Raw genomic sequence first — 144,179 nt, forward strand, 5'->3', positions numbered from 1 at the left:
TTGAAATTGTAAATGGATACCATAATACCTGGACATGCATCTTGTCTCATAGGGATTTTGTGAATTTCAAATGAGATGATGATTATAAATGGCTCTGCTATACACATTGATACAGTAATTCAGTCCACTAGACATCAGATGGGAATTTGATGTCTTGATTCAGACCCATACTGACTTTTTGGTAATTGGCCAATGCAACAACGATGTCCTAGAAAAGGTATCTCAAGGGGAGTAAAACCACAGTTCTCTTGACTTACTATAGGAACTCAGTAGAGTTATAGAGAAATCTTAATTAGAACAGACAATTATGAACTTATCTAAATTTTTTCTCCACCTTTGAATATATTTCTGTATGGACTGAGGGATAATTAGGGTATATGTTATGAAAAACCTACTTTACTTGAGAAATCAATAATTAGGAGAAAAACATTCTTGTTCAGGTAATTTTGCCATTAGAATCATGGTAAAGGTGACACAATACAACTTCATGAGAAGAAGGCATATTTCCTGTCTGTGTTTATAAGCAATTTTTTAGCCCATTAAAATGATGAAGAGTTAGATTCCTTTCTACTATCTGAGACCTACAATTTAAATTAATATTAATTTTTAGAGCAATATGGTATAATGGACAAAATGTTGACCTTAGAGCTAGGAAGACACAGGTTGGAGTCCTATCTTTAACACATACTGGCCTAGTACCTATACTTATTACATATTTAGTATCAAGATACTGTCCTTAAGTTCAATTTACTTGAAATTGCCTACATTTCAACTCTTGGAATGTTGGCATTATTCAGGAATTAATCTGAAAATTGTATTAATTAAAGTTAAATGATTTCTAGACTTTTTCCCTTTATAAATATCTTTAGCTCATTTGCTATTATCAACATGAAATAATTAATTATACTTTGGGAAAATTTAAAAAAAACAGAAGAAAGGAGACATATAAATATACAAAAAACAATGAAATGCATTTAAACTCATACCTTGAAGTTCTAATTGCAAAAGTGTACAGTCACAATATAATAGTAAATGGTAAGAATCAACATGAATTAGGTCAAATTTAATATACCTAAGTGCATATAGGTGTATATATATGTGTATATATATATATATATATTTATGTATATATATATCTGTATGTATATTGTATATTATTTATGTAATTTATATAATATAAATTAGACATAGTATATGGATGTATACACACATATACATACGTGCATATATGCTTTTGTCTTTTTCAGCTAAAGACACTGAAATGCTGGCCCCTTCTGGTTTTTTTTTAACTAATTTTATTAAAACTGTATTGTGGTTAATGATTTTTTTAGCACCAATTATTTGAAGAAGAACTAGTAGATACTTTAAGAAATATAATAAGTTTCTGATATTTAGAGGGAGTAGGGGTACAGTGAGTCATAGAAAGGTTTCTTGATTGACTGTAATGTATTTGTCAGAAATCAGGCTCTGACCTTCATGTTACATATGCTACTGGACCACTGCTTTTGGTTGACATAGTTTTCATTGAAACTCCCCTGTGTACCCATTGGACTTTATAATCCTAGTTACTGGATCATAGATTAGAGATCAAAGTAATTTTTGAGATTATCTAATGATTCCCAGAGAGATGTAAGTGACTTGACCAATGATATACAGTTAGTTAGTGGCAGAGCTAAGATTTAAACTGAGATCTTCTGATACCAGATCCAGCATCTTTCCCCACCACTATCCTTCAATGATAAAAAAAAAAAAGTTCTATCATTAAGAGGTTTAACATGTGACCTTTCTTGTGTGTTACTGGGGGAGAAATGAAATTTCTTTATTGAATTTGAGGAACTGTGTGGCTAGAAACAGAAAGGGTCATCAACCAATCATGGATTTTAGATTCACCAGGCTTGACAGCAGGAGATGAAAAAAGAGAGTTTGACAGTAAACATTAAAATCACCGAGGAAGGTGGTGGTTGTCCCAAAGGGAAATATATGGGTTTCCCAAAGTTTCTAGTGTAGTTTCAAAATTAAATTGTTATGTACACTATGTACATAGAAGGGTGGTACAATATAATGGTATAGACCTCAAAAGAGGAGACTTTGTTGAGATATGGTAGTAAAATAATTGTCTGAAAGTGGTTGGTAATGAAGAGAAGTTGTGGGTGGGAAGGGGAAAGAATATTCGGGGATGAGACTTCCACCAGGTATCATTAGGAAGGAGCTACTGTCAGGAGGGAATCAGACTTCCATTAACTTGAAGAGATAAAGGAAAAACTTTTGGAAACTGTAGAAGATACAAGGGAGTTTGGTTACAAAAGAAAATGTGTGTGAAAGGCCAAAACAAATGTTATCCTTTTTCAGTAGATGGACCTAATTTGTGTGATAATGGTAAGCTGCTGGGAAAACAAACAAAAATGTGTTTTACATTTTTATTGTTGACTGCACTTTGCATTTCTTCTAGAGACAATTTAGGATTCAAGGTTAGAAACCAAACCAGTGTAGGGTATCAGTTTTATATATACTGCCTTATACTTTTAAAATCCATGTTCACATATAATATTTCATTTTATTCTCATAGCAATCATATGAAGTGAGTTAAGCCAATGTCATTATCTTTACCTTCCAGATGAAAAATTTGGGATGAGAGAGATTGCCACTTGATTACAGTCAGGCAGTTAATGATATGACTGATATTAGAACCCATAACTTTTCATTTATAATCTAATACTCTTTTCAGTATACAATACTGCCTCCCACTGATCTCTTCCTAGAGACCCTTGTCCATTGAGCTAGTCTTATTATTGTCTTTCCTCCCTATTTGCAGAATTAGTTATATCTCTTTTCCTTTTCTTTAAGTAGTCACTATAATTTAATTACTTAAAAATGCCCCATTTTCTTTCAAGTAACCAAAAATCAATGGTAGCTTAAAGTTTGGCCAAAGGGAAATGAGAAGTTATGAAGTCTATGTACTTTACGGAAAACCACTGTCAATTGTACCATTGGGAATTCCATGGTGTTCAATCCTTCTGTAATGATTAGACTTCAGCTGAAAGTGCTTTGGTGAAACATATGCAAATTTCCTGGATCTTTAACTAATCTAACTTTCTCACTGGACAAGAGTGAAACAGCAAAGTACCTTGGTCATAAAGCTAAGGTAAAAAAGTTGATCTACTCAGCTTTGAATTTATATTGCAGAGAAACATCACCCATGAACTCATATATATTTTTTTATTGTTAAATTTGACCTGGATCTGAACAACATAACAAAGCTGGCATTACAAAGTTTTACAATACATTTTTCATAAGAAGATATCCATCCAGAACTCTCAGTATTTGATTCCCTAATTTTGGGAACCACTAGAGAAAAATTGGTAATTATTTTTCCTCTCTTTTGTTTTATATTGAATTTCTACAGTGGTCAGTTTTTTTACAAGTTAGAACTGATACTTTAGAAGTGATTTTTCTATACTTTAACATTTAAGTACTGATCCTCTGCTATAACATTGACAACTACAAGTATTGATATTCAGGCAGCTGCTATGAGAAGAATACACTTTGTATCCCTAAAATATGGATCGTTTTTTCATAAATGTTCATATTTTCTCTTGATTTTAAGCAGACCTCATTTGCTTGTCTTATTGTTGGTTGAGTATACAATTACATTTTTTTTTTCAGCAACAAACATTTATTTTATTTTCCAGTTACATGTAAGGGTAGTTTTCAACATTCATTTTCATAAGAATTAGAGTTCCAAATTTTTCTCCCTCCATCCATCCCTTTCCTTCCCCCTCCACAAGATCACAATCAGGTTATATATGTACAATCCACAAGTGTTCTTTTTATCAGTTCTTTCTATAGGTGCATAGTAAGCTTCCTCATTAGTTCCTTGGGATTGTCTTGGATCATTGCACTGCTGAGAGTAGTTGAGTCATTCACAATTGCTCACTGAACAATACTGCTGTCACTACTCACAATGTCCTCCCAGCTCTGCTCACTTCACTATATATTGATGTTCATTAGTCTTTCAAGGTTTTTGGGGGATCATCCTGTTTGTCATTTCCTGTAGCACAAGTCCATTCCACTACAATCATATAACACAGCTTTTCCCATCATTCCTCAATTGATGGACATTCCCTTGATTCTCAATTCTTAGCCTCCACCAAGAGTTGCTATAAATATTTTTGGTACAATTTTTCCCCCTTTTCTCTTTTTCATGATTACTATTGTTAACTGTTTCCCTTCCATCCTATTCCCTTCCCCATGATATTTATTCTATTATCCATCTTCTTTCATCCTATCACTCTTCAAAAGGGATTCACTTCTGTTTGTCCCCTCCCCCACTCTGCCCTTCCTTCTTTTGCCCCTCTCTCTTTATCTCTTTCCCCTCCTATTTTCCTGCAGGGTTATAGAGATTACTCCACCCGATTGAGTGTGTACATTATTCCCTCCTTGAGCCAATTCTAATGAGATTGAGGTCTTTGAGCAAATTTTGATGAGTGTTAGGCTCATTTACAGCCCAACAGTAAATCAATTACTCCACCCAGTTGGGTGTGTCTGTTAGTCCCTCCTTGAGGTAGCTCTGATGAGTTTAAGGCATTTGAGCCTTTTCTGATGAGTGTAAAATTCATTTACTGCCCTTCTCCTCTCCCATCTCTTCCCCCACTCCATAAGCCTTTTCCTGTTACTTTCATGTAGGATTTCACTTCTTCCCTTCCCCCTCCCCCAGTGAATTCCCTTCACCCCTCAATTTAACCCTAAAGATGTCATCACTTAGCTAAGTGACACAGTGGACAAAGCATCACCCCTGGACCCAGGGGGATCCCAGCCAAAACCCGGCCTCAGACACAAGACAGTCGCCCACTGTAAGACCCCTGGTATGTCCCCCAGCTCCAATTTTTTTTTTTTGTGGTTCTCTAGGGTCTTGTATTTGAAAGTCAGATTTGCCATTCAGTTCATGTCTTTTCATCACAAATATCTGAAAGTCTTCTTTTTCATTAAAGTCCCATTTTTTCCGCTGAAAGGTAATGCTGAGTTTTGCTGGGTAGGTGATTCTTGGTTGTAATCCCATTTCCTTTGCCCTTTGGAATATCATATTCCATGCCCTCCGGTCCCTTAATGTGGAAGCTGCTAGATCTTGTGCTATCCTGACTGGGAATCCACAGTACTTGAATTCTTTCTTTTTGGCAGCTTGCAATATTTTCTCCTTGACCTGAGAGCTCTGGAATTTGGCTATAATATTCCTAGGAGTTTTCCTTTTGGGATCTCTTTCTGGAGGTGATCAGTGGATTCTTTCAATTTCCATTTTAGCTTCTTCTTCTAGAATTTCAGGGCAATTTTCCCTGAGAATATCTTGGAAGATGGTGTCTAAGCTCTTTCCTTGATCATGGTTTTCAGGTAGACCAATAATTTTCAAGTTATCTCTCCTGGACCTATTTTTCAGGTCAGCAGTTTTCCCCAGAAGATATTTCACATTGCCTTCTATTTTTTTAATTCATTTGGATTTGCTTTATTGTGTCTTGGTTTCTCGTAAAGTCACTGGCTTCCATTTGTTCAATCCTAATTCTTAGGTAATTATTTTCAACAGAGAGCTTTTGTACTTCCTTTTCCATTTGGCCAATTTGACTTTTCAAGCTGTTGACTTTTTTCTCATGTCTTTCCTGCATCACCCGCATTTCTCTTTCCATTTTTTCCTCTACCTCTCTAACTTTATCTTCCAAGTCCTTTTTGAGCACCTCTGTGGCCTGAGACCAATTCATATTTTTCTTGGAAGCTTTAGATATAGGGCCCCTGATGTTGACATCTTCCTCTGAGGGTGCCCCTTGGTCTTCCTTGTTACTGAAGAAACTTTCTATGGTCCTCACCTTTCTCTGTCAGCTCATCTTGCCTTTCTTTTACTTGACTTTTAGCTCCTTAAAGTGGGGCACTGTTTCCAGGCTGCAGTATCCCAAGCTTAAGAAGTCCCAGGTAGTATGATTTAAGGAGAATCAGGTTCTTCACTTGCCTGGCCTGTTCCCCGGTCCTTAGATGACCCCAGACCAATTTGCTAATCAACCAGCTTTGTATGTTGTGGTTGTTAGCTCCAACCAGCCTGTGCCCCACCCCGACCTGGGCAACTGCTACTTGAGCGTACCTCCTGGTTCTTAGCAGTGGTGTAAAATCCAAGTTCTGCCTTAGCACCAGCATAGACCCCTGTAGTCTCCCCCCTGCCCAGGGCTCAGCCCACTCACCAGACTGTGAGCTTAGTTCCAGACAACACTGGTGCTTCAGCTGATTCAAAGGCTCTGGGAGTCTGCTTTTCTGGTGAGGCTTTCCTGGGACTGGATCTGTGTCAGGGTGACTGTGGGGTTGGGCTCAACTCCTGAATCAGCACAGTAGCTCCCTCCTTCTGACCTTCCAAGCCATTCTTGGTTAGAAGATGATTTCAGCACATTCTTCTGTAAGTTTTGCTGCTCTGCACATTTTCCTATGGTGTTATTTGGATGTTTTTTGGAGCGATCGTGTCATGAGTTCAGGAGCTCACTGCCTTTCCTCCGCCATCTTGGCTCCCTAGAATTCCATTCTTATTGCCTTCACAGTAGGGCAGATCAATTTGTGTCAACTCAAAATGATAGTTAAATTTCTAGACCATGCTATGGCTTGAACTATATTGGAGTACCCTTCCAAATATGAAGCACTGTGATTCTATTTATGTAAAAATATTACAGTTGAACATTTTAAAATTAATGTTTCATACCTTGATATGTACATATGTGTGATACACATGTATATGTGTATGTCTACCTTTCTAGCTAGCTATCAATGGAATACTTGATTGTGGTTTTTTTTTTTGTTTGTTTGTTTGTTTTTTTTTTAGTGAAGCAATTGTGGTTAAGTGACTTGCCCAGGGTCACACAGCTAGTAAGTGTTAAGTGTCTGAGGCCAGATTTGAACTCAGGTACTCCTGACTCCAGGGTCGGTGCTCTATCCACTGCACCATCTAGCTGCCCCCTTGATTGTGTTTTTAAGGAACTCTTTGGATAGCTTTGTTGTACATTGCTGAATCATCTCTGTATTCAGATATAAATATTCCACATAATGTTGATACAACCAAAGTTGTTTTGCAAGAATACTGTTAGTAAATTTTTATAAGTCCACATACTCTGTTGTAAAGGTATCAGACTGATCACTTATTTGTAACTTTCTTAAGCAGCATTCAGTCATACTGGGCTTGTTTTCAAAGCCATTCCCGTTTGATAGGTTCTGTCATAACTTGACAAGATATCAGATAAGACTTTAGGAGAAGCAGCAAAGTGTAGTATTTTTTTTTTCTGATGGAATATAATGCCAGTTCCCTTAATGTTCTATTTTTATTGAAATAATGAACAACATTAAGTTGCTCCTACACTATTGAACCAAACTCTTAAATCTGAAGATAGGCATTTCCCCAGAGAGATGAAGGGAGAATAATAAAATTCAAATCAATTTTGCCACTTCCTTGTCAGACAAAGCTATTGAATGGAGGATTTAGCAATAACTCCTCTTATTATTATTACTAGTGCCAACAATAAGTAACATTTCTATCAGATTTAAGATCTATAAAACACTTTGCATGCCTTCTGTCTTTGATTCTCATAACCTGTGGGATAGGTGTTATTATCTCTATTTTTTTAGGTAGAGAATTGAAGCTCAGAGAGGTTTAGTGATTTGTCCTGAATCACAAGACTAGCAAGAATCTGGAATAGGAGTCAAAATCAGGTTTTCCTGACTACAAATTCCACTCTACATAGTTATCTCTATTATTGTAGAAGTCAAGAAGATGTCAATTTGAATTTTGCCTTAGGCAAGTGAAAGGCTCTCTTAATCTCAGTTTATTTATAAAATGGGTAGAATATAACCCTTAGTGTGTAATTAGGGAGAAATTTCCACAATTGATCTACACCACTGCAAAGGCAATAAGAATGGAATTATATACTCAACCAACTATAAGACAAGCAGATGAGGTCTGTTTAAAAACAGGATAAAATATTAAAATCTATATATAAAAAAGGGATCTACATTTTAGGGATACAAAGTTCCTTCTTCTCATAACTACCTGAGTATCAATATTTTAGATGTCAGTGATATAGCAGGGATCAGTACTTAAATGTTAAAGTATACAAAAGTCACTTCTAAAGGATCAGTTATAATTTGTAAGGACAATACAACAGAAAACTGACCACTGTGCAAATTCAATAGAAAGCAAAAGAGAGGAACAAATAATTACTAATCTTTTTTCTAGTGGTTCCCCAAATTAATAAAATATAGAGAGCTCTGGATGGATAATATCTTAAGTGTGTGCCCCCAAATATAAAGGGCACAATGTTTATACCAGGTGAACTACTCCTTGGATCAGGAATCTGGATTTACTTTTATAAATCATAAATACAGGGGCAGAGTGGAGATGTCAGAGGAAAGGCAATGACTTGCATGAGCTCTCCCCAAATCTCTCTAAAATATAAATACAATAGAGGTCAGGTCCTCAGAACAGAGAGGATTGTCTTCCCTTAATTGTCTAGAGGTATCCATGAGGGTTCTTTTAATGCTACTACTCACATATTCTCTCTTCTACCAAGTTTACATCTGGGTATAGTATAGCCCACTGGAAGATGTATTCTCCTGCTATAGGGCATAACATCTTGGATCTCAACCACCAAATCAACATTATGATGGGCTAACTCTAGTAAATGTCTGCTCAAGGCTGCTGGCTTCAAGGGCTTGGATGTTGGCAAACTTTGTTATGAACTCTAATTTCTGAACCTCCAATGGCTCTACTGTCCTTTTGAAACTCTGAAGGTCATAGACTAGACCACTTAGTCTAGTACATTCTTTCATCTAAAGAGTAGAAAAAACAATCATAAAGTGGCAAAGAAACAGGAACCATGTGTTTATGGCACATACAGAATATTGGTGCACATGATGAACCAGGGAGTAAGACCCCTCCATTAAATTTCTTCATGTATCTATAGAAGCAGGCTCCCCCAACCTCTCCCCATGTAGAGTGGCAGCAGGCTGAGCCTATTGTGTATGTTCCCAGGACTTTCTTTATTGACTGGTGTCAAGTTACACAACACTACCATTTGTCCAGTTATATAACACTACCATTTTGCCTTCTGTGGCAATTTGGTTGGAGTGCCTTTTTGTTTACAATTTTTTAATAATTATTTTTATCTTTTCCTGGTTTAGGAATTAGGACTCTGTCTCATAAAAGTAATCTGGTAAGCTGCTTTCTTTCTCAATTTCTGAGAATTTTTATAGTATGGACACTAATTATTCTTTACAAGTTTTATGGAATTCTGTGACTCATAAAAAACAATTTTGACACAAATAAAGACAGAACTAAACAATTGGAGAAAAATTAGTTGCTCATGGTTAGGCTGAGCCAATATAATAAAGATGAAAATTCTACCTAAGTTAATTTACTTATTAAGTATCATATCAATCAAAATACCAAAATTATAGATCTAGAAACAATAGTAAAATTCATCTGGAAGAACAAAAGGTCATGTATATCAAGAGAATCAATGAAAAAATGTGAGGGAAAGCAGTCTATAAGTATCAGATTTTAAACTATATTATAAAGTGGTAATCATTAAAATAGTCTGGTACTGAATAAGAAATATAATAGTAGATCAATGGAATAGATTAGATATTCAAATCATAGTACTAAATGACCATATTAGTCTAGTTTTTTATATATCCAAGGATCCAAGCTTTGGTGGGCCAAGAATTTGCTATTTGATCTTGCACTCTATACCAAGATAAGGTCAAAATGAATAAATTATTTGGATCTGAAGGGTAATATCATGAATAAATTAGGGGAACTTGGAAAAAAATTATCTATCAGATCTATAGCAAAGGGAAGTTTGTAATCAAACAAGAAATAGAGAGAATCAAAGGAAGTAAAATGGATAATTATCATTACATGAAATTAGAAAGTTTTTATACTAACAAAACTAATGTATTCAAAATTAGAAAGAAAACAAAAAAACTGAGAAAATGTTTACAACAAATTTACCTGAAAAAGGACTCATTTCTTTCTTTCTTTTCAATATATTCTTATCCCAGAAGCTGGAATCTTTGGGTTTATCAAATAGTAGGTTACTATAATCATTTATTACTGTCTTATGTACCTAACCTATCCCACTGATCTACCATTCTATTCCCCAGCCAATACCAGTTTTGATGATTGCTCCTTTATAATATAGCTTTAGATCTAGTATGGAGACTTCTGGGGCAGAGGAAACGCAGTGATCTCAAATACATGACACTATCGCTCAAAAAAACATTCAAATAATGACATAGGACAATGCCTGGAGCAGCAAAACCCACAGAAGGATGTGCTGAAATCATCTTCTAAAACGGCTTGGAAGGTCAGAAGGAAGAAGCTGTTGTGCTGAGACAGGAGTGCAGCCCGACCCCACAGTCACCCTGACACAGATCCAGTCCCAGGAAGGCCTCAACAGAGAAGGAGATCCCCAGAGCCTCTGAATCAGCTGAAGTGCCAGTGTCTTCTGGAACTAAGCTCACAGTCTGAGAGGGCTGAGCCCTTGGCAAGGGGAAGACTACAGGGGGTCTATGCTGGTGCTAAGGCAGAACTTGGGTTTTTCACCCCTGCTGGGAACCAGGAGGTAGACTTGAGTAGCAGTGGCCCAGGTTGGGGAGGGGCACCGGCTCGTCAGAGCTGACAACCACAACACACAAAGCTGGTTGATTAGCAAGTTGGCCTGGGGTCATCTAGGACCAGGGAACAGGCCAGGCAACAGGCTAGGCAGGTGAAGAACCTGATCCTCCTTAAATCTTACCCCCTGGGACTTCTGAAGCTTGGGATACTGCAGCCTGGAAACAGTGCCCCACTTTAAGGAGCTAAAAGTCAAGTAAAAGAAAGGCAAGATGAGTAGAGAGAAAAAGGTGAGCACCATAGAAAGTTTCTTCAGTGACAAGGAAGATCCTGGTGCACCCTCAGAGGAAGATATCAGGATCAGGGCCCCTATATCTAAAGCTTCCAAGAAAAATATTAATTGGTCTCAGGTCATAGAGGTGATCGTTTATGACTATGCCACCTTCCTTTGCATTTTTTCCATTAATTCCCTTGACATTCTTGAACTTTTGTTCTTCCAGATGAACTTTGTTATTATTTTTTCTAGCTCTGAAAAATATTTTTGATAGTTGATTAGTATGGCACTGAATAAACAAATCAATTTAGGTATAATTGTCATTTTTATTAGCTCAGCCTACACATGAGCAACTGTTATTTTTCCAATTGTTTAGATCTGACTTTGTGTTAAAAAATGTTTTGTAATTGTATTCATATAATTTCTGGTTTTGGCTGGGCAGGTAGACTCCAAAATATTTTATATTGTCTACAGTTATTTTAAATGGGATTTCTCTTTCTACCTCTTGATGCTGGGCTTTGTTGGAAATACATAAAAATGCTAATGAATTAAATGAGTTTATTTTACATCTTGCAACTTTCCTGAAGTTGCTATTTGTTTCAAGTAGTTTTTAGTGAGGAAAGACATTAAACTCACAAAACTCCTGACACAATTACCCCAGAAAAACCCACAAAAAGATGGGTTGAGATTATTTTCCAGCCAAAGACAGATTAAAGGGGACTATACTGGGCTGTTAGAAGAGTTCAACCCTGCAATACCAGTGACACAGACCCTAGGCACGCTGCACCAGAGAAACTTACCACCAAGCCTCCAAATCAGCTGTGGCACCAGTGTCTTCTGGAACTGAGCTAATGGGTAGGGTGAGAGGGCTGAAGAGCTGATGGGGTGTGAGGAGGAATACAGGGGTTTCTGCAGGACCTAAGGAGGAATTCAGTTATCCCACCCCAGCAGGGAACCAGGAAGAAATCTTGAGCAGTAGGAGACCGAGGTTGGGGAGGGGCACAGGTTCCTCAAAGCTAAGAACCACAGCACACAAAGTTCTGCTGGTTGGTTAATTAGCAAGTTGGCTTGAGGTTATCTTCAGACCAGAGAACAGGCCAGGCAAGAGAAAAACCTGCCCTCCTTCAAACCAAAACACCTGGGACCCTCTGAAGCTTGGGACAGTATAGCTTGGAAGTAGGGCCCCACTGTAAGAGGGAGTTAAAAGTCAAGTAAAAGATAGCAAGATGAGCAAGCAAAGAAAGTTGGGAACTATTGAAAGTTTCTTTAGCAACAAGGAAGATCGAGGTATACCCTCAGAAGAGTATAACAACCTCAGGGCCCCTACATCCAAAGCTCCCAAGAAAAATATGTATTGGTCTCAGGCCATGGAAGTGCTCCAAAGGGAATTTGAAGAGAAAGTAGGAGAGATAGAAGGAAGATTTAGAGGGGTGGAGGAAAGAATGGAAAGAGAAATGAGAGCAATGCAGGAGAGCTATGAGAAAAAAAGTCAACAGCTTAAAAGGCCAAATGGAAAAGGAGATTAAGAAGCTCTATTAAGAAAATAATTGCCTAAGAATTAGGATTGAACAAATGGAAGCTAGTGACTTTTTGAGAAACCACAACACAGTAAAGCAAATCCAAATGAATAAAAAAAATAGAGGGAAATATGACATATCTCTTTGGAAAAACAGCAGACCTGGAAAATAGATCCAGGAGAGAGAATGTGAAAATCATTGGACTACCTGAAAACCATGACCAAAATAAAAGCTTAGACACCATCTTCCAAGAGATTATCAGGGAAAATTGCCCTGATATTATAGAAGCAGAAGGCAAAATAGATATTGAAGGAATCCACCAATCATCCCCTGAAAGAGATCCCAAAAGGATAACTTCCAGGAATATTATAGCCAAATTCCAGAGATCCCAGGTCAAGGAGAAAATATTGCAAGCAGCTAGAAAGAAGGAATTCAAATACTGTGGGCTACTATAAGGATAAAACAAGATCTAGAAGCATCTACATTAAAGGACCAGAGGACATGGAATATGATATTCCAGAGGGCAAAAGAACTGGGTCTATAACCAAGAATCAAGTAGTTTTTTTTACTGATTCTCTGGGGTTTTCTAAGTATAAAATCATATCATCAGCCAAGAGAGATGATTTTGTTTCTTTATTGCCTATTCTAATTCCTTCAATTTATTTTTCTTCTCTTATTGATAAAGCTAACATTTCTAGTAAAATACTAAATAATAGTAGTGGTAATTGGCATCCTTGTTTCACCCCTGATATTATTGGGAAAGCTTCTAACTTATCCCCATTACATCTAAAATTTGTTGATGGTTTTAGATAGATAGTACTTAACATTTTAAGAAAAACTTCATTTATTCCTATGCTTTTTAGTGTTTTTAATAGAAATTGGTACTATATTCTGTCAAAAGTTTTCTCTGCATCTATTGAGATAATCATATGATTTTGTTTGGTTTTATTATTGATGTGGTCAATTATGCTGATAGTTTTCTAATATTAAACCAGCCCTGCATTCCTTGTATCCCACTTTGTCATAGTGCATTATCCTGGTGATAAATTGTTGTAATATTTTTGTTAATATTTTGTTTAAAATTTTTACATCAATATTCATTAGGGAAATTGGTCTATAATTTTTTTTCTCTGTTTTGGCTCTGCCAGATTTAGGTATCAGCACCATATTTGTCCTGTAAAAGGAATTTGATAGGACTCCACCTCTTTTTCCACATAGTTTATATAGTATTAGAATTAATTTCCCTAGATTGACACAGTACACATACATAAATATATACCATGAAGGGCAAAGTCTGACTTTGTCCACCTATATCATGGTTTTGTCTCCTGCTATTTCTTTTCTCCAGCTGCTCCTCAGTCAAGAAACTCATTCATTTGGCCAAGGAGACTTGGTCAAAGAATTCCTTTGCTTGTTCAGTAACTCTTCTGTTGTTCTGCCATTGCCACTCAGTACCTCCCAATTTGTGCTTCTGGATCTCCAAGCTTGGCTAAGGAAGTCTTTGGACTGCCCAACTACCTCCATCCATTCCTTTTTCTGGGACCTTGTGACTCTTGGCATGGTTTTTACTTCCAGGACGTGTTGCAAGGGAATCTGATTCTCTTTCTAGTTCTCTTCTTGTTTCTTGGCTCTAGCCCTCTTCTGTTTCCATTCTCCCCTTTGAAAGGTCTAGTCTAAGCTCAGTTATTAATATAATCAGCAATGAAGTGTTGTTATTGTTCATCCTTATTCTTGAAGAATAACCAGTGACATCATGGATTGATGTCTTGATTTGTACCTGAATTGGATTTAATTTAAGTGAGACAGAGCTGAACAAAGTTGTCAGCCTCACTCTCTTCCCCAGAGTCATCTGGAATTAGCACAATAGCACTAAGGAAAAGTCAAGTTCACAGCTTGCCAAAGAAATATCTTTACTACAAAACAAAGGCCTTGTTTAACTTTTTTAACAGGGGATGAGCCTTGTCAAGAGAATTGAATACTCCATAAGGAGACACCAGAGGGACTGAAGTATCTGATCTCTTTGGCATGCTTTCTAAACTATAATGAGATGAGAAGGGTACAGATTGTCATCATGTTATCACCCCTTTGCAGATAAGAAAAACTAAGCCCTAAAGAAGCTAAATTAGTTGTCCTGGTCCCATTGCTAGGAATGGCAGAGTTTAGATTAAAATTTGTGTTCTTACAGTCTATTGTCCTATCCATTGTAGTATATTGTGTGCTTAATGATTAATGTAAGGAGGGGACAGGCCAATAAAAGCTCAGTTCTTAGTGCATATACAGTATAGCCTGGCCTGATTTCTTCCTCTTCCTCACCTTCTCTCTCTCTTCTTTCCTTTTCCTTTTCCTCTCTATCCCCTTCCTTGTCTTTGTCTCTTTATGTCTCTGCCTCTGTCTCTCTGTATGTATCTATGTCCCTGTCTCTATCTCTGCCTGACTCTTTCTCTATCTCTAGTCAAGACAGATTATGAAGAACAAGCCAAGAAGCTGCTAGAATAAATGAAAAATTCTGTCTCTGACTCTGTCTCTCTAGATCTCTATCTTTTTCTCTCTCTGACTTTATCTCTGTTTCTCTGTCTCTGTCTTCGACTCTGTCTCCCTCTTTCTCTCTCTTATTCTGTTTCTGCACCTTTCTCTGTCTGTTTCTCTGTATCCGAATCTCTCTCTCTGACTTTGTCTCTCTTTCTGCCTCAGTTTCTCTCTCTGTATTCACCTCTCTGTATCTGTCTATGTCCCTTTGTCTTTCTGTCTTTTTTCTCTGTCTCCTCTGTCTCTATTTATGTCTCTATTTCTTTGTCTTCTTCTATCTCTGGCACTGTCTTTATGTCTCTGTTCATCTGTCTCTCTCCTCTTCTATCTTTATCCCTCTGTCTGATGCTGTCTTCATCTCCTCTATCTCTGATTTTCTGTCTCTATCTCTCTTTGATTCCAACCCCATCTCTGTTTCTATCTCCCTGTCCCTGTCTGTCTGTCTTTCTCTTTCTGTGCCTATCTCTCTGTTTCTCTCTGTCTCTGATACTGTTTCTTTGACTCTTTGTCTCTCTCTTTCTGTCTCTGATTTGTCCCTTTGTCTCTTTTTCTGTAACTGTCTGATGGTCTCTCTGTAATTGCTTCTTCTGTCTTCCTCTGTTTATGACTCTGTGTCTCTATCTCTGCCTGTCTGTCTGTCTCTGTCTCTTTCCCCCTACTGACAGCTTTTGAGGAGGAAAAATTGTGGTGAGCTTTGGGGTAAGAGGAGAAACAGGACTGTCACCCAGGAGCCATGTGTTTATGAAAACACAGTATTTCTATTCTTGATGTCCTTTATCTTTCCTGATCTTAGGTGAATGAGCATCCTGAGGTAGGAGTTTCTCAGGGCAACCAGTGAGATCAGAAGATCCATCAAAGTCATCCAAGTCAACAATTTGGTTAAATATTAGAGGCCCCTTAGAACTCTGTGATACTGTGAACTAACAAACCACCACTATTGTGCAAATTATCCAGTATCATTTTAGTGGTTAAAGGGGAGACAGAAAGGGTAATGCTACAGAACTCTTAGTTCAAATAATCTCATCTTTAATTTCCCATTGCTTATCCTTCTATGATTTTGTTTAATGAAATTCATGAAAAATGGTAAATGCCATTGAATTATGACCCTTAATTTATACATCACAGATCAGAAAATATATTCCAACTTTTCTTTTTTAGCAGCAAAAACAGTACTAGAGCTTGCAGATAACCTTGGCATTTTAATTTTTAAAGAAATTATGGGGGTGGCTAGGTGGCGCAGTGGATAAAGCACTGGCCCAGGATTCAGGAGTACCTGAGTTCAAATCCGGCCTCAGACACTTGACACTTACTAGCTGTGTGACCCTGGGCAAGTCACTTAACCCCCATTGCCCTGCCAAAAAAAAACCCAAACAAACAAAGAAATTAAAAAAAAAACCCTCTAGATATGATAAATAAAAGGTTAGCTAAAATAAGGCTCTTTAAACATTTTTTGGACAGAGTAGAAGCAGAGTAGAAGTCATCTGTCTATGACTGCGTAGTTACATCTTCTTTGTGATAAAAATTGTGTAACTGAAACATCATATACCTAATACCTAGCAAAGGGAGCAGGGTCACTGAAAGCTTTTACTTCATTATCTCTATTCATCTTTATTCTAATGCAACAGCCCTCTGGCAAGGCATAGGCTGGCCAAAAAGCCCTTATGGTTTGTATTTCTGGAAATCAAAGGAATATCCATCAGTTGGGGGAATGGCTAAACAAGCTGTGGTATATGATGGTGATGGAATATTATTGTGCTTTAAGAAATGACAAGCAAGATGATTTCAGAAAATCCTGGAAAGACTTGTGTGAACTGATGTATAGTGAATTGAGAAGAACCAAGAGAACATTGTGCAGAGTAGTATTGTTTGATGAAGAACTGAATGACTTAACTATTCTCAGCAATACAATGATTCAAGACAATCCCAAAGGATTAATGATCAAGTATAGTATCTACCTCCATAGAAAGAACTTATATTAATTGAACACAGACTGAAGCATGCTATTTTTCACTTGTTTTCATTTTTTGTTTTCTTATACAAATGACCAATATCGTAACGTTTTACATAATTGCACATGTATAGCCCATATCTGATTGCTTACTGCCTCAGGGAGGTGAGAGGGAAGGAAGGGAAGGAGGGATAAAATTTGGAACTCAAAATTATAAATAAAAATTTATGGATTTTTAAAAAAGGAGTTCTGAGGCAGCTTGGTGGTGCAGTGGATAGAGCATTGTCCCTGGATTCAGTAGGACCTGAGTTCAAATCCGGCCTCAGACACTTAACACTTACTAGCTGTGTGACCCTGGGCAAGTCACTTAACCCCAATTGCCTCACAAAAAACAAACAAACAAAAAACAAACAAAAAACAAAAACAAAAAAAGGAGTTCTGTTTCTTTTCAGAGGATACTAAGATGAAGCCTGGAGGTCAGAGTCTGCCATGATCCCACAAGGAATTTTTGGAGGATCTTGGGAGAGAGTACATGAGAAGAGAAGAAGAAGGAGGCAGCAGAGTGTTCCGTGATACATGGAGCAGCATTGTGGCTGATGGGCAGTTACCTACCACAAACCAAAGCCTCCAAGTGAGACTACCAAAGGTAAAAGTTAAAGAAATAAATGAGAGGTAATAGAGTATCTTTAAAAAAAAAAAATCTTACATGTCCTCTCAGGTGTCTGGATCACTGAGAGAAAAAACAGAGGGTCCTTACATTCTACCCCAGCCCCTTACTTCAAATCTGTGCAACTCTCAGTCACTTCTTTTTTCTTTTTTAAATTTTTTAAAATATAATATTTTATTATTTTCTGGTTACATGTAGAGATAGTTCTCAACATTTATTTCTATAAGATTTCTAGTGTCAAATCTTTCTCTCTCCATCCCCTCCCTCCCCTCTTCCCAAGACAGCAAGCAATCTGATATAGTTTATATATGTACAATCACATTAAACATATTTCTGCATTAGTCATGCTGGGAAAGAAGAACCAGAGCAAAAGGGAAAAGCCTCATAAAAGTAAAAAAAATAGAAATAGTATGGTGCAATCTGTATCTAGATTCCACAGGCATGAGTCCTTTGAAACTATCTTGGACCACTGTGTTGCTGAAAACAGTCAAGTCTATCACAGTTGATCAACACACAATGTTGTTGATACTGTGCACAATGTTCTCCTGGTTCTGCTCATTTCACTCAGCATCAATTCATGTAAGTCCTAACAGGTTTCTCCAAAATCCACCTGCTTATAATTTCTTCACATTGATTTTTTTTGTAATACTTTGTGTTCTAAATTTCCTTCCGCCCTCCCTCCTCAACCCTCCCTATGTAATAAAGCAATTCAATATAAGTCATACATGTGCTATTATGCCAAGCATCTTCACATTACTCAAGTTGTGAAAGAAAATAAACAGAATAATTTTAGCAAGAGGAACTAACAAATAAAATTATACTTCAACCTGTATTCAAATACCATCAGTTCTTTCTCTGTTGATGGTTTGCATTTTTCACACATCCTTCTGATAGCATCCTGCTCATCATTTCTTTCTCAGTTACTATTGCTAACTGTATTACCCTTCATCCTATTCCCTCCCCTTGATATTTACTCTATTTTTTATCTTCTTTCACCCTATCCCTCCTCAAAAGTCTTTTACTTTTTACTGCCCCCTCCACCAATCTGCCCTCCTTTCCTTCAGCTCTTCCCCCCCTTTCCCCTTCCCCTCCTACTTTCCCTCAGGGCAAAATATATTACTTGAGTGTTAATGTTATTCTCTGTTTAAGCCAATTCTGATGGAAGTAAAGCTCACTCCCCCACTCCTTCCCCATTTTCCCCTCCACTCCATAAGCTTTTTCTCATTTCTTTTATTTGAGTTACTTTACACCTTTCTACCTCTCCCTTTCCCTTTCTTTCAGTGCATTCCTCTTACCCCTTAACTTTAATTTGAAGATGTCATTATGGATAAGCTAGGTGACTAAGTGGAAAAAGCACCAGCCTTGGACCCAGGATGCATTGAGCCCAAATCCAACCCCAAACATAAGCTACCCCACCCTGCCTGCCCTACAAAAAACAAGGATAAATTCTTTACATGTATCATCCCTTCATATTCAATTCACACCTGTGCCATCTGTCCAAGTATATTCCTTTCAGCTGCCCTAATACTGAGAAAGATCTTATGAGTTGGAAATATTATCTTCTCATGTAAGAATGTAAACAATTTAATCTTTTAATGTCCCTCATGATTTCTTTTTCCTGTTTACCATTTTATGCTTCTCTTAAGGTCTTGTATTTGAAAGTCAAATTTTCTATTTAGTTCAGATCTTTTCATCACAAATGCCTGAAAAGTCCTCTTTTTCACTGAAATCCTATTTCCCCCCTGAAAAATTATACACAGTTTTGCTGGGTATGTGATTCTTGGCTGTAGTCCCAGTTCTTTTGCCCTCTGGAATATCATTTTCCTTGCCTTCTGGTCCTTTAATGTAGAAGCTGCTAGGTTCTGACTGTGGCTCCACAGTATTTAAATTCCTTCTTTTTAGCTGCTAGCAATATTTTCTCCTTGACCTGGGATCTCTGGAATTTGGCTATAATATTCCTGGAAGTTATCCTTTTGGGATCTCTTTCAGGGGATGATTGGTGAATTCTTTCAATATCTATTTTACCTTCTGCTTCTAGAATATCAGGGCAATTTTCCCTGACAATCTCTTGGAAGATGGTGTCTAAGCTCTTATTTTGGTCATGGTTTTCAGGTATTCCAATGATTTTCAAATTATCTCTCCTGGATCTATTTTCCAGGTCAGCTGTTTTTCCAAGGAGATATGTCATATTGCCCTCTATTTTTTTATTCATTTGGATTTGCTTTACTGAGTCTTGATTATTCATAAAGTCACTAGCTTCCATTTGTTCAATTCTAATTTTTAGGCAATTATTTTCTTCAGAGAGCTTTTTAATCTCCTTTTGGCTTTTCAAGCTGTTGAGTTTTTTCTTATAGCTCTTTTGCTTTGCTCTCATTTCTCTTTCCATTATTTCCTCCACCTCTCTAAATCTTCCTTCTGTCTCTCCTACTTTCTCTTTGAAGTCCCTTTTGAATGCTTCTAAGGCCTGAGACCAATTCATATGTTTTTTGGAAGCTTTGAATGCAGGAGCTTTAACTTTGTTATTATCTTCTTCTGAGGGTGTATTCTGGTCTAGCTTGCCCCCAAAGCAGCTTTCAAGGGTCTGCTGTTTTTTCTACTTACTCATCTCGAGCCCCTATTTCTTGGCTTTTAACTCCTGCTTAAAGTGTAGCATTGCTTCCAGGACACACTGTTCCAAGCTACAGCTTGGCCCAGGGGGTCATTGGGCTTTTTCTCAGCCTGCCTGTCCTGTGGGTAACCATGGCCCACTTTCTTTTTGACCAGGAAACAGAAGTCTGATTGAAATCTGATTCTCTATGGTTGGAAGCTTGGTGTGCCTGTGCCCCTCCCCTGCTGGGTGGCTGTCCTTCAACTTTGCTTGCTTGTTCAGAATGTGGGCTCCCCACCCCACTTCCAGTGGAAACCACAGCTATTCCCCCCAACCACGGGACTCCCTCACTGGTCCATGAGCCAAACTTCAGAAGAAGCAGCTGAAGATTCTGAGGCTTTGGTTGGAGGTGCTGCCTGCTTGAGGCTGGTCTTGCTCCACACTCCACACTGAGCTCCTCTCTCAGCCTGATGATCAAGTGATCCCAGTCAACTAATTAAGCCATTTTTGGCTGAAAAAGAGTCTCATTCTATTATGTGGGTTGCGCTGCTCCAAGATTGTCTTATTCCATTATTTTTGGAGGTATGTATACAGGTTTTCCAGAGCTGGGAGAGTCACAGCCTTTCTTCTGCCATCTTGGTTCTGCCCCCCTCCCCCAAGTCATTTCTTTTTTTTTTCTTTTTTTTTTTTTTTAGTGAGGCAATTGGGGTTAAGTGACTTTCCCAGGGTCACACAGCTAGTAAGTGTTAAGTTTCTAAGGCCAGAATTGAACTCATGTACTCCTGACTCCAGGGCCAGGTGCTCTATCCACTGTGCCACCTAGCCACCCCAATCCACCAAGTCATTTCTAATCATGTCCTTTGAGGCTGTTAAAGAATGCACCTGGCTGATCTAATCTTATAAACACCTGTGGTTGAACTTGTCTTTGCTATGTCCTCCTATTTGCTTCATGAGGGTGTGTGGGATAGCTATGGGAGCTACACAGGAGAAAGCGACTTTTTATATCCCAGATCTGGGGTCCTAAATCATCCCTCCATTATTAGTGAGCTTTCATTTTCTGAATAGGTGCTCTATCTCTAAGAAGCAATTTGATACTGTGAACTTGGGGTCTTTTAAAAATCTATCTCATCAGACACAAACCTCACACAGTGACCTCTAGGATCCCACAATCAATCCTGGTTTAGTCCAATTTAATGCATTTCTCCTTTCTGCATCTTATGACTTTTCCCTATTGGAGAGAAAAGTAGGGTTCTTGAACTATAGAGATGTGTTTTATGCATATTTATATCTCTTTCACAATGCCTATCAGTGTCTTTTATGTTGTCTATGTTCATTCAAAGTTTTTGAATGAATATAAAAATAAAAATATAGGTTTTGTTTGTTTTTGCTGTTTGTCTGCTTTGGTAGATAAAAGATGTGATATTTATGTAAGGTAAAATGACCTGTGAATTAAGGGGTGATGGTTTTCTCAAAGTTGATCATTTTTTCCTTATTAGTAACCAATATAGCATCACATACCCAGTGGTCTCCCAGTAAACATTAATTGATGATGATTTAGTTAATTATTGTTCCAGTATGCTAAATGATCCCCTAGTGGCTACCAAAGAGTTAATGTACCACCCAAAGTATCTAACTTTTATCCAGGGAGTAGTTTATTCACTGAAAGGCTCAGAATCACTCTGATGCTTGCTAGATTTGGCAGCTCAGTGTCTCAACTGAAAGTGGCTTGAACATAGGAAGAAAGAAAGTAAGACTTGATCAAAAAAGAGAAAACCAAAATTTTCTTTTCCACTGATAAAAATCATCTTTGGGTTAAAACATACAACATCTATTATTATTGTTGTTATTATCATTGCCATCCCCTTCCATAGTTATGGATCTTTCCATTAAGATTTAGAACAAAAGTAACCCACTTAGAATATTCTAATTTCTGGCTTGGTCTATCCAGACATAATTTCATTTCTAACTCATGTCCTTTTGTTATTTTAAGTATTAATAGCATCATATATTTTAGGAGGTCAAGGAGTGCTTTCACACAGATACATATTTATGGTTGGAGAGAAAAGGAGTTCTCTTGCCGTAACCTGCCTGGATAGGGATCCTTGTACCCATTTGAAGGTGTTTGCTAAGTCATAAGAAACCACTAATGGTGATTTTCCTTTAATTGAACTAATAATGCCTCTACTTTGGGATGTGGTTTCTAGTAGGCTTTTGGCAATGTCTGGGATATGGTTTGCTCACTTTAATTGAAGCAGCGAAATAGTCATCTTTTCTGGTTGCCTTTTGTAAACTGAAAGTGAAGCAGCACTCATGCCTTTCAGGCAGCAAACAGCCAAGCTAAAATAAAATCAGGTTGCATTTTTTTTGTTTGTTCTCAAATAGAATGTATATCTTTAAAAAACAAACAAACATTATTGCTACAAATTCAGAAGCTAGGTAATGTTTAAGGATGTTACTTATAGATAGGATGGTGAACAAGTGTTAAGTAATCTGTATAAAGTTTGTGAACCCAAATAAAGGACATTATATAGAAGAATTATTTTTATCATAAAGAAAAAAAAATCACGTGTTTAATGGAATTCTTTCATATTTTGGTTCTTTTGTTCCTTAAAGAATATAACCACAGTTTTAAACAATAAAGACTCATTATTAGCTAGCCATCTTTTTTCCCCCTCATTTTCCCCTCTCATCTTTCTCAAAGGTTCCACCATTGTTTCCCTTAATTTTTTTAACTAATTAATTACAAATACATATTCCAATATGGGAAGAGCTAAAAAGAGGATTGTATATGAAGCCATAAACTTGTCATATTGTTTTTTAATTGTGTATAAAATGTAACAAATAGTAACAAAATTGCTGTTTGTTAATCTTTCTGAAATTCTGTTTCTTGTCTTATTGTTTTTTTTAAAGAAATTATTCTTTGGAAGTATTTCATTATCTCCCACAAAATCCCTCATCCTACAGAAGCCCTCCCTTCTAATAAATAAGTGTAGTCAAAATAAATAAACAATTGCCCTGTCTTACAACTTATATAATGTTTTCTCTAAAACAAGTTCTTCATCAATAGCATCCCCCAAATCCATAGGAGATAATATGAAGGACTTAAGTTCTGATAACTCTGACCCTTTAATTTGATGTATCCTACATATTGTTGGTATAAAACATATCTGAGGGTCTTGTTACATGCTGCTTTGGTATTTCCTCTAATAGTTCCATGTATATAAATCTTATCTATTCCAATGAGCTGATAAGTTCCTTCAGAGTGGGAACTTTTTTTGTATTCTCCAATGAACCAGGCATAGTATTGGACTAATAGGTAGATTCAATAAGTATTTGTTGAATTTTATTTCACTGGCCAGTGGAGAAAATTAGTGAAAGTGGAGATAATATCAAATCCTCAGAAGAGAATTTGGGCTTTCTGACTTTAGCTGTTTCTTCTTTCCCCCTTCCATGTATATTCTAAATATTCAAATACATTTCTCGATCATTCTTTTAAACCAAAAGCTTTTTATTTGAGGTTCTGGATTTATAGCATATTTTAATATGTGATAACTTTTGCGGGGAGAGTAGATAGATTATTTGAATTTTTCTTGCAAAGAAAGTCACCTTAATGGTTGTCCAGTGATGACAGAAAAAAAATCCCCAATAACAACACCCTGAAATTCAAGCTGAATGATGGAATAAAAATAGTGTCCTTTTATATTTCCTAATATTAGTTTTTTGTTTAAAGATTTTTAAAGTTCAACTGAATATTTGTTCAATATTAAAAAAGTGAGAATGTTAATAATGAACATTTTCACAAAGAAACAATGATTTTTATGCTTTTTCAAGTTCAGAAAGTTATAAAGGTATAGACTTGTACATGGAAGTAAAACTAATCTATTAAATGCCTCTATTACTAAGATGAATTCTTTAAATAACAATGAAAAGCATAATTAGTCTTGTCTGTTTATGGATTCTTTCCTAATATCTGTTTTAGAGGTATAGTTCAGTTCTCTCTTTTACCTTGAAGGAAATATATTCTTTTTCCTAGACCTTATGAAAATTTAACAAATGCTTAAGGGCTTTGAATCACAGAGAAACACAACTGCTAGTGTGTAAACAGCTTAGTAAGAGACTTTAAGCTTTGTGGGGTTTTCTTTCATTTTCTTCGATGACTATTTCTATTCTATCATGGAAGGCCTCTCTATCTTCTTCTAAAAAGTACAAGTGCAGTGGGGAGGGCATGTACAAGGTGGGAAAAGATCAAGAGGTTCATGTTATCGAAATGAAAGTGCAGAATTTGAAAAGGCCATTGTGGAAGGAAAAAGGTTGTTTACACAGAATCTTCCATCCTTGTGGGTAACATTTTCATTCCTGTAGGGACTTCTAGACTTTTCACTTTGAGAAGACACTTCCTAAATGGTGAAATTTGCATCTAGGTGGTGCAGTGGATAGAGCAGTAGCCCTGGAGTCAGGAAGACCTGAGTTCAACTCTGACCTCAGACACTAGCTATGTGACCCTGGGCAAGTCACTTAAACCTGTTTGCCTCTACTTCTTCATCTATAAAATGTGTTGGAGAAGGAAATGGCAAACCACTCCAGAATTTTTGCCAAGAAAACCCCAGAAGGGGTTATAAAGAGTGGGATGCAACTGAAATGACCAAACAACAATAACAACAAATGGGGAGAGGTGTTTCTTCTCTTTGTGAATTGACTATAGGTAGTACTTGAATGGCTAATACTTTTAAGAATCACAAGTGTCACAGGAAGACAAAGCTTCTCCTATAAAGGGTCCTGTATTTGGACTTATGCAGAGAACAGATTAATTAATTATGGCAAAATAGGCCTCTGAAATGTGAAGGAGGTTAAGCTTTTCTGACACTGGCTCATTATATTACTCAAGGAAAACATACCAACATACATTGGCACAACTCATATTTAAAGTCTTCTGAAAAGAGATTAATTCCTTCTAAAAAGTTAATGAATGTATAAAGCATTCATTCTTTTAATATTTACTATTTCATTGTTTAATGTAACAGGTATTAGATGCTATTTATTTCCATCATTATGAAATAAATGCATAAAGCATCAAAGTGTGCATTGATAATTATGATGCTACTGCTTCAATGACCCAACTTGTATTCACACTCAAAGACTGGGGTCTCCAGAGAGTCAGTTGATTCTGATTGCCCTCACTATTGTAGGAGTAACCCTGAAGAGTTGTGGTTTGTAACAATGTCCATCATAAGTTCTCATTAGTATGGTTCCTACTGACAATCAGCCCGTCACACATAATTTGCTTAAGAAAAGGTATTTACTGAGATGTGATATCGAGAATAGTAGTTATTAAAACATCTTTTCCAAACCCAGGGTACACTCTCTCCTTGCACACACAAGGTCGCTCAGAAAAATGTTATCAAACTTAAAATTCAATGGTAATGAGGCACAGGTCTAGATAATGGATGCGGCAATGGGTTATCTCAGAATTCCTGGTAATTGAAAGTCCTTTTTACCCCTCATAGAGTCCTTATCAAGTTCCCTTTAGGTATAATTCTTTGCTGGGCAATGGGGGCCCATTCCCTTTCTTTCTTTCTTTAAAAATTTTTTTTTTGTTGGAGCTGAGGGTTAAGTGACTTGCTCAGGGTCACCCAGGTAGTAAGTGTCAAGGGTCTGAGGCTGGATTTGAACTCAGGTCCTCCTGAGTCCAGGGCTTGTGCTTTATCCACTGTGCCAACTATCTGTCCCCCCCCCATTCCCCTTTAGAGGCCAGAGAGGACATTTTGTTTTGAGGGAGTCATGTATGCTGAATCTTCCTTTGTGTGTTTTGTTTTCCTTGATGTTTTCCTCATCTCCTGATTCTGATTCTAGCATCAGCCACTCTTGCTCTTATAGATGCTTTTACTAATAATGGGATATGCAGATCTTCTGATCCTTTGAAGGTGACCAGGTGATAGCCTGGTCAATTCATCTCTTTATACTCAATTGCCTAAGATCAGGAAATAACAAACACAGAATGCAGAGCTGTCCATGTGCTCACAGCCAGGACACCAGATTGGAGACAGGGCGACATCCCTTCCTCTTTGGCTTCCTCATGGAGGAAGGCTCTATCTTATTATGCTTTTCCAGTAGGTAGGAAAGATTCTCGAGACATTTGCAGAACTATTTTTCTGTAGACTTATGGAACACTTTCACCTTAATCAATATTGTCAAAACAACAACTCAAGGTCCAGGTTGTCTGTTGATCCAGGGTATTATTCAGCCTCCTGACAATGATACTCTGTTGCTTTGAGAAATGTAGTTTCATGAAGTACCTCCTGATGACAGTCAGCACCAAGGAGTTCTCCCCAGTTTCTCGAATTTATGAGGTGGTTACCAGGGTTGGAAATATCCACATCTCAGGATTGGTTTTCCTGAACATAGGAAAAACAACACAAAGCAGAAGAGGCAGCCAGAGCCCTCAAGGTCTATTCTTAGGCTCCCCCAAGCAAGCATATATTCTCATTGTCATGTGGAGGTAGCCCTCATATTTGTTGCCAAGGGGGGGGGGGTGGTGAAGAAATCTTCTCCAATCCCAGTTGCCAGAAGTCCAAGGGAGAGTTAGGGAAGTAAAGAAAGGGTAATTTTGGAGAGTGTTTTTTTTTTAACTCTTATGTTTGCATGATCTGCATAGAGCCCAGATTAATGTTTACTTTTAATTGAAACTCATTGTTCCTACATAACCTAGAGAAGAGCTCTGTACCTAGTACATTTTAACAAATGTTCAATGATTTTGAATTTCAAGATTGCTTTTTAAAAAATCTGAAGCTTGTAAATGGCAACTTTTAATGGAGCTAACCATTCAAGGCCTTTATCTATGGAGTGACTTGATGAAAAGAGTTCTGGTATGGGGTTTAGGGCACCTGACATCTAGTGTCAACTCTACTGCTTAATAGCTGTTTGACTTAGAACAGTTACCCTCTCCAAGCCTGTTTCTTCATCAATAAATTGAGGATGTCACACGGAATGATTTCCATGGACTGAAATTTCATTATCCTAGTGTTTTTTTTTCTGAAAAAAGGTAAGCAGTGAAAGTATACTGTGAGAGTGTATTTCAATTATAAAGCAGCCACTGAAAAGTCATTTTTAACAGATTTTTTTTTTTTGCTATAGAGTGAATTACACAACAATCACTCCTAGCCTCAGACATATCATCTTCACAGAAAAGACTTCTGAAACTGGCAAGTTTCTGCTTTTCCTCAACAATAGGAAACATTATCTTTTTATGTAAGAAATCAAAGGTAGCCTAATATCTATTGTATCACTTGAGTAAGAATACTTGCAGAGTGCTAAGTCCAACCTGTTTTACTACAATATCTAGCACAAATGAGTGGGTTACTGAGCTTATAAAATGAATGGGGTGGGGGAAGGGAGACCATTAGGGACATTAGCCAACTTTTTATTTTTGCTTCAATGGTGGGAGAGTCATGGGAAGTCAGTTTTTTCTTCAGAAAAATTCAAGAGCAAACAGCTTCACCCTTGAAGCTGGATAATATTCCCCAAAAGCCTTTGTTTGCCCTAATATTCCATAATGTTATGCTTTTAGAGCCAATAACCCATTAGTAATCAAGAGATGTATAATTTATTAATTATGCTCTACATTAATATTTAATTTTGGGTTGCTGAGCATATTTCTAAATCTACTTTTTAATTACATTTTAGGAATATAAATCTTCCAGGCAACCATTAGAAAAGTAATTTTTCTGCACATTATGATTTCAATTACTTGAAAACAGCTGGTTGTGAAGTCTTGGAATTGTACTTGGTAAAGTGGCCATCTAGGATCATAGCTATTCTTCACTCATTTAAAAGCTAATTGAGTATTAGAGTAAGAGGACTATTAGGAAGGATTTACAAAGAAAATACATGCACTGAGAAGAAAAAGCAAAAAAAAAATAGAAAGTATATTATACACCACAACCCCTGTGCCCTTCTCTGATTTGCTAGGCAATAATAGTTGATGTTGAACATTGACTGATTTCTAAATTTGTCCTATTTTAGATTTAGGGAAGCAGTAGTGTCAGTGTATTTTGTCCTGGTCAGATCACCCCTGGAGTACTGTGTTCAGTTCTGAACATCATTTTTTAAAACATCATATTTTAGAGAGACAATGTTAAAGGGGAGATTCTTTAGAAGAGTGCAAATAGGATAATGTCCTACATTTGAATTTACACTTTATATGAGTCAGTTGAAGGAAAATTAAATGTTTAGTGTGGAGAAGAGAATGCTTAGGCAGGAAGTGATAGATACCTTCAAGTATCTAAAGGGCACGCAAGTGGAAGGATTCTTCTTCTTCTTCTTCTTGGCTACAGAAGACAAAGCCTAGAAAAATAAGTGAAAGTTACAAAGAAACACTTTTAGGATCCAAGAAGGGAAACACTTTCTAACAATTAGAACAGTCCCAAAGTAGAATGAGCTTCCTTTGGGGGCATTGGGTTCTCTCCCACTGATTAGTTTCAAGCAAAAGCTGTATGGTTATTTGCTAGGGGAAGTTTTAAAGGTGATTCTCATTTCAGTATGAGTTGGACTAGTTGTCTCCACTTCTCTTCCAACACTGCTGAAACTCTTGTAGCTAGTGATTGCTATCTTCCTCTGTGATGCTAATTATTCTAAGGAGAGACATACAACTAAAATTTTAAGTAGCCATTTGAGCCTATCAGATGCAAACATTATTGGTAGTTATAAGAATTGTAATGGGTAGGTTAATTCTTTTCAGTGCCCTCTAATACAATTAAACCCTACTTTTGACCAAAGAAAAACCATTAGGAAAAATTAACTAATAGAGTGATCACATTAAACAGTATACACCATAACTTCTTTTTGTAGTCCTATGTCTCTCTGTTTTGGAGGTGGAAGTATGTTTCATCATCTGTTCTCCAGGTCTTTCAATTGTTTCTTATTTTTAATTACTCAGTATTCAAGTTCCTTTTAGTGACCTTTTAAATTTACATCGTTATACTTATGGTGAACATTTTCTTCTTGGTCATTGGGTTTATTTTTCTCTTACTTCTTATTTTGTTTGATATGAGTTCATATAAATCTTCCCATATTTACCTGTATTTCTCCTAATCATAATTTCTTATTGCACCATTATATCACACTGTGTGTACATATATGTGTGTATACAATACAATTATATTAATATTTACATATTATGTAAAATATCATATATTATTTACATAACACTATATGATGCCAATATACTATTCCCTGGTCAGATCACATTTGAATTATTGTTTATTTTTTTCAGTTTTGGGAATCACATTTTAGACAATCACTATAAAACTTGAAAGTTAACTAGAAGAAGGTAACAAGGGTCCTTAATTTATGTTTCTATCTATATTTATGTATCAACTACAGGTATGTATGTATATAATACACATGGATATTTCAGGAGAAGAGGACTAATTATAAACAGGCATTTTCTTTTGTTACAGTTACATTTTAAATAAAACAATATCTGTCAAAATTAACATCAGGAATTAGTTTTTTTCTTCCAGTGGGTGGACACTCATCATTTAGTACTTTGCTACCACAAAGAATATATATGTGTGCACACACATACATATATATGCATGCACACATACATACATACACACACACACACACACACATATATACACACACACACACACATAAACACACACATATAACACTTTTGTTTCAATCTTTGACTTTCTTCAACAATATTCACAGTAGTGGGATTACTAGGTGAAAGGTTATAGACCTTAAGTTACAATGAGTTACATTCTTTGTAGAATTCAAGTTGAATGCTTGGTATGCATCACATTTCCATCTACCATGTATTAATGAGTCTGTCTGCCCACAGCTTTTCCAACTGTTCTTAATTTCTTCATATTTGTTGATTTTCATAGTATAAGAAGAAACCACAGCAATATTTTAATTTGTGCTTTTCTTTTTATTAGTGAAGTAGAGAATATTGTCATTTTTGAGCCATTGATTTTATCTTTGCCCCAAATTGTAGGCATTGATACTTGAGGTAGTATGTAGAAGTAGTTCTTAAGCAATCTCTATCTTGGGTCCCTTTGGCAATCAGGTGAAGCCTTCTTAAAGCAATGTTTTTTTTAAAAATAAAATACATAACATTTCAAAGTAAACCAATTTTACATATATATATATATACATATACATACAAACATATATAACTATGCATATATGCATTATCCATACACATATATTTCCCATGCAAATTTATGTACCCCCTGAAATTAATTGACAGAGAAGACACCATGGATCCAAAGTTAAGAATACCTAATATAAAGGAGTACATTAAAAGGGAGACTTTTGTTTGTTTGATTGCTTATGTGGAATAAGAAACTATGTTAAGTTAGCTTTTGGGGGTTTTTACTAAAATTCATTTATAATGTAGATTGTTGTTGTTGTTGAGCCTTCATTTTTAAAGACAATCAATAACATCATGGAGTGATGACATTAATTAGATTTCTGAGTCAGAGTTATACAAAATCATCACTCTCATTTTCTCTTCTAGAATTATCAAAGTCAAGTGGCAAGATAAAAGTCAGGACAACTGGTGATGGCCGAGGATGCTGTGGGTGACCTTGGCATCTTCAGTATCTGACCAAGCTTTAAGCACTCCACAGTAACTGCTACAGCCACCTTCATGGCCATTGGAACAAATTATCCACATCTACCCATTGTGCTTGGAGAAGTTTTCACACACTTGGGGGAGATATTCCCCTAACTCACTAATGGGTTTGACGCCTTTTGGTTACCCTCAACCTATTTTAGCCTGTCAAGATGCTTTTACCAGGGTGTGGCTGCTGCACATACTAGCACTCCTTGGAGCCACAGGTGAGAGTTGGGTGACAGATGGACACCAAAGGTAGGTAAGCAGTGCCCAAAAGGGCTCAGCAAGTGCTCACAGAAGAGATGCCATCCTCCCTGATGACCTATATACATATACATACACACACACATGTATACATATATATGTGTGTGTGTGTGTGTGTGTAAACACTAGTCTTTATTTCCATGGCACCTATGCATTTTATTTTGTTTTAAAAAAATATTTTATTTTTTCCCCAATTGCATGTCATCCTATGCATTTTTTTCTTTTTTTTTGTGTGTGAGGCAATTGGGGTTAAGTGACTTGCCCAGGGTCACACAGCTAGTAAGTGTCAAGTGTCTGAGGCCGGATTTGAACTCAGGTACTCCTGAATCCAGGGCCGGTGCTCTATCCACTGTGCTGTCTAGCTGCCCCTCATCCTATGCATTTTAAAAGCAAACATTAAAATAACTAAAGGAATAACTTCAGGCAGCCTGGGCTAAAGTGCTAGGTTTTCTTTCAGCAATGAGCCATTCTGGGACATTATTTTTAAAATATTTAGAGAAAGTAGAAAGAATGATTCCTGAAATATGGGGGTAACCTATATAAATGCATATCAGTAAGAACAAAGGAAAATAAATTTAAATAGTAGTTATTTTCATAAGTTCTACAAATGTTTCTTTTCCCATATCATAAATATTAGCATGTAAAGGGACTACAAGAAATCACCTGGTTGAGGGCCCTCTCTTTAAGCAATAAAATTATTAGAATATCCTTTTCACATACTGTACACCTAGGATTGAGAAAGATTTAATTATTTGTCTAAGTTTACAGTTAATAAATAGTGGATTATGGACTAGATTGTGGACTTTTGCTTTCTAGTACAGAGATACTCATATTAAAAGGACAGACACAAACATACACACAGGTAAATAATGCTGGAGCTTTAACCTATGATTTCCTTAAAATCATGGCCTGGCAGTATGGAGTTACCATTCAATGATCCAGTTTTAAAATTAAAAAGCTCAGTGTTTGTGGAAAAATAGTTTGATCCCTTTGTTATCCACACTCTTCTCTCTTTCTTGATGTACAAAAAAATACATAGTAACTCTTATTTCATTTCCTAATCTATCTCCATCATAGTTATTCCCTGCAGAAATGTCTTCAATTGATTTTTTTCTCTGTTCTGTCAAGTCCCTTCCTTCCTTCCTTCCTTCCTTCCTTCCTTCCTTCCTTCCTTCCTTCCTTCCTTCCTTCCTTCCTTCCTTCCTTCCTTCCTTCCTTCCTTCCTTCCTTCCTTCCTTCCTTCCTTCCTTCCTTCCTTCCTTCCTTCCTTCCTTCCTTCCTTCCTTCCTTCCTTCCTCTTTCTTTCTTTCTTTCTTTCTTTCTTTCTTTCTTTCTTTCTTTCTTTCTTTCTTTCTTTCTTTCTTTCTCTCTCTCTCTCTCTCTCTCTTTCTTTCTTTCTCTCTTTCTCTCTTTCTTTCTCTTTCTTTCTCTCTTTCTCTCTCTCTCTCTCTCTTCTCTCTCTCTCTTCTCTCTTCTCTCTTCTCTCTTCTCTCTTCTCTCTTCTCTCTCTCTCTCTTCTCTCTCTCTCTTCTCTCTCTCTCTCTTCTCTCTCTCTTCCTCCTCCTCCTCCTCTTCTTCTCTGTTTCTCTCTTCTTCCTTCACCCAACTTGCCCTCCTCCTGACTCCTGATCGTTCTTTCTCCTCCTTCTCCATTCTGGCCCAACCATCCAAACAATCAATTTTTATTACTTACAATGAGAAAATGCCAAAAATACATTAGATGCATTGTACAAATAGGTATTTTAAAATTATAGTTTGCATAAAGATCATATTAGTGATCCACTATTGATGGAGACTCAATACTTTTTGTTAATATCAAGACCTTCCATGTTGAATAGACCTCTTGTGGAGGATTTAAGAGAGATATTAGAATAGTTACATAGTCTCATAGTTACATGGAATCTGACACATGGTAGTTACTCCATAATAATGACTTCATTCATTCATAGGATGAGATAGCACAAAGTATAGATGGTTTCTGGCTACACCTTTAGAATCAAAGCATTGGAATTGCTAGCTGCACCATGGAATCACAGACTCACTGAATCATAGAAACGTCTTTGTATTTTTCTACTAGCAGCACCTGGTTTCCATTCAACAATCCTACTGTCCCATGCCATTTCCCTTATGAATGAAGACAGGTACTTTTCAGATGGTTTGTTGAAATGGAGATAGGTTTAGGGGACAGGAGATAGGGATGGGGGTGGGGATAGGGATAGGAAAAAGTGAAGGAGAATTGGGGATAGAGAAAAGTGAAGGAGAATCACCCCTACTCTCTGTAGTAGTAATTACTTTCCCCATAAGTACTAACATAGCACATTGTTTTGTTTTTTTTAAACTCTGATATAGTGATCACATATTATTACTATGTATGACATCTCCCACCTAGAATTTAATTCTAGGAAGGTACGAGAATATGACCTGTATCTTAGTCAAATTTTGTGTTTTTCCTAGAGCCTATTATATGTTTGTTGAATAAATGTAAAAAAAGATGGTTCCTGCATTAATTAAATGTGTATAAGAGCTAAGTTCTTCCTGTTTACATTCAGGGATTCAAAGGTATCTAGGGATGTGAGGTTCAAGGAGGATTTTTCTTTAGATGAAGGAACTGGTGGTTTTCTCAAGGGAGATGAAATAGCTATTTATTATCAATTACATGAATAGGCATGCATAGAATGTAGACTGGCCCATATTCTTTGTACTCCTATGGTTACATGCAAAATACTTATCTGTAGGCCTTAATTATTTGTATTTAGTTCCTGACTTCATAAAATCATGTTAAGTAATCCTTAGCTAACATTTTCTGAACTCTATTTCATTCTGATGTGAATATGTTTCTAACTTACATTATGTAGTTCTTTATGAACTGAGTAGGTAAAAGTTTCAGGATATATTGCTTGATCCATACCTACTAATATTTACATGCTGGAAAAAAGATAAAGTTTGGCAGAAATAAATACATGAAAAAATTTAATTTTATCACATTGTTTAAACTGCGTTATGTTGATATGAATGAGAAAAATTTGAAAAAAATAAGTATAAGCTGAAATAATTTTATCAAGAGCAATTCAGGTTATTGTGGACTTGTAGAATTATGTTGCCATTTACCTAAGTGAGTTCCCACATGGCAAATTTGCTAAATGGTTTTGGGAATGGACTTCTTGGGATTCTTAGTCTCCTTTTCTCCCATTTGGAGGAAGCCCAACATTTCAGCCTAATAAAAGGTCCAATAAAAAATTGATTCTTTTTTTTTTTTAAAAGAATATGGTCAAAGGTAAATTCAGAATTAGATCCTCAGTGGGAATGACCTAGTGTTAACTTCTCTTCAGATTACTTTGTTCTAATGTTTGGTGTTAATGTTCTGTGAATCCCTAAGGGGCTGGGTATGTATTTATCTTTCATGATATATATGATTAAAATTAAAGTTGATTTGTCCATTAAGCAGTGCAGTAACAGGTCCTCTGACTTTTCATAAAGCATTAAAGGAATGATGCATATCATAAAGACATTCTATTACAAAAGAACACTAATCAATGCTGAGAACATTTCCCATAAATTATTCACATTTGTTATAAACTACTCAATCCCTTTAAAAATTAACAGTACACAGCCTATGATTTGGAAACAAAAGTAGGACAGCCTCACCTTGAAAATTCTTATTTGAAGACCCATTGCTTACAGCAGCACAGCAAAGATGCCACTAAGGCATTCAGTGTATTATGAGAAATAAATCACTGAATGGTCTTACATCTGATAAAACATGATCTTTGTTCCTAGTTGTGTGTTCTTCTTTTACCACACATTAATTTTTAATGTAACCATTTCAAAATAAAGTAATAATGTGCGCCATAAATCACAAAACAGTGGTAATAAACCACTTCGGTTTATATTAGCTAGATACCGATGATACTTAAGTATTTCCACCATTAGCAGGAACGGTTTGAGCTTTCTGCATACCACATTTGTTCAATTTCTTCCATTTTAAGTGGGGGAAATGTGGAAAACAAAGTTAGGTCCATTCATTAGGGATGAAATGATGCAAATTGTTCTCATAATTGAATTCAGTTCAAATTTGGACCTGTGAAAATGATTGCACTCTAGCAAATGATAACATTTTTAACCCCTGTGTTACCAAATAAATCGACTTACAAGCTAGTAATTCTGAGAGAAAAAAAAATCACATGAAGTGAAAATGATAGAAGAAAATGTAGAAAGGATTGGAGATTAGAGTGATTATGAGAATACATTTGTTTATTAATTATTAAGCTGTCCTTTATGTTTGGAAAGATGCCTCTAATCAGTTATCATGCTCTAGGAGTAATTTTTCCAATTGTTTTATATGTCAATCTCTTTCTCTTGCTTATTCTTCTTTGTGATTAGCAATAAGTGAACAATACATTTGAAATGGCTGATTAGGTGCATAGATAAAAATTAGCTATGAAACATGATTTTATGAGACTACTTAGCCCTGAATTGGATTATACATGACCTGATGTGTGGCATGTTATAATCAACACGATAAGCCCAGATGTATATGCACATTTTAAAATATATGCATTATGTCTGAGGGGATATATATTATATGGGACATAATGTGACAGAAATGAATAAAGGTTCAATTTGGGGATTAGGAAGACCTGGGTTTAAAACTTGTTTCTGATACATACAAGTTATGAGGCCATGGACAAGTCATATAACCTCTCAGTGCTGCAGCCAAATCCCTAAGAACAGAATTAAACAATCTGTTACTTATTCACGTTGATAGAAGGCATTTTCACATCTAAGAGTTCCCTATACCAGACATATCAAACTGGTAGGCCACATGCTGTAGCAAGAGTGTCATGGAAGCAGATTAAAATGTAATTTGGAAGTGTTTAACAAAATTATAAAGAATACAACACAATTAATGTGAATTGGTGATTTTCTAAGACAATATGTAGCCCACAGGGATATTTTTCTATACGGGTTTGGCACCACTGCTCTCCACCAATGAGATTACAAGTCATTTAGTCACTTAACTCCCCAAAAAGTATAATGTGAGAATTCCATTTTAAGATGTCTTTTTTTGATTGTAGTAATAGTATTCCTCATGCTGAATCCATCTTTATCATCCAGAATGAGAACAAAATTGTCTTCAACAATCATGACTTTTCTGTGACCATTTTAGCATAGCAAAAAAACAAAACAAAACAAAACATTTTCTTTTTGTCCAAATAGCACAGTGTACTAAAAGATAGTTCCTAGTATACTTCCTATGAAAGCTGGTAGGCTATTGAAGATGATGTTAATATTGAAACCGGAAAATAATGTTTTGTTGTCTTTCATCTGATGATGAAAGCATTTTTTCAGGTATTATAATTTATTAAAGAGAAGAAGCTTGGCATAGTAAAGAGAGGCCAAGCTTTGCAGTCAGGAATAACTAGTTTCAAGTCTTATTTCTGGCTTAATACTAGCCATGTGATGAAGAGCAAATCAGTTAATATCTCAGAAGTCCAGACCAACTCTCTAGGAATATAAGTTACAGATGAATTGTATATCTGCATAGGTATAGTTTCCACACAGAAATGTCCCCATTATGGTAAATTATATATTTGGCCTCCTCATCCTCTCAGAAAAAAATATTAATCATTTTGACATCCTTGTGAGATATGATATATATATATGTATATATATACACACAAATACATATATACACATATACTGTATATGTATATATGTGTGTGTACATATATGCATACACACACATATATGTATACACACACACACACATATATATATGTGTATATATATATATGTTATTGTGTCTTGAAAATACCAATTCTGCTTCTAGAGAGTAAGAGAGAGAATACTGAGAACCAAAGTTTAGGTTTTTAGAGGAATGGAAATTTTAAAAAATGCATGCACTCTCCTAATCTTGCAACTTATATAAACATAGTAAGAATGGAACAGGAAAATGTAAATCGTTTTTGAGGTATTTCTACTGCTCCGAGGGCAAATGAGCATCATTATGGTTCATCCCTACTTTACAGCATGTAATATGCTTTTATGGAGGACAAAAGAGAGCAGAATATCATGTCACTGTGGGCAAGAAGAAAGCTGAGCTTTGACCTTAGAAAGGAATTAGTTCTGGATTTCAAGAAAGCATTTAAGAAAATAAACTGACACTTTGGATTATCTAATGGATGGTGGAAACTACGAGAAAACCGCAGATGGTATTTGGTCAAAAAGAAAGTAGTGGGAGGTGTGTGAAGGTAAGGAAGGAAACAGAGGGTAATATTGAAGACAGAAGAGAGCACAAATGTGTTCAGTTCTGAAGTATTCATAGTGGTATGGTACAAGAATGTGGCAAAGGAACAAAAGCTGCAATCATCCAAAACATTGGGAAGAGTTTCTTTTCAAGGTAACCTTGTTATGCTTTGGGACCCAAGTTTCATAGTAGGAAGAGATTTTCTAAAAGGGATCTTCTCTGCCTGATGCTAGTTATTGTGTACTTATCAATGGTTCCTCCCTACTGTAATAATTTGTCTAGCACTTCTCTGCTCCTCTTGCTAAGCAAGCTCAGCAGAGGATTTAAAATTGACATGTTTCCTGTCCTCAAAATGGGTACATATACATGATTTAAAAAATGTAATATTAAAACTTGGTAGTTTACATCACTCCACCAAAAACAAAACAAAACAAAACAAGCATATTCTCAGGCCTTATTGTGACATGGTGATGAACCAGTGTTCACAAAGGCAGAATGCAACCTGTGGCAGGTTTTATCTCATTGGAAATGGTCTGGTATTTAAAAACCACCCTAAATACAGAGAGTCTCATCACCAGTAAATTTGCTACTCGATAATAAAGGAAATGGAGCATGGAGATACAACTCCCCCAACCCCATCCATACTGACAGATATATCTCTCTCTCTCCTCTCTCTCTCTTTCTCCTCCCCCCTCCATCGCTATCTCTATTTCTCTCTGTCTCTGTCTCTCTACATACACATACACACATATATACACACATACACATGTGCACATCACATATTCATATGTATCTGTATATCTGACCGTACACATGTATGTATACACACATGTATATGTATATAAACACACATATACACATATAGTTCTTCATGCTTGAAAAGGACCAAAATGACATCACTGTTGGAATCAAGGTATAGGATGTGTGACTGGCCGATCAGATCAATATGAGCTTGGGAGGCTCTACCACAGCAATCACTGGTCAGCCACAAATAGTCCATATGAATATCTGGCGTGGAGATCTCTAAATTTGTGCATCTCATGTTTCTTTTGAGCTACCAAAATTCTGATTTTTGCATAGAGCACAGTGCCTTCTTTGACATGGACATGCCATGCTGGACAGTCCTGTGCCAGTTTCTCCCATGTCTTACAATTGATTCCAAAGTTCTTCAGAGAGACCTTGAGAGTATACTTGCATTGCTTCTTCTGACCTCTACATGAGTGCTTGCCTTGAGTGAATTCTCTGTAAAATAGTCTTTTAGGTAAATGCACATTTGGCATTTGAATAACGTGGCCAGCCCATCAGAGTTACATTCTCTATAATAGAGTTTGAATGCTTTGGAAGTCCAGCTTGAGAAAGAAACTCCATGTTTGGTGCTTTATCTTGTTAGGTGAGTTTCAGAATCTTCCTAAGACAATTCAAGTGAGAGTGGTTCAGTTTACTGGCATGGCACTGGCATATACTGTTCAGGTTTCACAGGCATACAACAAGGCCAGCAAAACAGCTCTCTAGACCTTCAGTTAGGTAGGCAGTGTAATACCTCTTCTCTCTCCCACTTTCCTTTGTAGCCTCCCAAACAGTGAACTATGTATGGCAATGTGTGTGTCAACCTCATCAACTATATGGACGTCCCTGGAAAGCATATTGCTAAGGTAAATGAATTTATCTACAGCATTCAAAATTTCTCCATTTGCTATAACTGATGATTCCACATATGTATGATTCTAGCTGGTGTTCTTGGCATTGTTAGGCCAAAATTGGCACAACTGTCAGAGATTCAATCCATAATTTGTTGTACCTCAGCCTCAGAGGCTGCATTGGGTACACAATCATTTGTGAACAAAAAGTCATGCACCAACTCTCCCTCTACTTTAGCCTTGGCTTAAAGCCTTTTCAAATTAAATAATTTACTGTTAGTATTGTAACTGATCTTGATGTCATTTTTGTCCTCATTGAAGGTGTCTGTAAACATCTCTGAAAACATCATGCTAAAAAGCATGGGAGCATTGTCTATTATCCAGAAACCACGTATGCACATGCTTTCATGAAACTGAAATATAATACTAATGAGCTTCTCTGGGCAACCAAATTTTGCTGACTCTGTGTTTTCTTTGGGATCTCCTTGGGAAAGATACTGGAGAGGTTTTGCCATTTCCTTCTCCATTGTGTCCCCATTTTACAGTTGAGGAACTGAGGCAAATAAGGAGGTAAATGATATGCCTAGAATCACACAGCAAGTAAATATCTGAGGCTGAATTTGAATGCAGATCTTCTTCACTCTGGGCCCAGTGTTCTATCCACTGCACCACCTAGCTGCCCTAATACATATACACATATATGTATATATATATATATATATACATATACACATATATGTGTATATATATATATGTGTGTGTGTGTGTGTGTGTGTGTGTGTGTGTATATATATGTATACATATATATAAAATCTCCATACTGATGTGTGTATATTTAGATATGTAGGTGGATATCTAAGTATCTAATGTCCTTTTTACTCTTTGTCAAATCAGGTGCTGCATTAGAATAAATACAGAGGAACTGGGCTGTGCATGTCTATCTTATATATAAGGATATACACAGATTCTTCTCTCAGTTTCATCATCCCCCCCTTCCTTTACTCTATAGGAGTCATAAACTCTTGTCATCCTTAGGTTCCATGTGCTTCCACTGTTTCCTGGTTTAGAGCTAGAAGGATGGACTGACTAAATGGTGTCTCAATTCATTTCCAACTTTCAACCTCTAGTCTTATGATACAAATGCAAAGTGATAGAGGGAGGTAAGATTGCAGTGTTAATATGGGGAGTTCCTTACTTATTTCTGTGCATATAGGACTATTACTAGTTTGCTTATGGAAGTTTTCCAAAGCTCATAAAAATCTACCCAACTACCAACAAGAATTTATTAAGTTGCTACTGCATGACAGGCAATGTGCTAAATGCTAAAGATACAAAGAAAGAACAAAAGACATTCCCAGTCCTCAAGAAGTTTACGTTCTATAAAAGGATAACACTATATATGCAGAAAAATTATTAAAAATATGATTATTTGAAGAGGCATAGAACAATAAAAAGTGGAAAACACATGAAAGGCTTTTTATAAGAGCTTATACATGAGCAAAATCATAAAGTACAGCGGGGATTCTAAGAGGTCGAAGTCAAAAAGATTTGGCTTTTAGACACTGGGGGACAGACTACACAATTACATAGTAGTCTATGGAAAGCCAAATTTTGGTAATGGCTGGAACAAAATGTGAATAAAAGAACACCACACAAAATAAATAGAGTGGAACCAGATTGTGAAGAATTTTCAAGCCAAACTGAAATTTGTATTTTATCTTAGAAGCCATAGGAAGCCACTGATGGTTCTGGGGTGAGGGAGTGAGATGGCTCGCCCAGGAAGGTAATATGATGAAGTGGAAATAATTTTGGAATTGGAGTGAGAGAATATGGGTATAAATTCTGGCTCTGTGACTTACCACCTTTAGGCTAGATATTTGACACCTTCAGGCCTTAGTTTCCTTATTTATAAAATGAGCGAGTTTGACTAGAAGACCTCTACGATCCCTTCTAACTCTAAATCTTTGGTCCTCTGACTTGTTTTGGTGATTTTGTGTCTTTCACTACTTTTAAAATTTCAATTTACTGATCCATAATTTGGCAAACAACAACAAAACCTGATAAGAAAATTTGAAACCAGCTCCATAACACATACTGCAATATACTCCAAAGCTTATTGTACCTATACATAACAGGCACGTAAACAGATTAGAAAAGCAGGGAAGGAGATTACTTTGTCAACTATGGATAAATAAAGGGTTCAGGATTAACAAGGGATAGAGATGATCCCTAGAGATGAAATAGGCTATTTTAAGCATAGAATTTTATTTTAATCACATCACAAAATTAAGTTAATTAATATAGAATGTAAATAAATGAGGGAGAATTTTTCACAGCAATTTTAAAAATAAAGGTTTGGTACCTAAGATATATAGTGAATAAGGGGCAGCTAGGTGGTGTAGTAGATAGAGCACTGGCCCTGGATTCAGGAAGACCTGAGTTCAAATCTGGCCTAGACACTTGAGACTTACTAGCTGTGTGACCCTGGGCAAGTCACTTAACCCCAATTGCCTCACAACCCCCCCCCCCAAACAAAAAACAACAACAAAAAAGATATATAGGGAATAAATTCAAATGTATAAGAGCAAGATCTGTTCTTGAATAGGTAAATAGTTAAAGGGTACAAACAGGGAAGAAACCCAAGGTCACATAAAAAAAATTCCATAACACTCCAAATCTCTAAGAATAAGAGAAATTAAAATTAGGACCAGACTGAGGTTGTACCTCACATGCATTAGATTGATAAAGATGACAAAAATTACTGAAAATTACATTTATTGAAGGGGATGTGGGAGCATGAGCACAGAAATGCATTATTCATGGAGACATGAATTAGTCCAGTCATTCTGGAAATCAATTTGGAATCATATTGAAAAAGTCACTAACCAGTATATAACCTGAAACCCAGTTATACCATTAAGTATTTACTCCAAAGATAGACTAAAAGTACTTATATGTATGCAGATTTTCAGAACAACATTTTGTTGTTGTTGTAGCAAAGACCTGGAAAATCAAGAGGTGTTCATCACCTGGATAATGGCTTAAGAAATTATGGTATGTGCACATAATGGAATATTATTGGGCTGTAAGAAATGATAAGAGGGATAAATTCAGAGAAACCTTGGAGAATTGTGTGAATTGAACTAAAATGGAACCAGGAGAAAAACGATTACACAATGATTACACTATTGTTATAAAGAAAAGGAAATTTGAAAAGCATGAGAATTCTGTTCAAGTGTTGTTGATGTCTTCCCTTCATTCTCGAAGAGGACCATGATATCAGGAGGTGATGTCATGACTAACAGTGAACTAGATTTAAGTGAAGGAGGGCTGTGCAGAGTCACCAGCCTCACTCTCTCCTGCAGAGACATCTGGGTGCGGTGGCAAGATATACATCAGGACAACTGGAGATGGCCCCAGATGTTTGAGGAAATGAGGTTAAGTGACTTGCCCAGGGTCACACAGCTAGTAAATATCAAGTGCCTGCAGGTAGATTTGAACTCGGTTCCTCCTGACTCCAGTGCCAGTGCTCTACCCACTGTGCCACCTAGCTGACTCTTCTGTTTCAATGGAATGACTAACCAGAGCACCAATGATAGAGCATGCATCTTACCTCCTGGCGAAAAGATAATGTGCTATAAGTATAAAATTAGATGGATACTTTTGGACATGGCCAATGTGTGATTTTGTTATTATTGACTATATTTCTTTATAAGGCAAGATAAGCTCAAAATATGATGTTAGGTGGTGGGCAATGGGGTAAGGGATAATGATAGTAATACTAAAAAGAGGAAAATAAAGAAAACAGCATCAATGAAGCATTTAAAAATGCACAGGAGTAAACAAAAAGATATATGTAGGGAGATAGGTAGACCTGGAAAAGTAAGGCAGCTCAGAAACTTTTAAATCTATTATTCTGGGTGCTAGGTTATACAGTGCATATAGCATTGGGCTTAGAGTGAGGGAGACCTAAGTTCAAATTTGGCCTGAGACACTTACTAGCTTTGTGACCCTGGGCAAATCTTTTTTTTTTTTTTTGGTGTGGCAATTGGGGTTAAGTGACTTGCCCAGGGTCACACAGCTAGTAAGTGTCAAGGGTCTGAGGCTGGATTTGAACTCAGGTCCTTCTGAATCCAGGGCCGGCATTCTATCCACTGCACCACCTAGCTGCCCCTGGCAAATCTTTTAACCTCTATTTGCCTGAGTTTCTTCAACTATAAAGTGAGATCATAATAACACCCACCTCATGGTGTTGTTGTAAGGCTCAAACAAGATAATTATAGAGCTTGGCATGAATGGGCATTTAGTGGGCACTTAATTCTTGTTTCTTTCATTTATTACAAAAATATATATATGTATATGTATATCTATATTTTTTCTTTTTCTTTTTTTTGGTGGGGCAATGAGGGTTAAGTGACTTGCCCAGGGTCACACAGCTAATAAGTCTTAAGTGTCTGAGGCCACATTTGAACTCAGGTCCTCCTGAATCCAGGGCTGGTGCTTTATCCACTGTGCCACCTAGCTGCCCCCTATTATATACTTTTTTTTTCAAAAGGCAAACAAAACTGTATGTATTGAAGTTTTGTTGTTTTAACAAGCTGGATATATGGGAGATTTGTGATTTTATAAGCAAACTCCCCCCTCACCCTGCCTCCTGCTCTTTGTATGTGGAAAAATTCATATGAGGTGATATTTGTCCAATTCAGAGTAAGAAAAAAGAAAAATGAATAAAATTCAATTCACTAGAAATGAAAATGGTGGACATAAGTCAGAATATATGATTTTGATAATGCTTCCACCTGGGGAAGAATTCTTTTTAATACTATTAAATTCAAAGTTTCATTCCTTGGTAAATGCTGAAAAATATCGGAACTAAACTTTTATATTTATTTGATGTAACTATCTTTTTTCATGTTTGTGTAGCATGCAGACTAATGGGACAATTGTGGTGAAAATCTAGGCTCTCTGAAAGGGAACATACATGTTTCTAATATTGGGCTATTGTGCCCATGTGATAGTAATTTGCAAGTTTCAGAGCCTCCTGAGCCACTAGTGGACTGTTTATTAAAATTTAATGAAATGTTCCTCCCACCCCAACCCCTGGCCACTTTTTGTTTTATATATACATAGTTGAGATAGAGGGAGTTTGCTTCTCTTAATGGAAGTCTGTTTTTCAAGAAACCAAAATAATTTCAGGAAAGGTAGAGACCAAGCCCAGGACATTTGGCTCCGTGAATCCCACAAAATGGAAAGACTATGGTAATTTTGAATTATTGACATAATTTAAGTCTAATAAAATTAAAAAAATAAATTGCAATTACTTATTTATTAGCTCATGTCCTGAAACCATTAACATAGTTCTTTTAAAATGTAAACAGTGGAGTATTGATTAAAATGCTAGTGAGTGCCTGTTGACTCCACAAAAATCTCCCCACCTTTATAACTTGGATCAGCACAATCAGATTCCTTTTATCCTCACCTCCTCTTAAAATTGTTTAAGCAATGCTGCCACTTAATTGCTAACTCATTGGTAGCAGGAAACAATTATTCAAAATAAGCTCATGTACTTGCTATGGCTTTTCTAGCAGATTATTTAAAAACAATATTTCCTTAAGATAACAATTTTGATAATGATTCAGGAAGGAAATATATTTGCAATTAAATGAACATGCTTTAGCACAACAAGCAATAAAAAGCTTAACACTGAGCCTCTGTGAATTAGATGCCGGAACAACATTGGACACAAGTCAAGGTTTTGCTGACACGTTTATTTCTTGGTAAATGAAGACTGTTTAGGTTTAATGCATTTGTGGTTAGTAATAGTTTAAAAGATCAATGTAAATTCATTCTGAACTAGTAAATAAGGATTTAATGAAACTTCTGACAGCAAGCTTTCACACCTTAGATCTTTTTATCTTTCAGAGGTGACACAACATGCTTCTCCTTGGGCTCAATGACACATCCATAACATTATGAAGTGTTTGACAGGTTTTATTTGATGTTTATTTGATTTGTGGGATTGATCCTGAATTTCAACATCTCCTTCTTGGACTATGTTAAAGCTTAACCCAGTTTTGATTGTAAATGTAAAACAATTAATCTGTGTGCTTATCAACAAAATGCGTGTATTGGTGAAAGTAATGGTTCACCATGTAGGAGCATTAATACATCTACTGTAAAAGGAAGCAAAGTTTTATGAATTACTATTCTACTTTTCCTTAGCACACTATTCAGAGTAAATAAAATGCAAAAAAGCCTCAAAACCTTGTTTCTGTAACCACTGAAGCTCTTTAAATGATGACATTTTTTCAATTTTTCATTAAGATGTTGTTATAATTCAAGTATTGCACTATGAACAATTCTTTTTTTTTATGTAGGGCAATGAGTGTTAAGTGACTTGCCCAGGGTCACACAGCTAGTAAGTGTCAAGTGTCTGAGGCTGGATTTGAACTCAGGTCCTCCTGAACCCAAGGCCGGTGCTTTATCCACTGTGCCAACTAGCTGCCTTGTTTTCTTCTTTTTCATTGAAGCTATGGACTTAAAATAGTTATAGTTCATTGTGCTAAAATTTCTCAGGATGGAACTCAATTTGACAGTAGAACTCTGGTGAATTTCCACTTGCGATTTGGTATTGCTAAAATTGATAAATATTTACACACACACACACACACACACACACACACACACATACACACACACATACACACACACATACACACACACAGCGCGGCACCCAGGGGCCCCACCCAAAGATTGATTTGGAATTAATTGAATTGAGTGAGACTGACTGAGGGACTGAATGAGAACCTACTTAAGCTTGATTAAATTGAGACCACACCTGGCTGGTCCTAAGGGGGTATTGTTCTCTGTGGCTGTGGACTATAACATCAACAGGAGCACACCCTCAACCAAGCAGCTTGAAGGACCTCCCCTTTTGGGGGAGGGGGACAGGAATTAGGAAGTGAGGCTGGCTTTATCTCAGGTCTTTTCGTTCTGGAACTTTGGGTTGGTGGCAGAAAGAAAGGGACAAGAAGGAGGCCAGTCTGAACCCTAAGGGAGATAGGCTTTTATTTCTGTACTGTCTGTACTTCATGTGTTCTCTCTTGACTCTTTAATAATTTCTTAATGCCAAAAATTGGTGCTGAAGTTTCTAGCTTATAAGTAAACCATAGCTAGTTCTCTTCCCATACTGGGGGCAGAAACAAGGCAACCATACATTAGATTTTAAATGTCACAATACACACACACACACACACACACAAACATACATCTACACACATATACATATATATGTGTGTATATATCTCTATCTATAAAACTTGAGAGGTTTTCCTTAAGACCTTTTGGTCTGATATCAGAATAAAAGGTGTTAAGGAAAACCACTGAAGCTTCCTGTTAGGTCTCTTCACCTCCACAGCTTTCAACTCCACAGGAAGAACTCATATGTTTTACAGAGGCTTCTTCTTTGGCTTTCCATGTAGTAGAAATTCTCTTGTCTAGCTTGAGATAAAAAGCACAATGACAGTATATGCATATCAACAAATATTTGCAACAACAAAAAAAGATTCTCTAGGTTTATGATAGTTTTGTTGTTCAGTAGTTTTCAGTCATGACCAACTCTTCATGACCCCATTTGTGATTTTCTTGGCAAAGATACTGAAGTGGTTTTCCATTTCCTTCTCCAGCTCATTTTAAAGATGAGGAAACTGAGGAAAACAGGGTTAAAGGATTTGCCCAGGGTCACATAGCTAGTAAGTGTCTGAGGCCAGATTTGGACTCAAAAGGATGTCTTTCTGATTCTAAGCCCAACACTCTATCCATTATGCCACCTAGTTGCCCTATTATGATAGCTATTGATCTCTAAAAGTTAAGATTGTCACAATTCATGGCAATGCCAAACAGTCTGGAAAACTATTTTAGAGAAATTTATGAGCTTGATTTCTGTAGATTATTTGAAGTGGTTCAAATGTTTGACCTAAGTGCTATGAGTAATTTCTGAAAGAAAAATTACCCAAATAATTGTGGCATAGTAAGTAGTTCTAATTGGTGTTGTGCTTTGACCATGTATAACATTATTTTATCCATTGTTTTTACTTCTGTTATAATTTGTGGTTTGGTAATAAAGAGACATTTCTTTTTTTAAATTAAATTAAATTAAATTTTTGGTGAGGCAGTTGGGGTTAAGTGACTTGCCCAGGGTCACACAGCTAGTAAGTGTCAAGTGTCTGATGCCGGATTTGAACTCAGGTCCTCCTGAATCCAGCACCATTGCTTTATGCACTGTGCCACCTAGCTGCCCCTGAGACATTTCTTTAAATCAACTTTAAAAGTGTTAGAGATTTGTGTATTTATCAAGTCTGCTGCAGCTTTTCTTTTTTCTGAAAGACTTTGTGTTTCCAAAGAGATACATTTTTACTGTAAGCTAGAGGTTCAACCTAGGGGTATTTGTCCAGAGGCTCATTTTTGTCCTTCCCCACAGGTTGGTCCTCTCATTTAGGGTAGATATTCCACTCAGAGTTCAATAAAATTAGCATAGGTTTATTTGAGAAAAAACTGATTATGAAATACAGATGGAAAATAAATAAAATTTAAGAGTAAGGCTGCAAAACATTGGTGGGACAGAAGAATGGGAAGAATTGAAGGAATACATTAAACCAATCCCAGTGTAGCAGTAAATTCTATCTAGGTAGGTCACTGTTTAGTGAGCTAGTCTAGGTTATACCTGCTCATAATTACGTTTAATTTGGGGTAGCAGCACCTTTCCCTCTGTGTCCTTCTCCTTGCACAATCTTCAATTAAGAGTTTGTTCTGAAAAGAAAAAAAGTTTGTTCTGTCCCTTGATATAACCCTATTGCCTCAGCAAGATATTGGGAATCAGGCTTTCTTTGTTTCACATTTCTTGAAGGAAGTAGCTCTCCTCTTGTCTTGCTTGAGGGCAAAGGAGGACAATAAAAACATATGCAAATCAATAAATATTTGAAATGAGAACAAAAGAGTACTTTCCCCATCCCGGACCTAGGATTCTGACCCCTATGTTGGACACCTTTTCTGCTGTGGTTCACAGTGTTTTATGGAATACCTGGCTGGGCCTTATATATCTGTTTGATGTCTTAATAGCACCAGCTCTCTCCTCGTCTATTCTGGGAGACTACAACTGGGATATAGATTCAGGAGCCTCTTTCTGGAGTTTGTTCTGGTTTTGAGACCCTCTGGAGTATCTTTACAGAGTACCTGTTAACTTCAGACCCATTTATAAGAGTAAGAGATAAAAATGAAACTATAATTGAAATAACCTCTCTGGAGAGAAAAAAAGGAAGGAGAATAAATAGCTTGGAAGAGAAAGACATTTTTACCCAAGATGAAAAGTGAAAGGTGGGAAGATGGGAGATTATTTTCTGAAAGGTGAACGTCAGAGTTCAAAATTATAGAGATGGAATAATTTTGAATGATGATGATATATGAGCACCCTTGTAGGTGACCAAAATAGGTATGGGAGATGGGGAGATTGACTCACAAGGAGGTGAGAATGTTTAAAATGACCTCAATTCAAATATTGAAGTTCCCATACATAGGGACAAGAGTTAGAGTAGAGAATAAGACTGAGCCAAGTTTGGGGCATCTTGAAAAAAAATAGGAGGTAGATGGTAACAATAAGTTTTAAACATGATAGTGGAATAAACTTCAAAGAAGCATGAATTTATCAGTGAGTGTTACAGAGGAAGGTTTTAAAAGTGACCTTGAAGAACATGGAATATGTCCTTTTCTTCCTAGCCCAGTATGTCAGAAACATGGGAAGAATGGCTAGTCCTAGAAATGGTAAAAAAGTGACAAAGTATCATCCAGAGAAACTCAGGTTTTTGTGAGTGACAAAAAAAAAGTTTTATTGTTCCAAAGGCAATGGAAAAAAGTGAAAAAGTAAGAGAATAGGAATGTGTGAGGTAGAAAAAGCTAGTTTGGGATTACAGTATGGAAGAGGTATCAGAGGAAAAAGTTTTCACCTTGAGAGACTTCTCTTCTAAACTACAAGAATTAGGAGAACAAAATGAATGCAAGGGGTGAAGTACCATTTGCTAAGAACACTTATTTCAGGGGGCAGAACCAAAATGGCAGAGGAAAAGCAGTGACTTGCTTGAGCTCTCCCCAAGTCCCCTTATTTAAAAATACTTAAGAATTAAGAGAGTGATCAAAGAAAGGATATGAATATTCATTAAGGTGGATGAAATGGTGACAATGGATGTCAGAGAGAGAGCAAAATAATGTCTATCTCAACTGTTTTCTCTACTAAGGAGAATGATCCTTGGTCTATGAAATAATGAATGAAGTTATTAACGAGAGATGGAAATCCAAGACTAGTGAGAGAGCACCTACTTGCTGTGTAAGTCATTAAGCACAAGAACAAAAGAAGTTGTGAATATGAAATTAGAGATACAGTCATTGGCTTAAAAAAAAAACACAGCAGAGGTTCCTAACCTTTCTTGTGTCATGAACAACTTTAGCAGTGTGGTGAAACTGATTGACTCCTCAAAAAATATTTTTAAATGGATTATAAAAGAAATGAATTATGTTGAAATACTTAGCAAATATGTTTAAAGCATGTTCATGGACCCAAGGTTAAGAATCTCTGATTTACTGAGCACTACATTGGGAAGGTCTGGGATAGATCATACAGACCTTAGCTCATGAAGATCCTTCATCGCAAGAGAAGACTGTTGATGAACAGTAGCCCAGGTGAGTTAGCCAGAGACTTTTGCAGGTACAAATTCACTGATTTACAGGGAAACAAGGGGATACACTCATCTCTATCACTTCTCCAGGGAATCCTGACCTGGAGATAAGGCATACATGGGTTTGTACCCTATCCCTGGTACTTACTATCTAATTAAGCAATATTTATTGAGTGTCTACTATGGAACAGATACTATGCTAGCACTGAGGGTACAAAACCAAAAATACAACTTCTCTGTGAGCCTCAGAGGCTAATGTGAATATGACACCTATAGTTCATTCTTCAAATAGCTGTTATAAGGAGCAAATGAGGCAATGCATGTAAATCCCTTTGCAATTCATAAAGTGTTATATAAATATCAGCTAATTTAAATAAAATAACATTCAGGTAGAAATAGGGACAACTTCCTAAATTACCATTATTCTTTAATATTTAATGTTCTGTGAACTACTGCACAAGTGGTATAAAAAACCCCCAAAACCTTTTTTGCCTTTGGAATAAAATAATGACTGTAAGCTCATTCTTTGTTTTTGTTTAGTTATTTCTGTCTTGTCCCACTCTTTGTGACCACATTTGGGGTTTTCTTGGCAGAGATACTAGAATGGTTTTCATTTTCTTCTACAGGATGTTTTAGAAGTGAAGAAACTGGGATAACAGTTAAATGACTTGTCAAGGGTCACACAGCTAGTAAGTGTCTGAGGCTGGATTTGAACTCAGGTTTGAAAGCATCCTCAGGACAGCTCTGGAGATAAGATGATGGGAATAGTAATACTTAATTTTGTTCCTCCATTGTTTTGATTTATTCCACTAGGTCTCTATATTTTGAAAGTTAATCATCCAACTACCTCTGAGATTAGGAACATTTGGCAAGGTGGCAACTTCTTTTGTTCTTAAATTTTAATGAATCGGTGGTATACACAGGAGACTCTGGGCAACAATTTCCCCTGTGATAATGCTCTTGTTCTAGCATAGAGTCTAGTATCAACTTACTTTTCTGTTTTAATTCACATTGCCTGCCATCTATTTATTCCCTGCCATCTATTTTAAGAGTCAAGCTAGATAACTTTATAAACTTATGTCCTCTCTTAAAGCTGTTAATTGTCCTCCCTATGTGATTTTGCTTGCTCTATTTCCTGAGCTTTTTTTGCACCTAATTTTCTTTCAAAACACAAATCAAATGTCATCTTATCTATGAAGCCACAAATCTTTCCCTTCAGGTAATAAACTTTCCCTTCAGATTTCATATAATCTTTTGTTTTGTGAGAATTGGAATGGCACTCCCTGCTAGAGAGATATTGCGGGGAGGCTCTGCCATGAGGAGAGAGCATGTGATTTGGAAGTCATGTGACTTTAGTGTCCAGAAGTTGGCTAGTGTCTGGAAGCTGTCTGGTGTCCGGAACGTGCATCTGTAGAGCCGCCTGTTGGTTCTTTCAATCAGGGCTGCCAGCCAATTAGCTTGGAGCTGGATGTGTGTGGACAGCCTTCTTTCCTGTTTCACAAGAAGCTTCTGGGAGGAGGAAGGAGCAAGTGGGGTCTTTTTCACCTGGGACCTCAGCTTGACTGGAGCAGAGATGCTGGCTCTCTTAGATAGATAGATGAAGGAATCTTGGCCTCTTTCTCTCTGATCACTAGATTCTAATGCATCATAATAAATGTTTAAAAGCCTAAACTCTTGCTAAAGCTTCAAATTTAAGGTGACCATACATTAGATTTTAGACATTCTAGCTAGAATTTTAGCCCTTTATAGTTTTAAAACTCTCTGGTGGGGGGCAGCTAGGTAGCTCAGTGGATAGAGCACCAGTCTTGGAATCAGGAGAATCTGAGTGCAAATCAGGCCTCAGACACTTTACACTTACTAACTGTGTGACCCTAGGCAAGTCATTTAACCCCAATTGCCTCACCAAAACAAAACAACACAAAAAACCAACTCTCTGGTGGGTGCAGCTAGGTGGTGCAGTGGATAAAGCACTGGCCCTGGATTCAGGAAGAACTGAGTTCAAATTTGACTTCAGAGACGTGACACTTACTAGCTGTGTGACCCTGGGCAAATCACTTAACCCTCATTGCCCCACAATAAACAAGCAAATAAATAAATAACTCTCTGGTGCATTAATCATATAATGTTATATATTATAGTTATCTGCATATTGGTCTTAATTGAGTTTCAGCTCCTTTAGGGCAGGAGCTAGGCCTTATCTAAAAGTTGTATTCCTAATGAAAAGATACATAATTGAAATGTTCATACAACTAAAAGGGAGGGATCCAAGGAGAGAAGTATCCCATCATGATGGTAGTACAAGGAAAGGCAGTATCTCACAGTCCTTATGATACTAGGTTTCTGAATCCAATCACATTCTCTGTTTCCATCTACTTCATGAAGAGTATCCCTAAAGATAATGAAAGGATAAGAATTCTTAGAACAACTATTCCTGCATTATACATTAAAATGATTGTGTTAGAATGCTGACACTTCTTGTGTACATGTAAATGCTTTTTTGGGGTGGGGGGAGATGGTCTTGCAGATTCACAAGAAAATGTTGGAAAGGCAAAGTATAGTCATGAGTATCAATTGGTGGTTTGAGATTTACTGAGTGATTTCTTTTAACTGATTTTTTTTTTCTTCACTAAGCATCTGATATACTGGGAAATCTTGCATATATTTCAGTTTCAAAAGGGACAATCTGAAATCTTAAGGAGCAGCTGGCCACCCCCACCCCTTGATGCTTGGTGGCTTGACCAGCTGTATGAATTACATGGAATAGGGTATCTTCTTTCCATAGAAAGGGGAAGCCTTCTATCCTGTTGACCAACATGATCTCCTCAACCACTTGAGTAGATATCACTTGGGCTTCTTGAATAACTTTCTCTCCTTCCACCATATCTATCTCTGCTATAATCATCATAGTGATTGCTTCCATCATAAATTGGCATGGGCCCTTGAACAGGTGAATCAAAAGGTGAATTACCATAACTCTCATACCAATATCTATAGGAGCATCCATGGGGGTGATCTGAATAGTCTATCACAACCACCATAGCCATCACAATCACTGTAGCCTCTAGATTGATATTCATCAATGGAATGACCATAATCATGGTATGCATAATCTCTTGGAGGTGGTGCATAATCTCTGTTGTCTTGAGGACTTTGATAATCTCTGCTAGAATAGCTGTCCTTAGTATTATATCCATCATCTCTTGGTGACATATAAACATTTCTTTCAGATGGCATTGGGTCTTTTTAGGGGGAACCTCCCTGGTTGTCTTTCCCACTTGATACTGGAGCTCTTCCTCTCATTCCATTCCTGCTGTGCACTGGCCCTAAAGGGGCAGATCTTTTAGGTGGAGAACCCCCACCACCTCTTTTTGCTTGAAAAAGTCCCCTGGAAGATTCTGTGTTGAACTTAAGAGAATATCAGTGGGGCAGCTAGGTGGTGCAGTGGATAGAGCACCAGCCCTGGATTCAGGAGGACCTGAGTTCAAATCCAGCCTCAGACACTTAACACTTACTAGCTGTGTGACCCTAGGCAAGTCACTTAACCCCAATTGCCTCACAACAAAAACAAACAAACAAAAAACCCAAAAGAGAATATTAGCTATTGCCTATGTGTCCTCCATGTTGTGGTGACTTCCTTGTTCCTCCACAACCTTCTCCTCTTTCTCTTCTTCTTAGGGCTTTGCTTCTTGGTGGAGCTGGTGGCCCATGCCTACCACCACTTCTTTTTTTGTTTGTTTGTTTTTTTGGGTTAATGGGGTTAAGTGACTTACCCAAGGTCACACAGCTAGTAAGTGTCAAGTGTCTGAGGCCAGATTTGAACTCAGGTACTCCTGAATCCAGGGCCAGTGCTTTATCCACTGTGCCACCTAGCTACTCCTCTACCACCACTTTTGAAAGAATGTTGGCTTATAGCCAAATTCCAGAGCTCCCAGGTCAAGGAGAAAATATTGCAAGAAGCTAGAAAAAAGGAATTCAAATACTGTGGAGCTCCAATAAGGGTAAAACAAGATCTAGCAGCATCTGCATTAAAGGACAGGAGGGCATGGAATATGATATTCCAGAGGGCAAAGGAACTGCGACTACAAGCCAGAATCATGTACCAGCAAAACTGAGTGTACTCTTTCAGAGGAAAAAAATGGGACTTCAATGAGAAAGAGGACTTTCAGGCATTTGAGATGAAAAGACCTGAACTGAATAGAAAATTTGACTTTCAAATACAAGACCCTGGAGAAGCATAAAAAGGTAAACAGGAAAAAGACTTCATGAGGGATATTAAAAGATCAAAGTGTTTACATTCCTACATGGGAAGATAATACTTCAAACTCATAAGAACTTTCTCAGTAAGGAATTCACAGAAGACATAGTTCTGAACTGAATATGAAGGGATGATATCTGTAAATCATTTATGTTTTGTTCTTTGCAAGGAAAACTGGGTAGGGTGTCTAATGTCTGGGACCAGATTTGGGCTTGAGGCCTCCTGGGTCCAGGGCTGGTGCTTTGTCCATTGTGCCACCTAACTAATCCATGATGACATCTTTAAAATATGGTTGAGGTGTAGGAGGAATAGACTGGTGGAAGAGGAAGGGGAGAGATAGTCTGGGGAGAGGTATTTCACATGAAGGAAATAAGAAAAAAGCTTGTGGAGGGGAGGGGAAGAGGGGGAAGAAATTGGGGATTAAGTGAACCTTAATATCATCAGAATTGGCTAAAAGGGGCAGCTAGGTGGTGCAGTGGATAGAGCACTGGCCCTGGATTCAGGAGTACCTGAGTTCAAATCCAGCCTCAGACACTTAACACTTACTAGCTGTGTGACCCTGGGCAAGTCACTTAACCCCAATTGCCTCACTTAAAAAAAAAAAGAATTGGCTAAAAGAGGGACTTACATACATACTCAAGTAGGTATAGTAATATATTTTTTCCCTGAGGGAGGGGAGGGAGATAAGGGCAGATGGGAGAAGAGGGGAAGGAGGGAAGGGCAGATTGGGGGAGAGAGCAGTAAGAAGCAAAACACTTTCAAATAAGGTGAAGATGTTCTACATTACTGCACAAGTATGACATATTGAATTGCTTGATTTTATAGGGAGGGTTGAGGAGGGTGGGAGGAAGAAAAATTTAGAACACAGAATTAGCTCATAGACTTTAATCTCATCAGAGTGTGCTCAAAGAAGGAATAACATTCACACCCAAGTGGTAAGAGTATTCTATTTAACCCCACAGGAAAGTAGGAGGGGAAGAAGATAAGGAGGGAAGGGTTAAAAAATGGGAGTGTAGAGTTGGGGTGGGGACAGTCAGAAGTAAAACACTTTTGAGGAATAGGTTAAAAGAAGATAGAAAATAGAGTAAATATCATGGGAATGGAATAGGATGGAGGGAAATAGTTATGATGATTGATTATAATGGCAAAACGTATGCTACTTACTTTGCTGGGCTATTATGAAGAAAATTCTTTGTTGTTTAAGGTACTATATACAGGTTATTACAAATAGCATGCTACCAGAAAAACCTGGAAAGACCTACATGAACTGAAGCAGAGTGAAATGTACTGTATACAAAATAACAGCAATAGTGTAAGATGATCTGCTGGGAAGCATGTGGTTATTTTCAGAAAGGCAATGATCCAGTATGACTCTGAAGGACTTATGAAAATTGCAATCCATCTACAGAGAATGAACTGATGGTATCTGAAAACAGATGGAAACACATTTAAAAATTATTTTGGAATTAATCTGAAGTTTTATTTTGTAACTGTTTTCTCTCACAACCTAGCTAATGTGGGAATGTTTTCCATGACTACTCATGTATAGCTTATTTTGAATTGCTTGAATTCTTGTGGGTGGGGGGTGGGAAGGGAAGGAGGAAGAGAAGTTGGAACACACAGTTCTAAAAAATTGATGTCAAAATTTGTTTTTTGGGTTTTTTTACATATATTTTTGAACATAATATTCTATTCAACTATTAAAAATAAAAAGAAAGAATGTTGGCTGGGTGACTTGTTCAACTTTAATTGATTTTCCATCTAGAAGGATCCCATTCCTGTGTCTGGCATCACCCTTTACATATGCAGGACTTTCAATAGTGATAAATACAAACCCTCTGGATTTGCTGGTTTTCCAGTCTTTCATCAGGAGTACTTCCACTTTTCACTCATATTTCCCAAATAGAGCTTCAAGAGCCTGCTCATTTTTCTCTGTATTGAGTCTACCTACAAGTAACTGAGGTAAATAGAAGTTAAGTGACTTGCCGAAGTCACATAGCTAGAAAGTGTCTGAGACCAGATTTGAATTCATATCTTCCTGACTCCAGGCCAAGTGCTCTATTCACTACACAATCTAGTTGCCTACCCATATACTCCTGATCCTTTCCAAATATGTTACTTTAAAATATTTATAGGACACAATGCTTTACACAAATGGTATAACTTGGCTTGTATTTTTTTCCATTTTTATTTAAAATATTTATTTGTAACATTCTTTTCTTAAATTTTTAATTCCAAATTTTCCTACCTACCATCCCTCCCCTACCCACTGAGATGGAAAGAATTATGATATGAATTATACATGTGAACTCATGCAAAACATATTTCCATATTTAACATATCACAAAAAAGCAAGAAAAATAAATAAAGTGAGAAAACCATGCTTCAATTTGCACTCAGAGTTCATACATGTATAGTCATACAAAACATTTCCACATAAGGCAGGTTGTAAAAGAAAACAGACAAAAAAATCTTTAGCAAAAGAACTTACAAAAAAATGATTCTACTTCAATCTATATTCAGATACCATCAATTCTTTATATGGGAGATGGATTGCAGTTTCCATAAGTCCTTCAGAGTTGTCTTAGATCATTGTTTTGCTAAAAATAACTTAGTCATTTACAGCAGATCATCTTACAATATTGCTGTTATTTTGTATGCAGTACATTTCACTTTGCATCACGTCATGTGTGTCTTTCCAAGGTTTTTATGATGGCGTTCGGCTCTTTATTACTTGTAGCACAATAGTGTTCCATTGTATTCTCATCCCACAATTTCTTCAGCCATTCCACAATTTATAGGCATCACTCCAATTTCAGATTCAACTTTTTTTTTTCATTATCTTTTTTAGGATACCAACCTAGTAGTGGTATTACTGGGTCAAAGAGTATACATGGTTTTTATAGTTCTTTGGCCATAGTTTCAAATTGCTCAACAGAATGTTTGAATCAGTTTACAACTTTACTAAGAGTGTATTAATGTCTCATTTCCTCCCATCCCTTACAACACTTATCATTTTCCTCTGCTGTCCTATTATGCAAACCAATAGGTATGAGGTAGTACCCAGAATTGTTTTGACTCGAATCTCTCCAATCAATAGTGAGTTAGAACATTTTTTTTATTTGACTGTAGTTGGCTTTAATTATTTCATCTGAAAACTTCATGTCTTTTGATTATCTATCAATTGGGGAATGGCTCTTATTTTAACAAATGTGACTCAGATCTTTATGTGTTTGAGATCTGAGGCCTATCAGATAAATTTGCTTCAAATTTTTTTCACAGTTACTATTGCTAACTCTATTTCTCTCCATCCTATTTCCTCCCCTTGATATTTACTCTATTTTCTTTCACCCCTCCCCTCTTATTCCCTTCCCCTCTTATTCCCTTCCCCTCCTACTCTCCTGCAGGGTAAGATAGATTACTATACCCTATTGAGTGCGTATGTTATTTCCTCTTTGAGCCAATTCTGATGAAAGTAAGGCTCACTGATTCCCTGCACCTCCCCCATCTTCTCCTCCACAGAATAAGCTTTATTCTTGCTTCTTTTATGTGAGATATGGGTCTGTGCTCCACTCTCAACCTGGTACAACAGACCTTTTCTGCCAAACTTCTAAGCTGTCTTTGGCTAGAAAATGATCTTACCTCATCCTTTTGTGGGTTTTGCTGCTCCAGGAATTGTCTTATGGCATTATTTGAAGGTATTTAGAGGGATCTTGGGGAGAGATCAGGGAAGTCACTGCCCTTCTTCCACCATCTTGACTCCCTAAAATGTTTTTTAAGGTATTAAGGTAGGGCCATTCCAAACCTATGCTTTTAGGATATTTAATGTAAATTAAAATTGTGTTTTCTTAATTTTGTTCTATATCTATTGAAAAGATTAAATGAAGCTTTTTGTTTATATGATTAATTATGCTAATTGTGTTCCAAATATTAACTTTTTACATTCTTGGTATAAGAAGAATTTGGACATATTTTCTAGAAATATTTATTTAGTTCCTTTTAGAAAATATTATTTAAACCTCTTACATCAAATTAGTGAAATATAGTTGTGTTTTGCTCCTTTGTCTCTCTTTGCTTTAGATATTCTAATTATACTGGTTTCATAAAAGGAGTTGGTAGAGTATATTCTATCTCTATTTTGGGTAATAATAATTGTAATATAATTACTAATTGATGTATAAAAATTTGACAGATTTCATGCAGTAATATATGAGCTCACATTTCTACCTTCCCCTTCTACTTCTGACAGATCATTTAAAGCTTGATCAATTTATTTCTTCTGAAATTAGATTTTTTTTTTTTTAGTGAGGCAATTAGGGTTAAGTGACTTGCCCAGGGTCACACAGCTAGGAAGTGTTAAGTGTCTGAGGCCGGATTTGAACTCAGGTACTCCTGACTCCAGGGCCGGTGCTCTATCCAATGCGCCACCTAGCTGCCCCTGAAATTAGATTTTTATTTCTTGTTTGGTCAGTTTGATTATCTTGCATTTTTCTAAATATACTAATAAATTTCATTTGAATTCTCAGTTTTGATGGTATGTAAATATTGAATAATAGTTTCTGATACTTTATATTTCTTCTTTATTGTGAATTCACATTGTGCATTTATTTTTATTTCACTAATTTGAATTTCTTTTTTTTTTTTTCTTTTAGCTAATGTTTTGTTTTGGGGCAGATAGATGACCCAATGGATAGAATGCTGGGCTTGGACTCAGAAAGACATCAGTTAAAATCCAGCCTCAGACACTTACTATCTATGTGACCCTGACCAAGTTACTTAACCTCTGTTTGCATCAGGTTCATCATCTGTAAAATGAACTGGAGAAGGAAATGAAAAGCCACTCCAGTATCTTTGCCAATAAAATCCCATGGACAATATGGTCCATAGGGTTACAAAGACTTGGACATGGCTAAACAACTGGAAAACAGCAAAACAAAACAAAGTTTTGAAAATATTATGAAAAAACACCACCACAAATTTCTATACCAATATGTTTTTGTACTGTGGAACTAATGCTTGATAATAAAAAAACATACTGAATTCAGCTCCATAGGATCAACAAATGCAATACCTGAACAAAAGAAAAATACAAAATGGAACTCAATTCTGAGTGGTCACCCTAAGCTTTTGATGTGAGTGACAAAAATAGGATTGGTAGGTGCTAAGAATTGAACAGTTTTAGACTATCTACAAACATTAACTGAACTGTTAATACTCTGAATGTGAGATCCTTGTCTAATAACTAGTATTTAAACATACTGTTGAAGAAAATAAATTATACATATTCTACATACAAATTAACATCAGAAGAAAAAAAAGAAAGTTGCAACTTCAGGGTACATTTTTAAGAAGGAAAAAGGAGCTGGTAGAGTTGGTTTTGTTATATGCATAGAGACAAGCAGAAATAGAATGAGATATTTGGTCATCTCATGTTGTGGTATTCATTGTAAGTAATTGTAAAAAAGATCACCCTGAAAATAATTGCAGTTTATACACCAACACTGATTGTTTGCAGAGCTTTAAAAGATAAAGTCTATAAGGAACTCAATAACACCATCTAAATTAAATCAACATAATGATTTGATGTTTGGTTACTTCAGTGCAAAGGAGGAAAAAGGTCAAAATGGTGAGAAGTATGTTCAAAAACATGCTTTTAGAAGAGGGAAAGAGAGGAGCCAAACACTACATTAACACTTCATGTCTTTTAATCATGAACACACTCTTTGAAAAAGAATTGATGTGGTAGATAATGATGAGTGCCAATAACACTAAAAAAAGAATCTTTATTTTAATAGATAGGAAAAGATTTGTTTATAGGTATGGGAATCATCCCTGACTCAATTATCTTTTGTTCAGAAAGACCACAGATTTCTTGGAGCAAAGATTGGAAATAGTAATAAACTAGAAGAAGAATAGTAATGAGAGATGGCATACAGTTGAAATAACTCAACCCTAATGGACAAGAGAATTAACCAATTAAGCCATAAGTATTTATTAAGCACCAGTAATATGTTAGACACTATATTAGGTGATGGAGATGCAATGACAAAGCATGACATAACTCCTCTTCTTAAGAAGATGACATTTGCATAATATAAGAACACATGGAATAGATATATAAAATAAACAAATGCATGATAAATGTAAAATAAAGACAAAAATGAAATACAAGATAGTTAAGGAAGGAGGACTCTAACAAATGGAGGAATCAGGAAAGAATCTATGTGAAAGGTGATGTTTGATCTGTGTCTTGAAGGGATTGAGCCATTATATGAGATACAGCTGAGGAGGAAGTGTTTTCCAGGCATGAAAGATGACAACTGCAAAGACAGGGAGATAGGAGAAAGAATGCCATGTGTGAAGAATGGAGAGAAGGCTGACACTCAACCATTACATGTTGGAAACAGAATAATATATCAAGAGGCTGGAAAGAGAAATTAGAGCAAAATTGTGAAGGGCATTGAAAATTAAACAGAGGAGTTTATATTTTGTCTGAATGTCAACAGGGACATGAATAGGACAGTGACATGGTAAGACCTGTACTTAAAGAATATTTCTTTCACCTGTGTAGAAGAGAGATCAGACAGTTGGCAAGACCAAGTAGGAAGATATTTAAATAATCCCAGTCATGTCCTAAAATAAAATAATGGTTGAGTAGAGAAAAGGGGTTGAATGAAGGTACTGGAATCACATCAACACCAATTATAATAATTTAATATCAAACTTTAACCAATGTAAATCAGTTTTCATAAGAAGAAAACCAAAAGAGGACATAATGTGTGTTAGCCAACAAACAATTAATAAACTTATCAAGTGGAGAGAGACAGTGGCCAAATAAACCAGTTTATAATATAACTTCCCTGGTAAAATCTTATGGAAAAACATTATTTATAATTACAAGAAGTATTGTCACATAAATCAATAAAGTTTATAGAAAAAAAAATTAAATAAAGCCTGAGAAGAAATGCAACTATGCAAAGTAATCACTAGAACATTTAAAGACAAAAATGGAATGATAGCAAAAAAGGGGGAAAAATGGAAAAGTTGTGTAAAGAATTTTTTTTTTTTGGAACAAAATTTTTTTCAACAACAAGGATAGTGGAGGCATCACTGTTGACCTGTATACACAAGTATACATATGCATACAGGGAAAGAAGAAATGACAATACAGACAGCAAAGACAGGAAAAACAGCAGGATTCTGCTGAATGTACATGGAGAAGATCTTCTGGATAAAACACAATTTTGAGGGCATTGAGGGATTCATTATTATTAAAGTATCTGAAAGGAGAGATAGAACCAAGATGGTAGAGTATAAGATAGGACATAGCTGAACTATCCCCACATTCTTCTTCAAATAACTGTAAAATAATGCCTCAAATCAAATTTTAGAGAGGCAGAGCCAACAAAAGGTCAGAGGGAGACATTTTTTCCAGCCTAAGTCATCTTGGGAGGTCCAAAGGAGAGGCATGTCACAGTGGGGTGAGTCCAAGCCCAGAGAACAGTAGGAGAAACAGTGGTGAGCCTTGGAGATAGCCACCAGAGTAGCAACAACAGCAGCAACAGAACCAGTAGCTTCAGTAATTCTCAGTGCTGGGATGACAAAGGACTCAGATAACTGGTCAAAAAGAGAGATTATTGGCGACCCTTTGCTAGCACTGGGTGTAGCTAGCTTTCGTTGGTAAGTTGATTTCCCATAAGCAGTTATGGGTTGAGGTTCCAGGATGGAGAAGAGTGCTTTAGACTGGTCACAAGGAAGCAGGGACTCTGTTCACAGCTTCAGGGCCACAGGTGAGAGTTGCATGAAAGAAGATGTTAAAGGTGAATGAGCAAGCCTGAAAAGGCCTCAGAAAACCCTCACACCATAGGTGATAGTCCTCCTCAACACCCCATACCATATCTTAGATCCAAAGGATAAAATAGAAATTGAAAAAAAAAAAAACTGGGGCAGCTAGGTGGCGCAGTGGATAGAGCACCGGCCCTGGATTCAGAAGGACCTGAGTTCAAATCCGACCTCAGACACTTAACATTTACTAGCTGTAACTAGTGACTAGCCAAGTCATGTAACCCCAATTGCCTCACCAAAAAAAGAAAAAAGAAAAGAAAAAAAAAGAAAAAAACAAACTACTGATCTTTCTGGAAGAGATCCCCCAAATGAAAACTACCAGGAATATTAAAACTAAATTCCAGAACTCATAGTTCAAGGAGAAAATATTGCAAGCAGCCAGAAAGAAAGACAAGATTTAGCAAGTTCTATGTTAAAGAAGTGGAGAGCTTGGAATATTCTATTCTGAAAGGCAAAGGAGCTAGAATTACAGGCAACAATGACAAGAATATTAATTACAAAATGATTTACCCAAATCTGGAGATGCACCTATCTTTTTGCACACGAATGATCAGTCAGCATTTATTAATTGTCTGCTTTTTTTTGTCACATATTGTGCTAAGATAATCCCTCCTCTCAAAAATTTTAATGAGGGAGACAGTCCAAAGAGGTATACTACATGCAAATAAATACAGTATGTGTACAAATAAGGTAAATTGAGAGGCTCAAACTTCAAATCAAACATTGCAATTGTAGGGAGGTACCTATCTAAAAAAGTAGTGTGATCAAAGGCTACCTGGCTCCAGGAGTCAGGGTTCCTTCATAGAGTACTCAGTGAAAGTCCAATTGAGTGTAGCTCTGCTGGGTTCTGAAGATTGGTACCTTCTACGAAAATGAAGATATTAATTTATTTTTATAAATTTTAGCTGAAGCTACATCATTCTCTAAGTAAACCATAATATTTTCTGCAAAAGTGATTAATTTTGCTCCATTTTACTCCCTCAATTTATTTTTCTTGTATTATTGCTTTAGCTCCCATTTACAAAACAATATAAAATAAGGTTGATAATAGGCATCCTTATTGGAAAGGCTTTCGGAGTTTCTCTAGTATATTCAATGCTAGTTCTTGGTTTTAGAATCACACAATTTACCACATTAAGTAATACTCCATTTAATACTATGCTATTTAATGGAGATAATATTAAAAAGTAGCATATTTTGTGAAAAGTGTCTTCTGCATCTTTGTATATAATAGTATCTATAATACTTATGATTTTAATATTAGTATAATCATTTTAACAGCATTTATAATTCATAATATTGGACAAACCTTGCATTATAGGTATTAGGTTAACCTGATCATATTGTATAATCTTCTTCTTATTTGCTTTAGCCTCTTTGATAATCCTCTATTCATTGATTTTATGCCAATATTTTCTTGAAATCTTGATTTTATAATGCTGCTTTGATTCATCATAGTTTTGGCATCTAAAAAACTTATTTAGGATCTTATTTACCTGATAGAAGGAGACCTGTAGCATCTTTCCTTATTTTTAAACTTTTGAATATATCTCTTTTATCTCTGCTGGATTCTTTTTAAACAAAAGAATTCATTTTTTCAATTTTTATAAATATCTACTTTTTCCCCTTTAATGTTAGGTTTAGCTTTATATGCTGGGTGATATATATTAGATCATTCTTTTTTCTTCACAATGTCATATTCTAATTTCTAAAAAACCCTTTTACTTTATTTGTGATATATAAATATATTTTATACAAATATCAAACATATAATATACAAAGACACATATATGACATATATAATGTATTTTTTCTGCATTATTACATGTAGATATACCTAGATATATTCTAATACATATAACTTAATATTTTAATTCCTTAAATAAATGTTTAATAACAAATACATATCAATTTAAATAAATAATTTATGACAAATTTGTTTAAATATAATTACTATATATAATACCTAAATAACTCATAAATGTACAACATATATATGTATATATATATGTCTGTGTATAAGTACATATATACCTCCTGTACCCTTCCCAGTAAACCCCCCCCTTTCCAGATTAAACATATTTATTTATATTTTTCTATTCCAATCTCTATCCCTTCTTTGCCCCATCCTCTTCCCCCTCTCCAAGTTGGTAAATAGTCCGATATGGGTTATACATATATGATAATGGAAAGCATCACCATATTTGTCACTTAATGAAAGCATGTGAAAAATAGCATACCGCCCCAATTTATTCCATCAATATCAGTTCTTTCCCTGGAGGTGGATAGTATATTTCATCAATATTCCTTTGGGATTGACTTGGATCATTGAATTGCTGATAATAGTCAAATCATTCACAATTCTTTATCAAACAATATTGCTGTTTCTGTGTATTATCTTCATTCTGCTCACTTCCCAAAACACCATTTCATAAATGTCTTTCTAAGATTTTTTGAAGCTCTTATTTTTTCAAATAATTTATATAGTATTGGGATTAATTGTTCTTTAAAAGTTTGGTAGAAATTCACTTGTGAATCCATCTGGTCCTAGAGATTTTTCAACTCATTCAACTTCTCCTTCAGGAACCCACTATGCTATACCAATTGGCATATACATGTTAAGTATTGATATTACTTCATTGTCCATGGTCCATGGTCCATGTCCACTTCATTGTCCATGTCCTCAGCAAAATATAGTTTCCCTCCACATCTACCCCAACTAGATCTATTTCTGCCTCTGTTCTCTCTGAAATCATAATTGCTACTCCTGCTTTCTTTGCTCCAGCCAAAGCATAATGAATGCCTCTCCAGCTCTCTATATTACCCTGTGTATATCACTCTGCCTCAAATGTGTTCACATTTATAGTTATGATAACTGCCTATATATATCCGTACCATTTTTCATCTGCTCATCCTTCCCATTCTGACCCCCCCACCCTCTCCTTTCCCACAACTGCCTTACCTATGATCACTGCCTTCCCCAATATGCCCTCCCCTGTATGGGTTCCCCCTCCCCCGCTACATTATCACCATCCCTATCTGAACTTTCCTATAGGGTAAGAAAGATTTCTATATCAAACTGAGTGTATTTATTGTTCACTCTTTGTGCCAACTTTTATGAGAGTAAGGTTTAATCTTTGCCCATGTCCCATATCTTCCCCTCCATTATGGTAATTTATTTGTTTTTTGTTTGTTTATTTATTTATTTTTTATCTTTTGTGCCTCTTTGTGTATGTGTATGTGTTCACTCCATTCAATTTCTCCCTTCCTACTTCTTCCATGCAATTTCTTTTTAGCTCTTTATTTTATTTTCAGTGGTGTTATATCATCAATGTCACCTTATGATCACATCCACTATCTACATATACCTTTTGTAATCATTGTTATATTACATTTTTTAGACTTACAAATATTATCATACCTTTAATATTACCTTATAACCATAACCTCTTTACATATACTCCCAATTGAATTAAAATGTACTTTTACAGAGGTGGAGCCAAAATGGCAGAGAGGAATCAGCAAGCTGCCTGAGCTCTCCTTCTGTTCCCTCAAAAAGAACATTAAATCAAGCCTCTGGATGGATTCTGAAATTACAGAACCTGCAAAGAGACAGAGAGACACAGTCTTCCAACCAGAGATAATTTAGAAGACTTCAGGAAAAGTTCAGTCTGACTCGGGCAAAAGGTAGGCCCAGCACAGGGCAGCAGCCCAGCACCGAGGGGGTTGGGGAAAGTCAGCAGGAAGCTGTGGGCCAGAGCCGAGCAACTGAGGCCCCTGGAACCTGGCTCAAAATTCTGGTGGCCCAGCAGGACAGTGGAAAAACCTACCTGCACTAGCCGAGAGGGCAAGTTGCCAGCTGTAGGGCCATGAAAAGGATAGGCACAACTAGGCCCACTGATCCAGCACGCTCAGACAGGAAGTGCAGGGGGGTGAACTGCACCCACTATAAAGGCCTCAGAGTAAAAAGCTGGTGAAACAGCACCTATACCCCTGTACAAGAAGCCAAAAACAGGAACCCTGGTGCCCCCAGAGCAGACCTCAACTTAAAAAATAAATAAATAAGCTGCAATAATGAGTAAGAAGCAAAAAAGTGCCCTCTCTATTCAGAGCTTCTGTATCAATAGGGAAGAAGCAAACACGAACTCAGATGAGGACAATACCCTCAAATTGCCTACAAGTGAAGCCTCACGAGGGAAGGTGAATTGGTCTCAAGAACAAAAAGCCTTCCTGGAAGACCTCAAAAAGGATTTTAAAAATCAATTGAGAGAGGTAGAAGAAAAAATGGGGAGAGAAATGAAAGCAAAACAAGAAAACTACGAAAAAAGAATCAGCAGCTTGGAAAAGGAAGCACAAAGATTGACTGCAGAAAACAATGCCTTAAAAAATTCATTTGGCCAGATGGGAAAAAAGGTGCATAATCTCATTGAAGAAAACAATGCCTTAAAAATTAAAATTGGATAGCTGGAAGATAAGGAATCCATGCAACACCAGCAATCAGTCAAGCAGAATCAAAAGAATGAAAAAGTAGAAGAAAATGTGAAATACCTCATTGGAAAGACAACTGATATGGAAAACAGATCCAGGAGAGACAATTTGAGAATCATTGGACTGCCTAAAAGCCATGACCAGAAAAAGAATCTAGACACCATATTCCAGGAAATTATTAAGGAGAACTGCCCTGATACCATTGAATCAGAGGATAAAATCAGAATCCACTGATCACCTCCTGAAAGACACCCCAAAAGGAATTTGTAGCCAAATTCCAGAATTATCAGGTGAAGGAGAAAATACTCCAAGCAGCCAGAAAGAAGCAATTTAAATATCATCAAGCCACAGTCAGGATTGCTCAGGACCTGGCAGCTTCAACATTAAAGGACCGCAAGGTTTGGAATATGATATTCTGGAAGGCAAAGGAGTTTGGATTGCAGCCAAAAATCTATTACCCAGCAAAACTGTGCATCTCTTTCAGGGGAAAAGATGGACATTCAATGACATTGGGGACTTTCAATGTTTCCTGATGAAAAGACCAGAACTGAATACAAAATTCGATCTTAACATACAAGACTCAAGAGAAGTTTAAAAAGGTAAACAGAGGGGAAAAAAAAGTTACTCAATTAGGTTAAACTGTTTACATTCCCTACGCAGGAAGACAATACTCACAACTCTTAAGAACTGTACATGTATTTGGGCAGAGAGAAAGACTTTACACAGAGGGTATAAATATAAATTTTCTTTGATGCGATGATACAAAGAAAATTAAGGGGTTAAAAAGGGAGTCTATGGGGAGGAGAGGAAAGGGGAGGTAGAATGGGGTGAATTACATCATATGAAGAGGTGAAAAAAAATCCTATTACAATAGAGGGAAAGAAAGGAGGGGTAAACATTGTTTCAACCCTACTCTCATTAGATTTGATTCAAAGAGGGAATAACATATACATTCATTGGGATAAAGATACTTAGCTAATTCTTTAGGGAAGCAAAAGGGGAAGAGAAAGGGGGGGACTGATAGAAGGGAGGACAAAAGCAAGGGAGAAAAGGGGAAAGAAAAGAGGGGGGGTGATAAAAAGAGAGGGCAGATTGGGGGACGCAGGGGTAAGAAGTAAAACACTAGTGAGGAGGAATAGGGTGAGAGAAGGGGGAAAAAGTACAAAGAGGGTAAATGGAATGGAGGGGAATAGACAGTAATAATAAATGGGAATGGGAATGGGATGAACTCTGCTATAAAATGGAAGTGAATTGCAGACTGGATTAAAAACCAGAATCCTACAATATGCTGTTTACAAGAAACACATTTGAAGCAGAGAGATATACACAGAGTAAAGGTAAAAGACTGGAATAGAATATATTATGCTTCAGCTAAAGTAAAAAAGCAGGGATAGCAATCCTTATCTCAGACAAAGCACAGGCAAAAATAGATCTCATTAAAAGAGATAAGGAAGGAAACTACATCTTGCTAAAAGGTACTATAGATAATGAAGTAATATCAATATTAGATATGTATGCGCCAAGTGCTATAGCATCCAAATTCTTAGAGGAGAAGTTAAATGAGTTACAAGAGGAATTAGACAGTAATAGTATACTAGTGGGGGATCTGAATCCCTCCCTCTCTGAATTAGATAAATCTAGCCAAAAAATAAATAAGAAAGAAGTGAAAGAGGTGAATAGATAACTAGAAAAGTTAGACATAATAGATGTCTGGAGAAAATTGAATGGGGATAGAAAGGAATATACCTTTTTCTCAGCAGTATATGTCACATTATTTTTTTCTTTTTTTAGTGAGGCAATTGGGGTTAAGTGACTTGCCCAAGGTCACACAGCTAGTAAGTGTTAAGTGTCTGAGGCCGGATTTGAACTCAGGTACTCCTGACTTCAGGGCTGGTGCTCTATCCACTGTGCCACCTAGCTGCCCCTATATGTCACATTTTAAAAAATTGACTATGCATTAGGGCACAAAAACATCATAGTCAAATGTAGAAAGGCAGAAATAGTAAATGCATCCTTCTCAGACCATGATGTAATAAAAATTACATGTAAGAAAGAGCCAGGGAAAAGTAGAATGAAAATCAATTGAAAACTAAATAATTTCATTCTAAAGAATGAATGGGCCAAACAACAAATCATAGAAATAATCAATAACTATAACCAAGAGAATGACAATAATGAGACAACATACCAAAATCTATGGGATGCAGCCAAAGCAGTGCTTAGGGGAAAATTTATAGCTCTAACTGCTTATATGAATAAAAAAGAGAAAAGAGGAGATTAATGAATTGGGCATGCAACTTAAAAAGCTAGAAAAAGAACAAATTAGAAATTCCCAATTAGATACTAAACTAGAGATCCAGAAAATTAAAGGAGAAATTAATAAGACTGAAAGCAAAAAAACTATAGAATTAATCAATAAAACTAAAAGCTGGTTTTATGAAAAAACCAATAAAATAGATAAAATACTGGTTAATTTGATTAAAAAAAAGAAAGAAGAAAACCAAATTACCAGTATCAAAAATGAAAAGGGTGATGTTACCACCAATGAAGTGGAAATTAAATCAATAATTAGGAATTATTTTGCCCAACTGTATGCCAATAAATTTGACAATCTAAATGAAATGGATGAATATTTACAAAACTACAAACTGCCCAGGTTAACTGAAGAGGAAATAAAATCCTTAAATAAACCCATATTAGAAAACGAAATTGAACAAGCCATTAATGAACTCCCTAAGAAAAAATCCCCAGGGCCAGATGGGTTCACAGGTGAATTTTACCAAACATTTAAAGAACAATTAATTCCAATATTATACAAATTATTTGGAAAAATAGATGAAGAAGGAGTTCTACCAAAATCATTTTATGACACAAATATGGTGGTGATACCAAAACCAGGCAAAGCAAAAACAGAGAAAGAATACTATAGACCAATTTCCCTAATGAATACTGATGCTAAAATCTTAAATGAGATATTAGCAAGGAGATTACAGCACGTGATCACCAGGATGATACACTATGACCAGGTGGCATTTATACTAGGAGTGCAGGGCTGGTTCAACATTAGGAAAACTATTCACATAATCAACCACATCAATAAGAAAACTAACCCAAATCATATGATTATCTCAATAGATGCAAAGAAAGCTTTTAACAAAATACAGCACCCATTCCTAATAAAAACACTAGATATTTTAGGAATAGGTGGAGCTTTTCTTAAAATAATAAACAGTATCTACCTAAAACCATCAGCAAGCATTATATGCAATGGAGATAAATTAGAGCCCTTCCCAATAAGGTCATTCGTGAAACAGGGATGTCCATTATCACCCCTATTATTTAATATTGTACTAGATCTGTTAGCTTTAGCAATCAGAGAAGAAAAAGGAATTAAAGGAATTAGAATAGGCAAGGAGGAAACAAAACTTTCACTTTTTCCAGATGATATGATGGTATACTTAAAGAATTCCAGAGAATCAACTCAAAAATTACTTGAAACAATTAACAACTTTAGTAAAGTAGCAGGATATAAAATAAATCCACATCAATCATCAGCCTTTCTATACATGACCAACAAAGTCCAGCAGCAAGAGATAGAAAGAGAAATTCCATTTAAAGTAACGGTAGATAATATAAAATACTTGGGAGTCTACTTGCCAAGACAAACCCAGGAACTCTATGAACACAACTACCAAACACTCATCACACAAATCAAATCAGATCTAAATAATTGGAAAGATATCAATTGCTCATGCATAGGCTGAGCTAATATAATAAAAATGACAATCCTACCTAAACTAATTTACTTATTCAGAGCCTGAAAATTATTTTATAGAGCTAGAAAAAATAATAACAAAATCCATCTGGAAAAACAAAAAATCAAGAATATCCAGGGAAATAATGAAAAAAAATTCACGGGAAGGTGGGTTAGCGGTACCAAACCTGGAGCTTTACTATAAAGCAGCAGTCATCAAAACTATATGGTACTGGCTAAGAAATAGAGTGGAGGATCAATGGAATAGGCTAGGCACAGGGAACACAGTAGTAAATGACACTAGTAATGTAGTGTTTGATAAACCCAATGACTCCAGCTTCTGGGATAGGAACTCAGTATTTGACAAAAACTGCTGGGAAAACTGGAAGATAGTATGGCAGAAAGTAGGCATAGACCAACATCTTACACCTTATACTAAAATAAGGTCATAATGGATACATGATTTAGACATGAGAGGTGATACCATAGGTAAATTAGGAGAGAAAGGAATAGACTACCTTTCAGATCTTTGGAAAGGAAAACAGGTTATGACCAAACAAGAGATAGAGAATATTATAAAATGCAAAATGGATGATTTTGATTACATTAAATTAAAAAATTTTTGTACAAACAGAAGCAATGCATCCAAAATTAGAAGGGAGGCAGAAAGCTGGGAAACAATTTTTATGGCCAGTACTTCTGATAAAGGCCTCATTTCTAAAATATATAGGGAACTAAATCAAATTTATAAAAATCCAAGTCATTCCCCTATTGAGAAATGGTCAAAGGATGTGAACAGGCAGTATTCTGATGAAGAAACCAAAGCTATCTATTCCCATATGAAAAAAATGCTCTAAATCTGTAATGATTAGAAAGATGCAAATTAAAACAACTCTGAGGTACCACCTGATACCTATAAGATTGGCTACAATTACAGAAAAGGAAAATAATAAATGTTGGGAAAGCTGTGGAAAAATTGGAACACTAGTGCCTTGTTGGTGGAGCTGTGAACTGATCCAACCATTCTGGAGAGCAATTTGGAATTATGCCCAAAGGGCTATAAAGCTGTGCATACCCTTTGACCCAGCAATTCCACTTTGGGGTATTTTTCCCCAAAGAGATCATGAAAAGGGGAAAGAGACCCACATGTAAAAAATATTTATAGCTGCTCTGTACATGGTGTCAAGGAATTGGAAGTTGAGGGGATGCCCATCAATTGGGGAATGGCTGGACAAGTTGTGGTATATGAATGCAATGGAATACTATTGTGCTGTAAGAAATGATGTGCAGGAGGAGTTCAGAGAAACCTGGAGGGTCTTGCGTGGGGTGATGATGAATGAGATGAGCAGAACCAGAAGAACATTGTTCACAGTATCATCAACATTGTGCATTGATCTACTGTGATGGACTATATCCTTCTCACCAATGCAATGGTACAGAAGAGTTCCAGGGAACTCATGATAGAAGAGGATCTCTAAATACAGGAGAAAAAAAAAGAACTGTGGAGTATAGATGCTGAATGATACTATTTCTTTTGTTTTTGGTGCTGTTGTTTTTCAATTTTAAGGTTTTTCATCATTGCTCTGATTTTTCTCTTATAACGTGATTAATGCAGAAATATGTTTAATATTATTATGTTGGGAAATAATTTTTATGTCCAGTACTTCTGATAAAGGCCTCATTTCTAAAATATATAGGAAACTAAATCAAATTTATAAGAATCCAAGTCATTCCCCAATTGAGAAAAAGTCAAAGGATATGAACAGGCAGTTTTCTGATGAAGAAACCAAAGCTATCTATTCCCATATGAAAAAATGCTCTAAATCACTATTGATTAGAGATGCAAATTAACACATCTCTGAGGTACCACCTGGCACCTATCAGATTGGCTAAAATGACAAAAAATGAAAATAATAAATGTTGGAGAAGCTGTGGAAAAATTGGAACACTAATGCATTGTTGGTGGAGCTGTGAACTGATCCAACCATTCTGGAGAGCAATTTGGAATTATGCCCAAAGGGCTATAAAGCTGTGCATACCCTTTGACCCAGCAATTCCACTTTTGGGTCTTTTCCCCAAAGAGATCATGAAAAGGGGAAAGAGACCCACATGTAAAAAATATTTATAGCTGCTCTTTATGTGGTGGCAAGGAATTGGAAGTTGAGGGGATGCCCATCCATTGGGGAATGACTGGACAAGTTGTGGTATATGAATGTAATGGAATACTATTGTGCTGTAGGAAACGATGAACAGGAGGAGTTCAGAGAAACTTGGAGGGACTTGCATGGACTGATGATGAATGAGATGAGCAGAACCAGGAGAACATTGTGAGCAGTATCATCAACATTTGTGTTGGTCAACTGTGATAGACTGGATTCTTCTCACCACTCCAAGGGTACATGAAAGTTCCAAAGGACTCTTGATAGAAAAGGCTCTCCTAATATATATATATAGGTATATATCTCCTATATCAGATTACCTGCTTTCTAGGGGAGGGGGAGGGAGGGGAAGGAGGGAGAAAAATCTGAAATTGGGAAGATTGTATAAACAAGAGTTGAGAACTATCTTTGCATATAACGAGAAAAAAATACTTTATTTACAAAATTTACTTTTACAATAAAGTTATTGAGAATTACCAATGTTATTTTATCATACAGAACTAGTGTAACCTTATTTATTTTCTTAGCTTTTGTTTCTTTTATATCTTTTTATGTTTCATTTGAACCTTGTATTTGGAAGTCAAATTTCCCATTCAACTCTGGAATTTTAATTAAAAAATGCCTTAAATTCTTCTATTTCATTAAATATCCATTTTCCCCTGAAAGATTATATTCCATTTTGCTGAATATATAATTTTTGGTTGTAAACCTAAATCCTTTGCATTACATGCCAATCCCTACAATTCTTTAATGTGGAAGCTGCCAAATCCTGTGTAATTTGGATTGTAGCTCCACAGTATGAATTGTTTCTTTCTGGTTGCTTGCAATATCTTTTCTTTGATCTGTGAGCTTTGAAATTTGGCTGTGATGTCCTTGGGAGTTTTCATTTTGGGATCTCAGGTAGTGAACAGTGGATTCTTTCAATATTTATTTTGCCCTCTGATTCTAATATTTCAGGGAAATTTTCTTTGATAATTTCTTGAAAGATATTGTTTAGGCTTTTTTTTGGGGGGGGGGGCATATCTTTCAGGGAGTCCAGTAATTCTTATATTATCTTTCCTGGATCTATTCTCTAAGTCAGTTGTTTTTTCAATGAGAAATTTCAAATTTTTTTGCTTTTCTGATTTTGGTTTACTGCAGCTTGGTTTCTTATAGAGTTGCTAGTTTCCATTTGTTCAATTTTAATTTTTAAAGAATTATTTTCTTCATTTACTTTTTGTAATTCCTTTTCCAATTGGCAAAATCTGTTCTTTAGAGAATGATTTTCCTCAGTAATTTTTTGTATTTTTATGTTATTATTTTGTATTTCTTTTTTATGGTTCTGCTGTATTACTTCCAAATTTTCCTCAACCTCTCTAATTCAATTTTCAAAGTCCTTGTTAAGTAGTTCCAGGAATTTATTTTGGGCCTGGGATCAATTTTTACATCTCTTTAAAGGTTCACCTGTAGTTAATTTTGTTACTCTCCTCCTCTATATTTGTGTCTTGAGATTTCCTTTTATTGAAGTAGCTGTCAATAGCCAAACTTTTTTCATTCTTGTTTTTCATTGTTTTTTTACTCATTTTGTGTCAGCTATGCGCTGGAGGAGTGATCACTTTGATCTTCAGGCCTTGTGGTTGCTGCTGGGTTGTTATGGTAACCTGTTACTCTGTTAACAATTCCTTCAGTAGTAATTTTGTTGTGATCTGCTAAATCTCTGGGGCTGGTCTATAATCTTCAGATAATCTCTTTACATCATATTTTCAAATCCAATATTTTTCTTTTGTAGAGCTGTAATGTGGTCTTTCAGTGTGGTTGTCTTTTTATTCTGTTCAATTAATTTTCATTTCATCTATGAATTTTTGCATTACAATCCTGGCCTTCCTTTTATTTCAGATAATCTGTTGTTATGGATAGTGTTTCTGTCTTTTGTTCTAATTTCTCTCACATCTGGTTAAACTTGCTGATATCTTCTTTAAGAACAACAGCTTTTGTCTTTTAAAATTAATGAGGATATTTTCATTTTTCTTTGCTCTCTTGAACCATTAGATACATTCTTGGAATTGTACCACTGTCATTTCAAAAAGTCTTAAAAAATGGGTTGCTATATCTTTACCCTCTTCAGGGAATTTTAGTCCAATTTCCTGTATGATAAATTACTTGCCCATTCAAATTGTTCTCTTTTTTCAAATGTTTGTTCCTTTCTCCTTAGTCAGCCTTTGCTTATCTTTATAAATAACTCTTCTCTATTTTTTTCTATTGCATTCTTCTGGAAAACATGATTCTCAATGCCTATGTTCTAAAGGATCAAGACTATAGTATTGCCCTCCTAACTCTCACTACCTGTTCATTGTTCTCTCAGATTAATATTTAGACAAACTCTGTGTCTTTTATAAGGTGAGCCTAGCTGTTCTGGGACATGGTTATAGGGAGATGCAGAATGGCCAGCAGAGTTTGTCTTATTTTTACTTTTACAAGTTGAACTTTTCTAAGCTCTACCCTTTCCTTTGCTACTGACTTTCTTTAGTTGCTTTGCTATCAGCAGGAGGCTCTTATGAAGCAACTGGCCCACGGATCTCTCGGACATTCATGAGAAGGATGGTCCCAAAGCCTTTGCATTTAGATCTCTTCTCCATCTTTCACTTCCATTGGCTGCTTGTTTCTTCCTTTGCTGAATTAAATAGTGCTATACTTCTGATCTCCTCCCTGCTACAAAATCTCCCCTTTAGTTCCGCACTTCTCCACAACCAACACCTTTTGTTCTCAAATTTGGGGTTTATTATGTTTCACCTGCCTTGGTAGCAAGATTCTCCCTGGAATGCTATTAAGAGATCAACTCCAAAAGTTTATAACTACAAATGTAATTGTCACAATATTTGCAAGGTCTCCCTGGGTCAGTGTTGAGGGGAGAAGAGGGAGATGTTGGAAGGTGAACCTTCAGGAGCATGAAGAGCAGTGCTCTGCTAAATTGGCCTCAAGTTTATTTTTACATTTTTAAAATTTGATTTTTAACTTTTAATTTTCCTTATGGACAATTCTTTCATTACTTTCTGTCACATCCAATTTTTCTATATTTGGTGGCACTTTTTTGGTATTATTTAATGTAGTATAGGGACAGCTCTCCCTAGGATACTCTTATACTTTCTTCTTCTAAGGATTTCCATTACCATTTTTTTACCATTAAGACTGAGGCTTATATTTGGAGTGTTTTTATCAAGTCACAAAGATGGCTGCTTGCAGAGCTATATTAGAATGTCTCCTGGCTCTCAGTCTAGTATTTTATATACATTTAAGTTTTTTTTAAGAGAACAAATGTAGAACTCCCTAATTATGTTAGCAACATAAACCACTGTTTCATAATTATGTGTAATTGAGCCTTTTAATAAAAATAGATAGAAAAATTAGCATGGTTATGTAAAAATCTGATGGAAAACATTTTTAGATTGAGCTCATAGAAAATACAACTAAAAACTTCCAGTAAACTATCTTCTAGAGATTATTTGAACTACCAAAAGCAGTGTTCACTTTTAGCCCAATAGCCATCGGCATATTATCATGCATATTTTGTGCTTGGCCTGTGAGATCTCATTTCATATCCCTAATTGGAACTGTTCAGAGATGTGGTATGCATGTTCATTACAAGTAGCATACCTGATGCAATGAAAATATTATTGCTTGCAAATCCAATTAAATTCAGACTACTAGCATATTTTGTGATAAGTGCTCATGAATTTCTTCACAATGTAACAGTAATTAATCTCCCTAAAGGAAAGATGAACAACTCTTCTTATAATAAAGAGTGAAAAATCATGCTATTCTAACAGTGGCAAATAATTTTCTTCCTTTACAGAATCTGAATCTAAACATGGCTCTTTGCAACTTTAATTTGATCAAGTAACAAGAAATTAAAAGCAATTATTATACTAAAACCTGTCAACATCCTTGGAAGGTTCTGAGTTTAAGAAACATTAAGTACTGTTAGACAGATAAGGTTAGAAAAGCTGGCAGCTGACAACTTCTCCATTTAACCATAATCTGAAGGGTGATAAACTTAGATTTGTTCACAAGGGGGCAATTGTTTCAATACTATATCTTAACTGTGTTTTTCGTATAAATTTAATAGTTTTTCTATTTTGTTTTGAAAGCAAGATTCTATAAAAGGAAGATTGCATGTTTGTTTTTGGTGAGGCAGTTGGGGTTAAGTGACTTGCCCAGGGTCACACAGCTAGTAAGTGTCAAGTGTCTGAGGCAGAATTTGAACTCGGGTCCTCCTGACTGCAGGGCAAGTACTCTATCCACTTCACCACCTAGCAGCTCCCGCTCCCTCCTCCTCCCCATCCCCCCGAATTCCCTTTTCAACATCTTTTGTTCTCTTTTCAGATGAACAAGTGCTTATCTAAGTGGGTGGGCTTAACCAATAGGGGCACTGCTAACAAGAAAACTGAGTTTGTTATCTATTTTGCTTTCATTTAGTTGATCCTCTCTTCCCAAATCCTTAGGACCAGAGTTAAAATTCTTCATCAGATACTTACTAAATGTGTGGCCCTGGGCAAGTCATTTAACTTCTGCCTTCCTTAGTTTCATTATCTGTAAAATATTGTTAATTATAACATGCACCACAAAATGTTGTAGGTAAGGTAATATTTGTAAAGCATTTTGTAAATTTTAAAGAGCTATATAAATTCTAGTTATCATTATCATCACCGTTTAAATTATTAATTAATTATTTCCTACATGTAAAACCTTTTGATGACTGTTATGGGCCTGGGTACCTCATTTGAATGGGCCGGGGTACCTCAGAAGTTTTCTGGGGTACATCAAAAAACCTTCTCCTTGAGAAACTAAACCAAAGGACAGACACACCTAAAGAGATAAGTGGCACTGGATCAGGACTGAGCTAGTTCCAGGACCACCACCCTTCATTCCAGTCTCTGCCACCCTTCAGGGAGATAAGATTAGGTGTGGCTGCTGGCTTTGTGGCATGAGGGGGAGAGATGGCTTGAGAGATCCAGAGCTGCCCCTCATCCAACTTCCTTCAGCCATCACCAGTGGGAGATGGTTCTCCCCCAATAAGGGAACTTTCCACAGTCAGATGATCACTTCATTGGACCACCATCAGTCCTCTATAAAAGTTTCTGCCTGTCTACTGCTAGAGGAGAAAGGTATCTCAGAGAATCACACCTCTGTACCATGCCTTCTCCCCATGAGAAAAAGTCCAAGGACTTCTCTCTTGGTTTCCTTTCCCTAGCACCTAAATAAACTATTATTTTATTCTAACTGAATTTGTGTGCAAGAGGGTATAATTCTTTAAAGAAGAATTCCTAAGGACCCCTACTCCAAACCCCTATCCATTTCCCTATAACAATGACCTATCCCTTTTCTCAGCTAAATAATTAGATGGAATTATGTTTGTTTTTTGGGAAGGGAAAAGTGGGGAGTGGTTTTGTTTGTATTTCAGTAGCTGCTTACAAACACCTCTCCTACACACACACACACACACACACACACACACACACACACACACACACACACATTCTGAATAGGTAAATTTATTGAAGGAGGTGTACTTGACTGGCATTAGCAGCAGGTCTGTTGTCCCTGCTCTATCCCCCTCTCTCTCCATCTGTCTGTACCTACTTCTCTTCTCTCTCTCTCTCTCTCTCTCTCTCTCTCTCTCTCTCTCTCTCTCTCTGGCTGGCTGGTGTGCATAATTCACATTTGCTTTTGGGAAGTGAAATGAGATACTCTGAAATCATTGAACACTTAATAAAAGAAGAATTACTTTGCCCTTGTATAGCAAAGATACAGTTGCACTTGGCTTCTACAGATAAGTCCCTCTTCATCTCCATATGGAAATGCATCTTATCAGCAGGCAAGAGCATGATGACTAGTTAGGTCTTCAGATATGCACAAATTTGGAGAGGCTCCAATTCATTGTAGGACTTTTTATTTCCTTAGGTGAAGTTGCAGCAAGAGAGCCTGCATCAAGAGTAGCTTAACAAATTCTAGGAACAACTTGGTTGCTTTTTAGGGAAAAGTAACCTTTGTTGACTGAAAAAGGGAAAAATCCTAGTCCTATTGATGTGGGATGGAATTTGGGTCAAATTGATTGTGAGTGGTCCCAAAAGAATTATAAGACTCAGTGACTCAGTTTCCCAAGTTTTATTGCAATACTGTGGGTGACCACAGGGAGAGAACCAGAATAGTGGAAAGGTATCTCTCAAATAGTGAAAGGAAACACAGTTATATTTATAGTATGGATAAATTGATTATCATTACAATATTCTCCACCTTTGGGAGGTACTGGGGAGGACTTATCCTAATTTGGAGTTCCTGGGGTCCTAAGCCAACCCCTGAGTCAGGTACCTTTTTCAGCAGAGGTGTGTTTTGGGGGTTTACATGTCATAAAGTGAATCTGGGGACAAATTTGGCCTTTTCTGCACATGTCTCTTTCTGGTTCCTATGGCTAGTTTCAAAATATCTCCATTTTTCATTAGAATTTCTACACCCTTGTCATTTCCTTTATTGTCTTCAGGTCTCCATGGCCTAGGTCTCTCTGTTCCCATTATGGGTACTGATTTATGTGGGTATGAGAACCTAGCATAAGTTATCCATTAACTGGGGTCTAACTCCCTTTGGTAGCTCATATCTGAATTAAAGCTTGGGTTTTAGGTTTTTCTATTAACCCCTTTTTGCCTCCTACATCATTCCCCCCCCCCTTTTCATATACCTAGGGAAAAAGGACAAAGATCAATTCTTCTGTATCTACTTCCTGCTGAGTGGGGGCAAAGTAGGGGGCCACAGGGGGTTTATAAATTGAGGGAGATCTAGGAGCTAGTGTTACAAATGCAAGAACCACAACACAAAACACAAATGATTTACAAAAAGACCGAGGGACAACAGGGACCCTAATGCAGAATAAATCTAAGAGTTTCAGAAAAAACAAACAAAAACCAAAACAAAACAAACACACACACACACACACACACACACACACACACACACACGACAAAGCAAGCAGTTGTAAATGAGTTTCAGCCATCCAGGTAATCTCTGTATCAGGAGCTCAACCTTCAGGAAGTGTTCTGAACCATATAGACTCCGCCTCAGTCCAGGACCACATTTGCCAGAATCCCCATGTATGGTCTCCATTTACAGTCATCTTGATTAAGATGGCACATAAAATGTGATTTCTTACAGGTGCATTTGAATTTTAACAAGAAACTTTAAAAGAATGATAAATCATCAAAATTCAAAGGAATGACTCACTAATGTTGAAAATTTAGCCATGGGAAGAAGTTATTTGGAGCAGTCTTTTGTACACACTGTTGACAGAGTAATGCTTCTATAATATACCTCTGATCTTGTCACTCATTGCTGCCTAAATATTTTTTAGCTCCTTGTTGACTACCAAGTTAAGTCCAAACTATTGGCCTGACATTGTGGGTCTTCCAAACTTTTAGCACCTCTCAAATCAGAACACATAGGTAGTTTTCTATTTAGGAGGCCAGACATTTAACTTGTAAAGGATAGGCCATTAATTATTTAATAGATTGACATTTGATGTCATTTCTAATCCAAGTGGATGAGTGGCTAGGTGGCACTAGTCTTGGAGTCAGAAAGACTGGAATTCAAATCTGGTCTCAGATACTAGCTGTGTGACATTGGGTAAATCACTTAAACTGATTTGTTTCAGTTTCCTCACACATAAAATGAGTTGGAGAAGGAAATGGCAAACCACTGCAGTATTTTGCCAAGAAAATATTGAAATAAGGTCATAAAGAGTAAGACATGGCTGAACCCAGTCATCATCATCGTCATTATTGTCATCATCAACAACAACAACGATATAAGTGGGCTTTAAATCTTCCCTGACAGTAGGGGATATTTTCTATTGAACTCACTCATGATTTTTCACTTTAAGCCTACTTTTGGAATACCTTTGTCCTGCCATCCTTGGATACTATGATGACAGTTTCAAAACCTTTCCATTGTTAGTTCAAATCCTAGCTATTACTATGTTTGTAAGTGTTCGCTATTAAAAATGATGCTTTTGGATGACATTGGAATGATTTTAGAAAGGTCAGTGATGTATGTGTTGCTACCAGTCTGAGGTCAGGGCAATTCTACTAATGAGAAAAATTTAATTGAATTTTACCAAAATATTTAAAAATGACTTTTTATCATCTCCCAATCATATTTTTAATCAATTTTTTTTTTGTTCAGATAAGTAATCAAAGGAATTCCCCAAGTGACTTTCTGACATAGGGTAGGAAACATATTTCAGTATGTTAACAAATTTCCAAGAGGACTGCAACTGTCAAAATAAATTAATATAATTCATGAATGGTAATAAATAATTATTTGAAATTTTATCCAATGTTTTATCCTTAATCTCTCATCATTTCAAAGGAATTGTTAGCTTCTTGTCTACTTCTCTCAAGTCTTTGCTCTTTATTACCCCGGATCATCTTGTTCTAAACTCTTCCCCGTCCATATGAGACGTCTTCTTCTGTATTATTTTACCACATATGATACTGATTTATTATTACTAAATGTGATATTTTCCCAGAAATATTAATTTACTTCTTTCATCTACATATCTCTTAATTTTCCCCATATTTTTCTCTTAAGATTATTCATCCCAGGGGCAGCTAGGTGGCGCAGTAGATAGAGCACCGGCCCTGGAGTCAGGAGGACCTGAGTTCAAATCTGGCCTCAGACACTTAACACTTACTAGCTGTGTGACCCTGGGCAAGTCACTTAACCCCAATTGCCTCACAAAAAAAAAAAAAAAAAGATTATTCATCCCAGTAATGATGCCCTTTTTCTTCTTCCTGACTCCCAATGTGTTAATGTTTTAAAAAGAACATCAAGCAACAAACAAATAATACATGAATTGCCAAAGGAGTCTATGTCCTGACTCTCCCAATTCTTCCTACAGTTATGCAACTCTGGTACATTTAAGATTTAACTGGCACTCTTGTTCTAGTTAGAATTAGCTGCTGAAATTCTACAGCAATCTTACTGATGTGGCAGTTATAATTAATACTATCCTCATTTTAAGTAGGGCTTCCGGATTTTTAGAAAACCTCTTTTGTTATTGCTCCATATTCTCTGACCTCTTCTTTCATACAACCAGCTGTCATGGCAGGCATTTTATCTGAAAATCCTAGATAAAGCAAGGCTCCTAATGGCTTGGACCTTTGAGAAGGAGGGGGTATCCCCTTGCTTATCTATGCTATGACCCAGCATGCTGCTCCATCCAAAGGTGTTTGCAGATAACTCTATCCTTGACTGAATTATTTTTTACCTATTAGCCCATATTTGGATATGAATATCTATAAACCATTCTAACCCATCCTTGTATTGATGCATACTATATACTCTAATTTGCCTTAAATTTGCATAATACTCATCCACTCTCCACATTCATGTTATTGTCTAGTCCTAGACAACTCTTTCATTACTTAAGACTTAAGTCCAGAAAAAAGAATCCACTATTTTACTCATTGGAATTCATAAATACTCTTATTAAAAGAGAGAAAAGAGAGTCATACTTGTTTTGTAAAAATGATTCAATATAAATAACATGAACTAATAAAATGAAATGTCACTTTGAAAATATAGATAGAATACATTGGTAAGAAAAGATGATATTCCGGATAGAGCACTGGCCCTGGAGTCAGGAGTACCTGAGTTCAAATCCGGCCTCAGACACTTAACACTTATTAGCTGTGTGACTGTGTGTGACCCTGGGCAAGTCACTTAACCCCAATTGCCTCACTAAAAAAAAAAAAAAGAAAAAAGAAACATGATATTCCAGGGGAAATTAGATGCTTTTAAAAAATAAAAACAATCTTTTTTTTTTTAAAGGACAGCACATCAAAAAGGATTGCTTTCATCTTCTAAGGTGACCACATTTTATGGTATTCTTGGTAAAGATACTAGAGTAGCTTTGCCATTTCCTTTTTCAGCTGAGGAAACTGAGGCAAACAGGCTAAGGTGACTTGCTCAGGGTCACACAACTAGTAAGTGTCTAAGGTCAGATTTAAACTCATGTCTTCCTGATTCCAGGCCCAGTGCTTTATCTACTGAGCCACCTAGGTGCCAATAAGACTGCTTACAGAATTGCTAAATCTAAATAAATTGGTTTAATATGAAGGAATATTGAGATTAACTGCAAAGTTTTATGTGATTAAATTATGCTTGATGAATTATATGCAAAGTAATATCAAATGGTTCCACTTATAATAATAATGTAGAAAGGATTGTCTGAATACCTTTGCAATAAAATATTTGAAAAATGAAAATGTTTCTTTTTTTGTGCTGTATCAGAACAAAGAAACAAATGTAGTTAGAGATGCTAATTTCATTACATATGTACAATAATTATTGACAGTGTTTAAGGTTAAATTGTTATTTTTCAAAACTATTCATGGTAATGTCACATAAAGGGAAAATTTCAATATAAGTAATGGATTTAAGAAAAATCATAAAAGTATCAAAGATATGGAACTGGAAGAGACCTTAGAAGACATCTAGTCTGGGGGCAGCTAGGTGGTACAGTGGATAAAGCACCAATCCAGGATTCAGGAGGAGATGAGTTCAAATATGGCCTCAGACACTTGACACTTACTAACTGTGTGACCCTGGGGTGGGGGGAGGAGGAGGAGGAGGAGGAGGAAGAGGAGGAGGAGGAGGAGGAAGAGGAGGAAGAGGAAGAGGAAGAAGAGGAAGAAGAAGAAGAAGAAGAAGAAGAAGAAGAAGAAGAAGAAGAAGAAGAAGAAGACATCTAGTCCAATTTTCTCATCTTAAAGGTAAAGAAAATGAGGCCCAGGGAGGTTGAGATTTATCCAGTCACAAAGGTATTAAATGCTAGAGACTGGATCTGAATAATCCAGATTGTTTGACTTTAGAGCCAGTGCTTTTTCTACTGTACTTACTAGCTTCCCTATATAATTAAGAGAATTGTATGGGATAATAAAGTAGTCAGTGCCAGGATGAAATACTAGGTCTATAAGTCCCAGTTCAAAATGTTTTCCCCAATGCCTTTGAATTTGAATAAATGTCATGCTTCATATACAATTATTTGTATTGAAAAAAACATGGAACGACTTTTGTTTTTCATGTTGTTGCAAGAATAATAAAATTTAATAAAAGATCATTAAAAAGAAGGTTTTTAGTAAAATTTTGTGAAAATATAGGCAATATCATAAAGCAATTCATTATAATTGCAAAACATGTATTTCTCTTACCAAAATATTCCAAAAGATATTCAAGTTAAAATAAGAAATTGTTATTTTAAGAAAAAAATTAGTAACTAATGATAAAAAGATGAAAAAAATCATTGCATAGAAAAATGTTGTCCAAAAACGTATATTTTAGTATATTGTTCTGAAAAATTGAGTAATCTAAATTATTATGAACTCCTCACATTCATACTTTTATCCAGAAAGATAATTTAACTACTTTTATGAAAAAGTTAGAACAATCAATATTTACGAATTTATAAAATATTATTTTTGATATGGTTCTAAATTAAAAAACACAAATACATGAAAATGTTTTAAGATTTGAGTTCCCATTTCCTGTCTGGCTTCATTAATTTTGTACTTCTTTAGTGTTTCCAGATACATGCATTTTAGTCTTCTCCAACATGGCCCCAATAGACTCTTCATTGGGAAATCTCACCATTAAGTAAGGTCCCATCACCCTTGTTACTCATACCTCATTAATACTCTCTGCTTCTCTGAAATGTGGAGCCATAGATACCCCTAATTAAGGAAAGGGGACCTGACAAACATTTCCTCATCCCTGACCCTACTCATTTTGGACTTTTTTGACTTCTCCACCTTGACCTGCCCCAGGGCACTTCTCCTTCCTCTTTGCTTCTCTTCCTTTCTTCTGTTCATTTCTTTTCAGCTTTCTTTTGTGTATTGTTTTACTTTATTAGATTATAAGATCCCTGAGGCCAAGGGTGGTCTTTCATTTTGGAATTTGTATCCCCAGTACTTAGAACAATGCTTAGCACTTGATAAATGTTTATTGACTTTGACCTACCAACTGCCTCCCAGTCAGAGAAAGAAGGACTTTTACTAGATAATGTCTCACTTTTATCAGAGAAATGAACCTTCTTGGGCAGTCCACCTTGGAAATTTCCTTAGGAAAAATGAAAAAAGCTAACCTCATCCTGAACCTTGCAAACATGAAGACATGCATGACATGTAGAAGCATAAAACTTATTCTTTGCTTTCTATTATGACTATGTTATTTGAACAATCCAGATCTAATCATCTTCCAGTACCCTCACAGTGTCCTTGCATTTTAGTGGGGAGTTCAACCAACAGATTAGCATTAATCATAGGCTAGGGTCTGGAAGACAATATATAAGACATTGTGGATGATTTAGATCGTCAATGGAATGTAATATTGCACTACTGGGAAGCCCAAGTTCAATTCATTTCCAAAAGGAGGTTATATACAACTGTGGCTCTTTATGTGTTTTCTGCATGCTTATGGGCTCCTCTAAATTTTTGTGTCTTCTTATCTTCTACATTTTCTATAGGTGAAATTAAGCCTATATTCCCCCCATTATACATTCGCTACCTTAACTATTTATATATTTGGATGGATGGATGGATGATGCATGGATGGATGATAGACTAATTTAGGTAGCTGAATGACAGAGAGAGAGAGAGAGAGAGAAAGAGAGAGAGAGAGAGAGAGAGAGAGAGAGAGAGAGAGAGAGAAATAGACATGTACACAGAGAATAGACTAGATTTATATAGATGGATTTATGCATACCAATAGACAGAAAGATAGATTTGTTGTTTGTGGGAGTGAGAAAGAGAAGAAAGATGGGAAAATGTATGTATGTAAGGAGAATGTTTGAACTGAAAGAAATATCCCTCAACTCCTTGAGATGGAAGATGATCTTCGCATCATCTAGCATGAAATCATGTAATAGTGGAAAGACTGGTAGACTGGGAATCAGGAAATCTGGATCATGATATAAATTCTATGATGATGTGGATATGGGCAAAGCACCTAACCCCTCTGGGCTTCTATTTCTTTATTTAAACAGAGACCCTAATATCCTATATAAATATCTTTTATAAACTGAAATTATTGCACAAGATGATCTTTACAGTATCTTCTATCTCCATAATATATATCAGGACAAGCATATAGATAGATAGATAGATAGATAGATAGATAGATAGATAGATAGATAGATAGATAGATAGACACTTAAATATATATACACACTTACAAGAATGCACATACATATATGTGTTATATGTAATGTTACATAAAACAGTGAGTTATAAAGTTACATATATGATGGTAAATAGATTTTATGTTATGTGTATTAAATAATATGAAGTATATTAGATTATACAATTTATATATGTAGGTTTAACATATGATATATATGTGTATACATGAATGCACACATAGTATATACATGCATACATACTGTCTTTCTCCCAGGACCAGAAAGGCTAAATCTCCATACACAGTTCCAGGGAGGTAATTCTAATGAGTTAGGGTATCTCAAACAAATTCATATTTTTCATAATAGCATTGGGAAATATTTTCTTCTAGCACCACCTTGGTCTCTGATAGAATAGGCTAAACATTTAGCTTATTTCTTATGCAACATTGGTCCAGCCAAGTTTATGTCTTGATGCTGCATGATTATTGGAGTGATTAATTCTATCAATGTTCCAAAAGTCATTTATGTAGATCATCATGGCCATCAATGCTGTGCTGGCTTCAAAAAGTTGGCCAACATTAGCATGTTAGGATTATTTTGGTTTGTTCTCCCAACCAACGTCACCTTTATTTAGGATTAATGGAAAAGCAAAGGACCAATATTTCTTTCTTTCCTTTTTTTTTTTTAGAATTTTATTTTCCAAATTATATGTAAAAACAAATTTTGACATCAGTTTTTTAAAACTTTGTGTTCCAACTTCTCTTCCTCCCTCCCTGCCACCCCCCCCCCCTGCAAGAATTCAAGAAATTCAATATAAGTTATACATGAGTAGTCATGGAAAACATTTCCATTTTATCCAGGTTGTGAGAGAAAACAGATAAAAACAAAACTTCAGATTAAGGAACTGTCAAAAAATATGCTTCAATCTATTTCCAGATAACGTCAGTTCTTTCTCTGTAGATGGATTTCAATTTTCATAAATCCTTCAGAGTTATATTGGATAATTACCTTGCTGAAAATAACAATGTGCTTCCCAGCAGATCATCTTACACTATGGCTGTTATTTTGCATACAGTCCATTTCTCTCTGCTTCAGTTCATATAGATCTTTCCAGGTTTTTCTGATAGCATCCTGTTCATCATAACTTTCACAATAGCCCATTATAGTCAATCATCATAACCATTTCCCACTATCCTATTACCTTCCCAAGATATATACTCTATTTTCTATCTTCTCTTACCCTATTCCTCCTCAGAAGTGTTTTGCTTCTGACTGTCTCCTCCCCCACTCTGCCCTCCCTTCTTTCACCCTTCCCTCCTTATCCTCTTCCCCTCGTATTTTCCCGTAGGGTTAGATTATTCCTCCCAATTGGGTGTGTATGTTATTCCCTCCTTGAGCCCACTCTGAGGAGATTAAGGTCTTTGAGCTAATTCTGTGTTTTAAATGTTTCTTCCTACCTCCCTCCTCATCTCTCCTTATGAAACCAAGCAATTCAATATGTCATACTTGTGCAGTTATGCAGAATATCTTCACTTTCCTCAACAATGTTTTGCTTTTTTTTTTATTGAAATTATCAGGAAGTTTCCTTATATAGTAATTCCAGTTGGCACATTTTACCAATTAGTAAGGAAATTGAGTCACAAGTCAGGATGTTCAATGATTAAGCTATGATCAACTGTAAATTAACCTATGATTAATTATTAATTGGGAGAAGTTTGTCTAATCAGTTAAGCTCTGTAGGGGTATAAAACCCTGTTGAGCCTCAAACTCAGGGTCTTTCAGGTCCTACCCCTGACTGACCAGCTTTATTGTGAGAACAGTACCCTCTCTCAATAAACCTATTTTCCACAGCTTGGAGACATTGTTGTTTCTTTCCTTCATTGGACTTAGAATTTTTTGTGACAACATACAAATGCGCGCATGCGCACACACATATATATAAATTATATACACACACACACACACACACACACACACACACACACATATATATATATATATATATATATATATAAATCCTAAGGATTTTCAAAGTAAAATATACTTAGAATATATATGTATGTATGTATATATGTATCTATCTATCTATCTATCTATCTATCTATCTATCTATCTATCTTGCCTTCTGTGATGTTTAAAATCTTAATTGTGGTCGCCAAAAATTAAAAAGCTTCAGTACCAGTCTTTGGGCATTAAACATTTATTAAAGCATACAGATATTTAGAAAGAGTTCAGAAGGTTATGAAAAAGAAGTCCTACCTAGCCTAGAGTTCCAGCCTGGTTGGGTTCTTCCTGAAGTCCTCCTCCAAGAGCCTGCTTTAATCAGGAACTCTCCCAAGAGCCTGTTTTAATCAGGAACCCTTCTAAGCTGACTGTGGAAGCTTTTTTATAGTTCTGGAACAGAGGCGGTCCTTACACACTGCTTCAAGGTGATTGGTTGGCGTCATCCAAATCCATTGGCTTTGAATGTGTTCTCAAGTTGAGTTCACAGTCTAGTTTCTGAGAACAATACCTTCTTAAGGGCTAGCCAGGTGTGATTACAATCCAATTAACTTGAAGTAGGCTTAATCAGCAGTCAATCACTCTCACTTGATTCAATCAGTCTCGATTAATCTCCAGGAGTTTTTGTTCCAAAAGCTTGAATCTTTGGTTTTATCATATATTACTAGATTACTATAGTCATTTACTGTAGTGTAATTTGTACCTATTTTATTCCACTGATCCACCTCTCTATTTCTTAGTCAGTACCAGATTATTTTGATAATTACTGCTTTATTGTACAGTTTGAGATCTGGTACTGCTAGACCACCTTCTTTCGTATTTTTTCACTGATTACTGTGATATCCTTGAGCTTTTGTTTTTCCAGATGAATTTTGTTATTATTTTTTCTATAAAAGACATCCCCCAAAAGAGAAAAGGACCTATTTGTACAAAAATATTTATAGCAGCTCTTTTTGTGGTGGCTAAGAATTGGAAATCAAGGGAATGCTGATCAATAAGGGATGGCTAAACAAGCTGAGGAATATGATGGTGATGAAATATTGTGGTATAAGAAATGACAAGCAGGATGATTTCAGAAAGACATAGAAAGACTTGTATGAACTGATGTATAGTTAAGTGAGCAGAACCAAGGGAACATTGTGCCCAGAGACAGCAATATTGTTGATGAAGAATTGTAACTATTCCCAGTAATACAATGATGCAAGACAAGCCCAAAACACTATTGATGAAACATCCAAAGAAAGAACTAATATTGGTTGAACACAGATTGAAGCATGCTATTTTTCACTTTCTTTCATTCTTTTTTCTTTTATTTAAATTTTCTTGTACAAAATGACTAATATAGTTATGTTTTACATAATTGCACATGTGTAAAGCATAACTAATTGCTTACTGCCTCAGGGACGGAGGAGGGGAGGTAGAGAAGGAAGGATAACATTTGAAACTCAAAATTATAAATCAAAATGTTTATTATTTTTAAAAAAGAAATAACTAAGCCATGATTGCCAAGCTAAAACAAAGGCTTTGAGATTATTATGTAAATATGCTTCAAATATGATGGCATTTTGGGATGATTTATTTTTAAAAAATCACTGAATTGTAATGAGATCCTTTAGTACTTTGGGGAATACCTTTTTTGTAGCTCAGTCAATGTACACCCACATACACATATCTATATTTATATACATGCACATGTTAAGTGTGTGTGTGTGTATATATATATATATATGTATGTAAAACACATACATTTGTTTTTATAAGTTGCCTATATCTTTTTTGAACAATATAAAATGTGAATACTGTATAAAATATAAATGTTTCTATCAATCTAATTAGATTATATTTACTGGGGTCATTTGTGTGTGTGTGTGTGTGTGTGTGTGTGTGTGTGGTTTTTTTGGTGAGGCAATTGGGGTTAAGTGACTTGCCCAGCGTCGCACAACTAGTAAGTGTCAAGGGTCTGGGGATGGATTTGAACTCAGGTCCTCCTGAATCCAGGGCCAATGCTCTATCCACTGTGCCACCTAGCTGCCCCACTGGGGTCATTTTTATTTCCATCTTTTCAATAGTAAATATACCATGATTGTTATTTAAAGTTATTTTCATTTTAATTCCAAATTCTTTTCATTTCTCTGCCTACTTCCCCATACATATGAAGTTATCTAAAACATATTTTTACTTTAGTCATTTTCTGGGAAAAAACAAAACACAACAAGATATGTAAAGAAAGAGAAAATAAATACACTTCAATGTATAATCTGAGTCCATCAGTTTTCTATTTGGAGGTGGATAACATTTTTCATTGTGAATATGTTGGAATTATGTTGGTTAAGAGTTATTGATCACAGTTACTAAGTCTTTCACATTTGATTATTTTTACAATTTGTTTTAAATGTAGTGGGCATATTGTTGTTTCTGCTCACTTTACTTTCTTCAGTTTATGTAAGTCTTCTCACATTTTCCTGAAACCTTCCACTTCATCATTTATTTTAGTTTAATACTATCTTCTCAAAATCACGTCCAAAATGTATTCAGGCATTTCCCAACTGATGAGTATCCCTTCAGTTACCAAATTTTTGCTACCACAAAAAGATCTACTATAAGTATTTTTTTAATATGGGCCCTTTTCATTGACCTCTTTGGGGTCCAGACCTAGCAAAAGTAATCCTGAGTCAAAAAGTATATGTGATTTTATACCATTTTGGGCATACTTCCAAATTGTTCTCCAGAATGTTTCAACCAATTCACAATATTACTAAGAGTGCATCAATGTCCCAATTTTTTCCACATCCTCTCTAGCATTTATCATTTTCTTTTTCTTTCATGTCAGCCAATATGACAGGTGTGAAGTGGTATTTAAGTTTTAAAAAAAATTATATTTCTCTAATTCTTAGGGATTTGTAGCATTTTCCTCTGATTCTACAATATCAGGGTAGTTCTTGATAATTTCCTGGAATATGGTGTCTAGACTGTTTTACTGATCATGGCTTTCAGGTAGTCCAATAATTCTTAGATTAGCTCTCCTGGATCTATTTTCCAGGTCAGTTTTCTTTCCAATGAGATATTTCACATTTTCTTCTATTTTTTTCAGTCTTTTGATTCTGCTTGACAGACTCTTGGTGTTTCATGGAGTCATTAGCTTCCTTCTGCTTGATTTTAATTTTTAAGGCAATATTTTCCTCAGTAAACTTTTGCACCTCCTTTTCCATTTGGCCAAGTTCCCCCCCCCCCCCCCCCCCGCTTAGCCAATTTTTTTTTTTTTTGTGGGGCAGTGAGGATTAAGTGACTTGCCCAGGGTCACACAGCTAGTAAGTGTCAAATGTTTCAGGCCACATTTGAACTCAGGTCCTCCTGAATCCAAGGCTGGTGCTTTATCCACTGTGCCACCTAGCTGCCCCAATTGTATTTTTTAAGGAATTTTTTTCTTCAGTAAATTTTTGTGCTTCTTTTCCCAGTGTAAATCTCATTTCTCACATTTCTTTTCCTATTTTTTCTTCTACCTCTCTCATTTGATTTTAAAAAACCTTTTTGAGCTCTTCAAAGAAGGCTTTTTTGTTCTTGAGACCAGATGATCTTGTCACTTGAGGCTTCACATGTAGGCATTTTGACATTATTATTCTCATCTATGTTTGCGTTTTAGTCTTCCCTGTCAATGGTAAGGGTCCTTTTTTCTTTCTTACTCATATTGTAGCCTATTATTAAACTTGTAAAGTCGAGGTCTGCTCCTGGGGCACAGGATCACTGTTGCAAGCTTCTTGTGCTGGTGTCAGGGGCTAGTCACTGGCTTTCTGCTCTGAGACCTCTGTAGTTTTTTGATTCCTCACCACCCAGGGCTTGATCCTTGTGTTGGCTGGCCAAGTCACGCCTATGGGTATGGTTCTCTAGCTGGAGGTTTGCCCACTCAGCCTGGGATGGCGGGTCTCACAAATGGCTTGTGCCATCAGCCTACTGAGACAGGACCAAGGGGCCTCAGTGACTTATTTATGCTGTGGCCAGGTGCCTCCTGGTGACCTGCTCAGACCCACTTTGAGCTGTGTAGAATTCTGCTGTGCAGAGCTGCACTATATTGCCCTGTGCTAGGCCACCTAGAACATTTTCCAACATGATTATTTATAGTTTTGATTTCTTCCTCTGAAAACTACCTATTCATATCCCTTCACCAATTATCAATTGAGTATGGCTCTTATTTTTATAATTTGGCTCAGTTCTCTCTATATTTGAGATATGAGACCTGTATCAAAGAAACTTGCCGTAATATATATATATATATATATATATATATGTTCCCCACCCAATTTCTTATTTTTCTTTTACTTTTGTCTGAATTGGTTTTGTTTGTACATTACATTTTTAAATTTTATGTAATGTGAATCAACCATTTTACCTCCTTTGATCCTCTCTCTTATTTGGTCATTAACTCTTCCATTAGCCATAGATCTGACAGATAATTTCTTCTATGTTCCTCTAATTTGCTTATAATATCACCTTTCATATCTAAGCCATGTACCCATTTTGGGCTTACCTTTAAATAGAATGTGAAATTTTGCACTATACCTAGTTTCTGCAAGACTAGTTTCCTGTTTTCCTGGCAGATTTTATTAAATAATGAGTTCTTACATCAAAAACTGGGATCTTTGGGTTAATCAAACACTAGATTCCTGTGAACATTTGCTTCTCTATATCATGTATCTAGTTCATTCAACTGATTGATTAAGTAATCAATTGATCACTCTATTTCTTTGTTGTTATTGAGTCAAACTATTTCTTATCTAGTACCAAATTGTTTTGCTGATTAATGCTTTGTAGTATAGTTTGAGATTTGACACAGGTGGGCCCACATCCTTCACATTTTTCCCATTGAGTCTCTTGATGTTCTTGACCTCTTTCCTCCAGATTAATTTTATTATTTTTTCCTAGCTCTAAAAAGTAATTCTTTGGTTTGGTATGACACTGAAAAAGTAAATTAATTTATGTTATAATTTTTTAGTATATTGACTCTGCCTATCCATCAGTGATTAACATTTCTGTGCACTGAAACTTAGATAGGTAAAGGCCCTGCTCACTTGTTATGGTGACTGCTCCTGGAATTGTAACTCAGAAATGGGTAATAGGTGACATCTACCAAACCAAACCTGATTTTGGATCCAGTGTTCATACAGTGGTCTTCTGGGGTCTCTTTCTATTCAGATTTCTAGTTCCCTTACCATCTCTGGCTACTAGGCTGCCCCTTCCTGCTGCTGCCACCATTATATCCCAGTCCTATCCCCACTGTTACACTGTGCTCTTGGCCAGCCATCACCCCAGTGTCCACAAATCTTCTATCTTTACGAACTGTCCTGGGCTAGAAAGATAACTTACTGTTTTTTTTTTCTCTTCTTTCCTGCTGAGAGTTCAAACTGGCATATTTTCTGTGGTCATTGTAGAAGAGGTTTCGAGGGAGTCTTTGACAGTTATGACCTCTCACTCTGCATATTCTGACTCTTGATTGTCCTTATATTAAAAAGAAAAAAAAAGATCTGACCTGATTTGCATCAGACAAGATGCTGCTAAGTGCTCTGCTAGTAATTTATGAACTTCTGTGAAGCACTTGATCCAATAATTATGGATATTTTTTGGTACCTGCCACTTTCCAGTTTTGAAGAGAAACTAGAACTTCAGTCACCTCCCTTAATGTAACTATTCACTAAAATAACAGTATATATGCTTTCGGTTTCATATTTGATTGAACTTGAGCTTTTGTTGTGTTGGACTTTTTAAAAAATTAAAAAAAAAATGTTTATGTAAAGGTTTGAGTTCCAAATTTTATTCCTCCTTCCCTCCCTCTGCTCACCCCTCCCCAGGCAGTAAGCAATCAGACAGGTTATAGATGTGCAATTATGTAAAATATTATCATATTAGTAATTTTGTACAAGAAAACTTTGACAAAAGAAAAAAAGGAAAGAAAGTGAATAATAGTATGCTTCAGCCTGTGTTCAATCAATATCAGTTCTTTCTTTGGAGGCAGATAGTATGTTTCATCATTAATCCTTTGGAATTGTCTTGTATCATTGCATTGCTGAGAATAATTAAGTCACTCACAGTTCTTCATCAAACAATATTGCTGTCACTGTGCACTTCATTCTGTTGGACTTCATTTGACAGTATTGGAGTAGAAAAGGAATTTTTATCCACATAAAATCTGCCTTCTCTGCTTTCCCTTGTGTATTATATTACTTTATGGTCTATATGTTTTCAATAGCCTAACAATGACCAAAGAAGTTTCCTTTTTTTTTTTTTTGAAAGAAGATGGGCCTATTTGACTGGTTTTATGTTGAAAAGAAAAAAAAAATCTTAGTTACAAACTTGATACTCAAGATACTCAAGGTCACTGGGCTCCGTAAATACTTTCTGCCAATGGAAGGTACTTGTTCTCTCTCAGACATCATTAATTGCTCTCCATGCAGGAAAACATGCATACGTTCTTGTTTTACTAGGGTAAATTTTATTGTATAAATTCTTGTCAAACCCCTTTACTCCTCTTCAATTTCCCAGGGTTGTTCACTCTAATTTGAGTGCTAAATATGTCCTTGAAATTCCCTTTCTCCTGCTCCTGGCCTCACTAAAACCCACTTGCTTCCCTTATTTGACTTAGCTTCCTTTTGTATTTTACTATATAAATAGGCCATTATATTCACAGATACTCTGGGATCCACTGTTCTGAAGAGAGGGCACTGCACATCTCTGAGAAATGAACTTTGAGCAACCTGCCTGCTAACTAGAGTGTGGACTTATTTGTGCTGGAAAATTAAGGAAATTGACAAGATATTTTTCATATCTTCCTTCTTCAAGAGTTCTCTCATCTAATTTTTTCTAAGGTCTCTGTCATTAATTTTTTATATTAATATTCAATTTTTTATTCTTTGTGCTGCTTTGACTCCTTTTACTTTTGTTTGTTAATTAATGGCTCAATACTTTGTTATATATATATATATTTTAATTTTCCAGGTGCAATTTTGTATATTTCTTTTGGGGGGGGGGCATCCTTTAATCAAATAATGTTATTTTCTACATGTCATAGTGGCTAGATGTTGATGTAATATTGTTCCAATGTTTTTCAGTAGCTCTTATAGTTTTCTCTTATCACTTTTTCCATGGCATTTGTTGCCTTTCTATAGTTATCCCTTCCACATTGTGATTTTTCCTCATCACTGTTTTGATATATTGCAGGTAGCATAAAAAATTAAATGGGAATGTTTGGGGAGTTTTGAGGAAGGTGGAGATGGCACACAAAGGTCTGCAGATGATACAGAAAAGGTTTAGAAATTCAGAAATGTATAATATATATATATATAGTATTGTATAATATAGCTTATGATCAAATACTCAAGCCAAATTTTACAATGAGGTACAGTAAGCATCCCATAAAAAATTCAGATTTTTTCTCCAATATGAAGGGCTAAAAAATTTTATGCAGATTTTCCCAATTGCAGGGGCTCAGTGTGCATAGCTCCTGCATTGTGGAAGGGATAACTATTCCTTAGAGTATACCAGATAGTTCTACCTTTCTTTCTATAGTCCTTATCAGGAAAATGATTATTTACATATTTACAGTGATATTAACAGTTATATACAGGTGCTGATATGTTTTTATACTATCAAATTTAATTTTTTTATTTCTATGAGCTTGGTGATTATCAACAGATAAGAACACTTCCTTATTCAAAGGAAAACAAGATCATAGGATCGAAGAAACACTTGTGAATCTCCACTATACAGACCTTGGGATTTTTCTTCTATTTAAAATTTAACATGGTATTTCCAATATGACCTTGCTTCATTCTGTTCTAAGCCTCCTACTTTCTTCTATTTAATTTTCAAAAAATCATAAATGCTATTTTCTTTCTTTTTTATCATTACTATTGCTATCATTCTACTCCCCTCAAATTTGCTATCCAACAAAGAAAAGCGAAAACCCTTCCATGAAACAAATGGAAATAGCCATACAAAATAAATCCATACACATTGGCCATGTCTGAAACTGCATGCATTACTGGTCTACAACCTCTTTGCCAAGAAGTAACAAACATAAGTAATCTGCTTTCTGGATGCATTACTAGGTATTAAAGTGATCAGCTCTTTTATTTTTTTTACAGTTGTTTTCTATTATAATATTTTAGTTTTTCTAAAAATTATGCTCTTCATTCTACTTACTTCACTTTGCAACAGTTCATAGAAGATGACGCCAGTCTCTATGAATCTATCCTTCTTGCTCTTTCTTGTGGCACAATAATATTCATTTATTTCCATATACTAGAATTTGGTCAATCATTCCCTAATTGACACCTGCTTTATAGTTTGTTGCTATAAGAATAAGTACTGTTATAATTATTTTTGTTCCCATGGGTTCTTTGCCCTCTGAAGTATTTATCTGGTAAAGGTATTATGGTATCTGGATCAAAAGAAAGGCAAGGTTTAGTCACATTTGGGGGAAATTTCCAAATTTTCTTCCAGAATGGTCAGAATGCTTTATACCACCAAAACTGGATTGGTGTACCCACTCTTCTAACAATCATTCCATACTTTTTTCCTTTCCTTTTATTTTTTGGTCACATTTGCTGATCTGATGGATGTGAACTAGAACCTTAGAGTTGTTTTCATTTGAATTTCTCTTGTTATTAATTATTTGGAGCATTTTTAAAATCTGGGTATTGATTGCATTTCTTCTTTTGAGAACTTTCTAACCATTTATTTTGATTTTTTAAGGTTTATATCTTTTCTTTTATCTAGGATATCAGGCTTTTGCTAGAGAAATTTACTGTATGATTTCTCCCACTTAGCCATTTCCTTTTCTACATCTAATTGCATTGAATTTAAAATTTATATGTCATAAAAAATGCCCGTTATAATTTCTCTAATCCTCTTTATCCAATGTTTGATCAAGAACTATTCTCCTTTCACTGTTTTTCCATGATATACTCCTCTCATTTGTTTATGATGCATCCCTTTAGATGTAGATCATGTATCCACTTGAGGCTTATTGTGGTCTATGGATTGAGAAATTAGGTCTGAGCATAATTTCTGCTAGATGACTTTCCAGCTTCCCTAGTAGTGTGTTGATTTTGTGGGTTTTGTTGAATGAGCTTTAACAATGGTAGCTGTATATTCTTTTCTATTGATATCCACAAATTACCACAGATTTCTCACATTTAATTGTTCAAAAAGATTATTAATGTCCTTGATTTTTTTCTATTTGTGTTTCATAGATTTATCTTGCTTTAGAATATATATATATATATATATATGTATATATATATACAGAGAGAGAGAGAGGCCTCCAAATACTATAGCTTTTATGTCTATTTCTTTTCATAATCTGATTAACTTTATTTTCTTTATATACAAGGAGAATAGGGAAGAGAAAGAGAATATATCTGTTCACCATTTATAATTTTGTGTGAAACATCTTGTGCAAAGAAGGGAATTGGGAATGTCGTGTATGGTAAATAGAAAATTTAGCTGGAAATTAAGTTCAAGAAAGGGAGTAATTTGTAATAAGTCTGAAAAGATAGGCTAGAGCCAAAATATAAATTTTAATAAATGACAAATAGATTAGTTTGTATTTTTTCCTAAAGGCAATGAGGAGACATTGAAGATTTTTCCCAAGGGAGTGACATATTTGAACATATTGCTGCTTTTGTCACGTTTTTTTTTTTGATGCCTTTCATCAACTTTTTCAACATAAGAATATATAATTGCTTTAATGTTGTAGTATTTCTGGCAGTGTGTTGACTATGCCTAAAATGTCATGAACTTTATATTTAAAGGCTGGTAAGTCTCTCAGGAAGATTGTACCTTAATTATCTAAGGCATTTGATAATGTACTAGTTTCTTATCTATCATCTATTAGGGATGGAAATACTGGAGAATGACATTTTTCTGTTGAATTAGGGGTGTTAGGATATGCTGCCAAGGCTTGAATTATTCTCATCATGCTGTAGAGGATGTATACTGCCTCTGCTTTGCAGGTCAAATCATAAGTAAAAAGAGGCTGCCCTCATGGAAAGTATGTCAGCCTGGTTTGAATAAACTGAGGGCAATAGCTCAGTGTAGTCATTTTGTTTCTTTTAGGTTATTTGGCACCACTGGTTCCTCTGAATCTGTAGCCTGTAGCCACTGGAGCTGAACAAAGGCACTCCTTTCACACAGAGCAGGGCCTCATGTACTGTGAACTTAGCTCCTTCTGTTTGGTGTTACTGATCTGTTAGTCTAAATATGGCACATGGCAGTTTGATGGAAATCATTTCCAGTAAGAGAGGATGTTTCCTCAGCAGTTTTCAAGTTGGCTCTGACTCAAGCATCCTCAAGGGAGACCATTTAACTGGTCATTAGGGAGACAGAAAAAAGGCACAGAGGAATGTTGTAACAAAGATGTACATCCTGTATGCAAGACCTCCTGAGAATGCTCCTGGCCACTGGTTCTGTGTGTACACTGTAGAGATTTTATTAATGCTGTTGGAAAAGAATTTTGCTGTAACCAATCTATTATTTGCGCATAACTTCAGAGATGCTGTCTTGTACCGGTTCCAGGTTTGTGATGAACCACTTTGATTGAAAAATGTGGGACTCAAACAAACAGTAATTAAATGTTTATTGCTGATTAACACCCTATGTCTGAATCTTGCATGATAGCAAAGTGAATTGGTTCTCTGAAAGGAAAAGTGAGAATACTTGTCTAATTTTTCTTGGCAAAAGAGAAAAAAAACTGGATCAAAGTTCCTTAACACTTAGGTACTTCTAAAGCCAACAGTTATGTTCACTTACAAATCATGAAGTCTAAAAATCACTGCGTAAAAAGGTAAGGACCTTTCAAGTTGGTGAGATAGGATCATTTCATGAAAGAGCAATTATAGATCTTTAGGAATGGGATCTCTACCCACCTATTGGAGTTATGACAAATTTTGGCCTTTAGGAAGGCAAAAGATCTCTTTTAGCTCTAGGATTTGATAAAAACTAGGATTCTAATGTCATTTCCTGAATAGTAGGAATTAGCTTTTATAAATGAAGAACAGACTCACAGAACGTTTAGAGATATAAAGGACTTTATGGCTTCTAAGGTCTCTTCCAGTTCAAGACATTTTGTATTTCTTCATCATGCATATACCCCTTTTGGGAAAAAAGCATTTCAAAAATTAAGCTGAAATTCAAGAATGAGAGTAGCATTAAAAATTGAAGATTGGGTTGAAAACACACGAGTAAATATTTTCCACAATAGTGTTAAAACCATGGTCACTTGTATTTTTGATTGCTATGCTTTTCTTCTGTTTTGTCACTTGTGTCACAGTATGCTTACACAAGTTTAGAAATATATAAAGAATTTTGGGCTCTTGGAGGCATGTAATTCTATAACTTTACATAAAACCAAAACATTTTCTGTCAGGAACAGGTATTTTATAAACTTCAATTTTGAGATGTCTGTTTTTTCCCCAAAGCAGTTCAAATATGGAAGGTTTTATTTTTATTATTGTTCTGGTCTTGTTTTTGGTTCAAAATTATCCAAGAATGAAAAGAGGTGTGTATCTAATGGCAGGACCAATAAGACACTTTTTTGCCTCGGTATTTTGTGCCTCGGTATTTTGTAACAACTTCTGAAAATGTATACATACTTCTGCTCTAGTAGTCCCTTCCTTCTCTGCTGTGAGGGTGCTGGATTTCATTATCTGTTCTCAAAGATTATTGTTGGTTAGTACATTGTTATAACCATTATGCATACTGTTCCCTTGGTTCTATTAATCACTCTACATAAGTTCATAAAAACAAAATTTTCATATTTATTTCAATTCCTCATATATACCATTTATTACTACATAATAATATACATTTTTTTCAATCAACCCCTAGTTGATCTACTTTATTAGCACAAAATACGGACCTATTTAATTTCCTTTACATTTCTATAAATTACGCAGTCATATTTTGGCTTTGTTAGTTTTTCTATTGCTTTCCAGAGAAGTGATAATTTCATTTAATTTACAATGAAAGAAAAGATACAGTTCCCTTTTTTGTTTAACATCCCTTCAGGAAATGACTTTAATATATACTTGCTGTATGACAGGGCAATAGCAATCTAGACTTCAATCTTGTCAGATCATACTTATAGTGTTTTGTTCAATTTTGAGAGCTGGGTTTTTGTAAAGCTATTGACATTAAAAAGTATGCACAAAAGGTAATAAGGATGGTTAGTGGATATCAACATTTGGAAGATGAGATTGAAAGATGTTAAAGATAAAACAAAGAGACTTGGTGGGAAAGGATCTTGGTCTTCAAATACTGAATGGCTGTTATTGAAAGAGTAAGTAAACTTGATCGGATTTTGTTGGTACCCACTTTTCATTAAACTCCTGTTTCCTGAACAATCAACTAGATATGTATAGAATCAGTCAAAGGTACTTGTCAGTGACTAGGCAGCAATGGAAAAGCACAAACTAAAGAAACTTCTGTCAACATCTGGATCATCTTCCAAAATGGGATTTCCACAGGAGGAGGAACTTAAACCTAGCACCAAAATTCCTTAATTCTTCATCTATTTTAGAAAAAAAGAAAGAACTAGTCGAGACAGAATATTAGAAAGACAACTTACATGTTCTCATTTCAAGAGTGAAATATGGAATATGTCCAAGGAAGAACTCACACATACAACTTTCTGACTCCTGATCATTTCAAGAACTATCTAAGAAGATTCCTCTATCTGTAATAGAAGATATGAGAGACTATCTTAAAAGATTTTTGGTTAATGACATTATCAGTGTCCAGTAAGATACAAATGTGTGTAGATACAATGCCAATATAAAATCCATCATGAAGCCAGTATTTTTAAGTCTCACATTTATACAGTGGTTATTAGGAGATGCTATAGAAAAATGAGAAGAGAAAAAAAACCTTTCATTTGACCAGATGAATTTTGAGTCTGAGAATATGCCTCAAGTCACCTCAAGGATATCTACCATTTGCAACAATTAATGGAGAAAATATTCAGAGATATGCATTATTGGGAAGTGTTGGTATATCATCAATACCATAATAAAGTACATGTTCAAAAGAGTGAAAATTAAACATACCATTCACCTTCTGACACAAGTGCAGAAAGAGATTTGGACATGGCGAATAAGAGAATTTTCTTTGTCAGAATATAGAGTTAGGTTTTGAGGAATTTGTTTTCCTTTTTAAAAATTTTTCATTAATGCAAGTGGTTAGTGGCAGTACCACAGTAATAAAAATACTCATTATTTAGCAAGAATAAAAAATAATTGAAAATGTGAATAACGCTGCTCTTATTAAACATCAAATGATCTGATCTGTGACTGAATAAAAAGATATTAAGTGCTTATTATTGAAGAAGAAACCATATTATTCACAGGAGATACAAATATGAAAAGAGAACTTGGAACTGAGCAACTTATATGCTAATAAGGGGAGAAAATACACATAAGGGAGTAGTGGCCAGGGAAAAGGATATATGATTGAAGAGAATCAAAAATAGGTCAAGAATAATCAATACACTCTAAGCCTTATGAAAGCCATTTGAAGATCATTGCACAGACAAATATGAATAAATAAATAAAGATTTGGTCAGTCACTATGAATGCACCATTGCTGGTACTTACTGATCCAAAGAAGCCCTTTGTCCTCCATGCAGAAGGTAGTTTAGAAGGCTTAGGAGCAGTCTTGTATGCTGAGAATAATGCTCATCAGAAATTGATTGCCTTTACCACTCAAGATCTGAGTGATAGTAAGAAACGCTTCCTCATACAAAAACTAAATTTCTTAACTTTAAAGTTAATCACTGAAAAATCCTGACTATGAAGCTAATTTTAAAGTACAGTCTGAAAACAATCAGAAGCCTTTTATTTTGACTAGTTCCATTCTGACTAGATGCTGCTTGTCAGAAAGGGATAGCAGTATTAGACAACTATGAATTCAACATAAACCATGATCTAGGGAAAGCTAATATGGATATGGTGATCTCTCCTGAATGCCACATGACACCAAAAGTATAATCATATCTAAGGAAGGAGTAAAGGCTCTTTGTAATATTGATAGAACTGGGTCATAACCAAATAGCAAATGTAGCTGAGTATGGAACTTCTACCCAAAAGCATATCAGTAGTATATTTAAACCTTGTTTCATTAATCAACTCATTTTTAAAAATTAACACTTTTTTTTTGCAGGGCAATGAGGGTTAAGTGATTTGCCCAGGGTCACACAGATAGTAAGTGTCAAGTATCTGAGGCCAGATTTGAACTCAGGTCCTCCTGAATCCAGGGCTGGTGCGTTCTCCACTGCACTACATAGCTGCTCCCTCATTTATCAACTCTTAGTTGTCTGAGGATGAATGGCAGAGAGAATAGACAACTGATACAGAATTTTTAGAAGTAATTGAAGTCAAGATGTAAAGAAGTATAGATAAAGAATTTGTATTATATCCCCCAGAAGGCATCTTATAGTTAAGACAATTGCAAAAGTTAGAGTAGTATAATAGAGTGCTAAACCAGACTTTAACTAATGCCCAACATAATATTAACAGTTAGTGTTATCCAGTGCTTATCAATCAGGGGCCAAGAAAATGTGATATGACAACTGTGTACATATGAGTTGAGAGAACCCAAAGACTAATATGAAGCATTTTGATGGTCTAAGATGGAAGCAGGTGTATTTAGGAAATGTGAGAATTGTACTTTATATATTCAGCAAAAGTATTATCAATTTGTGCTCCATATTTGGAAAACATGAGCTATAAATCTTTTAAACTTGTCTGCATTTTTTTTAATCTTCAGGAGACTATAGGCAATATTGTAACAGGGTAATAGTAATGACTGATCATTAAAGTCAAATGCAAAGGCAACCAGGAAATGGAAAGCTTCTCCAGTTGCTAGACTATTGTGGGATAAATATGTTTTCAGTATTGAAATTTCATTCCAGGGGACAGCTAAGTAGCACAGTGGATAGAGCACCGGACCTGGATTCAGAAGGACCTGAGTTGAAATCCGGCCTCAGACACTTTACACTTACTAGCTGTGTAACCCTGGGCAAGTCACTTAACTCTCACTTCCCGGCAAAAACCAAAAACCAAAACCAAACAAACAAACAAACAAAAACAAAACAGAAATTTCATTCCAGGATCTAATCTAGCCAAGGCAGAGAATTTGAGACCAAATTAGTTGGAGAAATGATAGTTTGGGTAGGTAATAAGAAATCAAGAAATATATATTACAGTGCATACCTTAAGTAGTTTAAACATTAATGAGCAGTTGAGAAGAAATTGACAAAAATGTCAGTGGAGCCAATATGTGACCTTTTAAACTCATGAACACAACTCCAACAGAAATAATGCCACCAGCTTTACACCATATTTTCCCTTGTGAAAGAGCTGCGACTGCCTATTAACTTGTGCTTTGGATTCTAGGAGTATGGAAAAGATGTAGTTATTAAAAATATCAATACATTTAGTGGTTTTGAGGGAAGTTGAAGAAAGTTTGCCAATTAGCTATGCCTTAAGCTTTAAAGAGTTCTGAAAAATAAGCAAAAGTATGATGTTCTAGTTTATTATCAGGAGATGCAGCAAGATGGCAGAGTTTTACCAAGAAAAATTATATATCTCCATCTACATATTCTAGTTCACTTTATGTACCTAATACACAACACACCATCTCTAATTTATGCTCCTTTGCCTTGGTTATTTCAATTACTTGGGCTTTACTCCTTCTTCTTGTATTCCCTTATTTCCTTTAAGATTTAGTTCAAGTACCATCTTTAGGAAGAACTAGCTATTAGGACGTTTCCTTCTAGGGTTTTTTTGTATCTATTTTGCACGGATCTTATATATCAGTATCTATTTATGTACTTTGTATATATAAGCATCTTTTTATGTGAATTTATATATATATATATATATATATATATATACATATATGTAAAAATGGATGTATGCTGTGTGTGTATTTAGTTTCTGTTTCCCCAGAATTTAGCAAAGTGACTGTCACATAGCAGGCACTTAATAGTTGCTGGTTGTTTGGTCAATTGGGAGGTGGGGTGATGAACACTAAATTCATGGCTCAAAGCAAAACAATATAGTAGCAATTTCCTATATACCTACTTAAGATTCTGATATTTTTGAGATTTAATCTCAGAAGACTTCACATTTTCTATGAAATGTGTTTAGCTACTTCAGCTAAATACTCTAACCTAGCATGAGGCAATATCTTACTCAGCTACTAATTTTGGTGAGGACTTAAAGCTCCCATGGGTCTGTTATGCATGATGAAGGCTTAAAATAGCTTCTTTTCTCTCTATAGGTTTAAATACTAGCCAAGTATGTGCGGTGACTCAGAAGCTATTTATTTTGTTACAAATGGCCAATGGGGCCCTTTTGTTTCTAGCTCAAACAATAACTACTTGAATTTTCTTAGAAACTGTTCTTCCAAGTGCTGTGGTTGAAATGACAGAAATGTTTTCTTTTCTCTAAGAGCTCTATATTGAGAACAGCTTGTCAGACGACCTCTTTCAAGATACTTCCTCTTATATTGCTCCTTTGTAAAAAGTATCACTGTCTTCCATTTCATATGCGTTCTCATTTTCCCCTCTCACCCTTCAATTCTTCCTTCTCTTCCTTTCTTATTCATTTGATCTTTTTATGATTCCATGACTCTACCCTCTGTTCACAAACTGCTCCCAGACCTGGATTCTTCCCTAGAAAAGTTTGTAATTTTTTGTTTGTATCCTTTTGTTGAAGCCTATAGACCCTTTCTCAGAATGTTTTTAAATACATAGGATTACAAAGGAAGCCAATTATATTGAAATAGAATTGTTGCCTCCTTATGAAAAAAGTTCATGGACATCAGATTAAGAACCTTACTCCCTGACTGCAACATCAGTTTGCTGGTGAGTAAAGACATTTCCATATTAGTCATTTTGCATAAGAAAACTCAAAAGAAAAAAAAAGAAAGAAAGCAAAAATAGCATGCTTCAGTCTGTATTCAATTAATATCAGTTCTTTTCTCCGGATGTGGAACGTATGCTTTTTCATTAGTTCTTTGGGATTGTCTTGGATCATTGTATTGCTGAGAGTAGTTAAGTCATTCACAGTTCTTCATCAAACAATATTCCTGTCACTGTGTACAACATTCTCCTAGTTCACTGTGCATCAGTTCATGTAAGTCTTTCCAGATTTTTCTGAAATCATCCTGCTTGTTTGTTATTGAACTATCAAATCTTAAGTGATTATGTAAAGAATTACTATTAGACTCCTACACTTTGAGGGTGTGATATTTGGCTACATTATCCAAAATTGATGGATCTAAAGGTGGAAGGGACCATGAAGACTATCTAGTCAAGTCCATAAGCATTTATTATTAATAATAATGTTAATATTAACTAACATTTATATGGCTCTTAAAAAATTACAAAGCACTTTATAAGTCTTGTCTCCTTTATTTCTCATGACAGCTCTGAGAGGTAGGTGTAAGGCAGACAGAGGTTGAGAGACACTGTGGATCATAGCTAGTAGGTATCCAAATCTGGATTTGACCCCAGGTATTCATGACTTCAGGTCCATTGCTTTATCCACCGAACTTTTTAGTTTCAGTTAAGAGACTATTACATAAGTGGCTGTCCTAAACATTGGAAATTTAAAGAAAGGAGAAAAGCAGTCCCTGTTCTCAAGGAGCTCACAGTCTAATGGGGGAGATGGCATGCAAACTATGTACAAATGTAATATATATATATATATATATATATGTATATATATATATATATACACACACACACATATATATGTATATATGTGTATATATATGTATATATATACATAAAATATTTGTACATAATAAATATAGGGAGAATATACATGCAAGTTCAAATGATAATCTAATAAATCTAATATCATAAATATGTATAAATTATGTGTGAATATTAATATATTATAAAAATTATGTATATACATATACACACATGTATACATATATATATATATATATATATATATATATATATATATATATATATATATATACACACATACACACATACACACAGAGGTTCAATTGGAGATCATCTTGGGCAAAGGCACTAGCACGAAAGAGGATTGGGAAATGCTTCTTTCAGAAAGTGGAATTTCAGCTGAGACTTGAAAGAAGTTAGGGAAGTGGAGGCAGCTAGGTGGTACAGTGGATAGAGCACTGGCCCTGGATTCAGGAGGACCTGAGTTCAAATCTGGCCTCAGACATTTAACACTTTCTAGCTGTGTGACCCTGGGAAAGTCACTTAACCCCCAATTGCCTGAAGAAGAAGAAGAAGAAGAAGAAGAAGAAGAAGAAGAAGAAGAAGAAGAAGTAGTAGTAGTAGTAGTAGTAGTAGTTAGGGCAGCCAGGAGGCAGAGAAGAGGAGGAAGAGAATTCCAGACATATGGGACAGCTAGTAGAAATTTATGAAATGGAGTACAACTCCCTGGAAACATCTGAGTGGAAACTCTACCTATATTTGGGACAAACCATGGAAGCTTAATAGAAACCACATTTGAGTAGTTTAATGTACATTAGTTCATTAGTTCAATAAAAATTTATTGATCACCTACTATTTGCAAAACACTATTGCAAAGGATACAAAAAGGGAGAGGAATGTGTGTTCTCATGTAGCTTTTGGTCAAATAAATACTCATTTATATTCACAAAATAATATTGTGATAGACTGTTAGAAGGCTGAATCTACGCAGTCATTTTCTTATAGGGGCTAGGGTAGAGCCATGTCAAATTAAATGCTCAATAAAGGGTTTTGTACTGATGGTGACATAACATTGGTGAAAGACTTTACAATGAGATGCATACAATTTTATGCAGAAAGTTGTATCAGCATGTATTGAGCCATTCCAATCCATTAGGTCAGAAATATTAATTTTAAAACATCTAAAGCTGAAGTCTTAGTATGGAGTCAATAATACCTCCACAGAATTATAAGCAATCAGTCAGCTCAGTTATGTACTATTTAAAAGCTCCTTAAATATACTTTTACACAATTGGGTCAATACTTTGTACATTGAAAATTTGTTCAATATACATTTACAGGGACCACTACAAACACTGTGTATAGTCACTTTTTGGTTTTAAACAAATATAATATGACTTACTGAAGTGTTTTTTCTTTGTTCCTTTTATTTTTTTAAAACGATGACTATTGATCTATAAGATGTGCCCACCACAAGGCCCCTGAGTACACTTATGAGACAGATGAAGTTGGTTTATTTCAATGTCATTTTAATCTATGGTCCTTCTTTACCTGCACTGCTCATGCATATTAGACAAGAATAGCTCTTTATTGAACCATAAAAGTATTTTATTAGTTTCCAGTTACATGTAAAGATAGTTTTCAACATTTATTTTCATAAGAATTTTAGTTCCAAATTTTTCTCCCTCCCTTCCCTTCCCCTTCCCCAAGACAGAAAGCAATTTGATATAGGTTATATATGTACCATCACATTAAACATATTTCTGCATTAGTCATGTTGTGAAAGAAGAATCAGAAGAAAAGGGAAAAGTCTCAAAAAAGAAAACCAAAACAAAACAAAGTAGAAATGGTATGATTCAATCTGCATTCAGAATCCACAGTTCTTTTTTTCTGGATGTGGAGAACATTTTCCATCATGGGTCCTTTGGAATTATCTTGACTTCACCAATAGTACATTAATCTACCTATTTTCCCTCATTCCCCCTAGCAATTTTCATTTCTGTTAGGTGTGATGTGGTACTAAAGAGTTGTTTTAATTTGCCTTCCCTAGTCAGTAGTGATTTAAAGGATTTGTTTCACAAGACTGAAGACAATTTTGATTTCTTCTTCTGAAAACTGTGTGTTCATATACTTTAACTATTGTGTAAAATTATATTTAAGGAGCTTTTATATCATGCATAACTTAGCTTACTGATTCCTTATAATCCCATGGAGGTATTATTGACTCCATACTAAGACTCCACCTTTGGAATCTTTTAAAATTAATTATTTCTGAGCCAAAGGATTGTAATTGCTCTATATATGCTGATACAACCTTTTGCATAAAATGGGGAATGGCTCATTTTAAAAAATAAATTTAAATCAGTTCCCTACATATTTGAGAAATGAGGCCGTTAAAATTTAAAGGCCTTTTGTGATGTAAAACATTTTGCTACTTCATTGTCTATGGTGGCTTTTAGCAAAATGTAGTTTCCCTGATTATCTCTTTCAATTATATCTACTTTTGCTTTTGCATACTTTCATAGCATGATTGCTACTCCCACCCCTGTCTCCCTGTCTTCCTTAATTCAGCTGAATGAATCATAGTAGATTCTCCTCTCACCCTTTGTTTTAACTCTTTGTCTCTTTCTATTTCAAGTGTATGCCTAATTAACAAGATATTGTTGGATTTTTGTTTCTAATCCATTCTGCTATCTGCTTCTGTTTTATGGGTGAGTTTATCCTTTTTAAATTTACAGTTATAATAACTAACTATATTTTCCACCATCCTTTTTTCCTGTATTTACTATGTTCTCTTTTTTCACTCTCTCCCTCCTCAAAAGACTGTTTTGTTTCTGACTAATGTCTCCATTAATCTGCCCTCCCATTTATCATCTCCCTTTGTCTCTTATGCCTTTACCCTCTCATTTCACTGTTGGGTAAGGTAGATTTCTATGCCCAACGAGTGTGTTTATATATTCTTCCCTCTTTGAATCAATTATGATTTAAGTGAGGTACATGCTTTACCCATCCTCTTCATTTTCCTTTCCACCATAAAAACTTCCTTGCACACCTCTTTTGTGTAAGATACTTTTCTCCATTCTACCTCTACCTTCTTACTTTTCCCAATGAATCTCTCTTTCTCATTCTTTTATTTTTTTGGAGATCATCTTAATATAAATGACTTACACACATGCCTGCTGTCTATGATTATAGACAGCCCTATTAATTATAAAGTTCTGAGGAATTACATGTTTCATCTTTCCATTAAGATGGTAAATAGTTGTACTTTTTTTTTATGTTTTTCTCTTTCATGTTTCACTTTTTATGTTTCTCTTTATTCTTTCATTTGAATGTCAAATTTTCTGCTCAGCTCTGATCTTTTCATCAGGAATATTTGAAAGTCCTCTATTTCATTAAATATCCACTTTTCCCCCTCTGAATGATTACATTCAGTTTTTCTGCATAAGTTATTCATGGTTGTACTCCTAGACCCTTTGCCTTCTGGAATATCACATTCAAAGCCTTCTGCTTTTTTAACATGGAAGCTGCTAAATCTTGTGTGATTCTGACTGTGTCTTCATGATATTTGAGTTGTTTCTTTCTGGCTGCATCCCATATGTATCTGAGAACTCTGGGATTTGGCTACAATATTCCTGGGAGTTTTTGTTTGGAGATCTCTTTTAGGAGATGATAGGTTGATTCTTTCACTTTCTATTTTACCCTATGGGTCTAAGATATTGGGGCTGGCTTTCTTGATAATTTTTTGGAAAATGGCATATGGCACAGACTATTTTAAAAAATCATCACTTTCAGCTAGTCGAAGAATACTTAAATGATCTCTCCTTGATCTGTTTTCAGGTCAATTGTTTTTCTGATAAGATATTTCACATTTTCTTCCATTTCTTTCATTCTTTTGACTTTGATTTATTATTTCTTCATGTCTCATGGAGTCATTAGCTTCCACTTCCTCAATTATAATTTTTAAGGGATTATTTTCTTCAGTGAGCTTTTGCATCTCCATTTCCAATTTGCTTTTTAAGGGCTTCTTTTCTTTAGTGAATTGTTATGCCTCTTTTACCTTTAGACCAATTCTTTTTTTTAAGTATTATTTTCTTTAGTACTTTTTTGTGCCTCTTTTACCTTTTATTTCTTTTCATATTTTTTTGCAGCATTTTCATTTCTTTTTCCTAATTTTTCCTCTAACACTCATCTCTCTTTAACTTTTTGAGGAATCCTTTTTTGGCTTGGTCCAAATAGCATTTTTATTTGAGGCATTCCTTGTAGGTATTTTCAAATTTTTGTCTTGTTCTGAGTTTATGTTTTGGTCTTTCATTTGGCCACCATTGTAGTTTTTTATGGTCAAATTTCTCTCCCTTTGCATTTTCCCAGCTTATTTATTGACTTTAAACTTTATGCTGAAATTGAATTTTATTCACCTGGTAGTGGAGAAGCACTGTCCTAAGCTCCAGGGTTTTTCTGTGCTGCTGTTTTCAGAGCTAGTTTTGGGGATCTGAAAGTTTTCAGTGCTTCCATGTTAGTGAAATGTGGTTATAGGTGTGATCACTGTTTTCTTGTTCTATGCTCTGCTCTGTTCTTTATCCAGGAAGAGTCTCTGCTCCCCTGTCACTGGAAGCACTAGCATTTCTCTCCAACCTGGAATTGTGACCAGGGCCCCTGTTTTCTTGCAGCTGCTAAGGACTAGCACTTCTCTCTGACCTGAAATTGTGACCCAAAACTGCTCATGGTCAATAGAGTTACCAATGAGCACCAACTTCACACAGTGCCAACAAAGTGTCCTTTGTAATACCTTTCTGACCCCTTGTATGATTTCCCTACCATCTCTGGGCTGAGAATTCTGGAAGCTGCTACACTGCTGCTGCTGTTGCAAGTGCCTCCAAGGCTCACCACTGCTGCAACTGCTATACTCTGAGCTGGCTCTCAACCTGGTTTCACTGAGCTCTCCTACTAACATCCTAATTTGGTTTATGCTGGGAAAATCTCACTGTGACCTTTTGTTGGCTCTGTCCCTTCGAACTTTGACTTGAAGAACTATTGTAAAGTTTTTTAGAGGGGAATATTGGGAGTTTAGCTATGTTACTACCTGTGATTTGCCATCTTGGGTCCACCCAGACTTCTTTAAAGAAGTCTTGCAAACTGTCAACTTGAGTAATTGCTTTGCCCTTAACATTATGACCCACTCCAGTCTTTCACTTATTCATGAAAAGATACATTTAACCGCCCATCATTAGAGAAAATATTGGAATTGTGGATCATAATTTTCTATTATATTAATGTTTTTACTGCCCAGATTTTAATTTCTGTCAGGCTTTTGAACTCATGCATTGTGGTACATACTAGAAGACAACTATTCTCTGTGAGAGTTAGACAAGTTACTACAAGCTAACAAATTACTCAGGAAGCATTTGCAAAGGTTCTAATAAATATTAGGCACTATACCAGATACTGAAAAAACATACACTAAAGTTAGATAATCTTTGCCATCAAAGAGCTTACAGGCTACTCTGGGGAGGGGGCGGTATATGGAAAATGTAGCACATTTATAGATAACTAGCTATGGAGTATATACACAGATGATTTTAGGGGAGGTACTAACAAATAAGGGAAGGAAAAACCAAAAATATAATTAGTAAAATTTAGATTGTGATAAACAGAAATAAAAGCCCAAAGAAAATGTACTGACATTTCACCCAAGCCAGTAGCAGAGCATGTCTGATTATTAAGATTCAGAGTCTTATATTATATATGATTTCATCATGTCCCTAAAATAAACTTGTATACTCTTCTTTGTAGGATAGTAGAATACTAAGAAATACACATGATATAAATGAGGTAAAATGTGGAAAATTCAGTTAAAGATCCTGGAGATAGACAAATATTTTTTACTTTTCAACCAGATGCTTTCCATCAGAGTTCTCCCTTTACTGGTGCTAAAAGACTTTATTATTTTTGAAAAAAAAAAGATAATACTTTGCATTACATAATCATAAAATTTTAGAGTCAAACTTAGAAATTACCTTGTCCAACCTGCCCATTTTACAGATGAGGAAAATGAAGAAAGTAGAGAAGTAGAACTGGAACTACTCTGCTAAAGTATCTTTCTCCTCCAGATTATTATCTCTTAACATTTCAACTTAATTTAGTGAATCACATCACATGATTTCTATGTGCTTGATACTATGCTGAACTCTGAGGATCCAGAGTCCAAATCAAAATTGACCTTGACTCCAAGAAGTTTGTCTTGGTTAGGGAAACATGTTACATAATAAATAAAATTGAAGTGTGCCCTAAGTTTTCCCCCAAAGACACCCAATCTCATCTATATTTTTGCCCATGAAATCTTTTGTTCAAATCTACCCCAAAGACAAATCTCACCTTTCCCATTATTCAACCCTGCTAATAAGATTACAAATGGAAGCTACCTCTGAATACATGTAATATAATTCATGTAATTCATACTTAAAGAGTAGGCAGAGGGGCAGCTAGGTGGTGCAGTGGATAGAGCACCAGCCCTGGAGTCAGGAGGACCTGAGTTCAAATCTGGCCTCAGACACTTGACACTTACTAGCCGTGTGACCCTGGGCAAGTCACTTAACCCCAATTGCCTCACCAAAAAAACCTAATAAACAAAAAAACAAATAGTAGGCAGAGTGATATTGTGAAAAAAGAGTATGAAACCTCTATTACATTCCCATTCTACTTGTTCTTTCTTAATATGTTTTGTGGCATTTACTTTTCTGTTACTGAGCTCTTTTATTTCATGTTAGTTTAACCTTCATCAAATCCTAGTAGAAAGCAAAACTATTACTGCATGACTTAGTGCAACACAATGGGCATTTTATTATAATAGTCATAATTAATAATCAGGCACCTAGATGGCACAAAGGATAGAGCACCAAGCCTAGAGTCAGGAAGACTGGGTTCAAATCAGTCGGGATCATACAAAAGTTGCTTAGTCAGTCTTGGAATACAACATCCTAGAAGGCAAAAGAAATAGGCTCACTAAAACTTTATCCTGAAAAGTTTAATATAGTTCTATTGGGAGGAAAGGCAAGAGGAGAAGAGGAGAATGGACTTTTAAAAGACCAGAGGACTTGTAAGTATTTCTGATGAAAAGAATAGAGCTCAGTGGGAACTTTGAAATACACGCACAAGAATCCAGAGAAACCTAGAAAGGTAAATTTATTTGAGCAATTGGAAGGAATAGTATGATGTGCTAATTATCTAATGTTGCAGGGGTGAGTGAGTGGTTGGGGATAGAAATAAATGTCCCTTCAGATCCTTAATGTCCTCAAAGGGAAATTAAATAAGGGAGTTGAATAAGTTAAATAAGAAAACAAGAGGTCCTGAGATAGTGATGGTATGTATTAGTTCTATTCTGAAAGTCTGAAGAAGGGAGAGAGAAGAGAGGGTAACCAGATAAATAATATAGTGTAGAAAGGAAGAAAAAGGGAAGTGGAACTTAGTGGTTCTCCTAATTGGCATGTATCAGAAGAAGAATATACAAACATGGAAGAGGAGGTGAGGGACAGTGAGTTTCAGATGAACCTTACTCAAATGAAATGGAAAAAGGAGAGGTGAAAACACACACAAATATTTTAATATAGAAATACATCAGACAGCTAGATGGAGCAGTGGATAGAGTGCGGGGCCAGGAGTTAGAAGATAACATCTTTGTGAGTTTAAATATGCTCTCATACACTTGTTAGCTGCGTGATGCTGACAAGTCACTTAACCCTGTTTGCCTCAGTTTCCTCAACTGTAAAATGAACTGGAGAAGGAAATGGCAAACCATTCAAGTATCAAGTGGCTCAAGTGGGGTCACAAAGAGTCAACACAACTAAAATAGCTGAACAGAAATAAGAAATATGTCAAAGTCAATAAGGAAGCAAAAAGGCGAATGGTGGGAGGATGGTGTTGATGTGTGTAGATGGTCTCTTAGACAATTGGAGAATAAAAGGACATATTGTGGTATGTGAATGTAAGGAAACATTATTGTTCCTCTAGATATGATATGATTCAGAGAATCCCAGATAGTGTGACCTGAGGCAAAATGAAGTGAGCAGAAGCAGTAAAACAATTTATACAAAGTGTCAAGATATTGGAGACTTCCTGTTTTCCAGAGTTAAGGCCCAGTCAGCAAGCTGTGCTCTCAGCTTGGCATAATAAAAATCCTTTGGACTCACCCTCTGGATGATCTTACCTTCTGACAAAACCAGATAATGATTGTATTGCTTTGTTCAGCACCAGGTGTTCTCTGATCTCAGATGGAAGCATTGGGCAAACTTGGACAAATATCTATGTTTCAATCATGATGTCCTGCTATTAATCAGTGTTCCTGTTAACCCATGTCATCAGGGCTACAGGCTCACTCTGCAACTATTAGTATAAGTATTGAGACCTCCCCACACTGCCTCAGGTTCCCCCACTAAGGGCAGGGTCTTGGCACATGTATGTATAGCCCTCCTTGCTTGCAAGCCATTTCCCTTACTCTGAACTGCCAAAGGCAGAGCCAAGACAGCAGAGTGAAACCAGGAAACTGCATGAGATCTCCCAAATTTCCCTCAGAAACAATGTTAAATTAAGCCTCTCAACAGTTTCTGGAGCTGTAAAACCTGCTAAAAAAAACCCACAAAAAAACACCACAGAGTGAAACAATTTTCTGTCTTAAGATAACCTAGAAGATCTTCAGGAAAGGTCTGTTTCATCTGGGTAAAAGGGGAGCACAGCTCAGCACAGAGTGTGTCTGGGCAGGCCAGAAAAAGGCTCTTAGTTACAGCACAGATCAGTAGGTAAGGACCCATGGTCCTAGCTCAGAAAGCTAGTTACACAGTAGGTCAGTTGTGAAGCCTCCAGACCCAGTGCAGAAGGCAATCTTCCAGCTGGGGTATTGGCTACCCAACAAGCCCAATTAGGCTGGGGCACTCCAGTGCAGTGAGCAAGCTGCAAGCTGCTGATATCTCAGAGCAGAAAGCTAGTGACTTGGTCCCTGGACTCCAGCAAAAGAAGATTAAGAAAGTACATGCTGTACCCCAAGAGCAGAACTCAACCTTAAAAGGCACAAAAGAAGCTAAAATGTGAATAAGAAACAAAAAAGGCCCCTCACGTTTGACAATTACTGTGGTGAGAGGGAGGATCAAAACATAAACTCAGAAGAGGACAACAATGATAAAATGCCTACATGTGAAACCTTAAAGGGGAAGAAGAATTGGTCTTGAGACCAAAAAGCCCTCTTGGAAGAGCCCCAAAAGCATTTTATAAACCAAATAAGAGAGGTAGAAGAAAAATTCGGAAAATAAATTGGAATTATGCAGGAGAGAGTCAACAGTCTGGGGGAGAAATTACAGAAATTAATTGTGAAAAACAATTAATTAAAAATTCAATTGGTCAAATGGGAAAGGAGGTGCAAAAGCTGACTGGGGAAAATAATTTTTTAAGAATCAGAATTTGGCAGATGGAAGCTAATAGCACAATGAGACAACAGTAAGCAGTAAAGCAGAATCAAAAGAATATTAAAGTAGAAGAAAATGTAAAATACCTCTTCAGAAAAATAACAGACCTGGAAAATAGATCCAGGGTGTACATATAATTGGACTACCTGAGGACCATGATCAAAAAAGAAAAAGACCCTAGACAGCATATTTTATGACATTATCAAGGAAAACTGCCCCAATGTCTTACAACCAGAGGAAAAATTAGTAATTGAAAGAATATACCAAACACTTCCTGAAGGAGATGCCCAAAGGAAAACTCCAAGGAATATCATAGCTAAATTCCAAATTTATCAAGTAAAAAGAGAAAATACTGCAAGCAGCCAGAAAAAAAAAGAATTTAAATATAAAGGAACAACAATCAGAATTACATAGGACCTGGCAGCTTTGACATTAAATAATCATAGGGCTTAGAATATGATATTCTGGAGGGCAAAGAAACTGGGATTACAACCAGAATGCACTACCCAGAAAAATTAATCATAACCTTTCAGGGGAAAAGATGGCATTCAGTGAAATGAAATGAAACCTTCTGTTTGATGTCTGACTCTCCTGTTTCAAGTTTGCTCTGTTGGACTCTGGACATCCACAGGTTAAAGGATGGTTCCATTTGGTTGACAAAAGACAACAATATTATAAAGAAAAACAAATTGTAAGTCTGAAGAAAACTGATCAAAGAAATGACCAAAAATTACTCTAGAGGACATATGAAAAAACATGTTATCTACCTCTGCATAGAGGTGTTGGACACAAGCTTCAGAAACATTCCTTTTGGAAATGGCCAAAGTGTGTATTCATTTTGCTTAATTAGCCTTATTTAATTACATGGCTGTTTTTCCCCTTCTTCCTTTATAGATAATTTGGGGGAGGGGGAGGATGATAAAGTAAAGCAATAGTGATGTCAGAAAGATGTCTTCTGTAATACTTTTTTAAAATTCAGAGAAGAAAAGACAAGTTCAGAAGAAAGCACATATAAGCAGGGTAGTTTTGAAAATAATAGGTAGAATTTATTATATACTCAACCAAAAAAATAGCATGTGATATAAAATGGAAATTTATAGTTTCATATATAATCCTTTGTTGGTGGGTTCTACTGTGTGTGTGGAATGGTGCTGTTGTTGCTGCTGCTACTGCTCTGTCTCTATCTGTCTGTCTTTCTGTTTTTCTGTCTCTGTTTGTCTCTGTTTCTTTTTTTCTAAGTTCAGAAGAGAAAAAAAAATTGAATTTAAAAAATGTTCCTGATGTGTGACAACTAGCTTTTTTAGTATTCCCCCAAAGGTTATTATGTTGTATTTCAGTCTCTGGTACCTATGATCAGAAGAATGCAGAAGAGAAAAACAACTACAGGCTAAAGCAGACAGCTGATTCATACAGGGGTTACTTGTATACATATTATGTCTCCTCAGTAAAATATAAGCTGTTTGAGAACAGACATTATTTGGTTTTTGTTTTCACATTGCTATAATTTAGAATATTATCTTTCATATAGTCAAAGTTTTTAAAATGTAATTTTTGTAAAGACAAATTTTAAAAATCCCTACAACTAGACTGTAAGCTCTATAAGGGCAGGGGCCATGTCTCATCTAAATCTTGTCTCATTACTCTTGTTAGTAACCAGCATAGTGATCTGCATAGAGTGTAATTATTTATTTGTCTCAGTCATGTCTGACTCTTCATGACCCCATTTAGGGTTTTCTTGGCAAAGATACTGGAATGGTTTTCCATTTCCTTCTCCATTTCATTTTATAAATGACAAAACTGAGGTAAGTGGCTTGCCCAGGGTCAAACAGCTAGTAAGTGTCTGAGGCCAGATTTTAATTCAGGTCTTCCTGACTCTTGGATCAGTAGTCTATTCACTGTCACCTAGCTGCCCCTGCATTTAGTAATTACATAACATTTAACTACTTTGTGTCAATGATTATGCTTATATGTTATACATATACATATATATATACACACACATACATAATATATGGATATTAATATATAGGTTCATTGAGATAAGAGATTATTTCATTCTTTGTACTTGTATTCTTAATGCATAACATAGTGCTTGACAAATAGTAAACACTTAATAAATACTTGTTAATTTTTAAAAAAATTTTTTTAGTGAGGCAATTGGGGTTAAGTGACTTGCCCAGGGTCACATAGCTAGTAAGTGTTAAATGTCTGAGGCTGGATTTGAACTCAGATACTCCTGACTCCAGGGCCAGTGCTCTATCCACTGAGCCACCTAGCTGCCCCTATACTTGTTAATTGATTGATCATTTGACTAGATAATTGCATGGTGTACTAAGCAAGTGACTTAGATGTGGTCATGCAGTCAGTATGTGTCTTAGTGGCTCCAAGACCAGTTCACTATCCAACATAGCATATTATCTTTATACATATTTTGTGTCTTCTAACTATTCTCAAAGAAGAATTTTGTTTTTGTTAAGGCTTTGAGAACTTGGATAACATGTATATTAGAATTGCTAGTGATGAGTATTATCTTTTCCAATAATTGTTATATTTCTGAAGTAATCATGTACTATATCCCATAATGTTGAGTAGCAAATGAACAACTATAATAAATAGGTATTTATCTTTCTTGGACATTTACCAGAAACTACCAAGTTGTGTCTATTCATTTAAATATTCTAAAAGAATAACATTCCCTGTGGTTTAATTAAGGATACATTCCAAAAAAGAATACAGAGCCAACTAAAGGAGCTGCATCAAAGAATGCTAGGGGAAGTACCACAAAGGAAATAGAGTTAGAGAGAGTTAGGGATGGCAAAATATAGAATATTTAAAGAGACTGAAGAAGCCTAAGGAAGTTTTTAATAGTTACAGCATGACTGTGTAAGGTACCTGGCTAAAATTCCTTACAGTTAGGGATTTTTTATTTCTCACTGTAGTCCTTACATATTTTTGCATTGGGTTTGGGGGATAATTGGAAGAAGAGTAAACCCTGTTAATAGCACCAATATTCTTTATTAGGAAAACTGTTCAGAATTTCAGAATATAGAAAACAAAACTCCAAGTAAATAATGCACAGATCACCTTTTTGGGGGAGGAGGGGGAGGGAAATCCCTAAACATAAAACATCCAGTTATAAAGTAGTTAAACTGAACAATTTCAATGACAAACAAGAAATTCTGCAAGTATTCAGAAGAAAGACCTTTAAAATAAAGGAATGGGAATTTGAATAGTGAAAGCCTATGCCACATTTATTAGTAAACACAGAAATCAATGAAATATTATGTTCCTAAAGGAAAAGGAGCTCACATTGCAACCTAAAATGACATATAACTATACCTCTATTTCTCAAGATAAGAATTCTCAATTGTTTGGGGGTGTTTCTTTACTAGGGACAATCTTAGTGCCTTCCCTCTTAGGATTACCTCCAATTTATCCTGTATATATTTTATTTGTACAGTTATTTGCAATTAGTCTGTGAGTTCTTTGAGAGCAGGTACTGGTTTTGTTGTTGTTTTGTTTTTGCTTTCCTTTGTATTCCTCATGATTAGTAAAGTGCCGTGCCTGGTATAATGAGGCATTTAGTAAATGCTTATTAACTCAACTTGAAATGGCCAGGATCAAGTAGGAAAAAGAAACTTGCTTATCGAAAAGAAACTTTTTAGAATGATGTAATATGGATATATTTAATGTGGTGGAAACTGTACACTGAAAGCAGTCCACTGACTCTGAAACCTGGGAACTGATACAACTTTGAGGATCTTAGAATGAGATAGGTGCTGGCCATGAACTCGTTCTTCATTTTTATGCAAGTCTTCTTCTATAGATAACACAGCTCCTCTGGAGCCATTTCTTTCTTGAACTTCAGGATCTTACTAATTGCAGGGCTAAAAGAAACAAAGATAACAACAACAGGCTTTAATTATTATGCTTTACCTTCTTACTGTCTATAAACTGCCATCTTGTATCATGAAAGATAAAAAGAAAAAAGCTAAATACAGGAAAGTTGAGTTGGACTTATATAGCTACATAGAACCTGTCAGTGAAGTATAGAGCAGAGCTATATCTGGGTAGATGCTGAAAGAATTCTCCATATGTGGCTAGCTATGGTAAACTGCAGTCAAACTGCCTCAGGCTAAAGTGATAGCCCTTAGGGAATAGTTTACCCCCAACTTGCAGCTCCAATGTCTTGGTATTGGGCAATTTCACACAGAATAAAGGTTGTTGTCTCCTGTATAGATTTATATACATTGGTCTAGAAGATGTGATTCTACAACTCTTTTTTGCTTGTGGGACAATCCAAATGGAATTCCTACCATCTTCTCCACTTCCCCACTTATAGCTTAGCTTTTTTTAAAAAAATATGTCTTTTAATGGGTCATAGCCCTATTCTCAAATCTCTATTAGCATTGCTACATTAATCACAAAGATAGAAGTTAGGCAGCTGCCAGATTTTGCTTTTATCAGACATGGATGCACAATGTTAGGCATATGAGCACTGGCCATTTTTATTTAGCAACCAAATAAAAAGAAGAAGAATGTATTTATTAGAAAATACCCCAAGGTTTGGGGCAGCTAGGTGTCACAGTGGATAAAGCACCAGCCCTGGATTCAGGAGGATCTGAGTTCAAATCCGGCCTCAGACACTTGACACTTACTAACTGTGTGACTTAACCCTCATTGTCCCGCAAACAAAACAAAACAAAACAAAACAAACAAAACCAAAACCAAACAAACAAAAACCCCCAAACCAAAACAAACCAAAAAAGAAACCAAATACCCCAAGGTTCAGTTGGGAATTGGGTGCTTTGGGCTAATTCCCTTCATGAGAGATGAGAAAAAAACATAAATTCTAGGGATTCTTGGAAATTAAACTTCAGTAACACACCAGTCAGCTTTCTTGTTTGTAGTCTGCTGTGATGGCCATAATCCTGTAACAGCATCCCATTGAAGGTTTAGTTCATTGTTAGATGACAGAACTGATTATATGTTTGGCTGATATTAAACTTGTCTTTGTACTGGGAAATTCCCATGTATTCAATATTGTATTCTTCAATTTCATCTAGACAAGGAATACAAAGCTCTCCTGACTAAAATCAGTTTAGCAAACTTCTAATTCATGTATGCAAGGTTAGTAAACTTTTCTAATTACAATGCCTTTATGATCAATAATGGAGTACCAGTGTAGACCACCTCCTGATTAACTACTGCCAAGGGGTTCTTCCCACTCAGTCTCTGTGAATCTATCCAGCAGCAACAATCAGATATAAAATCAGAGACCAAGAGATTTGGGCTCTCAATTGGCATGAACATTCTGCAGTATGACTGAGTCAATACTTCTGTGCATGTGGAGAACTGTGTTCTTACATGCTGATGAGTAATACACTGTCTGACTTGTGATCTTCTGAGTGCTTATTTTCCTTCTCAGTGTCTCATCCATGATATTGTCAAACACAGTAAAGTCCCATAGGAGGGGGAATGGGGAAGCAGGCACATGGAAATAAGATAAATATATTCAACTCTGCCTACCACCCTTCATCTTTATAGTTCAGAGTCCAAAATCTCTTCAATCTTCTTCCTAAAAAGTGTTGAAGCCAAGTTCAAAAACATTACTAAACTGGCAAGTCAAAATGTTTGATCATTCTAGAGTTAGATGTCTTTATGGCAACTCTCATAACCCAGCAGCCCAGGAGCTAGAAGGTTATAGAAGTATGCTTGAGAATAAAAAGAAATACTGTATAATTTTACTTCATTTACTATAATTCTCCAAGAAATGAAAATCGAAATTTTCCTTCCTTTAAAGGAAGAAAAATTGAGGTTAAGAAAAAGATACTGTATAAAGCTATATCTAAAGCCTTTGGGGCATCTAGCTTGCACAGTGTATAGAACACTGGTCTTGGAATCAAGAAGATTCATCTTCAAGAGTTCAAATCCAGCCTCAGACACGTACTATCTGTGTGACCCAGGACAAGTCAACTAACCCCTTTTGCCTCAGATTTCTCCTCTATAAAATGTGCTGGAGAAGGAAATGGCAAACCACTGCAGTATCTTTACCAAGAAAATCTTAAATAAGGTCAGGAAGAGTCAGACATGACTGAAAACAACTGAATAACAAAATCTAGAGCATTGAGTATATAAGAGGTGTGTTGATAAAATACAGTTGCTAATTTCTGAGCAACTTATTAGAACTTTTACGTATGTGACTGATCTGCTCTTCAACATAATTTTATTGGGTGAATCTATACCTATTTCAATGCTGCTGCCATTTCTCAAGACATTATTAAAACTCTTTTTGGGGTCAATTTCACCTTTTACCAAATATACCTGAAAGGTGGTGTGGTATAAAAGATAGCCCACTGACCTTGAAGTTAAGATGAAGGTTCAAGTCCTGACTCTGACATGTAGTGGTTCTATGACCCTGTAGAAGTTGCTTCACCTTTCAGAGTCCTGCAATTAACCCATAACAAAGGAAATTCTGCTAACAGTGTGCCAAAAGCTAGGGGATCATGTGTTTTTTTCCAGGGATGAAATACTTCCTTCTTGTAGCAACCACTCTTTCTCAAAGTCCTCTGCCAGCCATGTGTTAAAACTACCCCTAGTTTTGCCTTGCAATGAGACCCAGTTCCTATGTCTGCATCCTTCACAGACTCCTTTGGGGACTGGAGTATGCAGGACTGTTTTCTTGTACGTATTGCCATCTGTCCTTCTGTTCCCAGTTAAACTAGCCTCTGTATCACCCTCCCAATTGTTTTGTCCCATGTAAAGCAATTCCTATTTATGGCTTTATTTATTATGTTATAGTCATTCTAAATGCCCCCCTTTAAATATAAGTTCTCTCAGGTTAGAAATTGTACCTATATACTATTCATCATATCTGAGGCTTGCATAGTACCTTGAACAGAGTAGGTGATTAATGAATGTTTTTGACTCAAATTGAATTAGATATAATATGAATGTCAATGCAATTATCCAGCACTATTCCTGTGTACCATGTGGATATAATTCTAGTCATTACTTTTGTATTTATCCTGTGTGACTCAGGAGTGACACCAAATAGAGATGGCTACATAGGGTACCACTAAACCACCATATGAATTCATGAATTAAACCTGGTATTGATGGCACTTTGAATGATAATATTAAAACCAATCAATATTTGATAATTGCTACTTTTATGTAATAATTGTTGGCTCATACCAGATCTCAAATAACAGAGCACATTGCTGGACAATTTGTAGGAATATTGTTTGTTTAGTGGGATTTTTTTTTTCATATAATGTATCCTATCATGTTAAATAGTTCAAGTAAACTACTCTAAGCTCATCCAAAAATAAGTACAGTAGAAAGCATTTCTTAATTTAAAGAGAATGGAGGACACTGTCATAGTTGGCATTAACCAATACACAGATAAACCATTTCTCTAGTCAGTGGCACTTTTAGAAATGGCTTGGACATTTGCCTTATCCCACAAACATATTTAATGGGAGAAAGTGTCCATTTGCTGCCAATATCTAAACCAATTAATAGGCTAACTAATTCTGGGTTTTTAATGCCTATATTCCATGGAGATAATCTAAATCCAAATGTACTTTCCCTCTCTGGACTATTTGTCCTCATCCAAAATATATTTGAGGTTATAAACCCAAGCTCTTCAAAGTGGTATCTCCAATATGAATAAAAGTATTCTGTGCAATGCATATAGCTTTCCACTATTGGGTATTCCATTTTCCTTCTTAGAAGGTCATAAAGCTAATTTTATGTGAATGAGAGGTAGCATTTTGTTAGTAGGGAAGTAACATTTATCTTTATATAATGACATTTTAAAATAGATATCTGGATTGGATCTGCTGCTCCATTTCTACTACTCTTGTTGAAGTTGTTCTAAAAGATTACATACCCTGATTGTGTAAACAATGAGATTTTTGGCTCAGGAACCTAAATCTCTGAGAGGTAAATTCAATTTAAAAATAGCAAATGTCTACTCCATTGATAGGGTTTGTGGGTAAGTTTTTGTGGTCCAGGTCACTTTTTTCAGTTACTGTCAATGCTTGGACAATAGAATAAATTGCCAGGGCATATAATTTCCCAACTGTATTTTTATTTGTTGAATTTCATGGAAAGAGATGGCAATAAAAATAAGAAACGATTGACTCTTGGTTAAGATTTTAACAAAATCCTTTGCTAGAATTATTCCTATTTCTCTTGGCCTCTAGGATGCCAAATTCCAGTTGTATTTGTCTAATTTTGTTTAAATACAGACCTAAAGCAAAAAGAAGAAGCTGCCTGGAATGTATCATTTTGTATTTAAATGATCTCAGACTGGGGGTGGTGGTGGGGGGTGGTGGAGGCAAGATGGTGGAGGAGAGGCTGTGACTCCCACAAGCTCCCAATAAACCCATACCCTCATTCCCAAATGATGCCATAAAAACCCCAGAGTAGCCTAACTCATCAGGGCTGGTGCTTTATATGCTGTGTCACTTAGCTAACCCATGATGACATCTTCAAAATAAAGTTAAGGGGTAGTGGGAATGCATTGGAAGAAAGGGAAAGGGAGAGGTTGACTGGGGGAAAGAAGCTCACATAAAAGAAACAAATAAAAACTTAGGAGTGAAGGGGAAAATGGGGAAGGAGCAGGGGAGTAAGTGAACCTTACTCTCATCAGAATTGGCTCAAAAAGGGAATAACATACACACCTAAGTGGGTATAGTAATATATTGTGTCCTGAAGGGAAGTGTGAGGGCAAGGAGATGGGGGGGGGGTGGAGGCAAAAGAAGGAAGGACAGATTGGGGGAGAGGGCAGTAAAAAGCAAAACACTTTTGAGGAGGGATAGGGTGAAGGAAGATAGAAAATATAATAAATATCAAGGGGCAGGAATAAGATGGAGGGTAATCCAGTTAGTAATAGTAAATGTGAAAGAAATGATGAGCAGGATGATATCAGAAGGATGTATGAAAAATGCAAACCATCAACAGGGAAATAACTGATGGTATCTGCATATAGACTGAAGTATAATTTTATTTGTTAGCTCCTCTTTCTAAAGCTATTTTGTCTATTTTCTTTCACAACCTGACTAATGAGAAGATGTTTTGCATAACTGCATATATATGACTTATAGTGAATTGGTGGATTTCATAGGGACGGTCAGAGAGGGAAGGAGGGAGGAAGAAATTTTAGAACACAAAGTTTTAAAAAATCAATCTGTAAAGTAATGATGAGCAGGAGGAGTTCAGAGAAACCTGGAAGGACTCACATGAGCTGATGCTGACTGAGAAGAGCAGAACTAGGAGAACATTGTACATAGTAACAGCAGCATTGTGTGAGGAACAATGGTGATAGACTTGGCTCTTTTTAGCAATGCAATGGTCCAAAACAAATTCAAAGTAACTTCATGATAGAAAATGTTCTCAACATTCAGAAAAAAAGAACCGTGTTTTATAAATGCAGATTGACCCATACTGTTTCTACTTTGGGGCTGTTTTTTTTTCCTTCTTTTTTCAGGATTTTCCCTTGTGCTCTGACTCTTCTTTCATAATATGACTAATGCAAAAAATATGTTTAATGTGATTGCACATATATAACCTATATTAGATTGCTTTCTGTCTTGGGGAAGAGGGAGGGTAGGGAGGGTGGGAGAAAAATTTGGAACCAAAAATCCTATGAAAACAAATGTTGAAAACTATCCCTATATATAACTGGAAAATAATAAAATACTGAAGTATCAAATTTTTTTTTTAATTTTAAAAAATGATCTCATACTAAGATTAATGATTTCATACCTGGTGTCAGACTTTACATCAAACAATTCCTCCACATTTGAGAAATTCATACTACTCAGAGAGTTCCATTTCAGGGTCATTGTGAATAGTTTACTTTCTATATATTAGTAACTTTTATCAAAAATTACTTTTTTCTGGTCAAGGAAAAAATCACACCTGAGACATAGCAGGAAAAGAAGACACAGCAGTATTTTTTTCTTTTTCTTTTCTTTTTTTTTTTTTTTTAGTGAGGCAATTGGGGTTAAGTGACTTGCCCAGGGTCACATAGCTAGTAAGTGTTAAGTGTCTGAGGCCGGATTTGAACTCAGGTACTCCTGACTCCAGGGCTGGTGCTCTATCCACTGTGCCACCTAGCTGCCCCCAGCAGTATTTTTTTCAATCAAAGTGCCTGGCTTCTTGAAGGAGACTGGCACTAGAACAATTGGCAACATCTGGTTGGGCCTTTTAGATGTTTTGCAAGGTATACACTTCAAGATTATTCAAGAAAAAGAGAAAGACAGAGAAGGGTCGGAGGTCAAAACCCAAGTCAGGTCACAAAAGGACGAGCCAAAATTCAGGAATTCCTACAAAAGAAAGGTCACTATATCTAAGACCAAGTTACTTAGGTAACTATCTAGATATTTCAACAAATCATAAAAGAAAACTGGACAGAGCAACTATATTCAGATAGAAAAGGAAAAAATCGATAGGATACACTAATCACAACCTGAAAGAAACAAAAAATTTTAAATATCCAAATGTGATACATATCTATATGCAAATGTAAACACATAAGTATGTATATACATATGTCATTTTTCAAGAACCAAGAAACCACAGAAGATGACATTGTAACTAACAAAAAGGGGGAAAATTTTGTAACGTGGCAGTCAAAAAGGAAAAGGGAAAAGGCTTACAATTAAGAAAAAAAATCTACCCTGATGAGGGTTGAAAATACAACAAATCACTGTGGATCATAAAACTTTATTAGTGGGAGATTTAAAGAATTTAAAATAAAATACTCATAAGATTCCCCTTCAGAATCAGCACAGCATTCAGCTAGATCAGGAAGGCAGCAAGAAATTAGGTAAAACTTTAACAAAATAAAACCTCTCTCTGGGCTAAGTCATTTGTGCCTGAGGTATCAGGGATGGGAAATGTCCTCCATGATCCCTTAAAGAATAAGCCAAACCTACATGAAATAGATGTTAATCTTATCACATGGATTGCCTTACTTTTTTATTTGTATCCTCAGCACTTTACATGGTGTTTTATACATAGTAAGTGCTTCATTCATTCATTCATTCGTTGGGAATTGATAAAAATACATAAGAATTAGAACTATTCTCCAATAAATAAAAATGGTCTAAGAATGTGAATAGGTAGTTCATAAGAAAAAGAGCTAAGCAATAAATAACCATAAAAATGTTACAAATACTCAGAGACATGAAAATTAAAATAACTTCAAGGTTACACATCAGATCCATTAGACTGGCAAAGATAATAAGATAAAATAAAATTATAATTGTTGGAGGAGCTGTAGAAGGACAGGAACACTTTTGTAACATTGATGGAATTATAGAGTAGTCATTCTGGAAATCAATTTGTAATCATTTGACCTATAAATATTACTACTAGGCTTAATCTCATTCATCTTCTGACTGCATCACTTTCCTTAATTGTAAAATGGGGATAATAAAAATTAAAAAAAAACAAATTAGATATGTGAATATTGTCACTTCAAAAATAGATTTTCAGTGTCATTTGTGTAATTACTGTTGAAAATTATACTTCCATTTTCTTTTTTTAAATATTGTAACATGTGTGAATTGGCCAATAGGTACCATTCCTTGGAATACATGTAGATATTCTCTGCTGTCTGCTTCCTATCAACAATATGGGTGATTTAGTGGGTCTTCTCACCATTCATGATTCAGGTGCTTGCACTTCAGGGATATGTTAGAACCAGATCATGAAAGCCAGTTGTTAAATTTTTAAGGTGAAATTTTACACTACAGAAATCAGCAAACTGTCAAAATTAGGGCTTAGTTTATTGTTTTGTTGATTTCTAGACTTATTAAAGTGATGAAGAAAATGTAAATAATGTGGATTAAACTTAAAACTGTGTCTTAACCAAACGTTGTTTTTTTTTTGTTTTGGTAAAGAGAATCAGTTCTGGGGCAGCTAGGTGGTGTAGTGGATAAAGCACCGGCCCTAGATTCAGGAGTACCTGAGTTCAAATCAGGCCTCAGACACTTGACACTTACTAGCTGTGTGACCCTGGGCAAGTCACTTAACCCTCATTTCCGCACTAAAAAGAAAGAAAGAAAGAAAGAAAGAAAGAAAGAAAGAAAGAAAGAAAGAAAGAAAGAAAGAAAGAAAGAAAGAAAGAAAGAAAAAAAGAAAGAAAGAAAGAAAGAAGAGAATCAGTTCTTAATAATTTCCTGGCACATATTTGTTGCACTTTGAAAGGTGTGAGATTTGAAATTGGATACTAGAGCATTAACCTCCCCCTTTTAACTGTTTCCCTTATTTATCTCCCAGACTAGTAAATGGAAGAAACCTCTGGTCTCTAGTTAGAGCTTTTATTGTTTGGAAATTACAAGGTGATGTTGATTAGAGGGATAGGAAAGTAGAAATACAAAACAAATAGTCAAGTCTAAGCTTAGTCTATATTCCGTATAAAACTCACCAAAAACCCAAGGCCACCTTTGGCGGGGAGAGCCGCATCAAGGACGTGCTGTTATGGCGAGCTGGGCTGAGTCCAACCCCCGTCAGCCTCTGTGTGTGCAGCGCAGGCAGTGAACAAGGAGAGCCGAAAAGAGATCCCACTTCCAGTCTCTCCTTGCCTTTTAAGCTCACACCCCGGAAGTGGAGTGCTTAGCAGCCGGACTGGCGTTCATAGCCCATGCATGGCCGTTGGTCTCCTCCCCGAAAGGGTGGTCCTTCAAAAACTAGCGTACTTTTTACCACAAAGGCACAAACTGTGCAAAATCTTTCAAATTGGAAAGATTTTGTGTACCATCCTGGCCACAAATTTTATGTCTCTCCTCAGAAGATGTCAGCAGAAGTTCAAAGAAGCTTTATCAGCAGCAGGTGATGATTTTTTTTTTTCTCGGCCACATCAACTCACAAATATTATCAAGGTAGAGAAGGATTGTGATTTGTATTGGTGGATGAAGTAGTCCGTATTGATAAAAAAAATAAAGTAGTGAAAGATATTAACACCAACTAAGATAGACCCATTTGACAATTCTGGTATTGAAAATCCAGATAAATACCTTTGTTAGCAGCTGTAAGAATTAGATTTTGTTATAATTGGTTTTGTTTGGATGTGATTAGAAACATGGTACATTTGATTCTGCTTTATGATAAGCCATATCATAGTGAATTTCTTTTTTATGTTATTTGTCAGCATAGTAAGAGTTACTTTGGTTGTTGAAGGGCTCTAAAAGGTCACCTGAATTCTTTATTTAGAAGACTGAAAACCTCAATGTAATATAACCTCCTGTGTATCAGGCACAGTCCTACTTGCCTCAAAAGAACAAAGAAATTCTCACTGACATCGGCAGGTTGGGTACCTTGAGGTATGGCTACTACCCCAGGTTCTAGGTGAAATTCTATGGGGAGCTAACAGCATAAACTCTTACTCTTATGCTTTCGATTATTAATCATCCCATAGACTCAATTAGATCTTTTCAAGGATATTTACAGAAAGAGAAAAAAAGCAAGAACAATAGTTTAAAGGGCATTTCCCCCCAAACCTGATGTACATCCTCCCACAAATATACACAGAGTCCAGGAAAGTGGGCACAAACTCGTTGTACAGTGACATCATGAGGCTCATGTGTAGACTTCATTTGTGGCAAAGACTCAAGTCCAAAACAGAAGAACCTGGATGTCCTTTATTTCTCTGAAGAGTGCTCATGAAGTTCACCTCAAGGGTATTATTTACATGAGATAACAATTGTCCCACTCTTTGGCCAAGCTGAATAGGTCACAGTCTCTCCTGGGCTGAGTCTTAGGAAACAGAGTTCCAAATGGACAGCTGAATTCATTGTTAGATTGACTGATGCAGGTTTCTTAGTTGCTCATTTAGCTCCTCACTAGGATTGGTTACTGCTAGATATATCAGATGCAGTGGTTTGTTGGTAAATGTTAACAATTAGTTCTGGGGATGGGGGAGATGTATGCAAGAAAGTTTTAAGATGAATCTCAATTATTAATATTTTCTCCATTGCTCTCTCAATTCTAGATGATCAACAAAATGGAATTATGCCCAAAGGGCTATAAAGCTGTGCATGCCCTTTGATCTAGCAATACCACTGTTGGGGCTTTTTCTCAAGGAGAATAGAAAAGGGAAAAGAACCCAGATGTTCAAAAATATTTATAGCTACTCTTTTTGTGGTGGCAAGGAATTGGAAATTGAGGGGTTGCCCATCAGTTGGGGAATGGCTGAAGAAGTTGTGGTATATGAATGTAATGGAATTCTATTGTGCTGTGAGAAACAATGAGCAGGAGAAGTTGAGAGAAACCTGGAGGGACTTGCATGAACTGATGATGAGTGAGATGAGCAGAACCAGAAGAACATTATACAGAGTATCATCAACATTGCATGTTGATCAACTGTGATGGACTGGATTCTTCTCACCAATACAATGGTACAAGAAAGTTCCAATGGACTCATGATGGAAAAGGCTCTCCAAATTCATAAAAAAAGAACTATGGAATGTAGATGCTGATTGAACCATACTATTTCTTTTGTTTTTGGTACTGTTGTTTTTCTATTTTGAGGTTTTCCTTATTGCTCTGATTCTTCTCTTATAGCATGACTGATGCAGAAATATGTTTAATGTTATTGTGTATATGTATATGTGTGTATATATATGTATATATGTGTGTATACACACACACACACACACACACATACACACACATATATATATATGAATAACCTATATTGGATTGCCTGCTGTCTGGGGGAGGGAAGGAAAAAAATTGGAAATTGGAAATCTTATGTAAACAAATGCTGAAAGCTATCTCTACATGTAACTGGAAAATAATAGAATACTTTTATTTAAAAAATAATAAATCAAGCCTTGATTTGTAACATTTTCCTACTTCTGAGGCAGTTCCAGAGCTAGTTCATATTGGCACCAGTATACCTGTGACATGTTGCTTGGCTATTGCTGGATTGGACCAGATTGAACTTTACAGGTTGCTTGGTTTTTCATCATGACTGGTTCTGGGATGGGTCAGGGATAGCATTCAGCTGCTGGACTGTGCTGCTTAGATTACTCTGCTGCTGAATAGCAGTTGCCAGAATGGGCTGAGAAGGCCACCCTGCTGCTTGGACACAGAGTCTATGTTAGATGGATCAATCCACTGGTTTCTTGGGATTTGTTTATGAATTGATGGACATGTAGACTACACCTTTAGCTTCTGGCTTGAGGTATTACAATATTCTTCCCAATGGGGGTAATAATGCTTAAACTAGGACTGGTATGAGCCAAAGTACCATGAAGCAGTAGTTTTTCATCTAGAGGCAAGTTCATGGTATCTCTTGGGTTTTTCATATGTTGATGAGCTAGTCAAGCCTCAAATCTTTCTACAATGTGAAGGGATTTGTTGACATATGAAGTCTTCCTCTTTACATTTTAATCTCTCTTCTCTCTCCCCCCTTCATATTTAACTTTTCGTAGGTCTAAATAGGGTACTCCTTAAATAATAGAAGCAGGACTCTAAGTGTTCATTTATAAAAAGAAAATCTTCAAAAAGTATTCTGACATGGGATAAGAGCACAGTGAAATGGAGGTCTTCATGTTAAACTTTCCTGTAGGGGTTAATTACACAAAACCTATCTGTGTCAAAAAGCCTTCCCCTGGACTTGGTGATTATTGCATTGTTTTAGAAACTACTGGTTCTCAAAAGCAGCAAGATGGAGACTTGTAGATATAGTAATTTAATGACTCTATTGGAGTGATATTTCTAGGCTTTAAAATATAGTGCACCTCTCTTAATTGGAATGTGCCTAATTGGGAATTTTTTTTTTATTCAGGATGTTCTCTGTGAACTGATTTATCTCTAATGATATTTAATTGCAATGGCTAGCACTTAATGGGGATGATGATTTCATGTAATTGGGGGTGCCTCAAGGTAATTGAATACTACTTAGAGGAATTACAGCTTGAGTCTTTGCTGCAAACTAGTGTTTCCCTTTTCTATTTGCACTTCAACTGTGCTGTTTAACTCTCATTAATTCTCAGACTGCAGGACAGCTTTCACTAACCCCTTTTCCCTGGTCATTGACTTGACTCTATTCATCTTGAGTTCATAAAATAGTATTCACAATATAAAACATTCAAGAAATCTTTAAGAACCTTCAGTGGTGATATTTGCTAGGACTTCTACCTATTTTCAGACAACTTTAATCTAAATTCTTTCTGTAAACGTTTAAGAGCAAGTAAATTCAAGCAATTACTGTGTCCCCAAAAGAAAGATGTAAGCTTACAATATTCTTCCCATTATGTAACATAAAATAATAATAAGTTATACATTTAATCATATAGTGCTTTGCTGAGTTGGACTATACAAATTGTGTATATCAGATTTGGTGAAATCTTGAGAATGATAGATCTATTTCTTTCCAACTCCTTTCCAATTCTCCTTCACATTAAAAACTCGGGTAATAGAACTTAAAAAATGTAACCACTACAGTATATCAAGTCTCTGTGGTTAGACCTCAGGTACTACCACCAGACTCACCCACTGCTGCCCAGGACCTCTAACTGTCACACTGCACATGTAATCACTTTGCAGAGGCAAACTCTGCCTCACAAAATGAAAACAAACTGTCACTGAAGAATTAACTGGGGAATCCAAATGACCCTCTGCATTAAACAAACTCAGTAATTATGCCTGTCATTGAGTGGATATTTAACAGGGATAAAATATGTGTGGCTAGTTGACTCTCACTCTTCATCAAGGCAAGTGTTAATAAACTTATTGTTTAAAGGTGATATCTTAATGGTTTGGTGTGGAAAAATATTTGCAGGAAGAGCAAGTCTCCAAGGACTAACTGTATAGATCTCTGGGATCTATAAAGAGACAGGGTAGTCTTCCCAGTTTCAGAGAAAGACAGAGCTATCATGCAGCATGGACTAATGGGAAGACTTTTGCAAGCCTAGAGTTTTGGAAAATGACAGGGCTAGGAGGAGGAGATGGAGCAAAGTGCTTTAGAACAGCAATATTAGCAGCACCAGTGTCTTCCATTCCTGCATTGTGGAGGAGAAGGGAAATCAATGGAGGTGATCAGAGAAGTATAAAAGAGTGTTCTAGATGTCACATGTTCTAAGTTAATTCCCCAAAGCTGTGGTTAAAGAAGGAATGCATTAGTGGGGATGTGAAAGAACTGAACTCTTTCTAATCAACTCAATGTATATCTAGATTGGTTTTGATGTCTCTTCTGTTTACTTATATCCCAATCTTCAATTCTTGGTTTGAGAATTTGGGCCACAAAAAGGCCCTGTTCCCTCTCATGCTCTCCATGTCAGGGCCATAATTATTTAACTGAAGCTGATTTTTTCAAAATCATCAATGATCCCTTAATTACCAAATCTAATGACCTTTTCTCAGTACTCATTGGTTTTGAATTTTCTGCAAACTTTGACACTGTTAATCACCCTGTTCTCCTTGATAGTATTTTCTCTAGGTTTTTGTGCCACTGCTCTCTTCTTGTTGTTCCCCTCTTTATTAAAAACAAAAAAAAGCAAAACTTCAATGGTTCCCTATAACCTCCAGGATCATGTTTAAAATTCTCAAATTGGCTTTCAAAGCCCTTCATAAACCTGGCTCCTTTTTGTCTTATACCTTAACCTCTTCCAAATACTCTGTGATCCTGTGACACTGGCTTCTTTGCTGTTCTTCAAAAATCCCCATATTTTACTGGTCATCCCCACTTTCTGGAATGCTCATTCATTTCATCTCCATCTCCTGGCTTCTTTCATACCCCATCTAAAATCCCCCTACAAAAAGCCTTTCTAATCTCTTTGGTTGTTTGTTTTTTGTGAGGCAATTGGGGTTAAGTGACTTGCCCAGGGTCACACAGCTAGTAAGGGTCAAGTGTCTGAGGCTGGATTTGAACTCAGGTACTCCTGAATGCAGGGCCAGTGCTCTATCCACTGTACCACCTAGCTGCCCCTCTAATCTCTTTTAAAGGGAATACCTTCCCTCTGAGACGATCTCCAATTTATCATGCATGCAACTTTTTTGTCTCCCCCATTATACTGTGAACTGCTTTGCATGGTGCTTGACACATAAAAAGCATTTTATAAATACTTGTTGACTTGACTGAAGAATGATGAGGATCAACAATCAAACAGAAAAGAAAGTGTTTTGTTGTTGTTGTTGTTGTTTTTAAAGTAGATGTTCCTGAATGGACCGATAACATGGAAATTTGCAGTCTAGCATTGTCAATTACCTTGCATACAAGAGTTTTCCTCTCAAATGTGCTTCCCCTGCTTGGTTTCAATAAAGTTGTGCTCATTCTTCACCAAAGCTTTGAGTGAATTAATGGAGAGTAGGATTAAGGTTTATATCTGTGTTGTGAAGTATTTTATTATTTATGTGAATACTTTAATATATTACTATCATCATATTATTTGTATTTAAGATCCAAAAGTCATTATTTTGAGTGACTGTATAAATAGAAAGCCTATTGCTGGGGGGGGGGGAAGCTAGGTGGCACAGTGGGTAAAGTACTAGCCCTGGATTCAGGAGGACCTGAGTTCAAATCCTGCCTCAGACAGTTGACACTAGCTTTTTGACCATGGGAAAGTCACTTAACCCTCATTGCCCTGCAAAAATAAACAAACAAAAACAGAAAGGGAAGAAAGCCTATTGTATGTGGACTCAAGAGTTAGTGAGTAAGGGAAGTGTATTTTCCCTCAAAAGGGTTACCCACCCTTAGATCTCTGAAAGAGTTGGAATGTAACCATGTGGTAGTTTTCTATCTCTGTAAGTTTAGACTTACTAGTGTGAGAATAAGTTTAATTGAGCAAGCCAATCCTAAAGAAATAATGGAGGTGTTTTTTAATGCACATTGTTGCTAGAACCCATTGGATGACATTTGCCATATTACATTGTAGAGACTAATGTAAGTGGAAAACCTATAAACCTATCAGACAAAGTATCACCTTTCATCTTGTTACATAGCTACTTGATGAAAAATTCTTCATCAATGGCAATGTAATAATAATAATTATCGAATTGTAAACTATCATAGCAGCATATAAATCTACTCATACTATACATTGGTGGGTCATTTCATCCTTCTAGACTATAGGGAATTTTTAGCTGGTATGAACATGAGGGTGCCAGTGGGTGCCATACATGTTTAGAATACACTGACACAATCCTATCAAACTAATCCCATAGCATTACTTCTTCAGTATACATGTTGAAAAATTGAAATGTGATAAAAGCATAGTCTAGCTTTACCCACTTTTTAACACTGATTTCATTTTGTGTTTGTTTGTTTTGTGAGGCAATTGGGGTTAAGTGACTTGCCCAGGGTCACATAGCTAGTAAGTGTCAAGTGTCTGAGGCTAGATCTGAACTCAGGTCCTCCTGATTCCAGGGCTGGTGCTCTATCCACTGTGCCACCTAGATGCCCCACTGATTTCATTTTAAACAAGTATTTCTCTCTTTTTTTGGAAGAAATTGTGTTATTCTAAGGAAAGAAAATTGACCATATTCCAAGCCAAGGCAGTTTATCAAAAGTAGGGAGGAATGCAAAATATAAGAAAATTAAGTCCCATTAACGCATTTCTAAAGTTTAAATTACAAGTCATTTCATGAAATTGATTTTAGCCCACATTTTTAGCTTGAATTAAAATATTTTCTTTATACATAATGCACAGACAAGTATAATTCTCCTCCCCCCAACTCCAAGATGGCCCCACTCTGATAGCAGTAAAAGAGATCAAGAAATGGTTAGCCACCTATTATCATGAGAGAACATTATTTATGGTAGATATATTTCATGGGATGACAATAAATTAATAGACATTTATGAAGCTTTTATTATGTGCTAGGCACTGGGCAGGATGCTAGGAAGACAAAAAGACAAAAAAATAAAAGAAATTTCTGTTCTTGAAGAGCTTACATTACATCAGGAGAGATAGTGTAAACATATATCAGTATATACAGAATAAATCTGCACAGAATAAATACAAGAAAATACATATGATTAATAATAATAAAAGTTAACATTTATATAGTACCGACAGTGTGCTAAATTCTTTACAAATGTTATCATATTTGATCCTCACAATAACTCTTAGTGGTAGGTGCTATTATTATCCCCATTTTTACAGATGAGAAGATGGAAGAATACAGAAGTTAAATGACTTGTCCAGGATCACACAGCTAAAACATGTCTGAGGTTAGATTTGCACTCAGGAAGATGCAAAATAGTAAGGGAAAGAGGGCACTGGAGCAGTTAAAGGAATCAGGAAAGCCTTTGTGTATGAGGTGATCCTTCAGTTTCATCTCAAAGTAATTGAGGGATCTTGGGAGGCACAGTTGAAGCAAACATATATTGTAAGCATGGAGGACTATCAACCCAAAGGCACCGAAGTGGGAGGTGGAGTAACAGAAAGAATGCCAATTTGTATGGACAGTAGAGTCTAGAAAGGCTATATAATGAGGTTGGGAATGATATACTGGGGCCAAACGATGAAGGCTTTAAAAGACAAACAGAAATGTTTATGTTTCATCCTAGAGGCCTTAAGGAGCCACTGGAGTTTAATGAATTCAGAAGTGATATTATAATATCTCTACTTAAGGAAAATCAAAGTATATGATTTAGGATGAATAAGGTCATCAATATTTGGAGATGATATCTATCAGGTTATTTCAGATAAAATAGGTGATAGCTATCTAGGGCTCATCTTTAAAAAAAAATGCAAGATCTTGAAGAACTGTGAATGACTGAAGTATTCTCAAAAATACAATGGTCCAAGACAATCCCAAAGGACTATTGATGAAACATACTATCCACCTCCAAAGAAAGAACTGATATTAATGGAACACAGACTTTCTTTCATTTTTTTCTTTTATTCAAGGTTCCTGTACAAAATGACTAATATGGTAATGTTTTACATAATATATCCCACATCTGATTGCTTACTGCCTTGGGTTGGCGGGAGGATAGAGAGGGAAGGAGGGATAAAAGTTGGAACCCAAAACTATAAATAAAATTTTTCATTGTTTAAAAATAAAATTTAAAAATTTAAAAAAAATTAAAAAGGATAAAAAAATGCAGGATCTTGGTCTTTTCTGGGAAATCAAAGGATATGTTTCTATGAACAGGAGCTGAAAAGAATGAAGTAAAACAAGCTACACGTACCTAGCTAGAACTGATGTTTTTAAAAGGTAATGTAGGAGGATCAGATGGAGGGAAAAAACAAACTTGACAATTATACCTTTTAGTGGTACTAGACTAAATATTCCCTTAAAATGGAAATGAGCTGGAGAATGGATTAGAAAATACAACCAAACAATTTGTTCCTTACATGAAAAAGAAAATAAACTCTGTACTTACAAAGTAAAAATGTGGGACTACAATAAACTTTGTTATGATTGAGCAGAATCCAAAAAATATCTCCATCACCACACTGACAACATGGCATCTGCCATGACATGCCCTTTCTCTGAACATTGCATGTAAACCCAAGTCCTCAGTAGCTCTGAGCCTTCAGTTTCACTGCCTTTCTGAGTCACTCTTTGCACATTGTGCTCCATCAGGCAGTGAGGGTGAGGGAAGCCATATGTGATCCTATTTCTGACTGAATTTCTGTCCATCTATCCATACCCTCCTATGTTATACTTGGCTAAGAGTGTCAATAAATCTTTTTGATCCAACCTAGAGTTCCTGCACACTATTTGCCAGAACTCCATTTCAAAATTTCATGACACGCATCTAAAGAGAGAGGAAACTTACAATTTTAACTATTCTTGAAGTATTGAGTAATGGATAGAGAGTGGGCCTCAAACCAGAAAGATATTATTCATTTCTATACAAAAGCTTTGCTGATTGACTCATCTGTTATATATTACCTCAACTGCTCCCTAACAATAGGTATTTAACTGGTTTTATTCATTTTGTCTTTGTTAAATACTTTTTTGCATAACAAATAATAAATTTAAAGAAAAGGAATTCATGGTTTCTGCATTTTTCAGTCAAGTTATATGATTGTAAATATATTATTGGCCACAGAATATCATTTGTGAAAGACTGTCCGTTCCCTTCTTGTGAATTCTCTAGATATGTCAATAGACATTTTAAAAAATATTTTATTAAGATGAGAACACTTACTAGCTGTGTGACCCTGGGCAAGTCACTTAACCCCAATTGCCTCACAAAAAACCAAAACAAAACAAAACAAAAAACAACAAAAAAAATCCAAACCAAAAAAATCCCATTGGGTGCAGCTAGGTGGCACAGTGGATAGAGCACTGGCCCTGGATTCAAGAGGACATGAGTTCAAATCCAGCCTCAGACACTTAACAATTACTGGCTGTGTGACCCCGGGCAAGTCACTTAACCCCAATTGCCTCACAAAAACAAACAAACAAACAAATTAAAAAAAACCCAAAGATGAGAAAGTAGGCCAGTGGGTTTGGAGTCATTAATGATTTCTTGATTGTCTTTTTGGGAGTAGTCATACTGTTTGTGATGTTATTTCATTCTTTCCCTAGCAAACTTTGAAGTTAAACAAACCCTATCCCACTCAAATCTATTACCGCTCCTATCAACTGGTTCCTTCTCTACTGTTTTAAACATGGCCAAGTGTCCCCCATGCTTAATAAACCTTTACTAGACCTTACTATCCCCTCAAGCTTTCATCCTATATGTCTCCTCCCTTTCTCAGATGAATTTCGTTCTTTCTTTTTTCTTTTTTTTTTTTTTTAAGGGCAATGAGTGTTAAGTGATTTGTCCTTATTTGGAATAAGGAGACATAGGTTTGAATGCTCACTTGGTCACTTAACTGACAGCTAGTGTCAAGTGTCAGAGGCCATATTTGAACTCAGGTCCTCCTGAATCTAGGGCCAGTGCTTTATCCATTGCACCACCTAGCTGCCCCTTCTCAGATGAATTTCTTGAAAATAGTTGTGTACACCACCTCCTCCCACTCCTTAACACTTTGCAATGCAGCTTATGATATCATCTCTCAGCCCAAACAATTTTTTCTAAAACTGACAATGTCCCTTAATTTACAAAATCTGATTTTTCCCCTTCTGTTTTCATCCTTCTTAGGGACCATGCTCTTCTCATGGATACTCTCCCCTCTATAGGTTTTTGTGACTCTGCTCTCTTCTAGGTCTCTTCCTCTCTGTCTGACTACCCCTCAATTTTCTTCAAGGGCTCATCCACATCATCCACCCTAACTGTGGGCATTCTCTATGCTTTTATCCCAGGCCTTCACTTTCCTCTCTATAGTGTTTCCCAGTAGTATAATCAATTACTATGGCTTTTAACCATAACTTGTAGGCAGATGACTAAGTCATCTCTCCCCTGAGCTTCGTTTCTGTAATATTTATTGCCTATTCTCTATTTCAAGTTGGGTGTCCTGGAGATATCCTAAAATTAGGGGGCTCTACCAGTTGGCTGCGGAGCTCCTTTTCAGTGCTAGATCTATTTTACTATTTGGTCAAAAAAAATAAATTGTAGAAAGACTGGAACATCTGTTTCATTCTCTTTCTATTTCTTGTCCTCTTGCTCTTTTCATCTGTGAAGGCTCTTGGGATAATGTGACTTTGTTGCATTCCTGTTCAGCTTTTCATATACTTTTCCTATACTCCCTTTCATTGTCATTATTGTTTTATTGGGCTGTTGCTACTTATAATTACCCTCGATCCTCTTCCAAAATGTTTTAGAAATGAGTTCGTATGTGAAATTGGTGTTAACCCATGTCAGCTATCTCTCTTTTTTTTTTGGCAAGAGATAAGGGTTTGCTAACTAAAGCAGTTTCTGTACTGTTTTGGCTTCCTTCTTCTGTCAAGTTCTTCACACTGGTTAAGGGAATTATGATAAAGTCAGTATCTCTTCTTCACACCACCCCTTTTAAAACTCAGACAACCCATTTAAATAGGTCAGCTTGAAGTTGTTGCAATTGTATACAGTGTCTTCTTCACATCTTGAGTTATTAAATTTTTGAAAATACAGACTTCCTGAAGACCCTATAGTATTTGAATTTATTAAAGTATCCTAATTTGAGTGGCTACTTCATGCTCAGTGAAGGCTGTTGTCTCCGGATGGGTGTAACTGTGATAAGGAGACTTTCAAGTAACAGCAGCATTCCAGAGGTGGGGGCAAAAGTTTCTGACTATGGAGGATTCCTGCCTGAACCTCATATTCTTCCCAACAGCTTCACCCCAGTCCCCTGTGTCTGGTCTTTAATTAGTCACATCCCATGAGTCTAGAAACATGGCATGGACAATAGGAGAGATGGAAAAAGGAAGCAACTTCTTGACTCACCAATGAAAAACTCTCAGAGAATAAACATGCCTAGATTTTGATTTTTCAGATAGTGTCAATTAAGCCTGTTCCTTAACTTGTCAATTCTCCAATTCAGTAATGTCTCTTTGCTTTGCTTTTTATGAAATGATGACAGTTTGGTGACAATATCATATTTTCTTAGGAAGTAAATGGAACGTAATTGAAACCCATTCTTTTTGCATGTATGGAGTGGCCTCTGATACACTACCTTGCTTCTGTTGCTACTGTAGGTCCCCTGCCCCTGCTTGCTTTCTGTTGCACTCACTGATCATTAATATCCCCATTGGAGGGCAGGCAAAGGAAAGGAGAGCTGGCAAAAGAAACTCCACTGCACTGTCCATTAGCCAAGGAAATTGAAACTGTTAGGCTCTGAATTATCTGTGGTTTTCTCTTACATGGGCTATAGAAGTCCATTAGCACAAATAATTATGAGCTGGTTGTATTTAGCTTTGACACTAAAAGTAAAAATAAAAATCCTTTCATCAAATGGAGCTATCCTCTAGGATAGTTTGCACTGATAATTTATTTCTATTGGTTGGGCACAAAACAAAGGCAAGGGCTTGTCATGCAATGACTCAAGAATATTTGTCATCACATTTCTGATTATTCACTTCCAGGACTCTCCAAACCCTTGGCTACTGCTTCTTGAAAGATATCATGGTGTGGTGGGAAGTCCAGTGATCTTGGAATAAGGAGACATAGGTTTGAATGCTCACTTGGTCACTTAACTGACCTTATAATCATAGGCAAGACATTTTATCTCCTAAGCCTCTAGTTCCTCATCTATAAAATGGGGAAAATAATAATAATATTGGTACTACGTGTTTCTCAGGGTTTTTTCTTTGTGCTTTTTAAAATTTTGTTTTTTGAGAATAATGCTTTTAAAAACTTTTTTCTTGTTGCTGTTCAATTGTGTCTGACTCTTTGTGACCCAATTCTGGGGTTTTCTTGATAAAGATACTTGATTGGTTTGGAATTTCCTCTCTAGTTCTAGCTCTCTAACTCATCTACATATGAGGAAACCAGGGCAAACAAGTTTAAATAACTAGCCCAGGGTCGCACAGCTATTAAGTGTCTGAGGCCAGATTTGAACTGACAAAGATGAGTCTTCCTGAATCTAGACCTGCTACTCAATCCACTCAGACACTTACTAGTCTGAAGCCAGATTTGAACTCAGGAAGAAGGATCTCCCTGATTCTAAGCCCAGCACTCTATCTACTATGCCACCTCATTGCCTGGAAAACTTTCTAACTCTATATAAAGGAGAACTATTCCTTTTTTATGTGACACTATAGTCAATCAGCCAATAAGCAATAATCAAATGCCTACTATTTGCCAAGCACTGTGCTAAGCACCAGGGATATAAGAAAAGTAAAAAACAAATAGTTTTTGTCCTCAAGGAGCTCACAATCTAGTGGGGGAGACTACAAGCAACAAATATGTACACAATTTTTCTTACAAATTAGTTTCATCATCATAACCTTATAATTAAAATTATTAATAATTATTTTTATAGGCAAGGACATTGAAACTCAAAAGGTTAAATGATCTAAAAAAAGGTCCCACTATAGTCAGTACATAACATTCAAATCTACTGCTTTCAAAGCCACCATCTCTCCCTCCCTCCCTTCTTCCCCATCTCTTTTTTCTCTTTGTGTCTGTCTCTCTCTCCCCCCTGCTTCATTAGCCCTTATTCACCTGAAAGTAGATGAAAACACTTTTTTTTTTCTTTTTAAAAACGCTTCTTGTGCCCTTCTTTCAACTCCCTCATGTCAGAATGACCCCGGACAGGAAGATGAGCTCAAGGCCTGGCCTGGCTTGCCAGAAGAAATGAACCTAGAGGGAATTGTTTGGACAGTACCCAGCTGAAGAGAAACAGAAAATGCCTTTTCAGCAGTCCTACAAACCGTATCATGTCTCGGTGTTTTAAGAATCAACCTCCCAGGAGAGTATAATAGTAGTTATAAGTTACTGCTTCTTGTTTAAGTTTTTCTGTCAATGAATACCATGTGTCTTGTGTGCAGAGGAAATAAATAGTCATCTTATACATGAAAAGAAAAAAAAACTGTTACTTGTTAGCATCTTTTTAGGGATGACTGCAAATAAAAATTTACTTAAGTAAAACTTTTTGTGTATCTAATGGATTTAAATTTATCTTTACAATCTAAGTTCCCTAGAATGGACACTCAAAACATGGAACAGTAAAAACACCTTATTTTCTTTTTAAAATATTTTTGACATATTTTGTTTTTTATATTACCTTTACTGCTTCTTATATGGCACCTCCTTCCCTACACGGTAAGCCATATCTTGTGATAAAAAAAAAAAAACACAAGGCAAAAGCAACATTAATACATCAAATGATTTAGACAGAATACATACACCCAGAGTCCTGCCCCACACTTCTTCAAAGAAACTAAGGTATTTCATCTTCTTACATATTTTTTAGGGACAAATTTGGTGATCATAATTTCACAGCCTGAAATTCCTTTTTTCTTTCCTTTTTTTAACTTGTGTTGCTTTCTATTTATATTGTTGTGTGTGTTATTTTCCTGATTTTGCTTACATTACTCTGTATCAGTTCATACAAGTTCTCATTATTCTCTGAATTGTTCATGTTCATCATTTTTAAGGTGCAGTAATAGTCCATTCTAGTCATGTACTATAATTTTTTTAACCTTTCCTCAATCAGTGGGCACTTTGTTTCTGGTTATTTGAACAGTCCATTTTTTTACAATTGTATTTCTTCTATTAATTCTTCCTTTAATTAGGAAAGATTTTAAAGTATTGACATTTGTCGTAGAAATTACTTTTGTTTTGTACTTTAGCAAATTCTTGCTCACTCATGTCTAACTTTTTGTGACCCTATTTTGCATATTCTTGGCAAAGATACTGGAGTAGTATGCCATTTTCTTCTCCAGCTCATTTTACAGATGAGGAAACTGAGGCAAACAGGGTAAAGTGACTTGCCCAGGGTCACACAGCTAGTAAGTGTCTGAGGCCAAATTTGAACTTAGGAAGGAGAGCCTTTCTGAATTTAGGCCCCGCGCTTTATTCACTTCACCACATAGCTACATACTTAGGCAACTAGGGAAAGATAATTTTAGTGGAATGCTTGGCACTTCTAGCGGTCATAGGCTCAAAGAATTTAATGCTGCAAGAGAATTGAAATATCATTTAGTCCAACCTCTTCATTTTACAGAGGTCTAGAGAGGTTACATTGCCTTGTTCAGTATTACACAGGTTATAAATATCACCTGTAAAGGCAGAATTTGAACCCAGGTTTTATGACTGCAACCAAAGAATTTTCCATTGGCTATAACCACACTAGAGCATTTATGGATGACTCATGGGGGTGTTTGAGTCCTAGCTGGAGGTGCCTTCTCTACCAAATTATTTTTCTTCATCTTAACATCCATAATCTTTTATGTTACTCCATTACCACAAAATTCCAGCATATACCCCTACCCAGGAGATTTCAATATTGCTTCTTCAGGCATTGGATAGCATTTGAGGTGGAATTAAGAAGACTGGAGTTCAAATCTCACCTCAGGTACTTTGTTGCCATGTGGCCCTGGGCAAGTCACTTAAAGTTCTCTGAGACTTCCTTTCCTCATCAGTAGAATTAAGGGGTTGAGCTTGATGATTTGTAAAATCCCTTGTTGTTGTTCTTGTTTGTCATTTGTTCTCAAAGAAGACCATGACAGATGTCTTGATTTGCCATGAATTGGATTTAAGTGAGGATTGATTGTGCAAAGTCACCAGCATCACTCTCTCCTCCAGAACCATCTGGGTCCCGTGGCAAGATATACATTAGGATGACTGGGGATGGCCCTAGGTGTTTAAGGCAATGGGGGTTAAGTGACTTGCTCAGCATCACACAGCTAGTAAGTGTTAAGTGTCTGAGGCAGGATTTGAATTCAGGTCTTATTGACTCCAGGCCAGTGCTCTATCCACTGTGCCACCTTGCTGTCCCTAAGATCCCTTCAAATCTATGACCCTAAGATTTTTGCCTCCCCTACTCCCAAAGGTGCTGCCCAGTCTTGATCTTGGACTGGCCTTGAAACTAAATGGCTTCAGAGATGGGAAAGGAAATGAGTTTATATTAATAAAACAGTGCAAAAAAAAGTTGGGTCAACTCCAGTAACGGCTGCCAACCTTGTCTATTGTTAGGACTGCACTTAACTACTGTGTCCCTTTCTTCATATGGGTCCTCCTAGCTATAGAGTACTAGTCCTGAGCATGACACTTTGGAAGAGAAGAGGACCTCAGTGCCCCAGAAGTTTATACTTCTCCAAAAGCAGTTGCTATGGTTATTTCCTTTTATTACTAACCCAGAGAAGATGTCATAGTAAGAACTTAGCCTACCAGTAGGGTCTGGAGTAGGCAGAGCTATCTGTACATTGTAGAGGCCAATAGTATGAATGAGAGAGCTTTGCAATTAGGCCCTTCACCTTCCTTTTTGCACCTTTTTCCTACTATTTTGACATTGAAGAGTTTTAGTAATTAAATCAATCAATCCTACCCTCATTCAATAAATACCTATTGACTGTTATGATTGGGTTTTGGCAGGACTGAGAGGAGGCAGTAGAAGGAAAATTCCCTCCCTACCTGTTATAAAGGCTGTTTAAAAGAGGAGTGTATTTATAATTTTATGAGGGCCACTTAGGGAGAACAGGAGATAGGAAGAAAGCTGGTGTTTGTGACATTTAGGTGACTGAAAACCAGCCAGGATGATATGAATGAGGCAGCATGGAAGAAGCAGCAGTGGGTGGAGTGAATGTTTAAAAACATTAAGGGAATGAAGGAAAAAGAAATAGACATGAAACACCTACTACTCTAAGGCAATTGTAGTTTGCACAGGAGCAGAAGGTGTAGCTTGTTTGTTGGTTCTCTCCATACAATATAGCCTGCATGGAGTGACTCTGGGGATGGTGGAGTTATAAAGAAAGCAGTGGGGAAATGTAGCTGACTATAGTTGTAGATTATATCTTCAAATTTCATTGTTGTTTAAGGACTACTAAGAATTGCTGTTTAGCATGATATTAGACCATCAGACCCCTGGGTTGTTTGTGTTGAGAGTTCTTGTCTGTCCTTCTTTCACAAAGAAGAGCAATGACATCAGGATGGTGATGTCTTGACTTGCAAGGGAATTGGATTTAAGGGAGGGAGGGCTGTGCAAAGTCACCAACCTGACTCTCTCCTCCTGAGCTATCTGGATCCAATGGCAAGGCATAGATCAGGATGATTGAAGACAGCTTCAGATGCAGTGGGAGACCTGGGCCTTTTTAAGCTAAGGCCTTTCACAGGT

At 36.1% G+C, this 144,179-nt stretch overlaps 1 pseudogene; it reads right to left on the reverse strand.

The window, feature by feature from the left end:
* Positions 1 to 52,311: 52,311 nt before the first annotated feature.
* LOC122747451 lies at positions 52,312 to 110,051 on the reverse strand (annotated as a pseudogene).
* Positions 110,052 to 144,179: the final 34,128 nt, after the last annotated feature.

The sequence above is a fragment of the Dromiciops gliroides genome, chromosome 3, assembly GCF_019393635.1.
Source record: "Dromiciops gliroides isolate mDroGli1 chromosome 3, mDroGli1.pri, whole genome shotgun sequence".
Lineage (NCBI taxonomy): Eukaryota > Metazoa > Chordata > Mammalia > Microbiotheria > Microbiotheriidae > Dromiciops > Dromiciops gliroides.